The following is a 142,565-nucleotide window of genomic DNA, read 5'->3' on the forward strand; positions in this document are numbered from 1 at the left end:
TGTCTTGTTTTCCCCCATTTTTTGTTATGAAACTTTTCAAACATAGAGAAAAGCTGAAATATATAGCAGCACTTAGAGCTGACAAATGTAAACATTTTGCCATATTGCTTTCTCTCCCTGAATGTTTATGTGTGTATATGATTTTATCTGTTGTTGAACCATTAAACGATTGTTTGCAGGCACTATGTTCTTCACTCCTAAATTCTTCAGAATGCATCTCCTCACAATAAGGACATCCTCTCAATGCGTACAGTATCATTATTACACTATAAAGTCACCAATAATTCAGGCCGAGGGCCAGACTTGGTGGCTCATGCCTGTAATCCCAGCAGTTTGGGAGGCCAAGGCAGGCAGATTACAAGGTAAGGAGTTCAAGACCAGCCTGGCCAACACAGTGAAACCCTATCTCTAGTAAAAATACAAAAATTAACCAGGCATGGTGGCATGTGCCTGTGGTCCCAGCTACTTGGGAGGCTGAGGCAGGAGAATCACTTAAGGGAGGCAGAAATTGTGGTGAGCTGAGATCTCACCAGTACATCCCAGCCTGGGCAACAAAGCGAGACTCCATTTCAAAAAACAGTAATAATAATTCGGGCTGGGCACAGTGGATCACGCCTGTAATCCCAGCACTTTGGGAGGCCAAGGTGGTAGATCATGAGGTCAGGAGTTCAGGACCAACCTGACCAATGTGGTGAAACCCCATCTATGTTAAAAATACAAAAATTAGTTGGGTGTGATGGCAGGCACCTGTAGTCCCAGCTACTCAGGAGGCTGAAGAGGCAGGAGAATTGCTTAAACCCGAAAGGTGGAGGCTGCAGTGAGCCAAGATCATACCACTGCACTCCAGTCTAGGGGACAGAGTAAAACCCAGTCAAAAATTTAAAAAGTCCATCTCAAAAAAAAAAAAGAAAAGAAAAAAACCCCCAATAATTCACTAAGATCACTTATATTCAATCCATATTCAAACATCTCTGATTGTCAACAAATAAATACTAAAACCAGTTTAAAAGACATATCAGGATCCAAGCAAGATTGACACATTGTCTTGGGTTATGTGTTTCTAGCTCTTCTATTTTGGTACGACCTCTCCCTGCCACTTATATTTTTCTTTTTCTTTTTTTCTTTTGAGACAGGGACTTGCTCTGTTGCGGAGGCTGGAGTGCAGTGGTGCAATCTCAGCTCACTGCAACCTCCACCTCTCGCGTTCCAGCGATCCTCCCACCTCAGCCTCCCAAGTAGCTTCGACTACAGGGGTGTGCCACTACAACCCGCTAGTTTTCGTATTTTTAGCAGAGACGGGGTTTCACCATATTGGCCAGGCCAGGCTGGTTTTTAACTCCTGACCTCAACTGATCCGCCCGCCTCGGCCTCCCAAAGTGCTGGGATTAAAGATGTGAGCCACTGTGCCCGACCAACTCACATTTTTCATGGCAGCCCATTTATGAAGAGACCAGGCCCCCATTTCATGTAAGATGGGAATGGATCTTCCTGTTAATCTCCTCAGCTTAGTGTTGCGTCTAGCAAGAGTAGACTCTCTGTAGGTGTTTGTTGAACAAATGAAACCAATGATAACGGTTATTAATGACAATCACAGTAGCCAATTTTTATTGACTGTTCTCTTGGCCAGTGTGCTCACATTGATCTAGTCTGAACCTCACAGAAATCTTACGCGTTATGACAGATGTGTCTTACCCACAGGTGAGGAGACCAAGGCGTAGGAAAGGGAAGTCGCCTGTGTGAAATCACAGCTCGAAAAGGGGCCAGAGCCCAAGGGTGGACCCACCGGCTGGAAAACGCTGCAGTCAGACAGGGGCCCTTTTTTCTTTCAGAATGAATGAACCAACAAACCCAAGGCTGGTTTGCCTGTGCACACGCACGGACGTGTGCAATACGTAGCACTTGCTGAATGCTTGCTACTTGGCAGGCCTCGCGGCAAGCACTTTACGCGTGCTTTTACTCCCCACGTTTTGTTTTCCTCTGTTTTGCTTTTCTCCTCTAATGCCTAGCAAAAGGCGTGGCCCAGACGCCCGGGTAGGACTTGGGGTGTAAATGAAGAGGGGACAAATGAATGAATGGGCGGCAAAGGGATCTTCACAAACCAGACCCTCCTCCGGGATCTTCTGCGAACACTCCCGAGGCCCCGGCCCAGGGACGCCAAGGGCGACTCGTGGGCCCCGTGCCGACCTCTGGCGGCGGCTCCCGGGCTCCAGGCTCCCAGGTAACCCCCAGCAGGTGGGGAGCCGGGGCCCGCCGGCGCCTCGGCGTTGCCACCTCCACCTGCCTGCCCTCTCTCCTTCCGGCTCCGCAGCCAGGCCCGGGCGGGCTCCTAGTGTGCAGCTGCCCGGCCGCTTCCGCCCGAGGGGCGCGGGGCTCAGAGACCCGGCAGCTCCAAACGCCGCGGGAAAGGTCCGCGGCCCAGCCGGCGCACGCCCACCTGTCGGCCGCGCAGGCGCAGCATCGCGCCGGCCTCCCCGCGCCCCGCGGCGCGCGGCCAGTGCGCAGGCGCGGCGGCCGATGCGAGTGTGTATGTGCGGGCGAGAAGATGGCGGCGGCGGGGGAAGCAGCGTGAGCAGCCGGAGGAGCGCCGAGTCCCATTGAAACGGGCCGCCATGGCCCTCCACAGTCCGCAGGTAGCCGCTGGCCCGCGCCTTCGGCCGGAAGGGGAGCCGAGCCCGCTCCGAGCGGACGCCGCGGCGGGCGGGCGGGCTCCCGCACCCTCCCCGGAGCGAGCGTGTGGGAGTGGGGGAGGGCGCCGGGACACGCTGCCCGGGCCTAGGCCGGAGCCACCCGCCGCCTCTGCGCCCGCCGCGCCTTCGTCCTCCAGAGTTGCCTGGGCCCCCTAGTCCCGGGGAGGCAGAAGGGCGGGGGCTCCGGGCCCCGCCTCGGGAGGGCGTGGGGGGCGCCGAAGGGGTTAATCTCCCCGGGGCTGGACCGCGGGGCGAGCCCGGGGTGTGGAGTGGGGCCCTCCCCGCCGCGCCGGCCTGGGGAGGCGGCCCGGGGGCTCCGGGAGTCTCCTGGAGTGGCGAGAGCCCCAGAGCAGCTCAGGTTGCTGCCTCTGCCCGGAGCGAGCCTCAAAGATTTGAGGGTGCCCTGTTGCCCCCTTGCCTCAGAACCCTTCCTTGTGATCTTGATTGATGACGCGGGGGTTGCTGATTTTCTGATTTTGGATAGAAGTCGCTCAGTAGCGGCCTTAGGCTACTGTCGAAAACAAAACTCGAAATAAGTCGCAAGGACTGTACTTTTACTTGCATTTGAGTGACATCCCTTGCACGAACCCATCCCAGCCAGGCTGACACTAACGCACCCTGCCTTAACAGTATCTAAAGCTTAGGGGCCCTTTACAATAATCCTGTAGTGGAAAGAAAGAGCTCTTTTTGGGAGATGTGCGTATGGAGTTAAGCTCCTTTTCCCCTCTCCCACCCTTTCTCCCCCTCCGCCATTATAATTATTCTGAGCAAAAATCGGCATGGTATATTATTTGTCAAGCTTGCTTTAGACTACTGATTTGTTGACATCTAGTCCCTATAAATTGTTGCATACTTTTAAACCATCTCAGTGTGCACTCGTATTAAATATGGAGAAATGAAACAAAGTAGCCACTGGGAAAACTGGTGGCAAGTAAAATTGTAACCCTTCATAAGCACCTGGGTTTTGTTGCTCTTTTGCAGATAAATTCAGTCTGACTAGACCTCATTTGAAAAACGATTTTCGTGACTGTTGAAATGAATGCGTGTTGTGGAATCTACAACGCGAAAACTTTTAAAAACTAGATCTTAATGAGAAGCTTCAATTTTGTTAAATTTGCCATAGTTTAGTTTGCATTGGAACATCCTCCCGTTAATGTTTTGCTCCCTTGTACATTTACTTTTGTAGGTAGTATGGTTCTTTGCACCAAAAAAGGGATTAGTAGTTGAATAATTTTTACAGATGTATAACTCAAAGATTTTTCTTAAGAGATTTGGTATATTTAGCTTTGTTTAGACTTATTTAAAAAAAGATTTGACGTTTGGTTTTTTCCTCAACTTAAATACGCACTAATTAACTAGCCTATTGTTAAAATTGGTATGAATAAGTATAAAGGTCGTATGTGTAATATTCCTTGTGATTTTGACAAGAAGAAAGCGTCTTTAGGCATAACTCACCTTATTTAATAAGCATCAATCACAGTTGAAGGCTGATTGAAATGTTAATAGGGATGGATATTATGTAAATTGTAATTTCGTTGCTTTGTCTCAGTATTTACGTGTTTTTTGTTTTATTATTATTATTTATTATTATTATTATTAGAGATGGAGCCTCGCTCTTCGGCCAGGCTGGAGTGCAGTGGCACAATCTCAGCTCACTGCAGTCTTCATCTCGCGAGCTCAAGCCATTCATCCTGCCGCAGCCGGCCGAGTAGCTGGGGTTACAGGTGTGCACCACCACACTCAGCTAATTTTTTAGTAGAGGCGGGGATTCACCATGTTGGCCAGGATGATCTGGATTTCCTGACCTCGCAACTTGCTCACCTCGCCCGCCCTGTATTTATGTTTTATGCAACAGCATTAGCTATACGCGTCTTTAGAGAATTGGAGTAGCAAAAGTTGGCTCAACATAAATGTTAGCAACACTTTGGGTTTATTCTTTTAAAGTGTGATTTAAATACTTTTAAGTTCTAGCGTGGAGAAAGTAGCAAAGGAGATGGTTTAATTTCTCAAAATTTTCTTTTACTTTTTTCTTTTCTTTTTTTTTTTGAGATGGAGTTTCGCTCTTGTTGCTCAGGCTGGAATGCAATGGCGCCATCTCTGCTCACTGCAGCCTCCACCTCCCAGGTTCAAATGATTCTCCTGTCTCAGCCTCCTGGTAGCTGGAATTACAGGCGCCAGCCATCGTGCCCAGCTAATTTTTTTTGTATTTTTATTAGAGACGGAGTTTCATGATGTTGGCCAGGCTGGTCTGGAGCTCTTGACCTCAGGTGATCTACCCGCCTCGGCCTCCCAAAGTGCTGGGATTACAGGTGTGAGCCACCGCGCCAGGCCAATTTCTCATAATTTTCATTTTCACAGAATAGTAATAGAAACAAATAATGGAATTATGTATGAGAGGATTTAGTTACTGATTCCTGCCTGAATCATTCTTAGCGTTTTCAAAAATTTGTTTTATTTGGTTGCCTACTACCCTGAAAGTCTTGCAGCCCTAATGGCCATTCATTCATTCAGCAAATACTGATTGTTTATCATGTGCTAAGTGCCATGATATGCCTATTACTTGTTTTTGTTGGGAGTAACAGCTACAAATTCGAGGTCTTATTTTAAAATTGGCTTGTTAAAGTTAAATTTGTCAGTAAGAATAATGGGACCTGGAAAAAGTTACAATTTAAAAATGTTTATAGGCCGGCGCAGTGGCTCACGCCTGTAATCCCAGCACTTTGGGAGGTGGAGATGCTTGGATTACTTGAGGAGGTCAGGAGTTCGAGACCAGCATGGCCAACATGGTGCAACCCAGATCTCTACTAAAAATACAAAAATTAGCCAGGCGTGGTGGCACACCTGAAATACCAGCTATTCGGGAAGCCAAGTTAGGAGAATCACTTGAACCTGGGAGGTTGCAGTGAGCTGAGATCACACTGCTGCAGTCCAGCCTGGGTTACAAGAGCGAAACTCCATCTCAAATCAATAAAAATAAGTAAATAAAACAAAAATGTTTCTAGTTAATAACCCTATTTCCAGTTATTAGGAAGTGTTGGTTGATCCTTTTTGCCTGTATCGAAGTGTAATAGTGAAAAATTTGGAAACATTTTGAGGCCAATAGCTTTCAACATTTTAGCAAAAAACAAGAGAACTTAACAGTTGAAGTGTTAAGTCCAAGTGAATATCTTTGTCACTGAGGGGACCGAAGAAATGATTTGGGGTAATTAATTTGAAGCTACCACTTTTGCCTTACACCTGAAAAAATTTTTGTGATTATTGATGTCATTTTATAGTGAAATCTCCAGAATAATGCTTCCGACACCCAAGTTGAATATCATGCAGTTGGCTCTTGTCCTTGTCTCTGCACAGACTCAACCCAGTCTTTTTTTTAGCCTTTTTAAAAATGTGATAGCAGGGCCCCCACATTTTATATGCTGGAATGCCTTGGATTCCACTTCCAGCATACGGCAGAATGTTGCTGTATTGCTGAATATCTGTTTATAGCTGGCAGGTGGATTAGGGTTAATTCTTGAAAGAGGTACATTTTTATTAGAGTCTCACATAATGAGCAGCTGAAGTAAATTATTTGAAATTTTGACAGGGTGTTTGGAAATAACAGTTTTCCTTTGCACAGTGGCAGCAAGATATTTAAACATGTCCTAAGACTAGATATTCTGGCCGGGCGAGGTGGCTCATGCCTGTAATCCCAGCACTTTGGGAGGCCAAGGCGGGTGGATCATCAGGTCAGGAGTTCAAGACCGGCCTCACCAACATGGTGAAATTCTGTCTCTACTAAAAATACAAAAACTAGCTGGGCATGGTGGTGTGTGCCTGTAGCACCTGTAGTGAGCTATTCGGGAGACTGAGGCAGGAGAATCGCTTGAACCTGGTAGGCGGAGGTTGTAGTGAGGGAAGATTGCACCACTGCACTCCAGCGTGGGAGAGAGAAAAACACTATCAAAAAAAAAAAAAAAAAAAAAAGAAAAAAGAGTAAATATTTTAAGTTTGTGAGCCAGTGGTCACCTGAGTGGTTCCCGCAGATGACCTGTGCAGCCACGCTGTAGCAGGGCCTCACCTTCGTGCTCTTGAGCCCATCTTGGTGAGACCACAGTGCTCTGAAATTCCAGTCAATAGTAAGTGGGCCTTCCACATTCTAAATTCCTCACTAAAGCAAAAGTTAGGACATACATTCCAGTGTTCTGTTACTTAGAAGTGATAGGATTTAAGTAGTGATTCACATAGGAAAACTTAAAGGAGAAAAGGGTTACAAAGCTTAATGATTGCTGTTTAATGCCAAGTTTAATGCCATTGTGCTGTGCTCAGAATGTAACATTCAAGTAATTGAGAAAGGTGGCATCATCTCCAGTTGAAATGGTTACGTCAAGGTTTTTTTTTTTTTTTTTTTAAATATAATTTCAGACGTGTGAGTTGATGGTTCCCAGTTTTCAAGTGGCACATTAAACGTGGTTGCTGAGGACACATCTTGCCGATAATGTACCAAAGTACGAAACATAGTGGGAAGAGTTTGCTTTTGAATTTGTAATTAGGCTGTTACTTTCCTATTTACTGCCACACATGCAAGAACCACTGTTACAGAAAAGAGATAAATCTGTTGGCAATGGAATTTGCTGGCCTTGGGCCATTGGATTACTGTCATTTGTCACTTTAGCGCCACTTCAGCAGTGTAGATGTTCATTTCCAAAGACTGACATGTGCTTGGACTGCAGGTTTCCTGTTTATCGAAGTGTTCTCCCAAAAGGTCTTTCTGTGACCACTTCTGTCAGTACAGGCTAGATGAAGAATTCGTGGAGGAAAAGAAAGTTGGTCCATGGGGTATGTGTATTGTATTTGTTTCAGGGATCAGAAAATGTAGAATTTATCATAAGCCTTGATATAGAATCTTCAGATCATAGACTTTTTCAGAGCTGGCTATTTGAAAGCTACGGAGCCATGATCCCATTTTCATCAGATAACTTGAGAAACCAGAAGCTCTGCCAGCACTGCCATTCTGCCCTGTCTTGAAACACCATGTCCTGGTTGCCCTCTCCTGGAATAGGGCGGGTAAGGTATTGTGGTGGAAGTGTGGTTTGGGGCTGGGAGAGAAAGGTAACATTAGAGAGGATTAAAGCCTGTCTTCCTCGACGTTCCCTTTTTGGCTCATGTGAGAATTGTTAGAGGAGAGCGTGCATGTGGAGTGCAGGCCCAGCACCTGCCACCTTCTGCGCCATAACGGTGGCTGCTCTTTTTTTTTTTTTTTTTTTGAGTCTGGCTCTGTGGCCCAGGCTGGAGTGCAGTAGTGTGATCTCGGCTCACCACAACCTCCGCCTCTCAGGTTCAAGTGGTTCTCCTGCCTCAGCCTCCCGAGTAGCTGGGACTACAGGCACCTGCCACCATGCCTGGCTAATTTTTTTGGTATTTTTAGTAGAGATGGGGTTTTACTGTGTTAGCCAGGATGGTCTCAACCCACCCACCTCCGCCTCCCAAAGTGCTGGGATTACAGGCGTGAGCCACCATTCCTGGCCAGGTGGCTGCTCTTAAGAGTCCTGGGTCTCCTCCCAATTGGCCTTGTGTCTACAGCTTTATTGGTTGGCATTCTTCAGATCAACCCTCAGTTTACTTTTCTGGTATCAGCTGGAGGGCCATTCTAAGCCTATACTCTATGGCTCAGGCATCTCAAAGCCAGTGCATTTCGAAGTGAGAGGACCCCTGATAAAAAGGCAAGTGTCTCCACTCCTGTGCCTTTTGTACCTGAGTTTTACATCTAGCTGACTCCTTCCCCCCTTTCTCCCTCCATTTGTCTCTTTCTTCCTGATCTGTTGGTGCTAGATTTTTGTTTTCCCATTTGTCTTTGTTTTATGAATGTGCTCCTTTTCACTCATGTATGTTGAGTACAGACATATGCCCGTGCTTTTTTCTTGCTCCTTTTTATTTGTTTGTTTTGTTTTTGAGACAGAGTCTTGCTCTGCTGCCCAGGCTGGAGTGCAGTGGTGTGATCTCAGTTCACTGCAGCCGCCGCCTCCTGGATTCAAGCAATTCTCCTGCCTCAGCTTCCAGAGTAGCTGGGATTACAGGCATGCGAACTGATTTTTTTTTTTTTTTTTAGACAGAGTTTCGCTCTTGTTGCTTAGCCTGGAGTGCAATGGCGTGATCTCTCAGCTCGTTGCAACCTCTGCCTCCTGGGTTCAAGCAATTCTCCTGCCTCAGCCCCCTGAGTGGCTGGGATTATGGATGCCTGCCACCACGCCCGGTTAATTTTTTTGTATTTTTAGTAGAAACTGAGTTTCACCATGTTGGCCAGGCTGGTCTCGAACTCCTGATCTCAGGTGATCCACCTCCCGGTGGATCCGCTTCCCAAAGTGCTGGGATTACAGGTGTGAGCTGCTGGGCCTGGTCTAATTTTTGTATTTTCAGTAGACACGGGGTTTCACCTTGTTGGCCAGGCTGGTGTCGAACTCCTGAACTCAGGTGATCTATTGCCTTGGCCTCCCAAAGTGCTGTGATTACAGGCGTGCGCCACCGTGCCTGGTGTGTAGTCTTAAAAATATCAAAACATTGACTATGACAGCTCCAAACTTACATTCTCATTGGAGCTACTGTGAAAACTTGTATATGTGTGTATGTGTTAGTTAAATAGTATTAGACGTATCAGGTATGCCCTGCTGTAAGAAACTGAAGGCAGAGAAAAACAAGCATTCGAACTGTACCAAATAGAGGGGTTTGCATTATAGACCTGTTATGTGGATGTATTGTCTGGAGTGGGAAAGGAGTGGTCCCCATGAATAAGGTACCCCTGGAGTCCTTAGATGAGATCCAGTGAGCAAGCTGGATGTGGTGGGACAGCTTTTTGTCCACAAAAATGGTTATTATTACTGTGAGTACATGTGAAAAATACTTGTTTTTGTGTTTTAAAATTCATGGAATAAAGTAAAATATACTCCCTGTTATTTATTTATTTTTATTTTTATTTTTATTTTTATTTTTTGAGACAGAGTCTCGCTCTGTTGCCTGGGCTGGAGTACAGTGGCGTGATCTCGGTTCACTGCAACCTCCAGCTCCTGGGCTCAACTGATTCTCCTGCCTCTGCCTCCCTGTTAGCTGGGATTACAGGGGCCTGCCACCACACCCGACTAATTTTTGTGTTTTTAGTAGAGATGGGGATTTCACCATGTTGGTCAGGCTGTTCTCAAACTTATGATCACAGGTGATCCACCCACCTTGGCCTCCCAAAGTGCTGGGTTTGCAGGCTTGAGCCACTGCATCCAGCCTCCCTACTCATTCTTTCAAAAAAAAAAAAAAAAATTGTTTCGTAGACACAGAGATTTGCTGTGTTTCCCAGGCTGGTCTCAAACTCCTGGCCTCAGGGGATCCTCCTGCCTCAGTCTCTTGAAGTACTGGGATGACGTGAGCCACCACACCCAGCCTTCCTATTCATTTTGAAAGTATCAGCCTTTTTCCTTTTAATAGGACATGTTGAAATTTTGGGTAAAATAGAAGAGAATTTGAAAATGAAGTTTAATTCTAGAGGTTTTAGAGATTCCTGGCCAATGTAAAAAAAACTTCTGATACATTAAAAATTTTTTTTTCATACTTCATTTTTTTAGAGCAGTTTTAGGGTCACAACAAAATTGAGTGAAAAGTACAGAGAGTTCCCATATACTCCTTCTCTTGATATTTTAAGTAATAATTTTCCTTAGATGGCTACTATAATATATATGTATAAATTTTTATATAAATAAAATAAATATATTTTTTAAGACCTGAAGTAGGCCCTCTGGTTAGATCTGATCATTGGACAGGAAGGAACGTATTTATTGTGAAATACTAAGTATTGCAGTAATCATCATTTGAAGCCTGTGAACTGTATAAACTGCGTAGTTTGTGAAGTGCTTTAGCTTGTTTGTGCCTTTCCAGCAACTCTGTCCTATATTATTATAACGATTTTACAGATGAGTAAGATAAGACCTAGAGAAGTTGTGACTTGAAGTCATATGGCTGCTGGCAATCAGGACCTTTTAAAAGCAGGTGTTTTGACTTCTAAATTCTTTGCTTTTTCTACTTTGCCAAACTGGTTTTCTGGAAGAGACTGATGAAGGCATAATATTTCACATTGTGACTTCCCCTTAGTATTTACTCCATAGAAATTTATCGAATGAATGAATGAGGTGTGCATTTAAAAGTTTTAATGTTACCAATTACAAAATCTGTTACTATAATGTTACTAATCACTAAATTTTGTGTGGGGTACATTTTGATAAAATCCTTTATTGATTTTCAGTTATAAAGACGTGCTATTTTTAAGATAATGAAAACAGCACAGAAGTATTTAAAGTAAAAACTGTAAGTCATTCCCTTCCTGTCTGATCCTTAATCCTCAGTTGATGTGTGTCTTCTATGCTTTTTTCCATTAGGGTATTTTGTTGTTGTTCTGTTGTTTCATAATATGGTCTATTCTCTCTAGTCACTGAACTTTATTGAGAAGATCTTGTTTCAAAATTATTGAAAACATCTACTGAAGTCAGTTTTCTTATTTTTAGCTAATTTTGCCATGGAATGAAGCGTATATTTGGGAGATTAAAGTGGCTTATCGGGATCCAGAATACAGGAGACTGGAAGTGCTGTCGAAAGTTCTGAATGACAACATGTTATCCGAACGATTTTTTCTTAAGAAATATTTTGGACCAGGTGCAGTGACTCACTCCTGTAATCCCACCACTTTGGGAGGCTGAGGCAGGTGAATCACTCCAGCTCAGGAGTTTGGGACCAGCCTGGGCAACATACCAAAACTTTTTCTCTACAAAAAATACAAAAATTAGCTGAGCATGTTGGTGCTTTCCAGTAATCCCAGCTACTTGGGAGGTTGAGGTGGAAGGATCGCTTGAGCATGGGAAGTGGAGATTGTAGTGAGTCGAGATTGTGCCACTGCTCTTTAGCCTGGGTGACAGAGCGAGACTCTTGTGTCAAAAAAGAAAGGAAAAGAAATGTTTTGAAGACTTTCTCCCCCTTAATAGCAGTTATGCTCTCTGATGATCATATTGTAGAAGGAGGTCTTGACCAGGCACAGTGGCTCATGCCTAAAATCCCAGCGCTTTGCGAGGCTGAGTTGGGTGGATCACCTGATGTCAGGAGTTCGAGAGCAGCCTGGCTAATATGGTGAAACCCTCTCTCTACTAAAAATACAAAAGTTAGCTGGATGTGGTGGTGGGTGTCTGTAATCCCAGCTACTCGGGAGGCCGAGGCAGGAGAATAACTTGAACCCGGTGGGGGTGGGGGTGGAAGTTGAGGTTACCATGAGCCCAGATCATGCCACTTCACTCCAGCCTGGGCGAAAGAGCGAAACTCTTTCAAAAAAAAAAAAAAAAAAAAAAAAAACACACACACACACACAAAAGGAGGTCTGATTCACATTCAAATTCTTGTCCATTCATTGCCTTTGCACTAGATTTACAAGAGGACAGACTTTTCATTAGTTGGAGTTGGTAAGTCACCTGCCCTAGGGAATAATGAGGAATTGGGTAATTAACCTGAATTTTTCTCCATCTTCTTTAAAATCATGTTTTTTGTCTTTGTTTTATCAAAGTTTCATCACTTTGTTTCATCAAAGTACTGCAGTGGCAAAAAATAAATCACTTCCAACTCAGGTCCCACTCCCGAGAATTAACCACATTTAACTACTTCTGACTTGTAATAAAATGCAAAATCAGGGCTTCCAAGTGTGGTTTACTATTTTGTTTGGAATTAATTTGCAGAATATTAGACAGTTTTTTCAGAACCACGTATGAAGAACTTTGTATCTTTTGAGAATGTTCAGAGATTTTTGGTGGCCAGACAGTAGGAGTATAGAGCTGTGCTTTAGAAGTCCACAAGATATCGAGGGAAAGAAGCAGGCTCACTGCTGGGTGCATCCAGTTTTAGGGTGGTAATTCCTGTAACAGAAGTGTGAACAGCATTGTCAAGAACATTCATTCGTTCAGCAAATAGTTACTGACTGGCTGCTGTGTACCAGGCACTGTGGATGGAGTGATGAGCAAAAACAGGCATTGTTTCTCTCCCGGAGGAGTTTATGGGTCTAGGAGATAATCACAGTTAGGTACAAATCGTTGCAAACTGAGAGATGTTTTCCAAAGGAAGGGAGCGCAACCTGAAGTCAAAGAACGGTTCCTGTGGAAGTGACGCGTTTGTAGCATGAGACAGTGGGAACAGCATGTGCGGTGGGCCTTTGGCTGGGGGAAATTTGGAGCATTTCGGGGAACTCAGCAAGGACCTGTGTGTCTTGGGCACAGAGCTGGAGGGGAGGGATACACACTCCATCCAGCCTTGCAGCCTCTGTTAGATGTTACTGTCTTTATCCTGAGAAAAGTGTGGAAGAGGGGATGGTACAGGGTTTCACAATAATCAGATTGCCATTTGGGATCATACTCTGCCCCATGAAGAATAGACTAACAGGGGTCACAGTGACGATAAGGAGATTATTTCGGGGAGGGTCCTTGGACTTTTTTTTTTTTTTTTTTAAAGATGGGGTTTCACCATCGTGGCCAGGCTGGTCTTGAACTCCTGACCTCAGGTGATCCACCCACCTCAGCCTTCGAAGGTGCTAGGATTACAGGCGTGAGCCACCACGCCCGGCGGGTCCTTGGACTTTTGACTCAGTGGGTACAGTGGAGGTGGAGTTGCATGACCAAAGAGTTGGTTAGATATAAGGTGTTTTGAAAAAGGGGGCTGGTGGAACTGAATGTTAGGCCAAGCTGGGAAGACATCTCTTCTAGAACGGTGACATTTGAGCTGGAGTTTTCTGGGCAGAGAAGCACAAGGACAAGGGCATATGGAGGAGAATGTTCAGAGGAACAGTCTCAAAGCCTGCAGCCTGTTTGGGAAACAGATACCTTTGTAGTTGAAATGGTCTGTAGGGTGAAGTGTTAGCCAGGAGTCTGGAGAGGAGAGGTAAAGAACTTGGTAGTCCAAGCTCAAGATTGAGCTAAGTTGGTAGCAACACTCTGGGTTAAGATTGCTGTTTGAGGCCAGGCACGTGGCTCACGCCTGTAATCCCAACACTTTGGGAGAACGAGGTGGGTGGATCACTTGAGGCAAGGAGTTTGAGACCAGTCTGGCCAACGTAGTAAAACCTTTCTCTGCTAAAAATGCAAAAATTAGCCAGATAGGGTGGTGCATGTCTGTAATCCCAGCTTCTTGAGAGGCTGAGGCAGGAGAGTCACTTGAAGCTGGGAGGCAGAGGCTGTAGTGAGCTGAGATTGTGCCACTGCACTCCAGCCTAGGCAACAGAGTGAAACTGTCTCAAAAAAAGATTGCTGGATTGAGATGATTATGCAGGGGTCTTATTGAGATCCTTTGACCGTTGTCAGGGGTTTGATTCTTTGGGTTCTCATCCATAGCTGGGAATCTACTCTCTGTTCACCTTGCTATCTTAAGCCTCACAACTTTGGGGGGAGGGGAAGTAGGGTATTTCTTTTGGGGACTTCTGAGACAGATTAATGTGAGGCAAGTAGCCCTTCAGTGTCCTCAGTGATAATTGGATAGAGTAGTTAGAGAAGGTCATCTAGGGACATTATTCCTTTTATTTTGAGCGGGAGGCACGTTTAAAAAACAAGCGTTTGTCCCCGATGATATTCCTAGAAAATAGAGAAAATATTAAGAAAAACTTATTTCTGTCCCATGACTGTGAAGTGGCTTCTGTTAATATTTTAAATGTTTCCTTTAGCACTTTTGAGAGTAAACTTTAGAAATTTGGAATCATTGAAATTAATGGCGTTTTAGGTTTGTGATCCTTGAATGCCCCCTTCTAACACCAGAATCACCTCGCACTCTGGGTGCCACCCAGAGACCCTGAGTAAGGATCCCTGCGAGTAGGTCCCCAGGTCGTTTCAGCCAGGCTCAGGTTTCAGATCCTCTGCACGGCTTTGTGTGCAGCTTTGTTTTTCCTTTTAACTTCTTGAGCACTTCCCCATGAATAGCAATAACCAAATCATATTTTGGACAAAGTGTTTTAACATCTCCAGTCTGGGTTAGCTGTGAACAACAAAAATACGGATTGTGCCCTTCACTCTGAGTGTGATAGTAATGAATTTTAGCTGTTAGTGGAGTTGGGGAACAGTTCTGAGCAGATGAGAAATCCTGACATTTTGCTGCTTTGAAGATCTGTCTTCTTGTGTCTTCGGAATGAGATTTCAGTTTGGTTTGGCATTCATTAACTAAATGGTTAATGCCTTTTAAACAAGCGTTTACGCAGCACTTGATCTGTTCCAGGGCCTGTGTTGGGATTTATAAGTTGCAAAAAACATATATATATATATAAGTTAAAATATAAGTACAGATGTGTTCCCCAAAGCCTTAAGAGCTGCTCTGGCTGGTGCTCTGCATCCCACATCTTGAAATAGGGCACCTGTGGACAGCATGGAATTGGCACACTCCACCACAGCTCAGTGTAGCTGTGAGCATCTGATGTCCCAGAGAACTGGAACTTTCTAATTCATCCTGAAGCCGGGCTGTCAGCATGTCTGAGGATGTGTGCACAGCATCAAGCCAATTTGCCATCAGGAATTCTTGCTCCTTTTTGCTGCTGTTGGTCATGGATTCGTCAGGTGAGGAAATTCTAATCACAATCTGGTCCTGAAATAATTACACTTGGTTTTCTCTTGCCTCTTACCTCTTTGCTCTTCTGTGCCATAACAGTGTGCACAAACTTTTCTTCGCCTTGTTTACGTAGTGGGGAAGGGCAAGTTTTGTTTGTTTGTTTGTTTGAGATGGAGTCTTGTTCTGTCGCCCAGGCTGGAGTACAGTGCAAGGTCTCAACTGGCTGTAACCTCTGCCTCCTGGGTTCAAGCGATTCTCTGGCCTCAGCCTCTCGAGTAGCTGGGATTACAGGTACGTGCCACCATGCCTGGCTAATTTTTGTATTATTAGTAGAGATGGGGTTTCACCATGTTGGCCAGGCTGACCTTGAACTCCTGACCTCAAGTGATCTGCCTGCCTCAGCCTCCCAAAGTGTTGGGATTACAGGTGTGAGCCACTGTGCTGGCCTTTTTTTTTTTTTTTTTTTTTCCAATTTTAGAAAAGCATTTTCTTCAGTTTTGGCTGGAAACTTAGTTGGCTATGACTTGAACTTCACACATAATGATACTGTAGCAACATCCTAGCAATGAGCTAGTCTTAGACACAGTTACCAGAGCTGTGTTTGGAGTTTGTCTCTCATCTCTTAGCACATGGTAAACAAGCCTGGTTTTTGCTTTTTTTGTTTTGTTTTTGTTTTGAGACAGAGTTTTATTCTGGTTACTCAGGCTGGAGTGCAGTGGTGTGATCTCGGCTCACTGCAACCCCTGCCTCCCGGGTTCAAGCGATTCTCCTGCCTCAACCTCCCGAGTAGCTGGGATTATAGGCATCCGCCACCATGTCCGGTTAATTTTTTTTTTTTTGGACGGAGTTTCGCTCTTGTTACCCAGGCTGAAGTGCAATGGCGTGATCTCGGCTCACCGCAACCTCCGCCTCCTGGGCTCAGGCAATTCTCCTGCCTCAGCCTCCTGAGTAGCTGGGATTATAGGCATGCGCCACCATGCCCAGCTAATTTTTTGTATTTTTAGTAGAGACGGGGTTTCACCGTGTTGACCAGGATGGTCTCGATCTCTTGACCTCGTGATCCACCCGCCTCGGCCTCCCAAAGTGCTGGGATTACAGGCTTGAGCCACCGCGCCCGGCTGTCCGGTTAATTTTATATTTTTAGCAGAGACTAAAAATTTCTCCATGTTGGTCAGGCCGGTCTCAAACACCCGACCTCAGGTGATCTGCCCTCCTCGGCCTTCCAAAGTGCTGGGATTATAGGCGTGAGCCACTGCGCTGGCTGGTTTTTGCTTTTTAAGGTTGACAGAAACCCCTTGCAGTTGTGCCTTTTTGCCCTTGCATCTTTTGGATGGAAACATTGATTTAAGTTAGCATATTAAGCAGTGGATGTCTTTTCTGTGCGAAGGGAAATACATCACAGTATGGTGTGTGCACTGTGAGCTTTGAGGGCCCTGTGGACTTCGGTTTCCTAGATGCCTTGTCCTTCTTGGGGAGGCAGTCAGCTGTGTTCAGGGCCTGTGTGGGCCCTGTCCTGAGAGTCGAGGAAGGAAGATGTGGGGAGATAGTGCCCTCTGCAGAGGTGAACATTACATGGATGAACCGGAGCAGCCGCTGTCCTGACTGATCTGTCAGGCCCAGAAGGCTTTCTTGAGTAGAGTGTGGTCTGGCTCCGGCCTCCCGGCTGCCTAGCATGCTAGGCACTCAGGTGTTTGTCCATTGGATAGGTTAATTGACAGGGACCAGCTGGTTATCATTCACTGTTTTGAGGACTGCTTTATGGTGTTCTTTGGTTTGTCTATAATAGTTTAGATCTCAAGAGCCTTAACTCAGAAGTTCAAGAACACAGCATGCCAGACTACGAGGGACAGATTTGCCTTCTGTAGAAGTAGTAATGAGAGCTGATTAAGAAGAGGTGGCTGCTTCCCATAGTGTTCAGATTGATTGTCATTTCCGCATTTAGACTGCATGGGTGACATCTAAGCTTCTCGTCAGGTTCTTCAGTGCTGCCTTGATCTCTGTTGCGTAGTTCCTGGAATCCGGGTGACTGACTCATGCCACATGTCAGTTATTTTCCTTTATTTTCTTGGGCGCTTTATCCCTCCCTCTCTTTTTTTTCCTGACAACTTCATCACATTCTCGCAGTGTCTTGGGCTCTTTCTCAACAGGTATAGTCTGGAGATCGTAGGACGGTTACCAATGCAGAGAAAATGCCTTGACCAGAGTTACCAGCAGGTGCTTGGCTGTGGTGGCTCCGTGTACTAAAGCTCTTCCAGGCCTAGTTAGTGGGCATGCCGGTGGTCTTCGCAGGCCTGCTTAGAGCCATTGCAGCTGCCCCCAAATCCAAGAGCTGGCGCAGCCCACCTTTCCAGTAGAGAGCCTGATTATGTGTCACTGGTGAACCTGGAAAGAACTGTTCAGTTGGCTGCAGCACTTAGTTTGTGTTTTCCCCCACCTTTGTGATCTTAGGTGTCTGAGCCAAAGTCACCATTCACCCACTAGTTATTTATTGAGCTCTGTTATGTGCCGGGTATTGTGGGTACAAAAATGAAGGGGAACACCTCGTCTCCCCAGACCCTCTGCTTGTAGACACGCTCGCCTCCTCTGTCCCTGTGGCTTGCTCCCCCACTTTCAGCGAGTGCCTGTGCCCTCGTCTCAGACAGGCGCACTTTACCCACCTGTAAAATCGTGCCCTCCTTCACACTTGTCACCCTGTCCTTACAGCTGATACCTTATGTATCCGGTGTCCTGATGTGCTTGTCTTCTTCACTTTGTCTCCCCCATTTAAGCTTGGTGAGGGCAGGGATTTTTGTTTGCTTTGTTCATTGCTAGGCCCCTGGTCCTAGAAAGTGGTAAGTGCTCAGTAAATATTTATTGACACACACATGCATGAAAGACATACCACGTTGGACAGATTCAGAAGCCCACAGTCAGGTGTGGGAAAGAAGCTGGAGAGCCTGTCACAGGAGAGTCCAGGGACACCTTGGCTCATGTTCGTGAAAAGAATAGTTCACAAAGATGCCTTTGGAACTGAGTTCTGTAAGTGTGCAGCGTCAGCCAGGCCGGCAGGGGCCCAAGAGAAGGGCACCCAAAGCAGGCACATGTGGCGTGTGTGGTGTTGCGGAAGTGCCTTTGCGGGATGGAGAGTTTGTAGGGGCTGTGGTGCTGGGAAGGTGGGTGGGATGGGTGCCTCTTGTAGGCTCTGCTAGAACCTTTAAGCCTTAAAAGTTCTGGGAGACTTCAAAGGCCTCTCCTGGGTACCAGAATAGTAAGGTTTGGTTGAGAGACAGGTCTGTGGTGGCCACAAGCAGTTTGGAGGGTGAGGGGTGAGAGCAGAGGCAGATGGTTGCAGAGACCCAGTTGAGAGGTGTAGAGGGCCTCAACAGTGCCTAGAGGAGAGGCAGGCCTTAGGGTGGCAGATGGCTGGTGGGAGCGAGATGCACAGGGAGAGGCAGCTTGTGGTGGTGTGTTAGTGGTGGTATTTTCCTTCTTAAAACGTGGACTGATGCTTGTTTAGTAAAATGTTTTCCGCACTTATTCCTGTTCTTTAAGAGATGGGGTCTGGCTCTGTCATCCAGGCCTGAGTGAGGGGCACCATCATAGCTCACTCACTGCAGCATCCAACTCCCAGGCTCAGGCCATCCTCCCCCCTTAGCCTCCCAAAATACTGGGACTAAGGCCACCATACATGGATTTCCATTTCTTTTGTTGTGAATGTTTTTCCATTAAAGGTTTTCCTTTGCTCTTGTGTTTTTTAGATCTCAAGAGCCTTAACTCAGTCTTCAGCATTGTTTAAGGACTGTAGAGTATTCACAGGTTATAGTTTATGCATGCTAACAGTGGTAATGTTTAGTAGTTTTTTTTTTTTTTTTTTTTTTTTTTTTTTGAGACGGAGTTTCGCTCTTGTTACCCAGGCTGGAGTGCAATGGCGCGATCTCGGCTCGCCGCAACCTCCGCCTCGTGCGTTCAGGCAATTCTCCTGCCTCAGCCTCCTGAGTAGCTGGGATTACAGGCACACGCCACCATGCCCAGCTGATTTTTTGTATTTTTAGTAGAGACGGGGTTTCACCGTGTTGACCAGGATGGTCTCGATCTCTTGACCTCGTGATCCACCTGCCTCGGCCTCCCAAAGTGCTGGGATTACAGGCTTGAGCCACCGCGCCCAGCCTTTTTTAGTAGTTTTTTGATCCAATTTTTAGTTGTAAGGTGTGAATTATCTTATTTCTTAGAGCAAATTAAACACATTATTGTAGACTGCAAGATGAACTCCTTAATTCATTGATTATTTTGGGGGTGAAGGGAGAGGTATATTTTGCTAAGGGATAGTAAGATAATTAGGGGATATTTAAAACATTAAGTTTTAAAAAAAATTACACTAATATCAAAAACAAGTTCTACACATGAAATCTTTGAAAAGTATTTTAAAAGATTTGTTTATTAATTATTATTATTATTTTTTTTGAGACAGAGTCTTGCTCTGTCACCCAGGCTGGAGTACACTGGCGCAGTCGCCGCTCACTGCAACCGCCGCCTCCTGGACTAAAGCAGTTCTCCTGCCTCAGCCTCCCAAGTAGCTGGGACCACAGGCGTGCACCACCACGTCCAGCTCATTTTTGTATTTTTTAGTAAAGACAAGGTTTTACCACTTTGGCCAGGCTGGTCTTGCCCTCCTGACCTCAAGTGGTCTGCCCACCTTAGCTTCCCAGAGTGCTGAGATTACAGGCATGAGCCACCACTCCTGGCCTGTTTATAAAATATTTATTGATAAGCTGGCTTATGTTTGGTGAAGCCAACTATTTCAGCTACTGCTATAGATATCCAGGAAGATAACTGAAGCATCCTTACCCTTGTGTATAATAGATAGCTAAGGCCTAAGAAAGAACTGGGCATATTACAAGATGTGTAATTAAGTACTGAGTTACGTGGTGCATGTGGCAAGGTCTTTTATAGTAATTCAGAGAATGAAGAAGGGCATTGAGCTGCTCTTGAGAAGGAATAGGGTCTCCACCTCCCAGAGTGCTGGGATTGATTATAGGTGTGAGCCACTGCACCCAGCTGGGTGATCTTACTACTTTACATGAATTCTCTGGTCACTGCTGCCCAACTATTTTTCTATCTCTTTTTTTGCTCACCCCATTCATGTGTTAAGGTGCCCTCCTTTAAAAAAATAATAAAAAAAAAAAAAGTGGAACTCAGCTGTCTAACTGGTTTACACTATAAACTAGAGATTTAGTGGCTCATGTAACTAGAAATTCCAGAGGCAGATCAGGCTTCAGAGTTGGTTTAATTCAGCCATTCAGTTATAGTTTTGAGGACCTGATTTCATTTCATTTTTCACTTTTCATGTCTTCATCTTTTCATTCTGTGTGTTGTATTACCCAAGGGCTAGTTTTCCCCAGGATGGCAGAATGGCCACAGCAGTTGGCAGGCTTCACATTTGGGCACAGCCTCTGTCACACCAACCTGACCGAGAGAGTAAGTGTGCATCCCAGAATTCTAGGCAGTGTCCTGAGCTCCATGTCCTTTGGGTCATCCCGGGACCAGAGCACTGTTTCTAGAAGGGTGGTATGCCAGGTGGGGCTCCCCTGTGGCCTGGAGGTGGGTGTGTGTTGACCTCTGAACTGGGAGACCACTATCCCACAGGAAGGGTAGCTGGCCAATTCATTAACGTCCCACGTGAGCGTAATGTCTCTCCCCTATGCCAGTTTCTCCTGGACTCATACTGGAAGATTGTCCTTTCTCTCTGGCAAATCTTCTGTACTGTCTGATTGTATCTTACAGTCTTCTGTAAATATTATTGTTGCTTAACTATTAATGTGTCTATGCCTTGAGGTCAGCCCCAGTTCCAATCCTGTTCCATTTTGTTTGTGGAATCTCAGGCAAGGGATGAGGAAGTGGGGGTGAGGAAGAGAGAGAAGTCCAGGACGACTTCTGGATCTCTGGCTTGTGAAAGTGGAAGGATGGGATGTCAATCACCGAGAGAGGAAGCACAGTGGTAGTTGGGAGGGGGAGCTGAGGACTGTGAGCTATTCTGTCAGCATTTGAGAGTCTCTTGGGTCCACGCATTTTACTAGGTAGATAGGAGGAGGCCACCGCCTAGGTTTCTCTGAACTTTTAAAGTTTTTTCATCTTCATCATTCAGCATGTCTTTAGTAGATTCTAAGTATTGTGCTTCAGTGGACGAAATCCGGAAGTGACACAAGGAGGTAACAGCTCATTCACAGAGACAGAGGTCAGTGAGTCTTATTACGAGATGTGAACAGTGCTTTGGCAGAAATAGGGTTGGTACCACTTCCTGCGGCGGTGTGGCCTGTGTTGAGGTTTGAAAGGCAAGTAGGTCTTCTTCGGAGCATGGTGGGAAGAGGGAGCCGCCTTCGTGAAGGCTTATGGGCAGAATAATGAGTAAGTGCAGAGTAACTGGGATCTGAGGTGCACATTACAGCAAGCTGAAGAGTTAAGATTCTACCTTTGTATACACCTTATAATTAGAGGACTGACCACATGTCCTGGTCTAGACATATCATCCAAGCATAATTCATCATTGTGATCCTTTCACTCTGAAATGTGCTTTTAATTTGGATGATAAATGGTTACCCAACTTAAAATAGAAGTCCAGACCCATAGGAACAGTCACTGTGGTAGCAGTATGCTTCCTTCACAGTAGGACCTTGGGATTACATGAGATTAAGCATAGCAGTACTTCTCAAATGTCACAGTCCATTGAGAAACAGCTGTGGGTCTTGTGAATATGCACATTTGGATTCAGTCCATCTGGGGTGGGCCTCGAGAGCTGTCTAAGCTCCTGGGTCATTCCTAGACTGCTGGCCTGGGGACCTCACTTTGAGTAGTAGGTAGTATTGGGCTTCAGGAGCTTCAGAGGGTCTGTGAAGTTCTGAAATCATATGCAGAAATGTGTGTACATGCATTCTTTAGAGGTGGGCCTAATTCCCTTGCGTTAGTTTCTCGAGGTCTGCCGCCATCCAAAAAAGATCAGGAATCACTGCCTTTTGGAAGTGACGTACAGATTAAATGAAATATGTTGATTCAATGCTTTTAACAATGTCTAGAGCATAGTGGACACGCAGTATGCACTAGCTGTATGTCTTCCTTCCCTCCCCTGACCCCAGTTCTTTGAAGGCAGGACATATTGCTTCAACATTTTAAATGTTTTTTTTTATTTTTTATTTTTTTAAGATGGGGTTTCACCAAGCTGGTCTTGAACTCCCGACCTCAGGTAATCCGCCCGCTTTGGCCTCCAAAGTGTTTGGATTACAGGCGTGAGCCACCATGCCTGGCCTTTAAATGCTTTTTAATGTCCTTTTTATGCTATTGGTGCTCAGTAAATGTCGATTTAGCTTGGTGACAAGCTGTTTGAGGACTCCCAGCCATTCTGTCAGCATCTGAGAGTCTCTTAGGTCCAAGCATGTTATTAGATAGATAGGAAGAGGCCACCACCTAGGTGATTGCAGATACCCAGGCAGGTGGAATCATTAGGGCCTGTGCTGTTTAGTAATTGTTGAATTGACGAGGAGATGAATCAGTTCTTAGGAATCTTCTTCCTGAGTTATAATGTGTGTTCAGAAAAGTGCTTCTACTGCCTTTGATTCATCGAGGTCCTGTTCTCTGGTTCTCAGTTGTGTGAGATTTCAGTATGGATTAATTACTTCTCTTAATGCTTAATTTAATTCATTCAGTTGTTATTCTTGCCAAATGACGTTTTTCTAAACGTTTTGATATTTTGTTTAGATGGTCCCAGAAATTTGGCATTTGTGATCACCTTAGGGTATTTGTGATGGAAAGGGTATATAATTTATGGTATTTTCAAAGTTTCTTAAGAGGGGGGAAGAACAGTGATGAGAGAGAGATTTGAAGATAAGTGGTCTTACGAGTTGTAGATGTTTCAGAGACTTGACTCTGTTGAGAAGGGAAAATCTTGGATTGGAAGGTTATTTTTGAGAAGGTGGAGTGTTGATAGTGAAAGTTAGATTTCACTGAATTGAAAGAGCAAATGAGAGATGAGGTTAATTACAAAAGAAATTTCTTTTATTCAAAAGAAATTTGAGACAGGATTATGCTCTGTGACCCAAGATGGAACACAGTGGTGCAATCATGGCTCACTGTAGCCTCGAAGTTACGGGCTCAAGGGATCCTCCCACCTCAGTTCCCTGAGGATGTGGGACTGCAGGTATGGGCCACTGTGCTTGGTAGGAGTTTAATTTTTGTGTCAGATTTCTTGTAGTTTAGTTGCATTACAGTTTTTTTTCTGGCCAGTGCAGTGGCCCACACCTCTAATCCCAGCACTTTGAGAGGCTGAGACACATGGATCACCTGAGATCAGGAGTATGAGACCAGCCTGGCCAACATGGCGAAACCGTATCTCTACTAAAAAGACAAATTAGCTGGGTATGGTGGCACACATCTGTAATACCAGCTACTCAGGAGGCTGAGGCAGGAGAATTGCTTGAACCTCGGAGGCAGAGGTTGCAGTGAACTGTGGTTGCACCACTGTACTCCAGCCTGGGCAATAGCATGAGACTCTGTCCCGCCAACCCCCCCAACACATTTTTTTTCTTCTTATTGACATTTAGGTGTTGCTGCTGTTGTTGTTTTTGAGAGGGAGGCTTGCTCTCTTGCCCAGGCTGGAATACAGTGTCGTGATCTCAGTTCACTGCAACCTCCTCCTCCTGGGTTCAAGCGATTTTCCTGCCTCAGCGTCCTGAATACCTGGGATTACAGATGCCCACCACCACGCCCAGCTAAATTTGTATATTAGTAGAGAAGGATTTTCACTGTGTAGGTCAAGCTGGTCTGGAACTCCTGACCTCAAAAGATCTGCCCACTTTGGCCTCCCAGAGTGCTGGGATTACATGTGAGAGCCACCATGCCCAGCCAGTTTCGTTGTGTTTTTTTTTTGCTTTTGTTAAGTTGTTAATTAGTAAGCCCTTAAAAGCACTAAAAGAGTTTCCATTTTAAAGACATCTGTTCTGGATGTTGTTCATCAGCTTTATAAAGTGAATAATTATCTCAAATTATTTTATAATTTCCTTTTTAATTGGGGAGCATAAGTGAATCGAGAAGTAGCCCTTCTCCTCCTCCTGTTTTCTGCTAGTTTCTCCCACCTCCTCAGTTGCCTGTAGTCATAGAGCTTTTTCTTGGATCACGGGAATGCTCCTACACAGTGATTCTAGACTGTGACTGTAAGTCAGAATCACACAAGAAGTGTCTGTAATGCTGAATGAGGCCTGGACTCCACTCTAGGCCACTGAAGCCAGAATTGTTGCAGGTATGGCCTGAGTATGCCCTGAATCTGAGTGTGGCCAGGTTCGAGGACTGTTGTCTTAGGCGTTTGTCCAGCAGGGGTTAGCCCGCTCCTCTGCTAGGTGAGTACCGCAGGGGGTTGTTCATCTGCTTTTATGTGGATAATAGAGTATAGGGAGCTGATGGGGCAAACAAAATCTCTTCCAGGATATGCAGGTCCCATAAAGGGGACTTTGAAGTCTGGAGTTAACAGTTTTTTAGTTAAAGATTTCACACCATATCCATGAACCTAAATATATAATTAAAGAGTGGAATGCAAACTATTAGGATTTCTGCTGGTAAAGCAAGCTATACTTGCATAATGTATATCTTCGGAGGACATGTTTCCACAGATCATTAGATGAAAGTTAAACTGAGAAAGTAAACAGTGGACTACTTCCATAGCTATCATACATCTTTCTGCATTCTTTTATTTTCAGCAGATAGTAATTTTGCAGCTTTTTACTTCTTTAACCAAACCTTCTAAGTAACCTTGGTTTCCTTTAACAACAAAGGAAGTCATTAAGGGGGAAGTTCTGTACTCAGTCTTTTTTTTTGACTTTTTAGAAAAACATTTATTGTAATCAATCACACTCAGGTTGTAGTTCTGAAAGCAAAGTGAAAACACACAGTACAGCTATGCCTCAGTATCCATGGGGGATGGGTTCCAGGACTGCACCCCCAACCCTCAGACATCAAAATCTGAGGATGCTCAGGTCCCTGAAAGGCAATGGCAGAGTGTTTGCATTTAACCTACACACACCTTCCTGCATAATTTAAATCATCTCTGGATTACTTATAATACCAAATACACTATAAATGCTGTGTAAATATGCTATACCATATTGTTTAGGGAATAAGGCCAGGGAAAAAAAAGGTCTGCATGTGTTCAATACAGGTGCATTTTTTTTTTTTCCCCAAATATTTTCTATCCAAGCCTGGTTGGATCCAAATGTGGAACCCAGAGTTACAGAGAGCTGACTGTACTGGGGAAATTTTTAGGGTGGAAACATTCCTTAGAGATGTTTTATATCACACCACTTCAGCAAGAGCGATTCAGGCATACCTCTCTCTACTATGCTTTGCAGTTGCTGTGTCTTTTCAGAAATGGAAGGTTTGTAGGAGCCCTGCATCAGGCAGGTCTGTTGGCACCATTTTTCCAACAACATGTGGTCCCTTTGTGTCTCTGTGTCAGCATTTTGAATAATAAATATTTTTAAATTAAGGCTTGTACATTTTTTTAGACATAATGCTACTGTACCTTATCTCTGAGGTATGCCTGTACATTTTACTAAGAATATTTCATTTGAGAAGTAAACCTCAAGAACTGCCATGACTTTTCAGATGGGAAGAGCGAGCCCCTGGGAGGGCGAGTCTAGGTGTGCAGCTAGTGGGGGCCGGGGTCAAGTCCACTTGGTGCTTGAGGCTTCACTCAGCAGGCCGCCCGTCCCCTCCGTGGGGTCGTTTGGCGGTCCCTGGGTAGGAGAGGGCTGCACTAGGAGGTAAATGTGATTCCAGCATGGGCTGCTCCAAGGCTCTGAGACCCCAAGGCCCGCAGAGGGGTGGCCTCCAGTCCTGCAGCAGGTGTTTGGAAGAGGAGTCATCTCCCAAGATGAGAAGACTTCCTGGGGAGAATGAGGCATAGTCAGACCGTTGGCTGAGCATGATCATTTCTCCAGACCCATGCGGGTGAGAGGATTCAGTAGATGCCACCGAAACCTGTGCCAGGCAGGCCTTTGATCGTCACCGAGGGGGCCAGTCACAGTGCTGTGATGGCACGTCAGTGCACATGCCACTGGCATATGCCTCTTTGTATGTAATATCTGGAATGCGACAGTGCACGGAGGTTGCCTCTCCAGCAGGATGTTGCTAGTAGTACACTGATGATGTGGAGGTTCCCCAGGGGCATCCACTGGGCTTCTCCCGACTCCCAAGCCACCTGTTCGGAGTCACAGAGTCATCTACAGTCCCCCACTTCCCTGGGGGTGTGGCCTAGTGGTCATATTGGATCTCGGCCCACAGCTCCTTAATGACGTAGCTCACCAGCATGGCCAGCAGCTGCTGCTGCAGGGCCTCCCTGCCCATGACCAGCATGGTCAGCTGCATGGTGTGTGTCCACTCCAGGTGCCTGTTAATGGCTGTGGCTTCATTAGAGAGCCTCTGCTGCTCAGTAGGGGGCAGCTCCATTATGATCTGAGGAATTGGCTTAAACTCTCCCCTTGTCACCCAGGCACCTAACAGCCCCCTGACAGCCTCCCCAACGGCAAGTCCTGGCGGGCCACCCACCAAACCCCCGATGAAGGCCACGGCCCCTGTGACCAGGGCACCCTGCCCGGAGTGCCTGACCACTGCCTTCATCTTCCTCTCCCCAGAAAAGAGAGGACAGCAGCTTCACGATGTCCTCACCATGATGGTCATCGCTGCGGGCCTTTACCTGGGGGAGCGAAGTCCAGCGGCGCGCGCTCGGCAGTCACAGGCGGCTACAGCCCACACGGAGATGGAGACGCGCCCGCGACCCGGACCCTGCTGTCCCCCACCCCGCTCCTTGCCCGGCTCCCTGGCCCTGGTCCCAGCCCCGGCCCCACGGAGGGTCTCGCAGGCCTCGGTGGCAATCCTGGCGCTCTTACTTAATCTTAAAGCTGGAAGGAGAGGAGTATATTTACCAGCTAATCTAAGTACTTATAGATTTTCTAGGATATTTTAATAGACTGTTGACAGTGGCCAGCAAATCAGAGGAAAATCGTTTCTGTAGTCAGGCGTCTGTTTTCATGGGTGTCCTTTAACACGAAGCTCTGCTGCAGCGATATGCTTTCCTTCCTGGCAGGTGGCCTTCAGTAGCTGGGCTTTTGTTGGTCTGGTTCCAGCATATGTTATTAAGTGAAAAATCCTGTGGAACAGATGGCACGTACAAATTTCTGCCCATGTAGCACTCTGGTTAATGAAACACTATAGTTTTGCTTCATTGTTTTTGGCAGTAATTGTCTTTGTGTGGAGTTTGAATACGTGGTGTGAAAAGCTTAGCAGTAATAAAGGTTGAGCCAGGCAAGAATAATCTGAAGTGATTGAGTGATGATGGGACAGAGGCTGAGAAGAGTGGAGCACTGTTCCACTGAAAACAGACGCAGAGTAGAAAGACCATGCAGGTTTTAAGGTGTGTGGGAGCACCGGGATGTCTTTGGACCAAGGAACATGAAACTAAAAATCCTAGCGTGTGGATGCTGACAAGTAGAGTGTGCTGAAGAGTTCTTCCGTAAATGAAAGGTGAAAACTGGCCCTTGGTCTTCAAGAACTCTGATGATGGTACTGCTTCAAATGCCTTATGTAGATTGTGCATCACAATTTTTAAAAAGTCAATCTTACTGAAGTAGAATTTAATACAGTAAATGTGCCCATTTGAGGTTTGTATTTTGAAGTTTTTTGTTTTTGTTTTTGAGACAAGGTGTTGCTCTCTCTCCCAGGCAATGGTGTGATCCCAGCTCACTGTAGTCTCCATCTCCCAAGCTCAAGCCATCGTCCTGCCTCAGCCCTCCCAAGTAGCTGGGATTATAGGCATGTGCCACCAAGCCCAGCTATTTTTTTTTTTTTAAGAGACAGTCTCGCTCTGTCACCGAGGCTGGAGCGCAGTGGCGCAATCACGGCTCACTGCAACCTCTGCCTCCCTGGCTCAAGCAGTTCTGCCTCAGCTCCTGAGTAGCTGGGACTACAGGTACCTGCCACCATGCCTGGCTAATTTTTTGTGTTTTAGTAGAGATGGGGTTTCACTGTGTTGCCCAGGCTGGTCTTGAACTCCTGAGGTCAGGCAATCCACATGCCTTGGCCTCCCAAAGTGCTACAAGCTCAGCTATTTTTATAAAAATTTTCGTAGAGATGAGGTTTTGCTGTGTTGTCCAGGATGGTCTTTCACTTGTCTTAAGTGATCCTCTCTCACCTTGGCCTCCCAAAGTGGTGGAATTACAGGTGTGAGCCATCACGCCCATCTCAGTTTGAGTTTTGACAAATATATATGCCAAAGTAGTAACTACTACCACAGTCAAGATACAGACCATTTCCATTGCCCACAGAGTTTCCTCATGCCCTTTTGCCGTGAATCCCCACTGTGTTCAGGCAGGCAGTGGTCTGCTTCTGTCACTGTAGGCTAAGAAAGTTTGCCTTTTCTAGAATTACATTGATGCAGAATTATACAAACTGTACTCTTTTGTTTCTTTTGTTCCTTTTTTTTTTTTTTTTTTTTGAAACAGTCTCGCTCGGCCCAGGCTGGATTGCAGTGGCACGATCTCAGGTCACTGCCACCCCTGCCTTCCAGGTTCAAGTGATTCTCCTGCCTCAGCCTCCTGAGTAGCTGGGACTATAGGTGTGTACCACCACGCCTGGCTAATTTTTGTATTATCAGGAGAGATGGGGTTTCATCATACGGCCAGGCTGGTCTTGAACTCCTGACCTTGTGATCCACCTGCCTTGGCCTCCCAAAGTGTTGGGCTTGCAGGCATGAGCCACCGTGCTCAGCTTTGTTTGGTTTCTCTCACTCAGCCTAACTTTTTTGAGATTCAGCCGTGTTGAGTGTTGAGTTCCAGCCTTTTCAGTACTGGGTAGTATTCCTTTATGGATGTCCCACAATTTGCTTGTCTCCACGCTTCTTGATAGACATTTTTGTTGTTCCCACTGTTTGACTATTATAAATGAATCTGCTGTTCACATTCACATACAAGTGTCTGTGTGGACATAGGTTTTCATTTCTTGTGGGTAAAATGTGGTAAACGTATATTCTGTTTTATTTATTATTATTATTTTTTTTTTGAAAGAAAGAGAAAGAGAAAGGGGGAGAGAGAACAGGAGTCTTGCTCTATTGCCCAGGCTGGAATACAATCTAAAAATAGGTATTAAAAACCTCTTTTATGCCGATAATCGGGCTTAACAGAGGAGACAGGAAGGAATAAGGGAAGAAAATAACAAACAGCCAACCAATATTTCATTTAAGTCTGTGAAAGGCTATGCAAATGCTGAAGAGTGATTTACTTCCAATTATGTGGTCAGTTTCAAAATAGGTGTAATACGATACTGAGAAAAATGTATGTTCTGTGGACCTGGGGTGAAGAATTCTATAAATATTCACTGAGTTTACTTGTTCCAGGTCTGAATTCAAGTCATAGATGTCCCTGTTAATTTTCTATCTCGTTGATCCGTTGAATATTAACAATGTGGTGTCAAAGTCTCCCGCTATTATTGTGCGGGAGTCCAGGTCTCTTTATAAGTCATTAAGAACTTGTCTTGGCCGGGCGCGGTGGCTCAAGCCTGTAATCCCAGCATTTTGGGAGGCCGAGGCGGGTGGATCACGAGGTCAAGAGATTGAGACCATCCTGGTCAACATGGTGAAACCCCGTCTCTACTAAAAAATACAAAAAATCAGCTGGGCATGGTGGCACGTGCCTGTAATCCCAGCTACTCAGGAGGCTGAGGCAGGAGAATTGCCTGAACCCAGGAGGCGGAGGTTGCAGTGAGCCGAGATCGCGCCATTGCACTCCAGCCTGGGTAACGAGAGTGAAACTCCATCTCAAAAAAAAAAAAAAAAAAGAACTTATGTATCTGGTTGTTTCCTATATTGGGTGCATATATATTTATGATCATTGACTACTGTTGTTGCATTGATCCTTTTACCGTTATGTAATGCCCTTCTTTGTTTCTTTTAGCCTTTGTTACTATTAAAGTCTATTTTGTCAGAGACGAAAGTTACAACTCCTGTTTTCTTTTTTTTTTTTTTTTTTGCTCTCCATTTGGTTGGTAAATCTACCACGAACCCTTTGTTTTGTGTCTTTGTGTGTCCTTGCTTATGAGATGGATCTGGATACAGCGAACCGATGGGTTTTGACTTTTTATTCAATTTGCCTGTCTGTGTCTTTGATTGGGATATTTAATCCATTTAAATTTAGGATTATTATTGATATTTGTGAGTTTAATATTGTCGTTTAATGCTAGCTGGCTATTTTGCCCATTAGTTGATATAGATTCTTCATTATGGAGATACTCTTTACCTTTTGGTAAGTTTTTGGGATGACTGATACTGGTTGTTCCTTTCTGTGTATAGCGCTTCTTTCAGAAGCTCTTATAAAGTAGGCCTGGTGGTGGTGAAATCTCTGAGTGCTTGCTTGTTCGCGAAAAATTTTATTTTTCCTTCATTTATGAAGCTTAATTTGGCTGGATATGAGATTCTGGGTTGAAAATTCTTTTCTTTGAGGATATTGAATATCGACCCCCACTCTCTTCTAGTTTGTAGGGTTTCAGCCGAGAGATCTGCTGGGAGTCTGATAGGCTTCCCTTTATGGGTAACCTGACCCTTCTCTCTAGCTGCCCTTAGAATTTTCTCCTTTATTTCCACCCTGGTGAATCTAACGATTATGTGTCTTGGGGTTGCTCTACTTGAGGACTATCTTTGTGGTGGTCTCTATTACCTGAAGTTGAGTATTTTCCTGCCTTACTAGGTTAGGAAAGTTTTCCTGAATAGTATCCTGAAGAATATTTTCCAGCTTGGATTCATTCTCTTCATGACATTCAGGTACACCTATCACACGTAAATTAGGTCTTTTCACATAGTCCCATGTTTCTTTGCTCATTCCTTTTCACTCTTTCTTCTCTAATCTTGTCTTCTCGTTTCATTTCATTAAGTTGGTCTTCGACCTCTGATATCCTTTCTTGTGCTTGATCAATTCGACTGTTAAAACCTGTGCATACTTCAGGGCGTTCTCGTGTTCTTCAGTTCCATTAGTTCACTTATATTCCTCTCTAGATTGTCTATTCTCGTGAAGATTTCGTCAGACCTTTTTTCAGGGTTCTTAGTTTCTTCACGTTGGGCTAGAACATGTTCTTTTAACACAGAAGTTTCTTATTATCCACGCTCTGAAGCCTAAATCTGTTCATGGAACGCACTCGTTCTCCATCAGGCCTTGCTCCCTTGTTGATGAGGAACTGTGATCCTCTGTGGAGGGAGAGGCATTCTGATTTTGGGTATTCTCAGCCTTTTTACGCTGGTTTCTTCCCATCATTGTAAATGTATCCACCTGTCGTCTTTGTAATTACCGACTTTCAAATTAGGTCTCTGAGTGGACGTCCCACTTGTTGATTCCCAGCGCCGGAATCTGAGCAACCCACGGCACTGGCCAAAACAGCGGCGTTAAGATACGTGGTGCTTTTCTGCCCGGGAATCTCCTGTCTGACTTCCTTCTTGAGTCCCTTTTTCAATCAGCTGAATAGGCGGCTCTGCCTTCCCGGAGCTCCAGACGTCGACCAAAAAGGGGACCCAGTCCCATTTACTCTGCACCAAGAACTGCCGCACCGACCGCAAGAGTCGTGCTGCGACCCGTGGGCCTCCTTCGCTGGGAATCTCCTGGTCTGGGAGCAACAAAAATGCGTCTGAAAGTGCGGCGTCCTCTCGTTCTCTGCGCTTTCACTGGGAGCTGCAATCCTGAGCTGCTAGTAATCAGCCATCTTGGATCTCTCCGCGTATATTCTATTTTATAGACACTGCAAGGCTTTTTCACAGTGGCCATGCCATTTTATATCTGCACCAGCAGTGTGTGAGAATTCTGCTTCTCTGTCGTCACCAACATTTGGTATTGTCAGTCTTCTTTTTTTGAGACAGTCTCACTCTATCGCCCAGGCTGGAGCAGTGGCGTGATCTTGACTCACTGCAACCGTCTCCTCCCAGGTTCAAGCAGTTCTCTTGCCTCCGCCTCTCAAGTAGCTGGGATTACAGGCGGACGCCACCACGCCTGGCCAATTTTTTATTTTTAGTAGAGATGGAGTTTCACCATGCTGGCCAGTCTTAAACTCTTGACCTCAAGTGATTTGTCCGCCTCAGCCTCCCAAAGTGCTGGCATTACAGACATGAGCAAGTGTGCCAGGCTCAGTCTTTTTAATTTTATTGTATGTAAATTTAAAAGGAGATCATTTTTTGTCCCCAGGAACATGACTTCCTGTCACTCACAGCAAAGTGAAACTGAGTGCAAATAGGTGGTTCTTAGTAAAATCTGTCCAAAAAGACAGTTTGAGCAGAAAGGAGAGCCTAAGAAAGGCAGAATGAGAGTCCGCTTCACACTAGACACAGGTGATCTATTTGAGGGGCAAGGATGGTGGGAGTGGGGACTAAAAGTGGATTTTAAAGGAATGACCTGCCCCAATACCTTCTCATCATATCCATGGTTTTTTGGCCCTTTTTCTCACCTTATAAAGTTAAGATTTTGAAAATTGGCCTCTCTTTAGCTTTGGAAATGGATCACATGGTAATTGTTAATGATTTTTCTCTAGGTCAAAATGAGATATTCCTTTAAAGTTTTCTGTAAAGCTTAATTTAGTTATCACGGTTGCGTTTAAGGGTTATATTTTAAAAATAAGTGTTATTTCTTGATTATATTTATTTAAAGGTTATATTTGAAAATGAAAAATGTACTCCTGGCTGGAACATCTCTGGTGGTAATAAAAACATGAGAATAAAAACGATTCAAAGTGATCAAGTTAAGATTTCGACTTCCCATTGACATCTGGGAAGTTGCAATGATTGCTGTGGAATTTGGAGAAATTATTCTTTGTCCTTAGAGCTTTTTATTTGTGTCAGTGTTTTCATTTTCCTCTTTCTGAATTCATTTGTTCAACAAAGGTATTTTGAGCACCTACTGTATGCCAAGTGTACTGCATTAACTCCTGGGTATACGAAGATGTATCTAACTTGATTCTTGTACTTCAAAGACATCAGTTTTATGGAGGTATAATGCATATGCATTGAATTTCACCCATGTAAAGTGTATGTTTCCATGAATTTGAACAGGTGTATGCATTTGTGTAGTCACCTCCACAATCAAGATACCAGTTCTGTCATTCCCCAGGGTTTTCTTTGAACCCCCATGCAACCTCTTCTCTTGTTCATCCTTGGCCCCAGCAAAGATGGAGCTGCTTCTGTTACAGTTTCTTTTGCTTTTTTATTGGTTTCTTCTTCAATTTCTTTTTTCGTTTCTATTTTTTTGAGACCAGAGTTTCGCTCTTGTTGCCCCGGCTGGAGTGCAATGGCACAGTCACAGCTCACCGCAACCTCTGCCTCCCGAGGTCAAGCAATTCTCCTGCCTTAGCCTCCTGAGTAGCTGGGATTACAAGCATGTGCCACCATGCCCGGCTTATTTTCCATTTTTAGTAGAGACGGGGTTTCTCCATGTTGGTTAGGCTGGCCTCGAACCCCTGACCTCAGGTGATCCGCCTGCCTCGGCCTCCCAAAGTGCTGGGATTAGTTACAGGCATGAGCCACTGTGCCCAGCCCATTTCTTTTGTTCTGAAGGTCAGCACCAATGTGATTGTAATGAATATGAAAGTAGGTGGAATCTTGAACTTTGGCTGTGCCAGATAAAGTTTATCCCAGATAAAGTTTACTGAATTTACTCCCTAATTTATCTGCTCTGTTTCATGCAATAACACTTTTACATAGCAAGTCATTCAGTAATGAGGGCTATCTATATTATCTTGCTATTTAGTACTAATTAAGAGCAAAGCCAGTTAAAATTTGACAGGCATTTTGTAATATAGTTCTAATATAAACACGGGACTGGAAAGTTGGTAAAAGTGGGTTTCTGTAAAGTGAATCATGTTTTCTAATTTGGAGATTCAATATGTGGAAGGAAATCTCAGCTCAGAGTCTCCATGAAAGCACTTAATATACAAGCTAACCCATTGAAAACCATACTTTGAAAGGTAAAGTGATGACTTTTTGATAGCACATTAGTAGTAGAAGTAAAATACACAAACAGGCAGGGAAGTCAACACCGAATTGCAGTATTTGACATCTGAGTGTCAAGGAGAGATGCGGTGTGTGAGAGTGGCTTTGTGATCCAGTTCCTTTACTTTGTTCCCTTCTCAGGACCTCTCTGACCCAAGAAAGTAAAGCAGAATTTTGCTACAGCCCAATTAGTGGGGGAACAAAACTTTCTCTTCCTCCCTCTTCCTTTGTCTGCCATTTGTTCACACTGAGTGCAGCTCGCAGTTGGCTTGCACTGTAATAAAACTGTAAATATCACCGTGCCCTGACCCCTGTGTGTGTTGTCTTCAAAGTTTTAATCTCATAGTCTCGCATAGTTCAGTGTGGATAGTTGGTGCTCAGTGCATATTGTTAAATCGGTGAAATTCTTGCTGTGCATTCACTATTTGACGACAGTGTCATCTCCAGATGTCCTCAGAGCCACTCACACCACCTCCTAAAGTTGAAAGCACACAGTGACTGTTCAGTAGATGTCAGATGGCACCCATGGCTTACTGGGTTTTGATCCATAAAGCCTAGTAAAGAAATTAAACTTTTGATATAAGTGCTGACCTTTTTTCAAAAAAAATAAAAACTTTATTTTATTGAGATGTAATTCACATGTTGTGGAATTTGTGTATTTAAATAAATATGCATGTCATTGGTTTTTAGTATATTCAGAGCGTTGTGCAACTAACACCATAGTCAATTTTAGAACATTTCATCCCCAAAAGAAAGCTCGTGTTCATTAGGAGACCCCTGCTCCCCCTGCCCCTGCTCCCCGATTCCCTTCTCCTCCTAGCCCTTGGCAACCATGATCTTTCTGTGTGTGGTGGTGATTTGCCTATTCTGGGCATTTTATATGAATGGAATAAACAATTTATGGCTCTTTGTGACTGGCTTTAACTTTGTACAATGTTTTCAGAGTCATCCTGTTGTAGCATGCATTAGTCTGATGACATTTTCTTTTTTCTTTTTTTTTTTTCAAATGGAGTTTCACTCTTGTTGCCCAGGCTGGAGTGCAATGACATGATCTCAGCTCACTGCAACCTCCGCATCGTGGGTTCAAGCACTTCTCCTGCCTCAGCCTCCTGAGTAGCTGGGATTACAGGAGCCTGCCACCACATCCAGCTAATCTTTTTTTTTTTTTTTTTGTATTTTTAGTAGAGATGGGGTTTCACCGTTCTGTTCTCTAACTTCTGACTTCAGGTGATCTACCCACCTTGGCCTCCCAAAGTGCTGGATTACAGGTGTGAGCTACCATGCCCGGCCTGTCTGATGACATTTTCATACCTGTGTTTTTAAATTTTTTTTAGATCCAAGAGATCTTTTTGGAGATGGGAAGAATTTTAGAGGTCTGGTCCAATATACCTTCATTTTATAGGTGACATTAAGGCTTTAATAACTCGAAACAGTCTGTTGCTCTTTTCAGGTTTCCCCAAATTTAGCCTGTTTGGATCAGGACTTTACACTTCGCAGATTCTTGTGTATTTGACTGTGACCTGGTTATACCATTTGCCCCTGTGAGGCTTGGCTGTGCATCTTTGAATGGGAGATTGTTCTCAGAGGTTGGTGATAGTTGTCCACCTGCCTCAGAAACTGCACAGTAGAAATGCAGCAGCAGCGTATTTATGTTCTTACCTCAGGGCTGATCTTCTATTTCCATCAGTCCTTTTGAAGGCAGAGAATGTGAATTTGGGGCAATCTACATAGTTACTCAAGTTTCCAGAAATGAAACTTTCAGAATGCTGTGCTGCAGCGCCCCCTAGTGCTGTACGATAGTGTTAGTCCCCAGTTTCTCCTGAAGCTGAAAGTGGTGTTTCCTGCAGTTCCGTAGTAGAGCTAAGTGAACTGTAAACATCTTTCCTTCTCCTCACCTTCCTTGGGCTGAGACGGAGGATTGTGTCTTTATTTCTGAGGGCAAGGTCTTTGTTTTTCCTTTAGCAGGAACACTCGTTTTTCCCACTTCACCTAAACTTTTGCCCAGAGTTTCTAAACTCAGGCCCTCTGAGGGCCGTGGCGGCCTCCACGCCCCTCCAGAAGGTAAACTGAGCCAGCGATGCGAACAGACTGTGCTTCAGGAAGGACGCTGCCTTTTGTTAACATCCCTGCTTTGGTGTGGGCTTGTCCTCCTTTAGTTGAAGTGTTTCTTGTATATTTTTTTCCACATCACCTTGAGAAAGGATCAGAAAGTAAAGTTGTGAGCAGTGAGAGTTTTGAAAGCCTAGGATGAGGACCGGGTCGGATATGAGGGGAAGTGGTAGAGGGGAAGAGCTGCTCTGGCTCACAGTCTTACTTCCCCTGAAAAGGGGTATTACATGCCTAAAGCCCTTGCAGCCTGCTTCCCCCAGTCCAGGTATTTCTGCACCGTCCCCGCCCCCCCCCCCCCCCCCCGTGGCATTTCCTATGAGCGTCAGGATGTGGAAGAGAGCATTTGATCCTGCATTCTGGTTCCTCCTTTTGACACCAGTGTTCTGACTCTGGAAGGGGTTGCTCAAAACCTTAGGGGGCTTCCCAGTGTTTCCTTATGGTAGTTGGTGGAGCGGTGGAAAGGGCAGAGTCATCAGCAGTGTCACAGTTTCTGTAGCGTGCCATAGCTGCTGGGGCCTCCAGGTCCCTGCTTTTATTTTAGTTTTATGACAGCCACCAAAATGTCCTAGGCTCTGCACTTTCTTTGACATTACAAAAAAGAATCAAGTTACTCTTCCTTTTCAGTCTCCCACGTGAGCTTAATTGTCCTTTATTTTATCTTGCTCTGTTACAGGCAAAAGTAATTGATGCAGTCAGTGGACTTTCCTTTGCCACTGGATTGTAAGTCCTGTTAAGTCGGACGCAGAGTTATTTTCGTCTGTTTTACCCAAGCACCTACAGTTGCCCCCCACCATGTTACAGCCTTTGAAATAAGTTAATCTTCCAAAGAAGGGAAAATACAAAACACTCACGCAAGGAGAGGTTAAGGGTTTTCCTCGGAACCTCTCAATTTTCAGTGTTAGCTTTAAAAAATATATATCTCTTTATTTGGAAATAGCTTCAAACTTTAAAAGTTGTGGAAAGAAGAATAGTTCAAAGAGCCCCCAGATACTCCTTTACTCAGATCGACCTGTTGTTAAGAATGAACCAGTTTGCTTAATCATTTGTGTGTACTTGAGTTCTGTCTCCACACATACACACACACACTGAACACAAACTCCAGACACGCAGACATGGGCTCACACATGCAAATATACAGACATACAGTCTTTTTCTGAACGCTTTGATATTTGAGGGAAGATTACATACACCCTGGCCCCTCACTTCTCAGATTCTTGAATGCATATTTCCTGAAAATAGGCATATTCTCTTAAATAACCACGGTAAAACATTACCACTTTCATAAATATACACTGCTGCAGTAGTTTTTTCTAACCTGTCCATATCGTAATTTTGGGAGTTGACCATATAATGTCCTTCATTGACTTTTCCCCTCCAGCACAGGATCCAGTCTAGGGTGAGGAAATTGTCAGGTCTCTAGCATTTTGTAGTCTGAATGTTTCCCACAGCCTTTCAGGATGTTGACCTCTTTGAAAAGCAGTTTCTCCTCCCCGATTTTGGTGACATTCCTCATTTTACCAAACACCTAAAATAACTTTTGATTGGAAATTAGGAAGGCTTTTGCTGAAGGACATGGGGAAACCACAACATTTTAGTAGCAGTTGGCTGTCCTGAATTTCTGTGATCAACTTTTTGATGTCACAAACATGCCTTCAAAATTTAGTCAGGTATCATTTTAGTTAAATAATTGTCACTCGCTGGTATTTGCTATTGAATAAACATTTGGTCTTTTTTCCTTTTGTAGTTTTATGAAAATTATAATTTATGCCTACCCACCCAAGTATTTGGGATTACAGGTACCTGTCACCATGCCTGGCTAATTTTTTTATTTTTAGTAGAGGGGGGATTTCATTTTGGCTAGGCTGGTCTTGAACTCCTGACATCAAGTGATTGCTCACCTTGGCTTCCCGAAGTGCTGAGATTACAAGTGTGAACCACTGTGCCTGGCCAAGCAGCCCTTTATCTTTTTGGAATAGTGTTGATAATAAATGCTTCTTCATTGTACTACTTTGAATGATGCATATGATATTGTTAAGTACAAAAATGATGTCTTAACCTTCCTGTTTGTATGGATTATTATCATTGATAATTCATGTTTGAATGGTTACCACGCCAGCTTCCTTTGCCTAGAAAGAAATATTTATCATTTTTGAAAATGTGCATTGCAGTTCTAGGAGACTGCATTTTATTTTTAGAATTCCCCTAGCTTGTGATAACAATGACTTGTGTTTTACTGACATTTGTTAGTTAACTCCCCAAATATAACTTCCTTTATATGTAGCTATTGGGTTATATCAGAATTCCTGTTTGAGTATAAGTGATACATGTACTGCCACATAGGATAAAGATACTTGTAGTTTATCTGCCATGAGCATATGGGGAATACTCATTGTGTAGGAGGAGATGGAAATTCTAACCAAGGTGTCCTAGGAGGTTGAACGCCTTGCAGAGATGCTCTTAAACCCTTGGCACTGACTTCTTGGCAGGTTCCTTTGTTACTTTAGTTACAGAATTCAAAGGACGGGTTTTAAATATTGGTGAAGTGCAACTGCTCACTTTTAAAAGCTCATGCATTTTAAGGATTGAACATAGATCTGAATGTGGCAGGAGGATGTGATTCCAGTCTATTTTGATGGGGTCATGTATTGATCTATGTTAGTCAGTGTTAAAGGAAATTAAGTTGGAGTTCAAAACAGCTCTGGCCAACCATTTGTCAAGTGTTAAATGATACTTTAGTGTTGTATAGTTGATAATTAGCAGTTACTTATAGTGTATTTTTTTGGTTACATGTTTTCATCAAGTCGTAACCTGTTGTCAGATCTTGAAACTAGCATGCTTATGAAATTATGTCTGTGCAAAATGGTTGTATTTGAAGAGTTGTAATTTCTGTTGTTTGTGTTTACTTTTTATAATTAATGTTTTGAATAAAGTATATAGTTCCCCCCCCCCCAAAAAAAAAAGCTCCAAAAGACATGCTAAGAAATCCCCTCCACTCCTGTCCCGGTCCACTCAGCATTCCCACTGCCCTCGAAGGTGAAGATCTTTCCAGTGTCTCTTTATGCAGACACAGATATCTAAATTATTAACACAAATATATAGCAACACAAATAAATATTATCTTTTCCTACCTTCTTTACACCGAGAGTGTTTTCTTCTTTTAATAGTATCTTGAAGATCTCCCTCGTCTCTACCTAAAGATCGTCCTCATTTCCCCGAGTTAATTTTATTACTAGATTGAAGATACATGTCTGTGGAGAAATTACTGACATGAAGTTACAATAAAAGCACACTTAGAATCTATAGCAAATTTTCTCAAATACATTACAAATAAAGAATTAAGAAAAACTAATGAATTTGAAAATGAGAAAAATTTCACTGAACCCTTTCTAAGCATTCCAGCTTATGACTTGAGTGTTTGCCGCTGACTCATGCTGAAGCAACTTGGTGTCTGCATTTGAAACAGGAAGTGTGTGTTAGTGGCTTGGGATCCTGTTTTCTCCTCCCCTCCTCCTTTACTGCCAAGATTTTTATCAAATCATTTGGATTTTTCGTTTTCTTACTGGACTGACCAGATCTAAAGACTTTAGGCTGTATATGAGCTGAGATAAGAAAGTGTGCTTAGAAGTATGATTTAAATAAACAATAAAATGTTCATTTTCCTTTGTCTGGAAAGAAAACCTTCCTAAAGAAAATACCTAATAATCCTGCACAACATTTTGATTCTTATCCTTATGTATCTTCCCCACATTCTAAATTAAAAGGCCATTCTTAAACAGTCATAAGATAAATGAATAACTTTTAATATAGCATTTTTGGTTTTTTTTTTTTTTTTTTTTTTTTTTTAAACTGCTTCTTGCAGAGCAGGGCTACCCCATAGGCAATGTGTGCAGAGTAGCTGCATTTCTACTATTGATATTAAACAAAAATTAAATAAAATAGCATGATTCTAGTTTGTTTATTCTTAATATTTGCATTAAATTTCACAGCTGCCATATGTTTCTTGGATTTTACTTCTTTATCATTCTTGTGTCTCTCAAATTCATTTTCTGGAATTCTTAAGCAGTTTCCTTTCTGCTCTCCCCAAGAAAAAGGTGTATGAGTGACAGAAAATGTTATTTTTCTATTGCACTTGAAAAGTAATTTATAGAATTCTATGAGAAAAAAAAAGCTCTGGAATTCTAGGAACTAAATCCTTTTTTCTCGGAACTTTTAAAATATTGCCCTTTGGTTTATATAGCCTTGCTGATTTTGCTGTTAAGACGTTCTGTCCAGTTTTTAAATTTGGCGATTTAAAATTAGTAACCTAATTTCCGTGAACACTTTCTTGATCTCTGATAGCTCCTTTTTTGTGATAGTCTGTGCTGATTTTTGCTGCATCCTTTTCGCCTGTAGAATTTTCCCTTCCATTGATTTGTGAGTGTCTCAGTGAAATCCATGTCTTTTCCCAGTGTTGTTGATGAGAAGAACGTGTGAGCTTTCAGGGACTGTTTCAGAAGGTCATTTCTGAGCCATTTTGAGGGTCTGTTTATCTTCACTATTACCATCTACATATAATTTCTTTGTGGACTTTTTCAAGTGTGTGTAAATATTATATGAAAACGTTTTTATTCTTAATGTATATTTACAGTTTTGGTAGATGTTGTCAAAGAGCCCTCCAGAAATGTTTTCCCTTGCGTTTTTACCAGTAAGGTATTACATTTAGTGGCCATTTATTCACATTTACAATAATAATGGGTATTATTCATTTATGTAATATCTGGTTTCTGGTTATTTTTGAATCACTTGCTTGTAAATTTCCCTGCAGGTTACTAGACTGTTAAGTTCCATTAGAACAGAGTAACCACGCTCTGTTTACCATTTTTATACCCAGTACTGATCATACATGGGCATTTAGTGGGCCCTAAATAATTATTGATTAAATGAATGAATGAATGTTTCACCATTGTGGAAATCTAGTCATGCTAATTCTTCTCAATGCCTTTTTTTTTTTTTTGAGATGGAGTCTGGTTCTGTCGCCCAGGCTGGAGTGCAGTAGCTTGATCTTGGCTCACTGCAACCCCCTGCCTCCCGGGTTCAAGCGATTCTCCTGTCTCAGACTCCCGAGCAGCCGAGTACACAGGTGCACGCCACCATACCTCGCTAATTTTTGTGTTTTTAGTAGAAACGGGGGTTTCACAATGTTGGTCAGGCTGGTCTCAAACTCCTGACCTTAAGCGATCCCCCCATCTCGGCCTCCCAAAGTGCTGGAATGACAGGCGTGAGCCACCGTGCCAGGCCTCAGTGACTTGTTTCTTCAAGCTCCATTGGAACTTGCTAGACTCACATCCATGCAGTTTAACCACTTTGTTTTCCAGAAAGTCACATTCTGAATTCCGTGAAATCAGGGCTTGCGACAAGGGCTGTGTCTCTCTGATAATATGTGTATCTGTGTGTCCTGTGGAAATGCATTTTTAAAATAAAAAGTTATATAGATATTTTTAAAGATCATTAATCAGGATCATTAACTTTTTCCTTTTTTTGGATTTCCTTGTCTTCCCATTTGAACCACGTTTTCTGCTTTTCTTTAGTATGTTTGGCAGAGAAAACGGAAATGGAGGTAGTGGCATGAGTCAGCAGAAAGGTAAATGGAACAACTGGCAGTATTTGTGAACCAAAACACTCCTGCAAGCAGGACTCATAAGTTTGGCATACAAAATTGACTTGTTTCAAAATAAGCTTTATCAGTTTCATAGTGTTCTTTGACAATTTGTAGGAAAGGTTCAGTAGTATTTTTTTTAAATAAAGAACCTAGAATCCTGAGTTTGCAGATCCTCTGTTTAATTGAGAAAGGATCTCTTGGGGGTTATGACCCAAATATTGCATAGGATTGTTAAAATCTGTAGCATTTTTTGAAATAATGTAATTTATATATTTTATCTGATCAGTGACTCTCTTATTTTTTTTCAGTATATTTTTGGAGATTTTAGCCCTGATGAATTCAATCAGTTCTTTGTGACTCCTCGATCTTCAGTTGAGGTAAGACAAAAGTATGTTTTAGTGAGTCCATGTGTAGATACAACTAGTAGTTATGTTTCTGTTTTAATTTTTTTTCTAAATAAAGAATTCCAATTCTTTATTTAGAGGAAAATACAGAGACTAATATGAGAAATGCCTCAACCTACCCGCTAGATTTGACCGATGTTGACATTTTGCTCTATTTACGTTGTTAGACTTTGAAAAGCAGATAAAGCTGACACATGCAATTGTTGGCTCTTTTGCCCCTCTTCCATCTCTCCCCAGAAGTAACTACTGTGCGGAAATTGGGAAGCACTGGTCCTGACTGGTTCTCACCTTTTATCACATACATGTATATCACCATAGTCAATTGTAGTGTTTTGTGTGCTTTAAAATGTCACATGAATGGCATACCATATTCATCATTTTGTAGTTTATTCTAAGCTAACATTATATTCTTCATGCTGATAAATTTGTTCTTGTTCTTTGATTTCCAGTGCTTAGTACCACTGATTGAACCTACCACAATTGACTTACGTATTTTCCAGTCGAGGGCCATCTAGGTCTTTAGTTCCGCTGTTAAAGATACTGCGGTCAACGTGTTTTATCCTGTGTCCTCCTGCTCCTCTGTGGGTGCCTCTGGGACATGGACCTGGGAATGGAATTGCTGGCTTCTGTGGACTAAGCTGCTTTAGTTTCGCTAGAGACTGCCGATTTCCTCCCTGGGATATTTACAGTCTGCGTTCCCATCAGCAGTACATTAGAGTTTTCTGGCTCGTATTAAAAAAATAAAAATTCTTCTTGTTGGCATATTTAAAATTTTTGTTTATCTGATGTCTAGTAAATGGATTCTCATTGTTTTAACTTATATCTCCCAGCTTACAAACAGTTGGGCACTATTTCATTATCTTCACATGTCTACCGGCAATATGGATGTCCTCTTCTGTGAGTTACTTGATTTATATCTCTTGTCCATATTTTTAAATCAAGTAGCTGTCTTTTTTCTTACTGTTTTTAAGACTAATCTTTGGTTTTACAGGCATCTCTTCCTGGCATGAGGGCTTTTAAACTTCACATGTTAGGAACCCTTTTGGGGTTGGGTTTTTTTTTTTTTTTTTTTTTTTTTTGCTGGGTAGAAGGAGTACATTTTTAACTTTAATGTCAAATGAATTGATTTTTTTTTTCCTTAATGGTTTGTGGATTTTTCGTTTTAAAAATATCTTTAGGAAAATCTTTCCATCCTTGAAATAATGAAGAAATTTGTCTTGTTTTCTTCTAAAAGTTTTCAGATTTCGTTTTCACGCTTCAGGGTGTGATACAGATGAAATGGAGGCGCTGAATTTTGTGTGTGTATGAGGTGGCATTAAACTCCCTGCTCTGGCGCCCCTAGCGGTCATCTCTGCACTGTTCATTGAGAACTCAGCCCTTAGCCGTCCCATCAGCCTCACTGGGTAGCACATCCTGGTTCTGGGTGTCCCTCTTGTTTATCTCTATATAAACTCCACGTTTTATTTACTTTATTTTAACTTTATTTCTTCCTTTCCTTCCCCTTCCCTTTGTTTTTTATTTTTATTTTTTCGAGACAGGATCTCACTCTGCCTGGGCTGGAGTGCAGAGTGCCGTGATAACGATCACAACTCACTGCAACCTTGACACCCCCCCCCCGCCTGTCAGGTGATCCTCCTGTCTCAGCCCGAGTAGCTGGGACTCCAGGTGTGTCACCAGGCCTGGGCAATTTTTTTTTTTTTTTGTTAAGGGGGTCTCACATTTTTTCCTACATCACACCAGTGTAACCATAGTTGATACTTCTCAAGTGTGTACACATGTGAATGGGTGTGTGTCCGTTTGCAAGTGGGTGGACAAATGAAAACTTGGGTTTCCATGTGATACAGAAGTCTGAGGTATGGGGTTGCTTCAGCTCTGCCGCTTACACAGTCTTGGTGGGTTTGGGTACATTCTTTCCTTTCGTGCCTACTGTTTCTTTACTCTCTCTTTTGTTTTTTAAATTGAAAAAAATGGAGAACGCGTATTTTCATCACAGAAATGTTGGGAGCTAATGTATGGTCCGGTAGCTAGTGAGTGACAGATGTTAGCAGAAATGGATGAAAAGGGTGCAGATGGTAGGTTGTGCAGAAGGCATGACTGTGTCTCATCAAAATGAGTTTGACCTTCAGAACACCTGGTGTGTCTGCGCTTATTTGGGCTTTTCTGTTTTTCGTATTTTTGAGCACACAGTGACGTTTGGAGGGGTGTAAAATGAGTTTATAAAAATCACAGTAACCTGCGAAAAGGAAATGCAGGCTAATTAACATAATTGGATGGAGTTATTTTCCCCACTCTTCAGGAGTCTGAATTATAATAGTTGACAATGACACAGGCTCTGACTTCATGGGGCGGCCTGTGGTTGGCCCTGCGGGTGTGTGATTGATGATGGCTATCACTTCCGCAGCACAGTTTGTTAGGCTTTTATCTTGCAGGTAAAATAATTGCCACTCAAACATGCAGTGTTACTACCATGTGACCATGGCATCAGTTACAGTCTAGCTGAATGTTCATATGCTTTTTCTCGGCATTAGGAGCTTGATAAAACATTGTTGTCTCTACTTGGGGCCATAAATTGAAAAACCACAATTAAGAAATGTGGGGTGTTAAGATGAAAGAGCATTCTGCCGTCCTGCACAAGCGCCACTCCTGTCAGTGGAGGGCTGCCTTGTCTGTCAGTTTGCTTGCTTGGCAGCTTGCCACTGGCAAGATAAAGTGGCTAGTAATTGAGTGGAATCAGAAGAAACAGATTCAGGTGAAAGGTAGCTGGTATCTCTTCTAGAGTTGTGCTCTAGTGATTTAAAAATCAATTTCTCCAGTGGAAAAAATACAGTCAACTTATTTAATAAGCATGTTTAAACCCCAGTCATAATGCTGTTAATTATGTTAAAAAATAAAGTGGAAATGCTCATCATTCATTAAAGTTTCTAGAATCTCAGTTTTGGAAGTAGCACACACCCCAACCATGACTGAATAAACCCCCGATAACAGAGTGTTGCCTATGGACAATGTGTGTGGGCACTCAGGGAGAGTAGAGACAGTTCTTAATTTGGTATCTAAATGGGATTTTAAAGGAGGGCTTCGTGGTTCATGAGAGTCGTTGAGACGGAAAGCAGAGCACACAGGTGGCCCCAGAGGGAGACTTCAGAACATCACCTTCCTAGCCATGGGCCCAAGTATTCTCTTCACAAGGCTGCAGCACTGTTTTCAGACTGCGTGTTTAACATCACTATTATTAGATTACAGTTTTTTACAGTGCTCACTTTGTATTTGTGTAGGGAATTTTATGTCTTTGCTTTGATGTTCGAACTTTGTATTCTTACAAATAGCTTTACAGTTAATGAGTGAACTTTGAACCATCCTTGAACTTTTATTCTGCTGTGTATTTAGATATCTAGTTTCCACAGACTAAGGGCATGTGATGTGTGAGGGAGGTTTGTTGAGTGAAAGCTGCTGTGTGCCTGTAGAGTAAAACACACATTACTACAGTGCCACAACCCATCTGGCATTCCTGCAGGTTCGCTCTTTTATCAGCTTAGCAAATCCAAGGAAGTGTGTTAAGCAGGCTTACAACGTGGTCATCTCTTACCAGCTCCCTGCTGTGCCTCTTACTAGCAGTGGCTCCTGGCTTCCTCATCTATCAGATGGCCATAATAACAAGACCTCCTCCTCAGAGTTGTGGTGGAGGAACAGAATGTGTGTCCAGTGACACCAGGTGGCACTGACTGGGTGCATCCTCAGTGCCCAGTCAGTGCCGCCTGGTGTCACTGGTCCAGCCCCTCCGGCCTTTCCACCCTCGGTCAGCACCACCTAGCATCATTGGTCCTGCCTCTCCACTTAGTGCTAGTCCTCAGCATCATCCTTGTGTTCTTCCTGATTGCTGGGGTTTTCTTCTGCATGCTGTAGGAGTGGCTGGGAGTTGAGCATGTGTTCACACTCCGTGGTTGAATGTCGAGGAGGAGGGCAGCTGGAAGACAGCAAGCAGGGTTCTAACAGCTCTCTGCCTTGCACTGGGGTTTGAAGTGGACGGCTGAAGAGGTCCCTTCTCCAAGTTGTACGTCTTTCTAACCTGCCGCAGTCTCTTGGGTCTGGAGGTTTTCTTCAGCATTCTGTCCTCCCTGAGCAGAACAGAATACTGTTAAGTGTGGAGAGAACATTATTCTAATACGTAGGGTAATAAAATGGTTTCGACTCAGAAGAAGATGGTTTCTTGATGTTACAGTGATTTTGTGTAAAGAAAGAATGATTCAAAGCACTTTTTATGCCTCAAAGTAATATAACTTTCTGTCACCAGGGGGCATCCTAGTGTCATTAACAGAAAAAGAGAGGGCATTCTATGTGTCAGTTGCTAAACTGTCATTTGTAACCACAGAGGGTTTTGAATGAGATTCGAGGCTTCCTGAGACACATGTGGCTGCTGTGTCCGCTACCCTTATGGACCCACCTCTCTGCTCCAGGTGCCTGCCCTCATAAAAGCTGGTGTGTGGAATGGTCTTTGCATCGTGGGTGCCAAGGCTGTTGTAGCCCCCCAGCACACAGAATTCTTTCTCTCGGGTGTCAGCATGATGAGTCCTGGGTTGCCCCGGGTGACAGAGATAAGTGCAGCTCTCAAGTCCTGAAGGTGTTGGCTTCCTTTTGAATTGCTTGTGTTTTCCTGTTTGTCATAATTCTCTGGGAATGGAACTTACTGGGTTGCTTGCAGAGAGAAGCTTTTACTGCTGTGATTATTGAATTCTTGTGCTGAGAGTTCATTGGAGAAATCAGCTGAGGAAGCAACCCCAGCGGCAGTTCCCATCCAGTGTTGGGCATGAGAATCAGCCACAGTCTCTGATCTTTGTGGACCGGGGGCCATTCTAGCACCGCCATTGTCCTGCAGTGAGCAGACTTTGGGAAGTGCTGAATGGCATTTTGTTTTTTTGTTCTGCCCTCAGGTAGCAATTGTCTGTCTGCTTACCTTACCCCTTTTCTTCCTAAACTTTTTTTGTTGACAGGGAGGAGAGGAAGACAGAGCTTCACTTGGTTACCCAGGCTGGAGTGCAGTGGCGTGATCTTGGCTCACTGCAACCTACCCCTCCTGGGTTTAAGCAATTCTCCTACTTAGCCTTCTGAGTAGCTGGGATTACAGGTGTGTGCCACCACACCTGGCTAATTTTTAGTAGAGATGGGATTTTACTATGTTGGCCAGACTGGTTCAAACTCCTGACCTCAAGTGATCCACCTGCCTCACCCTCCATAAGTGCTGGGATTACAGGCCATGTAAGGCATGCCCAGCTCCTTCCTAAACTTTCCTATCCCCAATAAATATTGTGGAATAGCTAGGAAGAAGAAAAATTTAAGTTGCGATATCTTTCAGCTTTTTATAAAGAGGCTAGATAATTCCCATTCTGCTTTCTGTCTTCAAAACAAGGAATGTGACTTCTAGCTGTTAACTTAGTTAATTAAGGCACTGTGTTGAAAAGGGAGCTGCAGTCACCTGGCTTTTGTTTCTAGCGGGCTTTCCTCTGCTCTCCGACTGTGGACCTGGTCCCAGCCTCTGCCGGCTGTGTTGCAACGTAGTGATCATGAACAAGAGGCGCAGACAGGAAGCATCATCTTCACCAGGGCACGAACAAAAGTGTCTGTGCCCTTTATGGTCAGTCACTAACATCCTGTGAGAAGAAGGATGTATCAGAAGCATTTTATTGTAGCTGATTTACATGTTCATTAGAGTTCATTTTTATACCCTTTGCCCTCATTTCCAGGTCTGTTTAATAGTGATAAATATCTGAAAGTATTTCTATTGTGCTTTTTCCTTAAATGAAGATGATTTAGATTGCACTGACACTTCACGTGTGTTATTCTGCTAAAAGTAGTGGCACGCGAAGTTGTATGGATAAAGAGTTTTAACGAAATGTTGCCTTAATGAAACCGTATGTATTTGTTTTAACATTTTGTTGAATTAAAATTTGTTTTCTGATTCCTTATGCAGCTCCCTCCGTACAGTGGAACAGTTCTGTGTGGCACAGAGGCTGTGGACAAACTACCTGATGGTAAGCTACTAGTTCTCTCCTCATTTCCCTAAAGGGAGTTTTGGCCATACATGCTGGATGGGCAGGCTCCCTGTAATCACTGTTTCCCCATTTGAATAAATGTTTCTTTGCAGCTTGAAGTTTTTGCTGTCAACTATAATGTATTTAATCACTGAGTCACTTTGACTAGTGAGTTAGTGTTAAAGCTTATCCTGTGCTACAGAGGGCCAACCATTTAAGATTTTCTTTAGGGAATGGTGTTGAGTTCTTTTTTCCCTGACAGTTCTCAGTGCAACAGGTATGTTATTCTTCGTCACCACATGGCAGAGTTGAAGCGAGCTTTCTGTCTTGTTGCTATGCAATCTACCGGCTCCAGCGCTGGCTGGTTTCTGAGCATGTGTTCTTTGTGACTGAAGTGGTATCCTGCATCTGTTGTTCTTGTGGTTTACATTCATGTCCTGGTTTGTCGCTGGCTCTTGAGAACTCGGGTCACCTCTTCACCTCCTGGTCTGTTACTTTTTTTGTCCCCGTCACAGATACTGAGCTGCTTACCAGAGGTGGGGCTTACTGAGATGCAGTGATCTTGTACTGTTTAAGTACCCAGTGTGGGAATACCAGCAGGGTGGTTTACTTACTGCAGGCTGCCCTTGCACGGTTCAAACCTGTTTAGATCATTTTTCAGTCGGAAGCCCTTTAAAGGCCCTAACTGGCCTCCAGGAAACTGATGCCACACTTTTTCTTTGAGAGCTGGGCTTTGGATTCCCTTTTGAATTAGCATGGTCAGTCTTACAAAAGGGGTTTTAATTACAGTATAAACTTTGAAAAGACTAATAACCACATTTTATCTCCAGTAACATCAGGAGTGATTATAATTATTAGATTTATAAGAATTGTAGGAGACCATAAGGGAAAGAGCAGATCTACTAATAGCTTAGGACAACTAAGACAGTAATTGAAGCTCTGGGGACCCAAAAGCGGGGCTGCTCGGCCTCCTGAGCTGCCTTTTAATCGGCTGATGGCTTAGCCTCTCAAGCGTCTGAGTCAGTGGAACTTCCTCTGTCTCTGTGTGCTGTGCACGTAGTGAGCACGCTACACATGTTGATTCCGTGCTTACAAATGTGCCAGGATTTTCCTGTGCACATCTCTTTAAGTTTACCCTCCTCCCTGTGCAGTAGGCACCGCCAGCTCCCCCAGCCCCTGGAGTTCTGCATCCCCACTCCCTCCTTCCAGCCTGTCAGCCCTTTTCACCTACTGCATCTTGGCTCTTTTTCTCCATTCTCTGCTCTCTTCCCTCTAAGTCCTGCTTTTGTTCTGCCAAAAACACAACTGGAATCTTGCGCCAGCTTGCACGGTTAGTGACAGGCACAGTTGTCTCTGAAGCCTTTCTCTTCCAGCGCCTGTCGGACTGTACAGATCCGGTGGGCGCTGACATGGACCTGCCTCTCGTTCTAGACTGCTCAGCTGCTGGTGGCAGGGTCCATCCCTCCATGTCTGTCATTGCGCCTGTAGTGTCTGGAATGTTGTAAGTGCTCAGTACGTTTGTTGGATGAATAGTTCAGGATGCTTTATTATGCTCTCTCCCACCTCTGCCAGCTGCACCTAGCCCTTTGCAGAGGCACCTCATCGTGGCTTCCCTTTTACACTTTTCCTATTTTTTTTTTTAATATTTTATAATTTTCGTAGGTACATTGTAGGTGTATATATGTATGGGGTACATGAGATATTTTCATACAGGCATACAAGTAATAATCACATTACTTGTCCTTCACCTCAAGCACTGCCTGTTAGATGTTCCTAAAGCTTGAGATCCCACTCCTTCACCCTGCCCTTACCAATTCAGTGATCCGTAAGTTCCACTGACCTCTCTAGTTTCTGATGGAAGTTGACCATCGTGTCCTGCGTCCAGAAGCATTCTTTTTCTAGAGCAGTTCACAGCCTTCTCTTCCCTCCCTCCGTGTTTTCATTCTCAGTTGTTTGCATTTGTCTTCCTGATAAATGTGAATCTCTGAGCAGGGCCCTTGTGTTACTCATCTCTGTCTGTTTCCGTCGCTCTCTCCTTGCCTTGTAGCCCAGGCCACTGTACTGCACATACCGCAGTGAGCAAACTCTGAGAAACGCCATGTTTGGTTCATTGTTTTATGACCCACGGCCTGCATTACCTGAGTGCTGAGTTTCCAGCTTCCTAATGTATTGATTAAGTTGTTGAAGCAAGTTTGCAGACCTTCCTCATTTCTCCTGCCTGGCAGATTGGGCTCTGAGCGCTCTGCCATGCAGTGCAAGGCATATGTGTCCATTGTGAGTGTTTCTCAAGAAGAAGAGGAACTGTGCTGGCTGGGAATCTGCCCTTTAGTGAGATGATCAAACATGGTGTTGAGTAAATGCTTGATAATACCCATAACATTGAAATAGTTCTGTTCATGTTACACCACATTCTAGGACGTGTTATGTGCGGATGAGGTTGAGAGTTGAGATGTGGAAAGCACCGTGTCTTAGAACGCATCAGCCTCGGATAAGCTGAGTGACACAGCACGTACTAGTCTCAAATGTGATTTCACATTGTACACCACAGCCCCTTCAAAGGCTAGGCTCCACGTGGCGTGCTCCTCACTTCTCCAGACACACCCCATTTCAATCCAGCCTCACAACATCAGGGAATAGGGGATGCCTGGAAGCAAAATGGGCAGTCAAGCCCTTGGCATGATAATAAATTCATTTCCCTTTGATGATTCTTTTCAAAATAAGGAAACAAAAAATAAATGGTAGCCGAAGGAATTAGATTGTCATGACTTTATATGTAAACAGCTTTTAGTGGTAATGGTCATCAGTATTACTTTCCAGGAACTTTCTGTTGTTGGGGCAGGATTGTGCTGCCACCACCACCCAGCCCCCACAGTTGGGGGCTGTGATTCCAAAGCCTGCAAAGATTCAGGAGGCTGTTGATCTCCAGCCTTCTCCTGCCCACCCACTTGCCACGTAACTGGCCCCTCTCTGGGTCTGTATTTTTTATTCTGCAAAAAGACTTGTAGAGGTCCTTCCGAGGTAAAATATATTCAGTCCTCTGCAGTAGAACACCATTCTTTGGGTATTAGTTTCTTTTCTTGAGATATATGCCTTGAAAAAAAAAATTGGCCCCTTAATACTAGCCTGGAAGAAACCTTTATGCATTAAAGATGAAGTATATGGCGTGTGTCCTTTCCTTAACTTCAAAACGTGTAACTTGTCAACTGTAAGGTGACATTGATGCTTGATGTCTGTTGAAAGACACCATTGATTCTAAAACTTAACCTAATTTCAGAGATGTGAACTATAAAAAAAAAAAGTCTTTCTTAGCATGAATGAAATACGTAGATTGTAGTTAACTGGGAAGGGAGTATTGAAGGCTTCCGAAGAGAGATTTAAAAGTTCACAATTCTAACTTTATCAGTTGGTGTTTTCGGAAGGCTTCACCACCTATGGAGTTAATCGAGTGTGAATTTATTTAGAGGACATTTGCATGTGTTCACGTCAGGGCCCTTTTTCAGACTTCATTGAAGGTTATCAGCGGAGGAGACCAGGAGCTAAAGAATTCCGAAGACGGCTTCTGAAGCGGCCCTTGATTCTTTGCTGCTGCTGCTGCTGCTGTTTAATCTTTTTTGCTTTTAAATGGGTACTTGCTAATTTCTCCTATCCAGTATATATAGGATTCTTTGGGTAGTTTTTTGGAATTAAATCGTGTTAATTACAGAAGCTGATTTAACAATGTTTTAAGTCCCAAGTTAGTTGTTATGATCTTTTAAAAATTAAGTTGTCCAAAATACATATTCCTTTATCTCAGGCGTAAGGCAGCTATACAAAAGTCAGATTCCATTGAACGGTATTTTTAAACTGGCAGAATATTATTTGCTTTTTATTACAAATTTATTTTAATTTTACTTTCTGAGAGTCTTCCTTAGCTAGGAAGATAAGTATGGGCTTCTGCTTTTCATATCCCCAAATTAAATATAATTTTATAGTTATTTCATTTTCAGCAAATTATTCCACGTAAGTAAAATATGTAATAGGTTTGTTGATTAGGAAGAGAATTTAAGGTTTTCATTTTTAAAGAGAAAGTTGGTAATTGCTGTTACTTAGAGTTTGCAGAACTGTGTTCTTAACTAATAGTTTTCTTTCTAAACAGGACAAGAATATCAGAGAATTGAGTTTGGTGTCAATGAAGTCATTGAACCCAGTGACACTTTGCCGAGAACCTCCAGCTACAGTATTTCAAGCACATTGAACCCTCAGGCCCCTGAATTTATTCTCGGTTGTCCAACTTCCAAAATGACCCCTGATGGCATCACTAAAGAAGCAAGCTACGACTCCATAGACTGCCAGTACCCAGGTTCTGCCCTCGCTTTGGATGGAGGTTCTAATGTGGAGGTGGAAGTTTTAGACAATGATGGTGTCTCAGGTGGTCTTGGACAAAGGGAGCGTAAAAAGAAGAAAAAGCGGCCACCTGGATATTACAGCTATTTGAAAGATGGTGGTGATGATAATATTTCCACAGAGGCCCTGGTCAATGGCCATGCCAGTTCAGCAGTCCCGAACAGTGTCAGCACAGAGGATGCAGAATTTATGGGGGACATGCCCCCATCAGTTACGCCCAGGACTTGTAACAGCCCCCAGAACTCCACAGACTCTGTCAGTGACACTGTGCCTGACAGTCCTTTCCCCGGAGCTCTTGGCAGTGACACCAGGACTGCAGGGCAGCTGGAGGGGGGCCCTGGGGCTGATTTTGGTCAGTCCTGCTTCCCTGCAGAGGCTGGCAGAGACACCCTGTCAAGGACAGCTGGGGCTCAGCCCTGCGTTGGTACCGATACTACTGAAAACCTTGGAGTTGCTAATGGACAAATACTTGAATCTTCGGGTGAGGGCACAGCTGCCAACGGGGTGGAGCTCCATACCACGGAAAGCATAGACTTGGACCCCATCAAACCCGAGAGTGCATCGCCTCCCGCTGACGGCATGGGCTCTGCGTCAGGCCCCCTTCCTGTCAGCCAGCCCAAGTCCTGGGCCAGTCTCTTTCATGATTCTAAGCCCTCTTCCTCCTCGCCGGTGGCCTATGTGGAAACTAAGTATTCCCCTCCCGCCATATCTCCCCTGGTTTCTGAAAAGCAGGTTGAAGTCAAAGAAGGGCTTGTTCCAGTTTCAGAGGATCCTGTAGCCATAAAGATTGCAGGTATAGTTGAAAAGATGCACATCTAGGGTGAAGCCTCATCAACTGGGCTGATAGACTGTGGTGTTAGATTGTTACCCATAACAGTGGTAGATGACTTGTGTGTTAATAGCAATGTGTGAAAGCGGCCTATGTCTTAAATGTTATCTAAGAGTAAGACAATACAGAAACAGATGGGAGGAGTGGGTGTCATGCCTTTATGTTCAGTGAAAAATCCGTGTCTGTTAGCAGTTCTTTTCTGTTGACAAGTTACGTTTCCGTTTCTTGCCTTTTGTTCAAGTAATTCTGCTCTACAGTGTGAATGTGTAGTGGACTTTTTCTGTCATATACCTTTGGTATGATAATCCCTGATTTGTACTCACTGTGTACTACTTCTTTTTTATATTTCTTAAGATATAAGAAAGCATTTTGTGACTTAACATTTTTTTATGCCTGTTTTGGATTGAGTAAATGGATTTTATTCAGAATTTTGGTACCCCAGGGTCAGCTCTTGAAAAATGTTAAGAGTTCAGCCCAGAGTTAACGTTTTAAAGTGCTAAGGCTCTAAAGTAGAAAGTATTCACAATAAAAATATAAAGCTGCATAATTCACAGGTTGTTTTTAAACAGTTGAAGTAGGAAGTCAGAAGCACAGTGGGGTACAAAAGAGGTGTGCATGTTTATACAACATGTTGCTTACCGATGGCTGTGCGTTCTGCCATGTGTCGCTTAGCGATTTTTGTCGTTGTGTACACGTGGCAGAGCATTAGGCTAGTGGTACGGCCTGTTGCTCCCAGGCTCCAAACCTGCATAGCCCGTGACAACCGAGTACCATAGGCAGTTGTGACACAGTGCTAAGTATTTGTGTGCCTGAACACATCTAGGCATAGGAAAGATTAAAAAAAAAAAAAAAAAAAAAAAAAGGTTCACTTGTATAGAGCGCTTACCATGACTGGAGCTTGCAAGTCTGGAGTCGCTCTGATTGTCAGTGATGAGTGGTGAGTGAATGTGAAGGCCTAGGACATTACTGAACAAAGCTGACTTTATAAACACTCTACACTTAGGCTATAGTACTTTTATTTAAAAAAAAAAATTTGTCCAGTGAGAAGTTAACCTTAGCTTACTGTAACTTTTTAACTTACTAATTTATGTTTAAATGAAAAATTCTAAACCTTTTGACTCTTTCATAAGAACACTTAGGACACACACTGTACAGCTGTACAAAAATACTTTCTTTTTGTTCTTTATTAAGCTTTTTTCCTATTAAAATCTGTTTTTAACTTTTTAAACTTTCATGTTAAAAACTAAGACACAAACATTAACCTAGGCCTACACAGGGTCAGGATCATCAGGACGTCACTAGACAATAGGAGATTTTCAGCTCCATTATAATCTTGTGAGACCATCATATGTGTGGTTCCTTGTTGACCAGAATGTTATACCACGCATGGCCATACATGTCTTAAGAAGCAGAAGCTGTGTGTTCAGGTTTGATTCTACCAAGCTTGGTAGCCAGGTCTTCAGATTCTTAACTCTAGTAGCCAATTTGTTATAAGTCAGATCCACTACCACAAATTCCCTTAGTGGGCATACTGCTAAGTGAAGGCCCACTTATTTTTCAGCAGCATTTAACTGAGTGAAAGTCTAGTTTCATTAGAAGACCTCTTGATGCTGGTTATAATAGAATTTGACTTTAATTAGTATCTGTCTGTTTCTACCGAGACAGTGATTTTTGTATTATTAATTTTTGGGAAAGAGGGAGTAGGGAATTATTTAGACAAACATACGCTGTTCTGCCAGGCACGATAGTGTGGAGATGCGGCTTGAGGATCGCTTGAGCCCAGGATTTCGAGGCCAGCCTGGGCAACGTACCAAGACCCCATGTCTCTCCCTTTTTTTTTTTTTTTTTTTTTTTTTTTTCTTAAAAAAAAAAAAGGTTACACACACACACACACTTGAAATGGTCAGCTGAGCAACATACTGAGACCCCATCTCTTAAAAAAAAAAAAAAAATGTTACACACACACGAAATGCTTGTTTGTTTTTTTGATCTCAGGTTTATTTGTTTCAAATACCCTCATTTCTAGACTATTTCCGCTATCATTAAATCTGCTTAATAAACACCAACTAGTTTTTATGCCACCAGAAGTGAAATTAAGAAGGCAGATCAACTGAAAGAAAAAGAATCACGTAAGGAATTTTGAAGTGAAATACATTAAACTCTTGATTACTCTTAAACTGTTTATCCACCTGAATAGGTTCTACTTGGACCTTCTTGGTGGCAAGGCCATCTCCTTGGTATAGGTTACGTGTCAACATTTTGTTCCATTGGCTGTTTTTTTAAAGCATAAACCATCATTTAAGAGGAGAAGGACACGCCAGGGAGGAGCATGTCAGCAGAAACACTCAGTGACTTCCTTCAGCTCCAAAGGAAGTAGGAATCTAAACACACAAGGCCTGTCCTGCTGCGGGTTGGAGAGGCGCTGTGTTTCACTGACTGGTCTGAGGGGACAGTTGCCAGTTTTCAGTAGCAGGCAACAAAAGGAGACTTAATACAGCCAGGCACGGTGGCTCATGCCTGTAATCCCAGCACTTTGGGAGGCCAAGGTGGGCGGATCACTTGAGGCCAGGAGTTCGAGACCAGCCTGGCCAACATAGTGAAATCCCGTGTCTACTAAAAATACAAAAACTAGTTGGACGTGGTGATGCCTGGAAATCCCAGCTACTGAGGAGGCTGAGGCACGAGAATCGCTTGAACCCAGGAGGTGGAGATTGCTGTAAACCCGAGATGGTGCCACTACACTCCAGCCTGGATGACAGAGTGAGACTGTCTCAAAAACCAAAAAACTTAATAGCTTGTGTTTGAAAGTAGTTGCAAAACATGACACTCCTTGAGACTTAGGAATTCTCTAAAAAAAAAGGAAAAAAAAAAAAAACAAAATGACACTCTTATTGAGTATGGCAGACGTGGGGGGCGCCTTTGCTGTTGCTTCCCTCAGCACAGATCATTTGGAGTTGACGAACATGTGATGTTTGAAATTGAACATACTCTTTTAGTGAACATTGAACTTTTCCTGGGTCTTTACTAAGGAGCATTGTCATATTACTAGGTTAAATTATATCAGATGTTTCCACATCATACATAGAGCTATTTTGTATTTGATGTTTTGCTTTCAAAGTTATGCAACAGTGTATTTTGTTTTAACAGAATATAAATAATGCTGGGTAAGGAGAGTGCCAAGTGCCCAACAAATTAAGTTAAAATTCCAGTGAAAGAGAACTAGGAAAACTGAGCTCTTGAACAGCTCTATAAACACTTCGTTGAAGTATCTAGCAATGTCATTTGTTACGAATTGTTAGTCAAAACCTGTTTATTTGATTTTGCGCAGTGGTTTTATGCCTAAAAGTTGTTGGATAGAGAAACAGTTACCACAGCTTGGGTCTTCTCAAATGAATTACCCTGTCCGTGTTTATTTAAGTGTAAATGAAGATACAGTTACGTGCTGCCTCATGATGTTGAAATCAATGACAGACCGTATGTGTGACGGTGATCCCATAAGATGATAATGGAGCTAAAAAATGTCTAGTGCCCAGTGATTGTGTTACAGTTGCCTGTGGCATTCAGTGCACAACACACTATGGGGGTTGTGGCATAGGAGCACTAGGCTCTGGCATACAGCCTACGTTTGTAGTTGGCTGTACCATCTAGGTGTGTGATTGCACGATGACAAAATCGCGTAATACGGCATTTCTCAGAACGTATCTCCGTCGTGAAGCATGGCTGTATACCCTAAGGCTGGTCTTTGCTCTGGCAGTTGATACGTCATGCATATACTGTCCCCGCTCCTTGGGGGAAATGGTTTCTCGGATACTTTGCACTTCCTCTTCAGACTCTGAAGTGGCACAGGCAATGGTCATGTAGTGTGCTGTAAGCTAAAAAGGCACGGCACCTGCTTGCAGGAACCCAGCCTTGTGGAGTGAGAGCTTTGTCCACATCTGATTCGATATGTTTATATCCTCATACTTGTTACACGTCGTTCCACTTAAAAAACGTAAGTTGATCGAAAGCCAGTGGGTAGTGGTACATTTTGGTCCCTTGGCTGACCTCCACCTGGTTCGGTGGCCAAGATAGTGTGTGTTCTTCCAAATTGATAGTAACGAGGAAAAGAAATGCACTTGGAGAATGTTCTGGACAGTTAGGAAGACGACAGAAAAGCAGGCCAACAACATCAGAATGTCGATTAGGGTCAGTTATTGAGATTGAGTTCTAGGAATCAGAGTTCTGCACCTTGCATATTGATGATGGATTTTAAGTGGTAATAGGACCCCTAAGTCCAAATTCTAGGAAAACAAAATTTGATGTGTAAAATATGTGTAAGAATAATTATAGCTTATAATGACACAAAAGTTTACAGTGCCGATATTGCCTTTGAGTTTATAGACAATTTCAGCGGGCTGATTTGTGACAACCCAAGTGAGCTGCCATCTACCCTGTATGTCTTTAAAAAAGGTTATTAAGCAACTCCTTTTTTCTGTATGTCAGCAGATTTCATATGAGTTAAGTTTCATTTCAGCCTTTTAATGTGAGTCATTACAAAAGTGAAGTACAGGATGGCATTTTGTGCCTTTTCACAAACATTGTTCTAGGCAGCCCCACCAACTCCTATGACAAAGATGGACTAGGGAGGCCATCTTCTAAAGTTGCTGTCTGAACAGTTAAACAGTAAATTATACCAACAATGAGGAATTGAAAAGAAGGCTTCTGGAGGAAAAGTTACAGTCACCTTCTGATTATGTGCCCTAAAAGAAGGTGAAATAGATAAACCAATGACAGTGACTTTGGAATGCAGGTCAGACTTAAAGTTTCAACCTAGAAATTCCCTGCCTTGTATCCTTGGTGGCCTGCCTTCCTCATTTTGATTCTTTTAGCCTCCATAATTAGACTGCATATTGGGCTTTAGACGAGGAATAAAGTAGTAAATGGAAATGTTGATGCTGAAAGAGGAATTTAATCAAGTAGAACAGAGGGATATTAGACATTGGAAAGTGGTATTAGCTCTGGCTTGTCCATAAGACCGGACTTTTATATAACAGTAGGATTCATTCACTCAAACATAATCCAGTCCAGTCTTAGGAGGAATTAGAATTGGTTTCGCACCCCTGTTCTTTCATTACGAGGGAGAAGAGGGGCTCATGAACTTCATGAAGCACTAGTGTCTCCTTCAGTTTATGGTAACTGAAATGATTCAGGATGGAAGCCTTAATAATGCACATGTGATATGTTACAAAACTGGACCCTAACAGTTTTTTGAATGTTTGGATCTTAAGAGAAAATCTTTGACAATAAGTATTTAATCTCATTTCTTAGAATCATCCCTCTTGAAATGGAACTTTATTTTTTTTTATTTTTTATTTTTCAGTCTGTGCTTATCCGTTAAGAACTTTATTTAAAAAAAAATTTTTTTTTCTTAAGAGACGGCCTCACTCTGTCACTCAGACTGGAGTACGGTGGCGTGGTCACAGCTCCCTGCAGCCTTGAACTCCTGGGCTAAAGTGGCCTTCCTGCGCCAGCTTCCTGAGCAGCGGGGACCACGAGCAGGCGCCGCCATGTGCAGTTGGTATTTTTGTCTTTGTGTAGTAGCAGTCTTTATTGCCTAGGCTGATCTTGGAACTCTTGTACTCACATGATTTTCCTGCCAAAGCCTCCCAAAGTGTTGTAATTACAGGTGTGAGCTACCACACCAGGCCCCAAATAGAACTTCATTAATATATCCTTAGTACAGCTAGTGCTCGACTTATGACCACGGCCGGGACCGCGGACCGGTCATAACACGATTTGGTCGTAAGTTGAGTAGGCTATACGTACAGTTGAAATGGTGCACGCGGAGATGGTAGTGCTGCCGGAAGCTGGTCCGCAGTGTCGTACGCCCAGCTGGGCAACATTTGCGCTGCCAGACGCAGAGCAGTCGTGGCTAGCGATTGTGGTCGTAAAGTCGAATGGTCGTAAGTTGCATAGGTGGTAAGTCGATCAATACCTGTATGTCAAGATGTTTAAAACTTGTCAAGATTTTAAGGAAGTTGGGCTAACATTTCTTCTTGAGATGCTGAAAATTGTTGATTTTCTCAAACTCTTACATAAATTAATTTGCTTTTCCCGTCTCCTTCCACCTCTGTTAGCTCTTTGTTTTCTAGGGGGGGATTGTGTAGTGAGCTGACCCTCTTACTGGGAGTGCTCTGCTCGTGTATTCACATGTGTGCTCATTTTTGCTACAGCTCAGCATGGGGCAGCTCCTTATCTGTTCCAGGTGGGGAGTGATCTGCAGATGAAGGAAGTGGCAGGGCCAGGCTGGGAACCTCAGTCTTCTGGTCTATGTGTCTGGGTCCCTTGCCTTTACTGTGCTTCTTCATGGGAGCTATCATTTAGACTTTTTGGACCATGAGCTAAACGACCTTTAAAGTCTGTTGAGTCATTTCTAACAAATTTGAATGGAGTCATTTGCCGTAACCAATAACTTTAATCTCTAGATGTTTGATTCATCCTGTATTACTGTCTAATGAGAACTTACTGTATGCCACACACTGTCTAGTTGGAGTAATGATTAGCCTTGCCTTGAGGGTAGTCTAAGGCATAAGATCAGAAAGGAACAGATGGCAGCTCTTTGGAGAGAGAGAGAAGTGATCACTGGCAGAGGAGTGTTGGGGGCAGTAAACAAGGAACGGAGGCCTCTTGCGGCTGATAGGGGTGGCAGCAACAGGCTGAGGACACAGAAGGCCACTAAGTCCTGTTACCTTGGATGGGGAGGGCTTTGCTTAGCAGTTGGCAGTATGAGTCTTGTTTTTAAGGAGCCTCCTATCCAGAGAAAGAGGCATACACCACTAATACCAGGTACACAGTGATGAGGTCAGCTACCATGGAGACAGTGTGGAGAATCTTGAGTGCCTTCAATCAGTCTTACTCTAAGATTAGGATTTAGAATCGTTATAAGAGAGTAATAACAGAATGATATGGTAGTTTATGAAAGACTTGCCACTAGATAAAATCATTAAGAAAAATCAGCTGGGCGCAGTGGCTCACACCTGTAACCCCAGCACTTTGGGAGGCCGGGGTGCGCGAATCACAAGGTCAGGAGTTTGAGAACAGCCTGGCCAGTGTGGTGAAACCCCATCTCTGCTAAATACAAAAATTAGCCAGGCATGGTGGCAGGCACCTGTAGTCCCAGCTACTTGGGAGGCTGAGGGAGGAGAATTGCTTGAACCCGGCAGGAGGAGGTTGCAGCAAGCCGACATCGCACCCCAGCCTGGGCAACAGTGAGACTCTATATCACACACAAAAAAAGAAAAAAATGGAGATTGTTCAGTGTCTCTTCTGTATTTTCCAAGTCTGTATTTATTCTACATTTAACAATATTGTGCCAGAATGGGCTTTCAAAGACTGTCAAAGGCTTGAAGAGGTGGTTTACATTCCCTAGCACATGTCCTGAGGGTCCATGTGTTCTGTTTCAGAGGTTTTGCTCCTTTCGTTTTTGTAGGTGTGTCTGTGAAATGATGTTGCTTGCAGCTATTGAATACACCACTAGGTGGTGCTAAAAGACTTGATTTTAATACCATGGAAGAAAAACAGTGAAACTGCTTTTTAACCTGCCTGCATCTCAAAATAAGCAAGCTGGAAGCTGGCATTGATTTAAGGGAAGGGTTGGTGTAGAAACTAAAGGTTTCTGTCTGACCAGTTCGTGCCGTTTCACAAATGAATGCTGGGAAAAAGTTAGTTTAAGGTTGATTTATACATCTTCTGATTGCATGGAGACTGAATGTCCAAGCCTCCAGGCCGTGCAGATTATTCTGGGCCCGTAACTCAGATAAGAATATGAACGGAGGCCAGGTGCAGCGGCTCCTGCCTGTAATCCCAGCACTTTGACTAGCCTGGCTAGCACTGCGAAACCCCTTCTCCACACTGTCTCCAAAAAAAAAAAAGGAGCTGCGTTTTCAGACAGAGCTTAGGGCAGCCGGTACCTGATTGCTCTGCACTTGCTTTCCTTTTTTTTTTAGATGGAGTCTTACTCTGTCACCAGGCTGGAGTGCAGAGTGCAGTGGCATGATCTTGGCTCACCGCAATCTCTGCCTCTTGGGTTCAAACGATTCTTCTGCCTCAGCCTCACAAGTAGCTGGGACTACAGGCATGTACCACCACGCCCAGCTAATTTCTGTATTTTTTTACTAATAAGAGATGGGGTTTCACCATGTTGGTCAGGATGGTCTCGATCTCTTCACCTTGTGATCTGCCCACTTCGGCCTCCCAAAGTGCTGGGATTACAGGCGTGAGCCACTGCACTCCGTCCTTGCTTTCATTTTAAGAGTGGAGTTAGACTCCTCACAAAGCATGTTTTTCAGTCTGTCAGAACAGGTCGGCATGGAAGGGAACTTTCAGGCAGATCTTGTATGCCTGGCCCTGGTGGCTTCCTTCATTTCCTTCCAGTACCAGTGCTAAACGGGAATGAACGTCTTCAAGCCCTGTCTTGCCTCCGTCCGGCATCTTCACCATGACTGCCCTAGAAGACCTTTCCTCCCCTGTCATCAAGAAACCTGAAGCTGCTCTTCACTCCCCCACCCAGAAACTCTGCTGCATCTTCCTGAATCCCTAGCTCCTTGTGTCTGTGATCCTGTCTCCCTCCGCAGCCCGGCTTCCGGCTGAGCAGCCTGCCTTGCTGTCTCCACTCCCCCACGCTGCCCCTGCACACTTCTTGCTTCTCTCCTCTTCCAGCCCTGCACTGTGGGGACCTGTGTGTGTGTTTGTGTGATTATAAATCTGTTGAGTCTGGGAGGTTGAGGCTGCAGTGAGCTGTGAGTGCGCCACTGCATTCCAGCCTGGGCAACAGAGCAAGATCCTGTCTCTAAAGTAATAATAATTATAATTGGATATGGTGGTGTACACCTGTAGTCCCCACTACTCTGGAGGCTGAGGCGCAAGAATTGCTTGAGACCTGGAGGCAGAGGTTACAGTGAGCCAGGAGTGCCACTGCACTCCAGCCTGGGCGACAGAGTGAGACTTGGTCTCAATAATAAATCAGTCACTTGCTGGTCTGAGTATAAACATACTGTTTACCTGGTGTCATCTGGATACCTCTTACCAACATCTCTAAAACTGAACTCATCACCACATGAAACAAAAAGTAACCTGTTGTATTCCTCCTCTAGCTGGATGGCACCACTGCCTGAGCCATTGATAACCTTCTAGTATCTCTGTTCTTCCTCAGCTTCCATTTGCTGTCTCTAGTCCCTCACCTTCCCAGTTTCTGCATCCCTTCAATGGGGCTAAGCATCCTTCCCCCATCCCCCAACAGCCCCTCGGTTTAGCCCGCACAGTATGCGTTTGCAGCCAGGGACATACATTCCTTCCTTTCACTGGTCTGTGAGCTCGCCTAGGGCAGGACCACCTCGCATTCATCTATGTGCCCTCGTTCCCCGGTTCCCAGGGCTCAGCAAGCATTTACTCGCCTGTCAGTGAAAGGCAGCATGTCTTTTAACAAAGGTTTCAGCCATTCACTAAGGCTCACGCGTATAATCCCAGCACTTTGGGAGGCCGAGGCAGGCGGATCACTTGAGTTTAGGAGTTCGAGACCAGCCTGGGCAACATGGTGAAACCCTGTCTCTACTAAAAATACAAAAATTAGCCAGGCTTGGCGGTGCATGCCTGTAATCCCAGGGATTACATGGGAGGCTGAGGCAGGAGAATCACCTGAACCTGGGACACAGGCTGCAGTGAGCCGAGACTGCACCCCATCCTGGGTGACAGCAAGACTCGTCTCAAAAAAAGGTTTCTATGTTAAAAAGATAGCAGGTTTTGAGTCTTAAGGTTAGGTAAAAAAATATTGTCATTTGATACAAAAATGCTATGGCAAAGGCTTGCTGGAATCATGCTGGACTTTTTATTTGAGCAGCTATACCTTTACGTTAGAGTATTGATGGTTATTCGAAAATGCGCAGTCCTGGCAGTGCAGTTATATTAATTGCTGTTCTGTGGCACACACTAGAAATGATAGACTGTTGTGGTGATATGGCTTAAAGACAAGTGTAAAAATCCTGTAAATAGACTGTAAGCCTGTGGGGAAAAGTATCTGAAAACTTGGAGTAAAAGGGATTTTTAAGTGGAGCCCATTAGATATTGAGGAAAGGGCTCAACCTGTTGAGTCAGGGAGACCCAGGTTTACAGATCATTTCAGCTCTTATGTGACCTCAGTTTTCTCATCTGTAAAATGGGGTGAGTAACTCTGTCTTTGACAGTAGGGTTGTTATGATAATTATGAATAATACACACAAAATTTCTAGCAAGAGTGTCCCCCACATGACAGGGACTGTCTCTGCTGGGTGTTACCACATGCAGGCTTGGGGTTTAGTTCGTAACTGATCCGTTTGTTTATTTCAGGGCCCAGTTCTGTATTCCATATTAAGAGAGAGGGGAGCTTTGCACACTTACTCTAACTGAGCAGATTCCACAGAATCTGTAATGTTTTACTTTTGACAGAAGAGCTATGCAGAAATTATTCCCTATGCTGCTTCATTTAGAAGGAGGAAGAGGACATTTATTCTCATAGGAAGGAGGGAATGAGGGGGTGTGTGTGTGTGTGTGTGTGTGTGTGTGTGTGTGTCAGAGAGAGAGAGAGAGAGAGATTGATTTGTATTTTGCAAGTTAATTTCTTCATTTGCTGTGCCTGGGGTCTGCCAGTACAATGTAGTTGAGAAAAGAAACGCTCATTTTTGAGCGATACCTTAGCTGGGTGCTAGTACCAAATGTATGCCATTTTACTTTTTCTTTCCTAGTATACAATTTGTTTGTTTAGTATACTCTATTTTAAAATGAATTTTTTATTTTTGTCGGTACATGGTAGATGTATATATTTGTGAGTTATGATTAGTGTACAATTTAAAAGTAAAGGAGATAGTGTGGATTGGCTGCAGGTGATGGAGTTCAGGCCCTGGCCGTGCTGCCTGGCTCCTGTGTGATCACAGGTAAGTCAGTTCATCTTTGGGGGCCTCCGTTTCCTTATTGGTGAAAGGGGAACAGTGGTGATACTCCTAAATGACTGAGGATTAAGTCCAGCCAATTAAATTGTGAAGAGTAGGCTAAATGTAGAAGGATTTATAAAGTGTTACCATCACCATTAGAAGATTCACAGTGGGACTGGGGGAGATTGTGTCTTGTTTTAAAGCATTTCTGATGGTTAATTCTATAAAGATGGCATTCACAGAGTGATATCCATGCAGGGGGTGAACCTGAGGCTAAGCGGCGTGTTTGTAAACGGAATAGGGAATTACAGTATATAAAACAGTTGCTAAGCTGGGTTTCTAATGGACAGTTTAATTTGTAGAATACGGTTTTCTCTGAAAGGAGTGTCTTTACTCACTGAACAGCCATTGAACCCCACAGTGCTGATACGTAGGGTCGGCATTAGTTGCTAGGGATGTAGAGAGGACTGAGACTCGGGTTCTGCACAGACACTTTTCTGTGTAGTGTCGGAAAGGCCTTGCTGCTGATGAGACACACCTGTCTAACAGTGTTCAGGGAAGAAAGGGTGTGTCTCTCAGATCTATTCTCTAACAGCAATACCATTTAAAAATGTTTTTGTTTCTCACTAAAATAGGTAGCTCTCATGTTCCCTAGTTATATTCCTCCGGGAAGATAAATAAATATTGCTGTTTGTAGGAAAATATTATTTGAAAAGAAGTTTAATTAATTAGTGTACTTGAATGAAGCTTTATCAGTGTGCGTTTTCTTTGGATATGTGCTTTATTGGAGGGATTTTAAATGCTCTCCCAGAGTAGAGCATATGAAATGATTTAAATGTCTTTTATACCAGATGTCATTAATTTCTTAACTATGCTTCTTCATTCTTTCAGAGTTACTGGAGAATGTAACCCTAATCCATAAACCAGTGTCATTGCAACCCCGTGGGCTGATCAATAAAGGAAACTGGTGCTACATTAATGCTGTATCCTTCCTGGAGGCTGTCCGCGAGGCCGGCCTGCTGCAGTGCTGTCTCCTTTGGGTGCATTTGACTTAGTTCAGCCTCCCCGGGCCATCTGGCCCTAAATGATCTGTTACTTGGTTGCCTACCTTGCTTATCAACAGGGTTATTCCTGACCCCAGTCCGTCTCCCCCTAAGAAAGAGGGTATGTTGGGATGTGAATGAGCGCTTCAGGCAAGCTTACTCTCATCAAAAAGGCCACAGATAGTAGGGCAGAGCAACCACTTACAACTGGAAATATGGTTTTAATGGACAACTATCTCGGTTAAGCCAAGTTCTTGATAAATGACCGACTGCTTCATAGCTCCTTACCTGGTTCTCACAGGCGAGCTATCCTCACGTTTATTTGGTTTATCCCTTTTTGTGGTTCCATCTCTAAGTAGTTCAACACCCTTGGCTTACTTAGGTTTTTAAAGGTGTTCTTGCGCTTAATGTGCGTTTAGGGAATTTGGTGTGTCTGTTTCATTTCCTTTACACTTCCTTACTGCCACTGTTTAGACACTGCAGGCACTGGTTGCTTGCCCTCCAATGTATCACCTGATGAAGTTCATTCCTCTGTATTCCAAAGTGCAAAGGCCTTGTACGTCAACACCCATGATAGACAGCTTGTAAGTAAGGCGGTGAGAGATGGGTTAAGTGGTGGGGTTTTTATTTCCCCTCTGATAATTAGAATTGAAATAGTTTAGTAAAAAAATATACTGTTCATGATTTTATATGGATTTTAACCAGAAATGGAATTGGAGCATTGTTTATCCGTGTTCTTCAGATTCAGTAGAAAATATTTTTGTGTTTACCAGCTTATATCACTTAAAATAGAACAAAAATTTATATAGAAAAGACTTGAGTTCACTAGCGAGTAGCATTGTTACCTGAAATCTACTATATTCATATAGCTGATAGTCTCCTTAGCCATCAAAGCTCCTTAGTAAAAGTTATATTTTAAAAACTGCACTGTTTAACATTTTCTCCCCATGTTTAGTGTCCGGCTAATGAATGAGTTTACTAACATGCCAGTACCTCCGAAACCTCGACAAGGTTAGTAGAAAAGTTTTGTTGATGGCTATTACGTATTGGGGGTTGACTTAAATTCTTGTTGGGAAGAGATTGTCTTTTGACTTACGCTGTTCTCAACATTCAGCCAGGTGGGAGGTGGGGGGTTTTGATGATGTTGCTTTTTCATCGTTTAGGACTTCATTGTAGTTAGAAAAATCTGTGTCCTGTTTCCGTTGCAGCTCTTGGAGATAAAATGGCGAGGGATATTCGCCCTGGAGCTGCCTTTGAGCCCACGTATATTTACAGACTCCTGACAGTTAACAAGTCAAGCCTGTCTGAAAAGGTTTGAGACTTCTCTAAGTAGCTAGTATCAGTGTTGCCTTTTGTTCCAGCAATTGTGTGGTAACTGTTACTTATTCGATATTTGCCCTCTGTCTCCAGCACTATAAGTACATGTGGGTTTGTAATAGGGTCCATTGCTTGGATGAACTGAAGTGTGTCACAGCTGTCATCATCTGACCTCACTCAGATAACTTCTGTGGTGCACCAAGCACTGTTCTTGGTACTTTACATATAGTAACTTAGTTGACTCTGTGAGTAAGGTATGATTACGATCTACTTGTTACAGTTAAGAGAAGTGAAAGCCACTGGTTGAGGTCATATAGCTAATGTAGCTGGCAGAGCCCAGTTTTCAAGACAAGCTGTGTTAACCACCGCACTGTATGCCGTTGGGGTAGAGTGGTGTCCATTGGGCCTGGAATGATGGCAGTGTTCAGAAGAGCTGATGTCTTCACCATGCTTACAGGCTTAAGTAGCTTTTTGATATACTTGATTCCTTTACATACAGTTTTAAAAATAACATATTTTGTTACTAAAGGCATGGGACCAAGGGGCCAAGGCGCCCTTATAAAAGGCCCTGGGGCTATTGAGAGTGAACTGGGCCACGCTTAGCACAAGTAACTGGAGCGTTTCTTTCTTCCCTATCTGTGAAGAATCCGTACAAGCAATCGAAATGATGCTTAACGAAATGGATTCAGAGAGAAAAATAGTTGAAAAAATGCCACTTAAGTAGAGTTCACTTGAAGTTTCATTGCGAAGTGAATGTCCAGAGCATCACAGCAGGATACCACCAGGGGCAGCAGAGAGTTTTAAACTTTTTAAACGCTCGCAATGCAGCTTTTGGTATTGGCTTGGAATTTGCATTTCCCAAGTAATGGGAACATGGTGTTAGGGATGCAGAAATGGGGTAAAGTGCGCCCTCTGCCCTCAGTGAGGGAATGAGGTCTGTAACCCAAATGAGTAGTCAACAAGAGAAGTACAAAGATCCACAGCATAGAGATGCCTTAGAAGCCAGAGGGGGCCGCCCAGCTCAAGTGGAGGCAGAGATGAAGTGGGTGCTCAGGAACCCCTGAAAGATCGTGCACAGAGATAAGGCTGTGAACAAAAGCACCTTTTTTTTTTTTTTTTTTGAGACGGAGTTTCGCTCGTTACCCAGGCTGGAGTGCAATGGCGCGATCTCGGCTCACCGCAACCTCCGCCTCCTGGGTTCAGGCAATTCTCCTGCCTCAGCCTCCTGAGCAGCTGGGACTACAGACATGCGCCACCATGCCCAGCTAATTTTTTGTATTTTGAGTAGAGACGGGGTTTCACCATGTTGACCAGGATGGTCTCGATCTCTTGACCTCGTGATCCACCTGCCTCGGCCTCCCAAAGTGCTGGGATTACAGGCTTGAGCCACCGCGCCCGGCAAAAGCACCTTTTTATGGTTACATTGGTATGGGATATGTTGGGGGATAATGTGAGCTTGGGTGATTCACTGGAAGAACTCAGAAAATGCAGAAGATGATTTATGACAACAAAAGCATGCAGTCAGGAAGGGAAAGGACGGATGAGGCAGGGCCTAGAGGAAACCTCCAGATGCCCCCCCACCCCAAGCCCGGCTGCAGACACAAGGCTGCGCCTCGCTCCTCCAGCACCAGACTGTGACAGCAGCACACATGCGAAATGCCGTCTACCAGGGGAGCTCATTACAGACTCAGTGTCCAGGGTTTTTACTGAGGGCTGGTCCCGTAGGTACCTCTGCCTACCCTGAACCAAAAGTCCAAACTCTCTGAAGGAAAACAAGTGTTCAGCAGAAAGCATGTTGCTTGCACAAACAGTTTAGGCAGAATCTCATATCAGATAATGGAACGATGGGAACCTTTCTGAAATCCAAGTTCCCAGGCACCAGATAAAAAGTCCAACCTTGCAAGCAGGCCTTTCCAAGGAGAGCCAGCAGGCCTGCTGTGGGAGTCTTCAGCACACTTTGGCTGTGCCAGTGTTTGCCCTTTTCTCCACACCTGCAGAGCATGCACTCACACCAGCAGATGCTGTCCATGTCTACTGTTTGAAGAGGGCAAGTCAGCTTGAATGCAGTTTCCTAGATGCTTCAAACAGAACAATTTGCAAGTCCCTGGAATAGGCAGTTGTGCTGTGTAGGATGAAATATGAGCTGATGATGATAAGTAACGGAATCAAACACTCCTGATGTGGGGTTATAAAACTCTCGGGTGACTCATGTGTGAATGATTTTGCCGACGTATGTGTAAGACAGCTCGGTGTTAAATCAGTGGAGATTTTCCCCATGTAGTTTCACTTCTTTCCCATGTAGTTGTCCATCATCAAAGACAGAAGCAGACGTACCAGACTGCTGATGTCACTGCTCAGATGTAACCCTTGCAGTTGAACAGTGAACTGGCCCTGGACGTCTAGTTCTTCATCTTCTATTTCATTTGCCCAAGACAGAATTTTTTTTAAATAACTTTTTTTGTGATAAAGGTAATGTGGCCAGGCATAGTGGCTTACAGCTGTAATCCCACCACTTTGGGAGGCCAAGGCAGGGGGTCACCTGAGGTTAGGAGTTTGAGACCAGCCTGGCCAACATCGCAAAACCCCATCTGTACTAAAAATACAAAAATTAGCCAGACATCATGGCACATGCCTTATAGTCCCAGGTACTTGGGAGGCTGAGGCAGGAGAATCTGTTGAACCCGGGAGATGGAGGTTCCAGTGAGTCGAAATCGCACAACTGCACTCCAACCTGGGTGACAGAGTAAGACTATCTCCAAAAAAAAAAAAAGCTGGGTGCAGTGGCTCACGCCTGTAATCCCAACACTTTGGGAGGCTGAGGCTGGTGGATGGTGGATTGCCTGAGGTCGGGAGCCTGAGACCAGCCTGACCAATATGGAGAAACCCGTCTCTACTAAAAATATAAAAATGAGCCGAGTGTAGTGGTGCATGCCTGTAATCCCAGCTACTCGGGAGGCTGAGGCAGGAGAATTGCTTGAACCCAGGAAGGTGGAGGTTGTAGTGAGCCGAGATCACACCATTGCACTCCAGCCTGGGCAAGAAGAGCGAAACTGCCTCTCAAAATAAAAAAGGGGGGTGGGGGTAATGTATATTTATTGAAGAAAATTTCAAAAATATAGAAAAGTATAATAAAAATCCTCATTAGTCCACCCGTTTAGAGATAGGTATTTAATCTGTTTCTCCTTTTCCTCCCACTCTTGGGATTTCAGCTGTCCAAGGAAAAGCCTTGTCGTCATGTTACTGTTGGGAAATACCTTACATCTTCCCTTTCAGAGGAGGCACGGTTGGACTGTGCAAGTACCATATATCCTGCGGGCCTTGGGCAGTGATCAGTTAACATTAATGAGATCGTATTTGACCTTTTCAGGGTCGACAAGAAGATGCTGAGGAATATTTAGGCTTCATTCTAAATGGACTCCATGAGGAAATGGTGAACCTAAAGAAGCTTCTCTCACCAAATAATGAAAGTAGGTTCTGGTCCACTAGCCGCAGAGTTGCACCAAGAGTTCATTGTGAACAAATGTTGCATGCTCAGATACTACGTGGTTCCCTGCCCCTCAGATAGTCATTTTCCCTTTAAATAGCATTTATTCCTTACAATAACTTAGTCCTCCAAGAAGGTTATATTTAGGTAAATTGCACTTTATCCTGAATCTCTGTCATTTTCCTTCAACTTTTAATTAGGAAAATGATCAAGCATACAGAAAAGCTGAAAGAATCATTTGATGAATACTTTTATAATTGCTGAGTGAACAGTTTTAAACATATTTTCAGACTGTATACACACAATATATATACACTTACTATATCTATCTATACATATATACATACATACACATACATTTTTCCTGAATGATTCCAAGTTAAGTTGTGGCTAACAGTTCAGTTCACCCCAGGTGCAAGAGCATCCCCTGAGGATGCACACCTGCATAGCCTCAGGCCCTTATCTCACTAAGAAAATCACCTCTAACCACACAGTAACGTGGACTGCAGAGCATCTTCACATTTCCCCAGTCCTCCCAGGAACATCTTTCGTAGGAATTGTTATGAACCAGGATCCCGAGAAGCCATGCCTGCTGCAATTGGATGCCATGGCTCTTCGTGGAGAACACACCCTGATTTCATTTTTAAAACGACAGTTGACAGATCTGTGCATTTTTGTTTTTTGATGTTCTTGTTGTAAATAGTAGCCTAAGCAGATGCTCCCTCCTTTTCAGAACTTATGATTTCCAATGGCCCCAAAAACCACTCGGTCCGTGAAGAAGAGCAGGAAGAACAAGGGGAAGGAAGTGAGGATGAATGGGAGCAAGTGGGCCCCCGGAATAAGACTTCCGTCACCCGCCAGGCGGATTTTGTTCAGACTCCAATCACCGGCATTTTTGGTGGACACATCAGGTTTATGCTTTTCTAGAATAACTCAGTATTTGTCTTTTCCAGGGCTTTGCCGTTTTGGTGAAGGGGGGAGGGATGAGGCTTGCCTTGAGACTTCCTGGCCATGGTGGTTTGCATCCCTGCTCCACTGCCTGCTCTTTTCTTGCACTTCCTGATGCCTCCCTTGTCAGTCCCCACGGCTCGTTCTCTCCCTGCTGGTGTGTGTCTGCAGGGGACAGGGAGCTACTCACTTCCACGCCATCAAGTTCAACTGCTCACTGCTAGGGAGTAAGAGAAAAGCCAGCTACTTAGCTAGACGTGGTAGCTCATGCCTGTAACTCCAGCACTTTGGGAAGTTGAGACAGGTGGAACACTTAAGGTCAGAAGTTCAAGACCAGCCTGGCCAACATGGTGAAACCCCGTCTCTATTAAAAATAAGAAAATTAACCGGGTGTTTTGGCAGGCAACTGTAATCCCTGCTACTCGGGAGGCTGAGGCAGGAGGATCGCTTGAACCCAGTAGGCAGGGGTTGTGGTGAGCCCACATCGTGCCATTGCACTTCAGCCTGGGTGACAGAGTGAGACCATGCGAAAAAGAAGAAAGACATAGGAGTCTATCATCATGACTTGGGAGTAGGCAAAGGTTTCATAAGATTGGTCATAAAAAACAACAACCATAAAAAAAAAAATGTATATATTAGACTTCATCAGCATTTACAATTTGCAACATTTAGGCTGGATATGGTGGCTCAAGCCTGTAATCCCAGCACTTTGGGAGGCTGAGGTGGGCAGATTACCTCAGGTCAAGAGTTTGAGACCAGCCTGACCAACATGGAGAAACCCTGTCTCTGCTAAAAATACAAAATTAGCCAGGTGAGGTGACACATGCCTGTAATCTACTTGGGAGGCTGAGATAGGAGAATTGCTTGAACCCGGGGAGTGGAGGTTGCAGTGAGCCGAGATCATGCCATCGTACTCCAGCCTGGGAAATGAGAGCGAGACTCGGTCTCAAAAAAAAAAAATTTGCAACATTTAAAATCGCATCCAGGAGGCAGAGGTTGCAGTGAGCCAAGATTGCACCACTGCACTGCAGCCTGGGTTACAGAGCGAGACTCTATCTCAAAAAAAAAAACAACAAAAACCCAGGTAATCAAACCATGTGTTTTGGTAAGAGAAGACATTAATGTACCTGGAGGAATTTCATTTATGTTAATAAATTGTGTATATTTAAAGTATACACATGATGTTATGAAATATAGTAAAAGAGTTGCTAGAGTGAAGTAGATGAACGTATTCACTGTCACAGGCAGCTTTGTGTGTGTGTACAGCAAAAGCACCTGTAGTGTTACTTAGTTCACAAACTCCCAAGTACAGTGCACTGAGAGTGACTCTCGTCCGATGCTCCGCATCAGCTCCCTAGACCCACTCACCTGCGTATCCACCACTTGGCGTCCTTTGACCTGCACCTCCCTTCCCGCTCACCACCCCTGGGAACCATGCTTTTCCCTATCTCTTTCTTTTCTTTTCTTTTCTTTTCTTTTTTTAAGATTTTGTGTATAAGTGGGACCGTGCAATATTTTTCTTCCTGTATCTGGCTTATTTCACTTAGTGTAATGTCCTCCTCGTGATTCATGTTGTGACAGATGGCACGGTCTTCTTTTTACAGCGGAATAGTATTCTCTTGTACATGTATACACACCACGGTTTCTTTTCCATCCGTCCATCCACAGACAGGTTGTTTCCCTGTCTTGACTTGTGAACTGATGGAACCAGGTGAGCTAGAGTGTGAAGGGAGGTCTTTTTATACAGACGGACATGTGACTGGGCTGGAGTCTGTGGGCACCTGGCTGTGTGCCAGTTTCCTTTACCAGCTTTTTGCCCATTCACAAAGTTCTTCGGGAAGTTTTTTCTTTATGTAACTGAGAGCTTTTCAATACCACTGTGATGTGGAATTCAGCAAAACTTGTACCATCTCCAAGGAGGCTTACTCATCAGCAGTACTGGAAGGGCCTCATGAGAGCATGATTTCCCTGCAGAGGCCTTGCGGCGTGACCTCCCGGGCGGGGATTTTAGTGAGACTCTTAGTCTAATGTTGTCCCAAAGGCTGTGGACCCGAAAGAAACAGCACCCCTTTTAAGGCATCGAGACTTGATTCAGTCTCTCAGTTCTGAGATTGAATCAGCAACTTTGAACAGGTAAATAACAAGAACCTCAGAAACTTGTGCTGACTCCCTCAGAAGCCGGGTTCTGGTCCTCTGTGGAACTGGATTTAGAAGCCAGTTGAGTGGCCACAGGACCTTGAACAAGTCCCTTCTGTGTTGTGTGCTGTGAGCTCCACTCCACTGGCTCCTTTCTATTCTGGTGCTCTGGAGTGTCCCTGGCAGCTGTGTGGTCAGTTTGTCCCCTGGGAAACGCCCAACCCCAACTGCTGCCTATGGCTTCTTGGGATGTGTTGTGTTGGCAGGGAGACGCCGAGATCCAGGTTGGCGAGCAGCAGTGAGGGGTCAGCACAGCAGCCTGGTTTAGGATTGTGGCAACATCCCCTTTGGGATCGGAGAGAAGGATGAAGGGACAGCTCAAATGGAGGCATGGGGAACATCGTTTTGGCCAGAGGTCAAGTATTAGAATTGCAGGGCCACAGAGCGTCAGCATACCCAAAGATCCCAAATCTGTCTAAGAGTGACCAGTGGAAAATACCAGCGTCCCCTTTGGAGGACTTGCTGGCTCAGATCGAATGGCTCTGTCACGGCTGCCAGCCACACCCTCTCAGGGGTCTCTGTGTTGAAATTGGTTGTTGGTGTTCCGTCTTGAAAAATGGTAAAGCAAAGATAAGGGATTTTTACAACTTAGGAACTTCTTTTCAGCTATTATTAAGCATGATTCTTTATTTGCACCAGTTGAAAGATTTTCTTCTAAAACTCAGCCTCTTCAGAAGTTTTTCAGTTTCCCCAGGAAGACCTTTCCCTACCTTTGTTCCCCTGTGCCATCTTCCCTAAAATACAGGACCACTGAGTCAAGAGGGCCACTTCTTGCTGTCTTCGCTAGCTTTCATGGGTGGTTTCCTCACTACTGTGTTTGTTTTCGGAACCAAGGGAGCTGTTGTCCCTGAAGTCTTCATACTGTAAAGGAGCATGGAGATGCCTAATTAAACCCTGGACAGAAAAGCTTTTAGCGAGGTCTTCACCGCCTCTGTTCTGGAAATTCTGAGTACCTGTCCACACCCATTTCATTCCGTCTAGAAACTAGGTCACCGAGACTGCAGAAATAGAATCCCTGTTGAACCCCTGGAATGTTCCTTGTGGAGGCTAAATGAGAGATGGGCCCAAGACACAACTTTTACTCAGAAAAACTTAGAAAAAGAAATGAAAAACCAGCTAAGAAAACAAGGTCAAATTGGCACCCTTCTTGGACGGGTGGCAGCCTTTTTTCCTGGAATGTTAACTTGTTTTTTATCGTACACACCCTGCTCCCCTTCTTCTTTTTGTAAGACATTTTTATAGGGGAAAATGCCATTAAAAATCCTCTGTTTACCTTGGGATTTCCTCTATTTTATTAGAGCAGCCTCTGATACTTGGAGAAAATGGAAAGCATCAGCGTTTTGAGGCCATGGCAGGACAGTTCGTTGGTGAACTGGTGCAGTCAATAACAGTGCGGAGAGGAGGGGAAGGAATGTGGAGAACGGAATATGCTTTCTTCCAGAGCACTCGAGCTGGGAACATTTATCAGCTGGTAGATTTAGTTGTTAGAAATACTAAGGAGGTGCTATTCAGCAGAATTCTTTTTAAATTCAGGATATTTTTGGCTCTTCTCTGTGGTCTTTTGAAAGTGATATTGAATAATCGTATTTTCAGTGTTTATTCCTCTTGGTTAATCTTAAGGGAAAGTGACAAGGAGTGGTTTCTTAATTTTTTTTTGCTTTTGCTTTCAATTCTTAGGTCTGTCGTTTACCAGCAGAGCTCAAAAGAATCTGCCACTTTGCAGCCATTTTTCACGTTGCAGCTGGATATCCAGTCTGACAAGATCCGCACAGTCCAGGATGCACTGGAGAGCTTGGTGGCAAGAGAATCTGTCCAGGGTTACACCACAAAAACCAAACAAGAGGTATATTCACGGTTGATCTTGAACCTTTCTACTGAGGCGCTCTGGTTTGCTGGAAAGAACACAGAATTAGGAATGAGGGGAAATGGATTTGAGTTCTGCCTCTTAAATCAGTTGCTTAACCATTTTGTACTGCAGGTTTTTATGTTTTTACAGTGAAATGGTTGAAACGTGATCCCAAGGGCCTCTTTTAGCTCTAAATCATGTTACAGAAGGTAATGATCTCCTTTCGGATCATTTATCTGGAGCTGCATTTGATTTTCTGGCAATCTAATCATGATACCACATCAGTGCTACCTCTGACAGAGGCTGAATAGTTTACTTATGTTCATGATACTGTAGGGTACAGCTTTCATTAGATTCGTTAGGATGTCAAAGAGATTCTAAACACATCTGTTTCGCATTTGACTGGAGATCTTCCAGGTCATTGTAAAATATGGTCATCGTTCTGATGCTTTTTACTCTTTGATTGGATCTGGAAAAGATAAGATCTTTGAGTCTTTCAGTCTTCATGAATTTAAGAATATCAGATTATAGCTTGGTGGAGTCCTTGTCAACTCAGTTGGGAGAGACGGATGACGTTCTGCTCTGTGACAGCTTATAAGTTCCTGGCTGTCCAGATGTGCCGGTTTATGGCTGTTTCTACTCTGCAGCAGAGAGTATCTCCTCTGTTTGTATCTTAGGTCGTGGCAGTGAATTCATGAAAATGCACTGGGGAGATGAATTGTGGGCTAATAATTACGGCCAGTCCGTAGCATTCCATGGAAGCGATATTTGAGTAATGGGCAGTGGATGGCAGCTACATGGTGGATTGAGGTGCTCCAGCGTAGAAGACATGTCATCATATTGCGTGACTGGGATGGATCTATCCTTGGTTTACATCGTGTACTCTAAGTCAAAAAGAGCAAAGTAGGGCATAGGGACCCTTAGCACCCCAGGGGTGTCTTGCGTTGGACTGGTCCACCCAGGCTCTTGGGTGATCTGCAGAAGTTTTGCCTGTTCTTCCACCATATTTGCAGATGCGCATCTCATGGGTGACTTTGTTTAAAAAATAGAAGCAGTAGGAGCCAGAGGCAGAAACTTGGTAGTTGGCTTCAGTGACTACACTAGGAAGAGTCTGGCGGTGGAGCTCGCGGGAGAGAGAGGGAATGTGGTTTTTGTGTTGGGGAGGATGCTGGGTGGCTAACTTGTGCACCGACTGTGGGCGACTCTGTCAGCTTGGCTCGCTTCTGTGGCCTGCACCTCCCGAGGTGGCTCCCTGGCCCCGGCTGCCATTCCACTGTGCTGATGCTGTTTTTGAGCCAGCTCTGGGAGTCTTTGGCTACTCGTCCTACTCGGGAGGTGGTCGGCCTTTCCTTGGGCTGCCTAGGGAAGACCCTTTTGTGATGTGTCTGTTTTTCTCTTTTGCTTCTGCTGCAATTACAGTTTGGCTTCGCTGGGGTTGGCTTGTAGGGATGGTGGTGCAGGGGCAGGGATTGAGGTACAGGCGGTTGTCAGGCTGTTGTTAGAGAGCAGTGAACAAAGAAGGTTTATCCTAACAGCAGGTTTGAAGGAAGGCTTCAGGAAAGAAGGTGGGCCAGGTGTGGTGGCTCACGCCAGTCGTCCCAACACTTTGTGAGGCCGACACAGGAAGATTGCCTGAGCCCAGCAGTTTGAGGCTTCAGTGAGCTCTGATCGCACCACTGCACTCCACCTGTGTGATAGTGAAACCCCATCTCTGAAATGAACAAAGAGAAAAACATCAAAGAAAGGGGGCATTTTGGTGGACTCCTGAAGATGAAAGAATGTGGCTAGCTGTTGTGGCTGCACCATTGCTGTAGTAGGTCAGCAGGCGAGATCAGGCCCATTGGGAACAGCAGATGTTTGAGGAAGGAAGGTTTTGGGCAGCTCGTATAGAAGTCTTTTTAAAATATCAAGTTTAACTTTATTATGTTTAGGTCAAAAGTGTTTTCCTGTGGGAACATGTGAAGGTTTTGGGGAAAATAGGGTTGTATGAAAAGTTTGCTATATAGAAAATGTCTGCCACCGCACCCAGCCCCAATCTCTGCTTTTAACTGTTGAGCTGTGTTCACACCACTCATTTGCTCAGAAATGCTTGTTGGCTGTGGAGACACTAGAACATAGAGACACATGGGAACACGGAGCTGTTCAAGGTGGTTTTTGCTCCTAGGATTGTGGTCTAGTTGAGAAGACAGGCATGGAAGGGTCTGGAAGGCTAACAGACCCACCAGTGATGACTTATGAGCTTGCCTAATGCCCTTGAAAATGTCTTCCACTAGACATGTGTATAGTCTCTGACAGTGTTTTAATTGTGTTATATGTGCTGCTATCTTTTGGATTGTTACTTTTAAATACTTGTACAAAAATATTCTTCAAATGAATACATTAAGGCTCAGTTTGTCTGGAAACACAAAATATACATTTAATACTTTCGGATTACTATTTAGTGAATTGACGGAGAGCTTTAAAGGTAAAGCTGCAGATCAGTAAGCACTGAAAAGTACCCTAGAAATAATTCAGTCAGCTCTATCAGTTCGCAAATGAGGAGACTCGTCTTACAGTCCTGATCTCTGTGTTGTTGTTGTTTTTTTTGTTTTTTTTTGAGACCAAGTCTCTCTCTATCGCCCAGGCTGGAGTGCAGAGGCACGATCCTGGCTTACCACAACTTGCGCCTCCCAGGTTCAAGCAATCGTTCTGCCTCAGCCTCCTGAGTAGCTGGGATTACAGGCGCATGCCACCACCCCCAGCTAATTTTTGTATTTTGAGTAGAGACAGGGTTTTACCATGTTGGTCAGGCTGGTCTCAAACTCCTGACCTCGTGATCTGCCTGTCTTGACCTCCCAAAGTGCTGGGATTTCAGGGTTGAGCCACCGCACCCAGCCCCAATCTCTGCTTTTAACTGTTGAGCTGTGTTCACACCACTCATTTGCTCAGAAATGCTTGTTGGCTGTGGAGACACTAGAACATAGAGACACATGGGAACACGGAGCTGTTCAAGGTGGTTTTTGCTCCTAGGATTGTGGTCTAGTTGAGAAGACAGGCGTGGAAGGGTCTGGAAGGCTAACAGACCCACCAGTGATGACTTATGAGCTTGCCTAATGCCCTTGAAAATGTCTTCCACTAGACATGTGTATAGTCTCTGACAGTGTTTTAATTGTGTTATATGTGCTGCTATCTTTTGGATTGTTACTTTTAAATACTTGTACAAAAATATTCTTCAAATGAATACAGGAAGCATCAAAGCATTTATAAGCACAGAGAACGATAGATAAAGGGAGTAAGTGTTATTTGGAAAGATGCATTTTAGTAACAAAAAAAAAACCCTGGCTTTATTTAAAAGCAGCATTCATTAGATCCGTGAAAGTACTTCAGGAACAGATTAAATTGATGAAACTCATGGTTAGAATAAATAGCTTTGAAGACATCAAACTGGCCTGTAATCCCAGCACTTTGGGAGATCAAGGCGAGCAAATTGCTTAAGTCCAGGAGTTCAAGACCAGCTGGGCTCACAGCTGTAGTCCCAGCTACTCGGGAGGCTGAGGTGGGAGAATCACTTGAGTCCAGGAAGTCAAGGCTGCAGTGAGTCGCTGTCATGCCACTGCACTCCAGCATGGGCAACCAGAGTGAGATCCTGCCTCAAAAAAAAAAAACACACACACACCATCTCATTGAAAACACATATTGCTGTCAGAGTTGTTTTAAAATGGATCAATACTTAGCCTGGGTATGGTGGCCCACACCTGTAATCCCAGCACTTTGGGAGGCTGAGGCAGGCAGATCACCTGAGGTCAGGTGTTTGAGACCATCCTGGCCAACATGGTGAAGCCCCTTCTCTACTAAAAATACAAAAATTTAGCCAGGTGTGGTGGAAGGAGCCTATAATCCCAGCTACTCAGGAGGCTAAGACAGGAGAATTGCTTGAACCTGGGAGACAGAGGTTGCAGTGAGAACTCCTTTGCAAGTGTGTGGGGGTTCAGTACATAAATAAAGTGGTACAAAGTTAGCTTTTTTATTTTTATGCTAATTCACTGGTAATGCCACAAAGTTCTTAACTTGGAGTTTACGGCTGGGCTTCCAGGACCCGAGACTCTCTCTGCAGTTGTGTTTATAGGAGTGTGTGCATTTTTCCTCCTTTTGTTTTTCCTTTTTTTCTGAGACAAGGTGTCACTCTGTCACCCAGGCTAGAGTACAGTGGCACGATCTGGGCTCACTGCGACCTCTGTCTCCCGAGTTCAAGAGATTCTGTTGCCTGTCTCAGCCTCACAAGGTACAGGGACTCATAAGCCTGAGCCACCACGCCTGGCTATGTGGTTTTTTTTTTTTTTTGGAAGACTGAATCTCACTCTGTTGCCCAGGCTGGAGTTCAGTGGCGTGATCTGGGCTCACTGCAACCTCCACTTCCCGGGTTCAAGCAATTCTCCCACCTCAGCCTCTCAAGTAGCTGGGATTACAGGCATGCGCCACCACACCCAGCTAATTTTTGTTTTTTAGTAGAGACGGGGTTTCACCATGTTGGCCAGGATGGATGGTCTTGAACTCCTCTCCTCAGGTGATTCACCTGCCTCGGCCTCCCAAAGTGCTGGGATTACAGGCGTGAGCCACTGTGCCCGACCAGCCATGTGCATTTTTTTAAGAGGAGCGTTGGTAGAGTCTGAGTTTCTGCGGGGCAGGAAAAGCCATGAAGCCCTGCCATAGGACTCTCGGGCCTCAGCTCTCAGAGGACATCTTTGAGCAGAAGGTGGATGTGACGTCTGCTGTTCAGGTAATACAGGGACAGTGTGTCCTGGTGTGCTTTGTGTCTTAGGTTGAGATAAGTCGAAGAGTGACTCTGGAGAAGCTCCCTCCTGTTCTCGTGCTGCACCTGAAACGGTTTGTTTACGAGAAGACTGGTGGATGCCAGAAGCTCATCAAAAATATTGAATATCCTGTGGACTTGGAGATTAGTAAAGGTAATGCATATGTAAGGTTGAGAGGGTTCATGGCGATGCACTCCTGCAAATCAAGGTCAGGCCTGTAGCATTTCTTTATGATGTCAAGAGAGAGGACATTCTCTTGCTGGGCTTGGACTTGTTTTAAGTTTCTTGACTTGTCGTAGACCTTAATACTAAAATTCTCATGAAAATGGCCTGTTAAAAATAGAGGCAAAAATAACTAAACTATATAATCATACTAGATTAGAAAAATAGGAGCTTCTATCAGAAAGAGCATCATTTTTCTATGAACATTTACAGATTAATGGTGCAGTTTGCCTTACACCAAGTATTAACAGCCATGTTAACTAGCCTGGTTAGGCGGACTTTGTAGTGAAGAAGGAATGATTTCTCACAGGCAGTGAGAGTTCCTTCCAGCATCTAGCTGTAGCAGTGCACAGTTAAGACTTGTGGACCCTCAGGTCTTAGGCTCAGCACTTTTTGAAAACAGTTTTATCTAAGAGCCCCAGGTTAAAGGTATCTTGCTAAAGGCACAGCTTGAAGAAGACTTTGCTTGAAAGCTTCAGAATCTGTGAAGCTGAGGCATGATTGGGACTGTGATAAGCTAGAGATGATTCTCAGAATATCCAGTTGTCTGGGAAGCAAAAAGAAGACACTGGGCATCACTCCCGGGTCTTGTAGAGGAATAAGCCTGAACTGAGAGTCCTCGTCCCCTCCCTCCCGCGGCACACAACCCTGCTTCACCCTTCCTTCCATAGAGGTGGTGGAGGAACTGCGGGCATGCCCTGCGTTTAGCGTGCTTTCCCTCTACCCTAGGGCGCCCTGTTACCTTCACTTGAAGATTCAGACGCTGTCTCTCCCAGGCTGGGTCACAGCAGCTGTGCTTTGTGCTGACGGGCTTGGCTGCTGTGCTGGGCTCGGTGTCCGTCGCTCCTCTCACACTTCAGCTGCTTTATCACCCATTAGGAGATTGCTTTTTTTTTTTTTTTTTTTTTGAGATGGAGGTTTGCTCTTGTTGCCCAGGCTGAAGTGCAGTGGTGCGATCTCGGCTCACCGCACCTTCCACCTCCCAGGTTCAAGCTGGATTACAGGCATGCACCACCATGCCTGGCTAATTTTATATTTTTTTAGTAGAGGCAGGGTTTCTCCATGTTGATCAGGCTGGGCTCGAACTCCTGACCTCATGTGTTCGGCCTGCCTCGACCTACCAAAGTGCTGGGATTACTGACGTGAGCTACCGTGTTGGGCCAGCGGGTTGCTTTTTAATCTCATTTGAGGACTAGAAACAGGAAGAAAGATGTCAGTGAGAATCATGTAACAGATCCTCCTCCCCATTTTATTTTGTCCATCGGGAAACCTAGAATGCTGGCCGAGCCAAAGAAGGCACCCTCGACCTCTAATCCTGCATCTTCACTCACCTCCACTTCAGCTGTCTGTGCTGACTTGGATATTTTTCTATAGTTACGTTATTTTTATATATTTTCTTGCTTGCTGTATGTATTTTTATATCAGCTGCCACCTTCAGTACTTTATCAAAACATGACATAAATGGGGGCCGGGCACAGTGGCTCATGCATGTAATCCCAGCACTGTGGGTGGCTGAGGCAGGCAGATTAGCTGAGGTCAGGAGTTTGAGACCAGCCTGGCCAACATGGTGAAACCGTGTCTCTACTAAAAACACAAAAATTAGCCAGGTGTGATGGTGTACACCTATAATCCCATCTACTTGGGAGGCTGAGCAGGAGACTCGCTTGAACCCAGGAGGTGGAGGTTGCAATGAGCTGAGATGGTGCCGTTGCCCTCCAGCCTGGGCAACAGAGCCGAGACTCTGTCTCCAAAAAAATAAATAAATAAAAAAATAAATAAATGGAGACAAGAGGAGCTCACTTAGGTCATTGGGTAGGAAATAATGAAGGAACCACTGATGGCTGCCAAGAACAGCGCACCATCGATGGCCTCCTGGGTCCGTGTGAGGGGTGCTTCTGCATGTAGTAAGAATGGGGGAGTTCCCACCTCATAGCAGCCTGGTAGGCAGGTTCCTGTTTGGAGAAATCACGTTACTGTTTGGTAATTCAAGTTTTATGATCTGACTCAACATGCAAAATACTTTAAATCTTGAATTTTTCACAGTGGTTTTTTGTTTTTAAGTCAAAGCTTTTTCCTTTTCCATTTTGTAGAGCACCAGTTTTTAAGGGGCCTCCTGCAGGAGCATCACAGCTTCCGCGTGTTGCTCGTGTTTCTTTAGCCGGCTGTTTGCGCATTTTGTGTCCCACATCACATGGGTCATTCTCCTCATGAATCAATTTTTATACAACTAAAAAGATAGAGCGTTGCCTTGTTCCTGGTCTGACAGGTGGTTTACCTGCTGGGGAGAATGCTGTTAGCCACTTTTGCTGCTGTTACCCTGAGCCTTCCTAAAAGTGCTTTAAGCCGTTGATATTTTGTTTTCCAGAACTGCTTTCTCCAGGGGTTAAAAATAAGAATTTTAAATGCCACAGAACCTATCGGCTCTTTGCAGGTGAGTAAATTTGTACAACATGACTTCTTCATTAAAACATTGATGAAAGGGATTATACCTGGGCACAGTGTTGCTGAAACACAGCGTAGCGTAGCAACTGGATGACTCTTTGGTACCCCTGTGGCCTTGTGACTCAGGGAATCCTATGAGACTATGTTTTATCTGAAATTTGGTGCATAGATGATGGATTATCATCTTGGCCCTGAGCTGGGCCTAACATAAGATCTTGCTCAGAGTGAACATTTCTGTCTTTTAATGAGAGGAGGGAGTTTCAGGCTCCTGGGCTGGCCATTTGAGAATGTGACGTCTCCCTGCTGCGCTTGTAGCACCTGTGGGTGACAGTGCTGTGGAATTTCCACGACACCTGGTCTCCCAGCCAGGTTGGGCGAGTGCACCCCCAGCCATGATCCCTGTGTCCTCCTCCATATGGTGTTGTCAGGGCTGCTTGATAGGGTGGGTCCAATTACACAAGCTCCCCGGTGGCCTGGCCCCCAGTAAGTCTTGAGAAATCTCCCGAAGGCAAATGGCACCCCCTCTTCCCCCATGGGTGGGCCTTGAGACCTCTCTGTCTCCTGGCTTAGGCTGCCTGTAATATCAGTTTTCCTTCCACACCATCTTCCCTTTCCTTTCTGTCTTTCCTCCTGTCCTCCTCCCTCTTTTAGAGCCTCCTCTCTTATGCTTCTGAGTCTTTAAGACTCTTTGGATTGTTGCTGTTTTCAGCACTTTTGTTTGCTTCCCAGGCTGTTTTTATTAGATGTTTCTAGCTTCTGTGTCTTCCCTCCTCTGGTGTGGCCTTTGGTGAGCCTGTTTGTATTGTAACGTGTTGGGTCCGACCAGCAGACCCTGCCTGACCCCGCAACGGGTGAACAAATGCACTCAGACACAGATATCCAGTGAAAGAGTGGGCTAGGGGTTTGGGCAGCTTACAGATCCCAAGGAAGGTGCTGTAAAGAGCAGCTGCGGCCCCTACCAGCTGGCGCTGCCAACATTTACTCAGTATAGATTTAATGACAAAGGCTTTGCATCAACACACTTGTGGATAATCAATACTGTCACCTTCCCTGGAGAGAGCAGTCCTATGAATGATTAAAGGCCAGGTTCTGAGGCCTAAAGCAACACCATTTGTGGGTAATAACATTGTTGACATCCCGCCCCCACCCCCGCCCCCAAGTAGAGAGCAGTCACGTGCCTGTGGATGTTCAAAGGTCAGCCTTAGGACCACATGAGTAAACAAGCTGTTTAGATAAACTCCCTTACAATTCTTCGTACCTAGTCCTGTCTAATTGTCTCTGGGTAAGAACTGCTGCCTTCAACTCATTCCTTCCCAAGGCTTTTGCAAAAATCTTCCAGCTTTCCAAGAAGGGTTGTGTCTATTTTACAGTTTTTCCCACCACCCTGAGTGAACCCTGACAGTACTGTAACACTGTCATTTATTGACCTTCACACATGTATGGAACCTCTTTCCAAGATACTATTCCAAGACACATGTGTTTTATTCCTTACATGTGTCCTAGAAGATGGGAGTTGGGATCCCCATTTTATAAAAGAAGAAACCAGAACTCAAAGAAGAAAAGTCACCACTCTGGCTTCAAGCTCCTGTCCACCTCAGCTCACACCTGATGTTTTAGGAAGTCTGGCCAGTGGGCGAGGCCCAGGGCCACACTGCGAGGTGCCAGGCTTCTCTCTCTTCCTCTCACTATTCACTGTTGCTTTTGACTCTCTTTTCTTTCTCCCTGTGATCACGACCCCTCCTCTACCTGCCAGGCCCCAGATCGGGTGCTTATAGGCACACACGCTCATGGGTGTCTCCAGCCCTCTCTGTCCCCCTCCTACAAGGAAGGTCTGAGTCTTCAGACTCTGCAGCTAGCCAGTATGCAGCCTGCCTCCTTGGAGTCTGACACCCAGGTCCCTGTGGGTAGCTAGCAGTTTCTTTGCCTTCTCCCTGCACCTCCTCCCCTGGGGGCTCTTGCAGGGGAAGGTCACTGGTCAAGGGCAGGGACTAGGATTGCTCGTCTCCTGGTCAGGGCCTCAGTGTGAGCACACAGCCCCCTGCCTCACTCTGCAACCTGCCATGGCCCAGGATCTGGGCCATGTCCTCCTGAATCCTCATCCTCTAATCCATTGTTTTTCTTTTTTTGTTTTGAGATAGAGTTTCACTCTGTTGGCCTGGCTGGAGCGCAGTGGCCCAATCTCAGTTCACTGCAATCTCTGCCTCCTGGGTTCAAGCGATTCTCCTACCTCAGCCTCCCAAGTAGCTGGGACTACAGGCGTGCACCATGTCGGGCTAATTTTTTTTTTTCGATGCTGTTGCCCAGGCTGGAGTACAGTAGCACAATCTTGGCTCAGTGCAACCTCTGCGTCCCAAGTATTTGGGATTATAGGTGCGTGCCACCATGCCTGGCTAATGTTTTGTATTTTTAGTAGAGATGGGTTTCACCCTGTTAGCCAGGCTGGTCTCCATCTCCTGACTTCTAGTGATCCACCCGCCTCAGCCTCCCAAAGTGCTGGGATTACAGGTGTGAGCCACCATGCCTGGGCAATTTTTGTGTTTTTAATAGAGAGGGTTTTTGCCATACTGGCCAGGCTGGAAGCCCATTCTAATCTTGGAAATGAGGTGATGGGATTGGTTAGAATTTTCTGTAGAGTGAGCAGAGGAACACTTTTTAAGCACTGCCATCATTGTGGGACAGGGAGAAGCAGTCTCATGCATGAGCTTTTCAGCCGATTCTTATTGCTCCTGTCAGGCAGGCTTGCCGGGGTGAGTGACACGGATCAGCCCTGGGTAGTTACCTGGGCCGCTACCTTTGAAGCTAGAATGGTGACACGCAGTCTCTCTTGAAATTTTAGAATGGAGATGTCTTGTAGAAAAGACAAATGAGTAAAAACACCAGGTCCTGCACATCCTACTGACTTGGTCACTTTGAAACAAAACCCTTAGCCTAGTCAGTTAGGTCTGTGAGGTGAAGATCCAGGACGGACGTCTCAAAGTGAACTTGGGGCCCAGGGGACATGCTGGTCCCCTGGGTGCTTCCTGCGCCTTCACAGGATGGCTGTGACTTGGGCAGTGCAGGGAAGCTGTGCCCTTGTATTGGCTGTGTCCCTGGCTCTCTGCTGCCCAGGCCTCACAGTCGTGCTGGCCCTGTGCTGTTCGGTGTCCTCCAGGGTCCCTGCGTGGAGGGTTTCTTTGTGCAGAGCCCAGGAGTCTGACTGGTGGCTCCTGCCATAAGCACCATCCTCCAGCTAGTCAAGGTCCCTGGCCGAGAACCGGACTCAGGCCTCCTGCTGTCCTTTAGCCCCTCCAAGTGACAAGCATGACCAGAACCTGGTGAAGTTAGATCTTGTTTTAGTGCTGAATTTTCCTGCCAGCAAGTCTGGCACCTCTCCTGGCTCCTGTTCTCTTGTGCCACTGGTGGTGGACGCAGCTTAGCAGGCTGCCCTGTCGTCTCTCCTGGAATGCTGCTGGACTGCCCCCTTTCCCAGGCTGGTGTCTGCTGGCCGGCCAAGACCTCTGCTCCGTAGAAGGGAAGGATGTGTTCTGTGGCTGTCTTTTAATGTCTTCACTACCTCGTCTAACAGAGTTCCTTTTTTTTTAGGCCTCTGACTAAGACTTCTTGCTTATAGGATTTTTTTTAAGTAAATAACAAGCTTTTTTTTTTTTTTTTTCCTGTTAAAACATGATTATAGAAAAATGGGTAATTTTTTTTAAAGGCAAATGTGTAACTCCCAGCACCACCTCCCCAGTGCCCCACCACAGCTCCATGCTCAGGCGACTGTGCTCAGCAGCCCTAGGGTTCCTCCTGCCCTGTGGCCCGCACGCGGGGCTCGTGTCCCACTCATTAGGACAGACAGGCCACGGAAGGCCTAGGGAGCTTGTTTTCACATTTAATATGCTATAAACATAATTCTGCATCACCAAACATTCTTAATCTATTCCATGCAAAAATCAGTTGTGTTGTTTTAATGTAATTTACTGATCAGTCATTTCTTCTAGTGGGCATTAAGGTTTTCTATTTGTTCACTGTTATAAGTGACATTGTAATCTCTGTCCAGGATTCAGTCCTCTCTTCAGGACAGTCTAGAAGTGGAGTCAGCCAGATCAAAGGGCATGGGCCACGTCTGTAGGTCTGCACAGCTGATGGCCGTGTAGGAGCGTCCTGGTGAGGTGTGGGACATTTCACATATGTCATTAGGATAATACACACACACATCCGCACGTGTATGTCTGTCTGACTTACCCTTACCTTGCAGTTAGATAACAGTTTGGATTACGGATTGCTCGCATACTTGCGTTGAAATAGTGCTGGTCTGTGTCATCCATCTCTCCGTCCCGCCTGCTTTGGTAAGGGGCTTTACACAGAAGATGCATGCTCGGAGGCAGGTCGGCAGACACCTTTTGTGGTGCGTGTGCAGTGCTGTTCTCACTCTGCTGCCTGCTGGGCTCTCTTCCAGTGGTCTACCATCACGGCAACAGCGCGACAGGTGGGCATTACACTACAGATGTCTTCCAGATCGGTCTGAATGGCTGGCTGCGCATCGATGACCAGATAGTCAAGGTGATCAACCAGTACCAGGTGGTGAGACCCACTGCTGAACGCACAGCCTACCTCCTGTATTACCGCCGAGTGGACCTGCTGTAGACCCTCTGTGCGCCGTGTGTGCCCCATGCCCGCTTCGTAGGACACCAACTCACACTAACTTCCCGCCTCTCTTTAGTGGCTCTTTAGAGAAAAACTCTTTCTCCCTTTTGCGAAAATGGGCTAGAATGCAAAGGAGATGCCTTGGGGTTCGTGCACAGCGTAGTTTATGTTGACTTTTCACTTCCAAATCAGAATCATTTGGTTGAAATAGACTGTCGCTTGATTTTAGAAAATACACAAAATCCCATATTTCTGAAATAGTGCCGATTCCTGAAGAAAGTGGAAGCTGCATTTGATTCCCAGTCTCATTGCTTAGTAGAAATCCTGCACCAGCAACAACACTTGTAAATTTGTGAAAATGAATTTTATCTTTCCTTAAAACAGAAATTTTTTAATCCATCACACTTTTCTTCCCCTGCCCTTTAGTTTTTGATAAATGAGAAAAATGAGCCAGTTATCAAAGAAGAACTAGTTCTTATTTCAAAAGAAAAAAATAAGCATAAAAAATAAGTTGCTGGTTCCTAACAGGGAAAAATTTTAATAATTGTGCGGAGAGAAACTGCTGACATATACATTGCAGATCAGATATTTGAAGTTAAAATGTTAGTCTACATAGATGGGTGATTGTAACTTTATTGCCATTAAAAGATTTCAAATCGCATTCATGCTTCTGTGTACACGTAATGAAAATGGGCAATTAATGAAGATTGGTCTCTCCTTCAGCCTCCGTTTAATTCTGCTGTCTGCTCCTCCCTAATGCTGCGCCCCTAATTGTACACAGTTTAGTGATACCTAGGAGTATAAGGTTGTCACCCATCAATAAAAATCACAAAGTTGGTTTAAGGTGTGCGTGTTTCTTTGAATGCGAATGCCTCTTCAGGTAACTGGAACTCGTGGGGGCTGTGACTTGACCTCCAGAATTAAAATCAGCCCTTCGATCAGTGCGACGCGTCTGTGGGTGCTGAACCACCACAGGTTATGTTGGCTTCATATGTTCAAATGTATTAGCTACTGATTTGGGTAAATGAAATTTTTGACTCTTGAATTCGCAGAAAGGAGGACGTTCTTTCCCCTTCCCCGCCCCACCCTTTGTTTCTATTAGCCTGGTGTTTTCAGTATCACCAAAATAGTTCCCGTAGATCAAGGCTAAATGAATGTCCTTTCATTGAGTGTCACTGGGGCAGCTTAGCGGCGCCTCTAGACACCCTCAGTAGTGGGAAGGAAGCCTTCCAACACGGAAGACATGGAGACAGAGGACGTCACGTGCGAGAGTGCCCGTGTCCTGGCTTCTGGCCCCATGTGAACAATTCATTGTGGCGTTCTGAGATCTACAGAGAAGGGGTTTTAATGTGGTCTGAGCCTTTCTCTCCAGTTCTTCCTCTTACCCTCTGGTGTTTCTCATTGCAGCCTGGTGCCACTCTGCGGTTCAGAGCTTCCTCAACTTACCGTACGAGTGTCATCCGTCTAACCCACTTACCCTTTGTAACCCTGTTCTGATTTGCTTGGCTGAATTATAAGTCATATTGTAATTAGCTTCTCATTAAAATGTACGATTCCTATGGAGCACATAAAGTTCGGAAGCCAGATTAACTGTGAGGGAACCACCCACACCAGCAGTAAGCCGGCGAAAAGATGAAACAGCCGTGTGGTGAAGCTCCTGCTTGCATGTCTGCCTGCACTGTGATGTTGCCCCAGCCCTGGCTTTCTGTCCTCTGTGGTGTAGCCATCCTCAGTCTGCCCCCAGCCTCCATGACAGGTGTGCGTCATTTACCCTCCACAGAGTAAAGTGGCTTTGTCACTGTCCTGTCCTGTGTGTGGCAGATTGAGTGCCCTCTCTGGAAAGGGGCCCTCGGATCTGGGAAAGCCTTTTCGCAGGAAGCTGGAACAAGAGGCCAAAGTGTGGCAGTTATGAGGTCCACCAACCTGCTTCTGAATCTTAAAACCTGTCCTGTGTATTCAGATCGAAGATTTTTCTCCGTTACCGTTCCGTGGTTTCTGCATCATCTTTCAGTTGCTGACACACATCTTGTCAACCCCGAAATATGTTGGAAATGATTGAGTTCTAAGAAACTCCCTTTGGAAGCTCCCAAGTCCCTTTGAAGGGTGCATAGAGATTAAGTCCAATGGGACGTTGCAGTGTCTTGGTCGCTGGTGATTGCTGGTGATACACATTGCTCTGAGGGCTGCTGCCCTGGTGGGCGTACCTGGCCTTTTAGATTCAACTCCCTGGTAGCCAGCACAGGGCTCCTCTGTTAACGCGGCTATGCTGTTAGAAAGATGCAAGCTAGTGCCAGCAAGACAGCCTGCAAAACCCTGTGTTGGTTTGGGCTGTTGGAATACAAATACCATAGTCGGAATGGCTGAGACAGTAAACATCTGTTTCTCACAGTTCTAGAGGCTGCAAGTCCAACAGCAGATGCCGGCAGACCTGTCTGATGAAGGCCTGCTGCTTGGCCTGCAGACAGCCACCTTCTCACTGTCTTCACAGGGCAGAGCGAGCTCCAGTGTGTCTCTTACCACGACATTCATCCCATTGTGTTCCTCCACCTTCATGACCTCATCTAAACCCAAAGGCCCCAGTTCCTACTATTCCACTGGGGGTTAGGGTTTCAGAGACGCATACGGTGTTGGGGGGTGGGGATGAAAATGGAGCCCATAAGCTCATGCCACTTGACATTTTTTTTTTTGAAGCAGAGTTTCAGGCTGGAGTGCAATGGCATGATCTCGGCTCACTGCAGTCTCCACCTCCTGGGTTCAAGCAGTTCTGCCTCAGTCTCCCCAGTAGCTGGGATTATGCAGGCACCCGCCACCATGCCTGGCTATTTTTGTATTTTTAGTGGAGACAGGGTTTCTCCATGTTGGTCAGGCTGGTCTCTAATTCCTGACCTCAGGTGATCCACCGGGCTCGGCCTCCCAAAGTGTTTGGATTACAGGCGTGAGCCACCGCACCGGCCTTGACGTTGTATTTGTGATGGACATGTGGCCGCCCAATTTTGTTAAGGCAGGATCAGCATTCACCCAGCCGCAGACAAGGAAGCCCAGAGAGGGGCAGGATGTAGTCCCTCAAGTGAATAATGGGCCCGGGGATCCAGAATTAGGTGATTCTAGCAAATCCAAACATTTTCTAGGGTTTCAAGTCAACGGTGAGTCTGTCCCTGTTATCCATTCTTGAGATTTTGCACTCAGCTTGTATTGGATTGAAGGATGCAAAGTATCGATCCTGGGTGTGTCCCTGAGGGTGTTCTCAAAGGAGATTCACATTTGAGTGAGCCAGTGGGCTGGGAAAGGCAGACCCACCCTCAATCTGGGCGGGCACCATCCAGTCAGCTGCCAGCACCGCCAGAATAAAAGCAGGTAGAAGAACGTGGAAAGCCTGGTGTTCTGGCCTCCATCTTTATCCTGTGCCAGATGCTTCCTGTCCGCGAACATCAGACTCCTAGTTCCTCAGCTTTGGGACTTAGACTGGCTTCCTCGCTCCTCAGCTTGCAGACGGCCTATGGTGGGACCTCATCTGGTGAGTCAATACTCCTTAACAAACACCCCGTTATATACACATCTACACTCTTCTGTCCCCCTAGAGAACCGTCAGACACAACATTTCTAGTTTCTATTGGAACGCTTAATACAAAATACTAAGTGTTCTGCCTTGGAGTGGCCATTCTTTGTCAGTTTCATAGTACTGTTCCCAACTTCGAGTTATTTCCGGTTGGAACTTTTCTCATCAACCTTGATGCTGATGCTGCAAACTTAGTGGTTTTCTTTCATGATCGTTTAACGTGTCTTTATAGGTGGCATTTAAATCCAAGTGAAAGTCTCCATTTTTAGTATGTTCTAGGGACATTTTCCTTGCATTTATCAGTTGTTGTCAACAAGACTTGGAAGTTCTCTTACAGGGAAGATGTCATGAAGTTCACCCGGTGGGTGTGTTATTTGTCCACTAGCCAAGAAAGTGCAAGCCACTGTGGGTTTGAGGCAGGATGAAAAATGGTGGGCATTCCATTCTCCATTAGTATAACCATGCTTCCGCCACCCGAGTGGCTCACAGCAGCTCTCCGCTTTCATTTCTCTCTGTCTCTCTCTTTTTTTTTGAGATGGAGTTTTGCTCTCCGTCTTGTTGCCCAGGCTGGAGTGCAGAGACAAGATCTCGTCTCACTGCAACCTCCACCTCCCGGGTTCAAGCGATTCTCCTGTGTGTGCCGCCACACCCGGCTCATTTTGTATTTTTAGTAGAGATGGGGTTTCACCATGTTGGTTAGGCTGGTCTTGAACTCCTGACCTCAGGTGATCCGCCCACCTCCGCCTCCCAAAGTGTGGGGATGACAGGCGTGAACCACCGTGCCCGACCCTTGCTTTCGTTGCCCGATGTAACTGGTCATACCGTCCTAGTCTAATGTGTGAGCAACGTGAGCAGGAACTTTGCTGTCAGCGAAGGCATCATCTTAGGCCTTTTATTTGGTGGCATTTCTGATAATGGCTGTCGTAGACTGCTTATACTTGAATGGGCCAACTGGTTACAAAGTGACAAGCACAGTCCAGGTCAGTGGCTTTTGAACTAAGGGAAATAACCATTAAACCAGTGAGCTAGTATTGTCCAGCTGTCACCTATGTTCATGAGCCAGTGACAGCGAGTAAGTTGTGGCCGTGTGGGCACAGCAGTCTCTTGGCTTCACTTCTCTTGGGAAGTCCTGAGTCCATCAAAAGAACTGAACAGTAAGAGAGATGGAAGACTCCGTTTTGCTGGTACTGCTCTGGCTCAAGAAAGAAAAATTTCTTGTTGACTGACCCTAGTGAAGACAGTATCTCTAGCAATTTCCTGAGGGTCAGTGGACTTCAAAAAGATGAGACAAAAATGTTAGAGTTTTTAAAATCCACCTCTAGCAAGGCCGTGTGGTAACGGCCAGCTCTACACGGGCATTGTATTTTTCCTTTAAGATCAGTCACGGCACGTCACCGAGCACACGCTGTTCTGGCCGATTCAGATGTTTGTGCTGGCTTCCTAGGAATTGGGTTTTTTTGTCGTCGTTTTTGTTCGTTTGTTTTAGTGTTCTTCATCTTTTGGACTAGCTTATTTACACCTTTTGGGGAAAAGTTAACTTGCTTGAAAATGAAATACACTCGATAGCATCTGCTGGCTTTACCTCATCGGGATGTGCCTTTAAAGAATAAACAGATGGGGCCGGGCGTGGTGGCTCACGCCTGTAATCCCAGCACTTTGGGAGGCCGAGGCAGGCAGATCACGAGGTCAGGAGATCGAGACCATCCTGACCAACATGGTGAAATCCTATCTCTACTAAAATACAAAAAATTAGCTGGGCGTGGTGGTGCACGCCTGTAGCCCTAGCTACCCAGAAAGCTGAGGCAGGGGAATCGCTTGAACTGGGGAGGCAGAGATTGCAGTGAGCCGAGATCGCACCATCACACTCCAGCCTGGGCAACAAGAGCAAAATTCCATCTCAAAAAAAAAAAAAAAAAACCAGAATAAACAGATGAACAAGTGAGCACATGCTTCACTCTCTTTTCTGGCTGTTTCCGTCCCTTTCCTCATCCCCCACCTCAACAGCGCATGCTCCGTCATAGTGATTAGCAAGTGTACATTTTTCCAGTGGGATTTAAATTGCATGTTGCTTCTTGGTTGTACATGCATTCTGTTTCCCAGACTTAGTCGTGTCTCCTGTTGTGCTGTGGTCAGGATAAGGGGTCACTTGCTAGGCGCTGAGTTGCTGAGCACAGTAGTATGGTGTCGAGTGGCCTTTCCTAGGAAACAACTGGCGAGTAAGCAAAGCTTTCAACCCCTCTGCTGCATTTGCATCAGGGAATTTACACAGTGCTTGCTGCTGTAGCCTTTACCAACTATTTTATTTTGACTCTAAAATTTCACACTGAGTGATTTAAGATTTTTTTTTTGAGACTGAGTCTTGCTTTATCACCAGGTTGGAGTGAGTGGTGTGATCTCAGCTCACTGCAACCTCTGTGTCCTGGGTTCAAACAATTCCCCTGCCTCAGCCTGCCAAGTAGCTAGGACTACAGGCACGCACCACCATGCCTGGCTAATTTTGTATTTTTAGTAGAGATGGGGTTTCACCATCTTGGCCAGGATGGTCTCAATCTTTTGATCTCGTGATCCGCCTGCCTCAGCCTCCCAAAGTGCTGGGATTACAGGTGTGAGCCACCGAGCCCAGCCTAAGATATTTTTACATAAACACTTTTTTTTTTTTTTTTTTTGAGACAGAGCCTTGCTCTGTCTCCCAGGCTGGAGGGCAGTGGTGTGGTCTTGGCTCACTGCAACCTCTGCCTACCGAGTTCAAGTGATTCTCCCTCCTTGGCCTCCCTAGTAGCTGGGATTTTAGGTGCGTGCCACCACACCCAGCTAATTTTTTTTTTTTAAGTAAAAGCAGTTTATTAAGAAAGTAAAGGAATAAAGAATGGCTACCCCACAGGCAGAGCAGCCAGTGAATTTTTGCATTTTTAGTAGACATGGGGTTTCACCATGCTGGACAGGCTGGTCTTGAACTCCTCACCTCGAGGGATCCACCCACCTCGAACTCCCAGAGTGCTGGGATTACAGGCGTGAGCCGCCATGGAGGGCCTATAAAAGCTTTATCATTTTCTCATAGACTGCCATTTAAGTTCTTGCTCCATTTTGAGGGAAAGTGTTTATTGTTTGGTTTTCTAATAATGGAAATATGAGGGTAGCTTCTTTTCTGCCACGTGTTGCAAACCAACACACTGCTCCATCGTGTTTGTGTGTTTGAAAAGTCCCCTGATAGGAACTTTCAGAGCGAGGGATGCCTGTGTTGCTGTTGCACATTTGAGAACTAGACAGTCTAACTCTGTGTCTTTTTCTTTTTCCCCTATTGTTTGCTTTTGTTTTTTTTTAACATCTTAACCCCTCTGAAGTGTGTTTTGGTTTGTGGGAGCAGGCCGTATACCCTGGTTTTTGAGGTCTAGCCTTGGGTTTCTCAGGCTGGGTCTAGTAAACCTGACCTTGGACTTCCCACCTGTCCTTCAAAGAAAGCAATTATTTTTGCATATTTTCTGAGCATTTTGGTATTCTCTATTTGATTGAACAAAAAAAAAAGTATTCCTCTGCTTTAAAAGACTGAAAGCCTCCCGCGTAAGGGACAGATTGACTTCCAGATCTGAGGACCCCGTTTCCACCTCACTCGTTCTGTTTCCAACAGAAGGCACGGGTCTGGGACCCAGCACTGCCGACCTGTCTGTCTCTGTCTGCACAGGGAACCTTTTATGTATTGCTGCTTAAAGCAGAGCTTCTGCTACCCGTGGGGCTGGTAAGAGACCCTAACTTTCTAGTCTTATTTTATCACACATGGTTTACTCCTGGGCTGTGCAGAGGGAAGTCAGTGCCTCAATTTTTTGTTGAAATATGTACCCTTAGCCTCCTGTTAGGTGGGCGGCGCCCCATGAGGGCTAATACAGTGATGTAAAATGTCATATTTTTGGCAGTGGGGTGGCTCACGCCTGTAATCCCAACACTTTGGGAGGCCGAGGCGGGCTGACTGCTAAACTCAGGAGATGGAGACCAGCCTGGCCAACATGGTGAAACCCCATCTCTACTAAAAATACAAAAATTAGCCGGCCATGGTGGCATGCACCTGCAGTCCCAGCTACTCGGGAGGCTGAGGCAGGAGAATGAACCCAGGAGGTGGAGGTTGCAGTGAGCCGAGATTTCGAGACTCGGTCTCAAAAAAAAAGTTAATTGTCCAATTTTTGAAAAAGTATATTAACTTTGCAGTGAGTAAAGTTCACTCTCTAGGAAGCGAGTCCTGTTTTCTGTGGCTTCAGGTGCTCCCTGCCACACTGGGAGGCCACTCACAGTGCAGGAGTGCAGCCTCCAGTGGGGCCCTCTGCTGTGACCGAGAAGGATGCCACCTGGCCTGCTGCCATGCTAGTGTCTGAACCTGGAGTGTGTCCGTGGATGTCCAGGTGTTGAGCACAGGGGAGCAGCAGCCCACAGCAGCGCCCTCGGTGGCCACCCTTAGGGTGTTCCTGCGGGCCTCCTCCACCAGCACCTCCCTCCAGCGTTCCTGACTGCATCCCCGCTCCAGGACACTTTCTTCTCTGGCTTAACTTGGCACATTTCACTGGAGAGAGAGGAACAGCGAACACACAGGGCTTTCTGTGGGCCAGTCCTGCTTCTGAGCTTGGGCCAGGCATTTGGTCCCCTGCCAAGCCCATGCAGAGCTGCTGCCTACATAGTGCAATTGGGGACTTGGCACCTGCCCAGAACCTGTGCTTGGGGCCCCTCCTCTGTGTTGTGGGCAGGTGTTCACACCCTTTCATACCCGGTTTCCGTTCCCTGCAGCATCCCCTGCTTGATCAGACAGAGCCCAGTGGATATTACAGAGAAACAGAAGGAAAAAGATGTGCACAAGGTCTCAGTGCTTGTAGTATTAAAGCAAAAAAAATTTTAAAAGGCTGGGCAGTGGTTCACGCCTGTAATCCCAGCACTATGGGAGGCCGAGGCGGACGGATCACCTGAGGTCAGGAGTTCAAGACCAGCCTGGCCAATATGGTGAAACCCTGTCTCTACCAAAAATACAAAAAAAAGATTAGCTGGGCATGGTGGCTGGTGCTGTAGTCCCAGCTACTCAGGAGGCTGAGGCAGGAGAATCACTTGAACCTGGGAGGCAGAGGTTGCAGTGAGCTGAGATCGCGCCACTGCACTCCAACCTGGGTTACAGAGCGAGACTCTGTCTCAAAAAAACAAAAAAAGAGCCAAGTAGCCCAGTGATTAAACAGTGAGGTGCCTGCATTCCAACCTCACCTGCTGTGAACCAGCCACATGACATTGGGCAGGTGGCCTGGTACCTCCCCTGGGTAGTGGCTGGGAGTGGCACTGCCACTCAGGCCCAGGGGCAAGAGTAAGCAAGGTGGCAGCACGTGTGATCCATTAGCACCGCCGAGGCTCAGTCACGGGGACCCTGGCGGTCCTCAGTGGGAGGAGAGGCTGCAGGCCATGCCCAGTGACTGCAGGCACTAAAGACCTGAGCCATACAGTTTATAAACGTCAAATGGGCTTTCAGGCCTCATAGAAGACACCTTTACATTTCCAAAATGAATTTCTAAAATGCAAACCGTATCTCAGCACTGAAACCTTCAGAATTCCAGGTCAGCTTTGTGGTGGGCCCACAGGTGCGTGTGAGTGATGATCACAGCTGCCCACTGGTCGTGCCCTCCCAGGCAGGAAGAATACCAGGGACCCCTGAGGGAGTGCCCAGGAGTGCCTGGGGCTGGGGCTTCCACTCTAGGCAGCCAGCCTTCGTGACCTTGGTCACACGCCTGCCTGGACCTGTGCCCCTGCCTGCCCTGTTCCTCGTTAGAATCCTGGCCCTGCTGGGTTCTGGGTGCTCTGTTCAAGCCAGACAGCGCCAGTTCAGCATTTGGATAGTGCCTCCTGTCTGGTCAAGACCACCAGGGTAGAGAGACGTTCACTCCTAAGTTTCCACCAAAAAATAGCACGAGGGTGTTGGGCAGCCGGGTGAGGACTGTGCCAGAGCCAATTACCTTGGAGTAGCTAGGAAGCCTTTCCCTCTGCTGTATTCCTTTCACTCAGACACGTCCTCCAGAGCTGGCTGCGTGCACAACCCCTCTGCTTTCCCGTAAGTCCTCTCGTTTCCATCTACAATGGGACTTTTTAAAAAACAGACAGTCACTGATGCACAAGAGGTACCGTTCAGAGCCAGCTTCCACCCTCAAATGTGGAGCGACCTAAGGTTTGTTTGCAAAGGCATAGAACGATAAAGCTTCAACCCACCCACGTTTATAACTGAGAAGAAGATACCCACTTCATTTGGTAAATGCAGCACACAAGTGAGAGTATGCTTGGACTCCATATTGAAGCCAGTGAGGGGATGGAAATGGTAAGGCTGGGCAGGTCAAGGAAATGGAAGAGGTCAGGAGGAGGAAAACATGAGGCTGGGCAGGCGACTCACGCCTATAATGCCAACACTCCGGGAGGCCAAGGCAGAGGAATGACTTGAGGCCAGGAGTTTGACACCAGCCTAGGCGACATAGTGAGACTTTGTCTCTACTAAAAATAATAATAATAAATAATAATAAAAGGAAAATGTAGAGGCGGGAAGCAGCCGAGAAGAGAGGGCAGAGTGAGAAAGAATCAGCAGGGAGGTGGCGTGGGTGGGGGTGGCTTTGGTCTGGCCTCATCTTCTCTGGGAGACAGCCCTGCGGTGACAGCCCGGCCACGATGCCAGGCTGTTCTTGGTCACCACCAGCCCCTGAAATCAACGTCCTCACCTTTGGCCCTCTCATCTCTACTGGGAATTGGTTGCCATTTCTTTTCTGCAATTTACATTTAAAGCAAAGTTTACCCTGGAATTCTGAAGGTTTCAGTGTTGAGATATGGTTGCATTTTAGAAATTCTTTTTGGAAATGTGAAGGTATCTTCTATGCAGGCTGAAAGCCCGTTTGACGTTCACAAGCTGTATGGCTCAGGTCTTCAGGGCCTGAAGGTTTCACAGAAAACCCACCTTGACTTTGACTTCTGAGTCTTTTCCTCCTGAAGCCAAATCTGTTTCAGCGTTCTGGTCTCGTTAATCCTCATGGTGACAATATATAATATGAACCAAAGACAAAATAAAATTCACTGAAAGAAAACAAGAATAAGGCCGGGCATGGTGGCTCACGCCTGTAATCCCAGCACTTACCCATCTCTACGAAAAATACAAAAATTAGCCAGGAGTGGTGGCGTGCATCTGTAATCCCAGGTACTCTGGAGGCAGAGGTAGGAAAATGGCTTGAACCTGGGAGGCTGAGGTTGTGCCACTGCACTGCAGCCTGAGCGACAGAGCAAGACTCTGTCTCAAAAAAAAAAAAAAAAAAAAAAAAAAAGAAAGAAAATGAGAATAAATAAGCAGCCATTCCACCTCTTGGGTCAAAGCTTCCAAATTTGCTTTTTCTCCAAGGAGTGGGAGCCTCAGCGAGCCATCTTCTGCAGCGTCTGGCCAGGGCGTTACTCAAACCCAGTTTTGCCCTGGACTAGATTGAGTCAGGTCTGCTCAGAAGGCACGCACAAACCACGGTCAGCTCCTTGGGACTGACCCACTGGCCCACTGAGCCGAGGAGCCCCTGGGTCTCTGGACGCCGCCCAGTTGTTGACATCCTGAGGCAGGTTTGCGGCTGACGGAGCAACAGGGACAGGCTGGGCCCAGGACCTTTTTCACGGAAATGATGAGCTCTCAATGGCAGTGATGCCAGAGCCATAAAGCCTCGGACGCCCATAAACGCTGCTGCCTGCGTGTGCTCGCTCACCGCGGCGGCGGCAGGCTGGAGGAAGTTGTGAAAGAGCCCAGTGTCTACCATGAGTCTGCATGTTCATATGGTTCAGATTTGCCTTGGAATACCCGCGAGCCCAACCCTTTCATTTCACTCGGTAAAAGAGATGCATTGACTCAGACGTTCTGTCCTATTTAAATGAGAGGGGTGCGGGCGGTGATAGAACACGAAACCATGAGCCACGGCTTTGCTGGGGAATTATCTGGATCTGGGTGTGAGTGTGTGTGTGTGTGTCTGCGTGTGTGGCAAAGCACACAAATCGTATGTGTACAGCTCAGTGGCTTTTGGCACATTTAGATGTGTGTAAGTGTACAGAGCATTTCCACACCCCAGGGACCCCGAGCTCGCTCCCCCCCACTTTCCCCGTCCCTAATGCTAACCTGACGCCTGTTGTCATGCATCAGCTTCTCAGCCTCAGCACTATTGTTTGCCATTTCGGGCCAGCAATTCTATGGGGTGGTGGCTTTCGTGTGCACTGCAGGAGGTTTCAAGCCTCCCTGGCTTGACCTACTAGGTGCAACCCCCCCACCCATCGTGATAACCAAGCATGTACCCAGACATTGCCAAATGCACCCTGGGGCCACAGTCACCCTGGTTGAAAACCACAGTGCGGGTGGCTGAGACTTCTGCGCCTCCTCTCCGTGGCATCGCACGGTACCACGTGTCCCGCCCTCCGTGTCCTTCTCTCTGCACTGCTTCTCTGAAATCCCTCCAGCGGTGGTGGGTGCCAGGAGTTAGTTTTGCTTTCTCACTTTGGAGTAATGTTCCTTTTTCTGGACGTGCCATGATGTACTTGTCCGTTCCACTGCTGATGGAGCCTGCTGCTTGCAGTTAGGGCGGTTAAGCGCATTCCCAGCACGCCTCGTGGAGGGCCTGTGCCCTCTTTCTCTTGGGTGCCTCCTCTTGGGTGGGGCTGCGGGGTCCCAGGCAGGCGCCTATTAGCAGGAGCGGCCACCAGGCACAGTGCTCCCAATTCCACTCCCACAGGAACCCTGAGAGTCAGGGAGCTTCGGTCAGTTTTGTTTGCTTGCTTTTGAGACGGCGTCTCACTCTGTCACCCAGGCTGGAGCGCAGCAGCACTATCTTGGCTCACTGCAACTTCTGCCTCCCAGGTTCAAGTGATTCTTCTGCCTCAGCTTCCCGAGTAGCTGGGATTATAGGCGCCGGCCACCACACCTGGCTAATTTTTGTATTTTTAGTAGAGACGGGGTTTTGCTATGTTGTTCAGGCTGGTCTCGAACTCCTAACCTCAGGTGATCTGCCTGCCTCAGCCTCCCAAAGTGCTGAGATTACAGACGTGAGCCACGGCACTTGGTCTCCAAGGGTTGTGTTTGTAGGGTTGTATGCTCTCAATCTTTCTGTTTGTCTGTGTATTCCCAATTTTCTGCAAAGGAAAGGTTGTTTTGGTTTTTGAGACAGAGTCTCGCTCTGTCTGGCCGGAGTGCAGTGGTGCGATTTCGGCTCACTGTAACCTCCGCCTCCTGGGTTCAAGCTATTCTCCTGCCTCAGCCTCCTGAGTAGCTGGGACTACAGACATGCGCCACCACGCCCAGCTAGTTTTTTGTATTTTTAGTAGAGACGGGGTTTCACCATGTTGGCCTGGCTGGTCTCCATCTCCTGACCTCATGATCCACCTGCCTCGGCCTCCCAAGGTGCTGGGATTACAGGCATGAGCCACCACACCCGGCCATAATGGAGTTTTTACATTTTAAATGGGAAACTCTTCTCCTTCTGTGTCTCCATGCCTGCGTGTTGAAACCCCAGGGACGCCATGTCTCTCTCCCATCCTCCACTTCTCTGAAGACCAAGGGTCCCGGGTTCTCTGAGGTCTGCGGTTGGGCCTTGTTACAACCCAGCAGGCCTGTCTTGATTCCAGTAATTGAGAGGCGCATATGCCAAGTTTATACCCTCTTGAAACTCAAGTACTGGTTTGAGGACGAATGTGAGATTCAGTTGTGTGCACTCGAAATGCAAGCATCTAATTCCGCATGTAAAATACAGGGGCACAGACCTCTTGGGCATTCCGTGCCATTCCATTCAGATGAGCACAGCAAAAGCACACTCTAACCCAGAGGATTAAATTCTCCTTTAAATACTCACGGGTTCCCAGTTTCGGGGGAAAGTATGTCTGGGAAGAATATCTTGAGGTTTCATCAAACACTTGGAAAATAATCTGAAAACATTTTTCCAAACCCTGCACGGCTCCAGCCTGATTCCTGATTGACAGTTAATAGCTACATCTACAGAAGCCTTCTCACTCTATAACGATGACTGTGAGGCTGAAGAGACATCAGTCTGGGGAACTGAAGCAAGGATCTCGGGATTACCAGCGAGCTGGTCTGGCCAAGGTCTTTACCACACAAACAAGCTTTTGTCACCCCCCTGAAATACTTGCCCCAAGTCCACTGTCAACCATTACCAGAATCAGATCTTGGGCCAATTGCAAGTGCATTTTAGTATTCATTCATCAAACACTTATTGAACCCCACGTCTGTGCCAGGTGTTGCCTGTGGTTTCAGGGACTCAAACATGAAAGGAGGTGAGAATTTTGACAGCTCTTGTCTTTTTTTTTTTTCTTTTTGAGACGAAGTCTCACTCTGTCACCCAGGCTGGAGTGCAGTGGCACAATCTTGGCTCACTACAACCTCCGCCTCCCAGGTTCAGGCAATTCTCCTGCCTCAGCTTCCTGAGTAGCTAGGATCACAGGCATGTGCCACCATGCCCAGCTAATTTTTGTACTTTTAGTAGAGACGGGATTTCACCATGTTGGTCAGGCTGGTCTCGAACTCCTGACCTCGTGATCCACCTGCCTTGGCCTCCCAAAGTGCTGGGATCACAGGCTTGAGCCACCGCGCCCGGCCAGCTCTTGTCTTACAGAGTTTGCAGCCAGTATGAGAAAGTAAGACATGGGTAACTGGGACAAGGTGGGGTCGCGGAAGGCGGGGGCTCCGAGTCACAGAACAGAGCCCAGGGCTGGCAGAGCCCAGAGGAGGGACTGGCTGGGCAGCAGGTGTTGAATTCTTTTTTTTTTTTTCAAAATCATTTTTTCTATTCGAGGTCCTTTGGCTTTCCGCATCAATTTTTCCTACAGTACTGTATCTACAAAAAGTCATGCTGGAATTTTGACTAGAATTGTGGTAAACCTCCACATCAATTTGGGGATAATCGACAGCATAGCTGTATTCGAGCCTCCCAATCCATAAACACGGTATCTCTCTCTATTTAGGTCTCTGATTTCTTTTGTCAGCATTTTGATAAAGCATACAGGTCATGCTTGAGTTTTGTTAGGTTTGTAGCTGCGTATTTCATTTTTGGAGAGCTACTGGAAATGGGTTTAACATTTTTATCATTTATCTATTTTTTATTGCTAGTATATAGAAATACGATTGATTTTTTTCGTCTGTTGGCCTTACGTCCTGAGATCTCTAAAGTCATTAATTTGATAAGCTTTTTCTGGTGGGGGGCGGAGATGGAGTCTTGCTCTGTCACTCAGGCTGGAGGGCAGTGGTGTGATCTCGGCTCACTGCAACCTCTACCTCCCTGGTTCAAGTGATTCTCCTTCCTCAGCCTCCTGAGTAGCTAAGATTACAGGCATTTGCCACCATGTCCGACTTATTTTTGTAATTTTAGTAGAGATGGGGTTTCACCATGTTGGCTAGGCTGGTCTTGAACTCCTGACCTTGTGATCCACCCGCCTTGGCCTCCCAAAGTGCTGGGATTACAGGTGTGAGCCACCTCGCCCAGCTGATCAGCTTTTTTGTTTGTTCATTTGGAGAGGGTCTTGCTTGAACGTAGGAGTTTGAGGCTGCAGTGAGTGGCATCATTGCACTCCAGCCTGGGCAAGACAGTGAGATTCTGTCCCTCTAAAAAAAAAAAAAAAAGTAAAAAATAAGGTAAATTTATAAAAATGTCAGGCCAGGCGCGGTGGCTCAAGCCTGTAATCCCAGCACTTTGGGAGGCCGAGGCGGGCGGATCACGAGGTCAAGAGATCGAGACCATCCTGGTCAACATGGTGAAACCCCGTCTCTACTAAAAATACAAAAAATTAGCTGGGCATGGTGGCGCGTGCCTGTAGTCCCAGCTACTCAGGAGGCTGAGGCAGGAGAATTGCCTGAACCCAGGAGGCGGAGATTGCGGTGAGCCGAGATCGCGCCATTGCACTCCAGCCTGGGTAACAAGAGCGAAACTCCCGTTCCAAAAAAAAAAAAAAAAAAAGGTCAAACAATGTAATCCATCATATTAACAGTCTGTCACCCAGGCTACAGTGGGCATGATCATAGCTGGCTGCAGCCTTGACTTCCTGGGTTCAAGCAGTCCTCCCACCTGAGCCTCCCAAGTAGCAGAGACCAGAGGCACTTGCCACCACGCCCAGCTAATTTTTTTTTTTTTTTTTTGTAGAGCTAGAGTCTCACCATGTTGGTCAGGCTGGTCTCAAACTGCTGAGCTCAAGTGATCCACCTGCCTCAGCCTTCCAAAGTGCTGGAATTACAGGTGTGAGCCACCAGGCCCGGGCCCAGCCTAAGCTTTTTAAATAGATTTCTATTAAAAAAGATTTTCTACATAGACAATTATGTTATATGCAAATAAGGGCAGTTTTATTCTTGCCTTTCAGGTCTACATGCCTTGGGTTTCTTTTTTCTTATTGTATTTCGTTGACTAGGACTCCAGATAAATTGTGGAATGGGAAAGGTAAGAGTTTCTAAGTTGCCTTTTCCTGACCTCAGGGGAAGCATTCTCTCTGCCCATGAAGTCAGTCCGATGCTAGCTGCAGGGTTATACCTTTTATAAGGTTAAGGAGGCCAGGCACGGTGACTCAGGCCTGTAATCCCAGCACTTTGGGAGGCTGAGGCGGGGGGATCACCTGAGGTCAAGAGTTCAAGACCAGCCTGCACAACATGGTGAAATCCCATCTCTACTAAAAATAGAAACAATTAGCCGGGCATGGTGGCACACACCTATAATCCCAGCTACTTGGGAGGCTGAGGCAGGAGAATTGCTTAAACCTAGGAGACAGAGGTTGCAGTGAGCTGAGATCACACCATTGCACTCCAGCCTGGGCAACAAGAGTGAAACTCTGTCTCAAAAATAGACACATAAATAAAAGATCAAAGAAGCGGGCTCTGCTCTTGTTCAACCCCAGTTTTCTGAGTGTTGTTATCATGAATGAATGTCAAACTTTGTCAGATGTATTTTCTGCATCAATTTATATCATTATTTGGTTTTTCTTATTTAGTCTGTTAATACGATGGATTACATTGATTTTTTATTTTTATAAATTTATTTTTTAATTTTTTTTTTTTAGAGACAGTGTTTTAGTCTGTCAGCCAGGCTGGAGTGCAGGGACCCCACCCACTGCGGCCTCGAGGTCCTGGGCTCAAGCAATTCTCCCGCCTCAGCCCCTCCAGGTACCTGGGACTACAGGTGCGTGTTCAGCTCACTTTAAAAATGTTTTTGTACAGATGGCGTCTTGCTATGTTGCCCAGGCTGGTCTCAAACTCCTGGCTTCAAGTGATCCTCCCACATCAGCTTCCCAAAGTGCAGGGATTACAGGCATGAACCACTGTACCCAACCTTCACTGATTTTTTTTTTTTTTGAGATGGAGTTTCCCTCTTGTTACCCAGGCTGCAGTGCAATGGCGCGATCTCGGCTCACCGCAACCTCCGCCTCCTGGGTTCAGGCAATTCTCCTGCCTCAGCCTCCTGAGTAGCTGGGACTACAGGCACGCACCACCATGCCCAGCTAATTTTTTGTAGTTTTAGTAGAGACGGGGTTTCACCATGTTGACCAGGATGGTCTCGATCCCTTGACCTCGTGATCCGCCCGCCTCGGCCTCCCAAAGTGCTGGGATTACAGGCTTGAGCCACCGCGCCCGGCCGTCCTTCACTGATTTTTTAAAACATTCCACCAGCCTTGCCTTCCCCAAATAAACCCTACTTGTTAATGGAGTTGTATGATCTATGACCAAAATATTAGCAAATATATATGTTGCTGAATACAACTTGCCAGTAGATTGGTGGATTTCATGTCTCTGTTCCTGATGGACACTGGTCTGCACGCATTTCTTCTGTGTGGTTTTGGTATGGGGTAATTTGCTGTCCTCATAAAACGGACCGGGAAGTACCCTTTTCTCTCTGGTTGGTTATTCTTTAGGTGTTTGGTGGTATTTGCCAGCGAAAGCATCTGCGCCTGAAGATGCTGTTTAGGAAAGTTTCCAGCTGCCTTGGGGTTTAAGCCGGGAGGGAAGAGCCTGGGAGCTCCGCAGGCCGGGGTGTGCTGAGTTTGGGTGCCTTCTCCAGTCTGTCTGTGGCGTGTACTCTCCAGAGGCCCTGAGGGCAGCTCCCACACTCTCTTCAGGATTTTGGTTACATTCAGTGGCAGGTGCAGGGTAAACAGGGCAGGACAGGCTTACCCTTTCTGTCAAGCCAAACCTCCACCATTTTCCTTTTCCTGACACTGACCTGTGTGGGAGCCGGTGGTGGCTGAGAGCACATCCCGACATCACAGGGACCCAGGAAGGTCGCAGGTGCCCGTGCAGGAACTTCCTCCTTTACAGTGGCGCAGGAGTCCCCTCCAAGGCTTCAGCTCTCTGGGGCACATGTGTGCGCCTCACCTTCCTTTTGCGTTTTGGGTATTTTGCTGGAGTCAGTGCTGCTCTTTATTGGAAACATGGGAACCTGCCCCCGACCATGTTACACATGGAGAAGCCTCGGTGCCAGGTGGAAGAGTGCGGGCTTAAGGGGGCGGAGCTGAGAGTCACTCCTGCACTCCGGCGGCTCGGGACACCAGGCCCTGATGCGAGTGGAACCCCAGCCAGCCCGATCAATGCTGGGAGGGCTCTGGGGCTCTCAGTCAGCAGGGAACCCCTCATCCAGGGAGTGAAAGTGCTTGGGTGATGCATGCACAGCCAAGAATCTGTATTCTAAACATTATTATTTAATATTAATAATAAAAACGGCCGGGCGCGGTGGCTCAAGCCTGTAATCCTAGCACGTTGGGAGGCCGAGGCGGGTGGATCACTTGATGTCAGGAGTTTGAGACTGGCCTGACCAACATGGAGAAACTCCATCTCAATAACAACAACAACAGTAACTGGGGCTCCCATGGATGAAACTCTTGCACACTGCCCATTAAGCACTCAGCATCCATGAAGCACGTTCTGTGACATCTCATTTACCTCTCTGCAGCCCTGTGAGGCCGATGGTGTTTATTATTCTCATTTACAGAGGAGGAAAGTGAGTCACAGAGGAGGGAGGGCAGAGACTCCGGGGGCACACAGCAAGGATTCCAGCCTGCGCCCATTTGGATAGCGCTTCCTCACAGTGACACATCCAGCCACTGTGCCAGCAGACACCCTTCACGGAAAGCTCATGAAAAAGCTGAGTTAGTGCTCTCAGACAACTGCGACTTCGTGGTGGGAAATGTCAGTAAAGAAACAGTTTCCTTGAAAAGTCTGCACATTTAGAGTGTTCTGTTCCGATTAGGAGTTCTGGGAAGGCAGAGCCGTCTTTCTGCGTGGAGAGCTGCCATCTCTCTCGCTCCGAGACGCTGGCTCCTTCTGAAGATGGAGCAGGATTGCGTCACTCATGGGAACTTTCTAACCTTCTCTTCAGCTGACCTTGTCTGCGCCCTGGGAAGCCAGACTGACTCAGAGAGGTCCCAGTTTGTTCCTACCCCTTACTTAGTGCTGGAAAAGAGGTGGAAACTCTCTGACTCCCTGGCATTCAGATTCATTTCAGAAACCGGCCACACGGGGCTGGCCTGGGACCCTATCCAGGCAGGCAGCTGCGTCAGAAGCACTTCACCCGTAGGTGCAGGCACGCTTACGCTTTTATTCATGACAGTGTCTTGCCTTGTCACACAGGCTTGAGTGCAGTGACTCATTCACAGCTCATTGCAGCCTCGGACTCCCAGGCTCCGGCAATCCTTCCACCTCAGCCTCCTAAGCAGCTGGGATTACAGGCGTGTGCCACCATGCCCAGGATTTCTGTCTTTTTAGTAGAGACAGGTTTTACTATGTTGGCCAGGCTGGTCTCCAACTCCTGACCTCAAGTGATCTGCCCGCATCAGCCTCCCAAAGTGCTGGGATTACAGGTGTGAGCCACTGCACCCAGCCGATTTCTGTACCCATTATAAACTCAAGAAATCTTTGCCTAACCAAGCTCATAAATGTTCTTCTGTGTTTTCTGCTTGACGTTTTATACTATTAGCGTTTACATTGACGTCTCTGATTTGACTGAGTTAACTTTTGTATGGCAGGAGGTAGAGATCAAAGGTAGTTTTTTTGCATATGAATGATATGCGGTCCTTCCATGTGTTGAAAATACTTTCCTTTCCCCATTGAATTTGTCTCTGCCCCTTGCAAAAAAGTTGACCATATGGGTCTATTTTTAGGCCTGTATTCTTTTTGCTTCGTTTTGTTTTTGAGACAGAGCCTTGCTCCGTTGCCCAGGCTGGAGCGCAATGGCACGATCTCAGCTCACTGCAACTTCCACCTCCTCAGTTCAAGCAATTCTCCTGCCTCGGCCTCCCAAGTAGCTGGGATTACTGGTGCCTGCCACCACTCCCAGCTAATTTTTTTTTTTTTTTTGGTAAAGACAAGGTTTTGCCCTGTTGGCCAGGCAGGTCTCAAAGTCCCAGTCTCAGGTGATCCTACCTCTGCAGCCTCCCAAGGTGCTGGGATCACAGGCGTGAGCCGCCCCTGGCCCTGATGAATTGTTTTGCTGCTCACCTTTCTCCAGTTTTGATCCAAGGGAAGTCTTTCCCATTGGCTCCTGTGCTCCTTGAACATCCCTCTGTTTTTGTGTTTTCTTGGGGGTAGGAGGTGTTTTTGGTTTGGGGTTCGCTTTTTTTTTCTTCAGCACTTCTGCTTCTGGCTCTTCAAGTTACTCCCGCTCATCTTGTGTTTTCTCTGTCCCAGCAGCTGAATCAGCCATTTCCCTGAGCAGTCCCGGGCCTTTCCTTGGCAGGTGGTGCTTGAAAATCAGCATGCGGGTGGCAGGTGGGCCCCTTCCTGTGTTGCTGGGTTTGGTTTGCTAGTATTTTGTGAAGATTTTCACATCTATTCTTATGAGAGGTCTTGATTTATAGCGTCCTTGTTTCTTGTAATGTTCTCGTCTGATTTTGGTATTGGAGTAATGCTGGCTTCATAAAAGAGGCTGGGAAGTATTCCTTCCTCTATGTCTTCCGGAAGCATTTGTATAGAATTGTTACGGTTTCTTTCTCAAAACAGTGGTTGGATTCATCAGTGAGCCATGTGAGCCATGAGTTCTCCATATGGAAAGGGCTTTAACCACAATATCAATTGCTTTAATAGATGTGGGGCTATTATTCTTGACAATGTCCGGCTCTGTCGCCCAGGCTGGAGTGCAGTGGCATGATCTCAGCTCACTGCAACTTCCGCTTCCCAGGATTTAGCCATCCGCCCATCTGAGCCTCCTGAGTAGCTGGGACAGCAGGCACGCACCACCCCACCTAGCTAAATTTTGTATTTTTCTGGTAGAGACGGGTTTCACCATGTTGCCCAGGCTGGTCTTGAACTCCTGGCCTCAAACAGTCCTGCCTTACCGTCCCAAAGTGCTGTGATTACAGGCGTGAGCCACCTCGCCTGGCTGCCTCCTTACTCTAGATTTAATTTGCTTTTTTTTTTTTCTGGTTTCTTTAGGAGGAAACCTAGAAAATTGATGGAAGACTTCTCTTCTTCTCAAAGACTAGCATTTAATCCTGTTCATCTTGAAGCGCTGCTTTAAGCTTTAGTCGTACCCCACAACTTTCAATACTTCGTGTTTTCATTCTCATGCGGCTGAAACACTTTCTGTTTCCTGTGATTTCTTCATTGACCCATGGATTATTTAGAAGTGTGTTTTTAAATTTCCAAGTGTTTGGAGATTTTTCAGATACTTTTCTTTTGTTGATTTTTTTTTTTTTTTAGTTTAATTCCATTGTGGTCAGATAAAATATTTATTTACTTATTTTTATTTATTTTATTTTATTTTATTTTTTTGAGGCAGAGTTTCACTCTTGTCGCCCAGGCTGGAGTACAATGGCACACAGCTCACTGCAACCTCTGTCTCCTGGGTTCGAGTGATTCTCCTGCCTCAGCCTCCCAAGTAGCTGGGACTACAGGCTGACGTCACCATGCCTGGCTAATTTTTGTTTTTTTAGTAGAGACGAGTTTCACCATGTTGGCCAGGCTGGTCTCAAACTGCTAACCTCAGGTGATCCGCTCACCTCGGCCTCCCAAAGTACTGGGATTACAGGCATGAGCCACCTCACTTGGCCAAGAAATTTTTTTTTTTTGAGACAGAGTCTTGCTCTGTTGCCCAGGCTGGAATGCAGTGGCAGCAATGTCGGCTCACAGCAACCTCTGCCTACCTGCTGGGTTCAAACAATTCTCCAGCCTCCACCTCCCAAGTAGCTCGGGCTACAGGTATGTGCCACCACGCCTGGCTAATTTTTGTATTTTTAGTAGAGACGGGGTTTCACCATGTTGGCCAGGATGGTCTCAATCTCCTGACCTTGTGATCCGCCTGTCTCAGCCTCCCAAAGTGCTGGAATTACAGGCTTGAGCCATCTCACCTGGCCAAGAAAATATTTTATAATATTTTGATCTTTCAAAGTTTGTTGAGGTACAGTTTTTGGTTTAGATTATGATCTAAGTGAAAATCTTTTGCATTTGAAAAGAATGTATATTCTAGAATACTGGGTGGAGTATTATATAAATGTTAATTAGCTCAGCTAGCTGGTAAGTTTGTTTAAGCTTTCTGGAACCTCACTGGTTTTCTGTCTTATTTCATCAATTAGCAAGAAAGGAGTGTTGAAATATCCAACAATCATTTGGATTTGTCTGTTTCTTCTTTGGGTTCTATCGGTTTTTGCTTTATATACTGTAAAGGTCTGTTATTTGGCATATATACATTTAGGAATTTTATATATCCTTGAGGACTTGAACCTTTATCATTACGACAAACCCATCTTTATCCCTGGAAATATTCCTTATTTGGAAGTCTGCTTTGCCTGATACCAATTCCCACTCCAGCCTTCATTTGGTTCGTATCAGCATGCCGCATGCTACACATCTTCCGTCTCTTTTTTTTAAATCTATTTATATGGCTGTAGTTAAAGTTGGTTGCTTGTACATAGCATAGAGTTGGGCCTTGCTTTTTCATACCGTCTGACAAGCTTACATTTTATTGGCGTGTTTAGAACATTTACGTTGAAAATCGACATAGTCGGGTGAAAAGCTGCCGTCGTGCTGTTAGCTTTCCATTTGTCTTCTCTCTTCATTCCTTTTCCCTGTTTCTCTTGTCTTGTTTTAGATTAGTTGCATTGCCTGTCTGATTCCAATTTATCTATATTATTTGCTTGCAGATATTTAAAAAGTTAAAGTTTCATTAGGGATGTACATAAAATAGATGATTTTTCTAAAATAATGAAGTCAATCATGAGATGAATGGTTAAGGAAAAGACCAATTTTAAAAATGCATGTGCCGGGCGGGGTGGCTCACGCCTGTAATCCCAGCACTTTGGGAGGCCCAGGCAGGCAGATCATGAGGTCAGGAGATTGAGACCATCCGGCCAACATGGTGAAGGCTCGTCTCTCCTAAAATACAAAAATTAGCCAGGCGTGGTGGTGGTGGGCGCCTGTAATCCCAGCTACTTCGGAGGCTGAGGCAGGGGAATTGCTTGAACCTGAGAGGTGGAGGTTGCAGTTAGCCAAGATTGCACCACTGCACTCCAGCCTGGCAACAGAGCAAGACTCCATCTCCACAAAAAAAAAAAAAAAAAAAGGCATGTTTAGATTTACCTTTGGTTACCATTAGGAAACAGAATTAAACCTAGACTGGAAGTTAAGTATTTTTTTTTTCCCAAGCTCACAACTGATTTGAATCATCAAAGGAGCAAATCTGATAGTCCCGGAAATTCAGGAGATGTGAGATTGTGGAAGGTCACAGAAGATCCTGAAGGTGAGCCTTCCATCAGGAAGCCCTCTCGCTAAAGCTGTGTGTTCTGCTCCCAAACTCCCCTCGCCAGTGGACACTTTTCATTACCGAGTGCTTTCCAGTTCTTGTCATTGCCAAGCACAGTTCTTGGGTTACTTTGCATGTCTCTCCAGTATCAATTGTGAAGTATCTTTGAGAAGCTGACAATGTGCCGAGCACTAAATGCAGAGCTTTGCCTGCATTCGTTCATTTATTCCTCCCAACAACACTGTGAGACTGACAAGATTCTTAGCTCCCCTTGGCGACTGATGAAATGGCATCTCAGTGAACTGAAGGAAGTTGCTGGAATTCCAACCTGTGCTGTCCAGTTATCAGGCCTATGATCTTGGCCTCTAGGCTGTCTTAGGGAGGGCCTGCCAGTGCTTGGATTTCCTGTTCTGTCTTTTTTCCTGCGGGCTGAAGTTAACAAACAGTGTTTTACAGGGGCCTCTGAAACTTCCTTCCCCTTCAAGTATCAGCCTTGTGCTCGTGCTGGGGATACCCAGGGAGTGGGACATGGTCTCCAGGTCACAGACGCTCGAAGTAAAAGAGGAGATGGCACAATTGTCACAGTTAGCTATTGCCACAGTGATGCCGAGTAACAAACCGCCCCGAACTCTGTGGCTTTATTCTTGCTCTCTGTCCGCAAATCATCTGGGAAATGGGGGTCACCTGGGCTACGCTGGGCTGAAGCTGCAGGATGGATCCAGTTCTACTCCACACTTTATGTGCGACCAGTGGATTACCTGAGGTATTTTCTCCTTGTGGCCATGGAGGAAGCTCATTAGTCAGAGCAAGTCTCATGGCTAAGCTCAAAATCAAGAGGTAGGAAACATTCTCTGCCCACCATGCGGCCATGGTAGGCCCCAAGGCCATGGGGCTGTAGAACAGACAGCAGAGTGGAGAACCAGGACTGATCATTCAATTCACCTCGTTCATTTTAATTGGTGAGCAAAGCAATTTGCATGATAGCAAGTTGTTGCTAAGGAAGACATAAGATAGAAGCAACTGCCTACCACACGCCTTCACAGAGGAGGTGACATCGGTGCTGGGTTTTGAAAGGTGGTTTTCCCAGGTGGAGAGAGAGAGCATGTGCAAAGGCCCAGTGGCACGAAAGGCCCCTGTGGGTTCAGAGAGCAGGAGAAAGCTTAGTGCTGCTGAAGCCTAGAGGGGTACACGTATTGGCAGCTGGGTGGTAGGGGTGGGGCAGGGAGTTGGGTGCAGTAGAGAGAAACTCAGAAAGTTGCCAGGAATGGAGCTAACCAAGGTCATTAATAGGCAGGGAAGTGTCTGGTCAGGCTTGGGTGTTCAGATAATGAATCTGGCTGCGAAGTGGAGGAGACCAGAGAAAAGGAACAATTAAAATAATTAATATATATATGTTTTTCTTTAAAAAAAAACAAAAACAGGCATTTTACCTGTCCCATTTTACATGTCCCATTTTAACCTCACAGCAACGTAGTAAAATAGGCATGATTAATTTTAGCATACAAAGAAATATATTTGCATTTATTTAAAAATCTTTCCTCATTGGCCAGGCTGGACCAGCTGGGAGCTCACTGTGCTCACCCACGGGGAATGCTGTTTTTGTTCTTTTTTTTGAGACGGTCTCACTCTGTTGCCCAGGCTGGAGTGCAGTGATGTGATCTGGGTTCACTGCAACCCCTGTCTCCAGGGGTCAAGGGATTCTCCTGCCTCAGCTTCCCGAGTAGCTACAATTACAGACATGTGCCACCACACCCAGCTAGTTTTTGTATTTTTAGTAAAGACAGGATTTCACCATGTTGGCCAGGCTGGTCTCGATCTCCTGGCCTCAGTGATTTGCCCGCCTCGGCCTTCCAAAGTGCTGGGATTACAGGTGTGAGCCACCGTACCCCGCCGGAATGCTGACTTTTAGTGTTATTGTTTGATTCTGACGTGCAGCGATTGATGTTCTCATTCCCATTCCCTCGACGAGGAGAACTGAGCCCTGGAGAGCCTGAGCAACATGCTCGGCATCTCAAATGAGAAAATGGGAGCTAGAATCGAAACTCAGGAGGTGGACAGCCCAGCCAGTGTGTCACAGAGCCTCCCGCTAGGGTGAGTCCAGAGCCCCCAACCAAAATGGTGGATGGGCAGCAAGAGAAAGGAGGGCTGATGTGCCTTCTGCCTGTGTCAAGTGGACAGGTGTGGACCAGTTTTAGGGGAGCAGGGGGGGGTAGGGAGGAGTCAAGAGCACTTGACTATGCCATATGCTTCCAGTTACAGAACATTCTAGAACAGGCAAGCAAGTCTACAGCAAAGCAACAGAAAGCAGGTCCGTGGTTGCTGAGGGAGGTGGGAAGCAGATGGAGGGTGTGGAGTAACTGGGGTGGGAGGTGGGGGTGATGGGAACATTTTGTATCATGGTGGTAGTTGGGCAGGTGTAGACATCTATTTCTCATCCAGCTGTCCACTTAAATGGGTGCATGTTCTTATGTATAAACCCCACCTCCTACAAGATTGATGTTAAAAATGCTTCTGATGCCTCCTGCTGGTGACATTGCTCAGGTTGGTGGAGGTCAGGGGTCCTATTTCTTAGAACACATGGATGTCTTTTCCTCGTTTGAATTTTGGGCTAGCTGACCTTTTTCCTCCACAGCTGGAGCCCCTATCTGCTTCAGGGGAACTAGGAGAGCTTAGCAGGACCTCAGCATGAAAGCATCATGTTTTTTGTTTTTTTCAGATGGAGTTTTGCTCTGTCACCCAGATTGGTGTACAGTGGTGTGATCTTGGCTCACCACAGCCTCCACCTCCTGAGTTCAAGTTATTCTCCTTTTTTTTTGAGACGGAGTTTCACTCATGTTACCCAGGCTGGAGTGCAATGGCGCGATCTCGACTCACCACAACCTCCGCCTCCTGGGTTCAGGCAATTCTCCTGCCTCAGCCTCTCAAGTAGCTGGGACTGCAGGCGTGTACCACCATCTCCAGCTAATTTTTGTATTTCTAGTAGAGATGGTGTTTCGTTATGTTAGTCAGTTGACCTCAATCTCCTGACCTGGTGATCCGCCCTCCTTGGACTCCCAAATTGCTGGGATTACAGGTGTGAGCTCCTGCGCCCAGCCAAGAAAGCATCCTGTTTAGCTTGTAGAGTTCTCAGCGAGACAAGAGCCCTGGGAAGGAATGGAGAGGGGAGCAGGGTTCCCCACATCCTTTGTGCCCCTTTTGCATCAAGAGGCAGCCCATGGTCCTCAGCAAACTAACAGAGGAACCGAAAACCAAATACCTCACGTTCTTACTGGTAAGTGGGAGCTAAATGATGAGAACGCATGGACACACAGAAGGGAACAACACACACTGGGGCCGATGGGAGGGTGGAGGCTGGGAGGAGGGAGGAGGTCAGAAAAAGAACTAATGGATTCGGGGCTTAATACCTGGGTGATGAAATAGTCTATACGACACACCCTCATGGCACACGTTTACCTATGTAACAAACCTGCACATGTACCTCTGAACTTAAAAGTTTAAAAAAACCATCGGTTTTAAAAAGTCAGTGAAAAATTTAAAAGAAAAAAAAAGAAGATCAGCCCTATTGAACTTCAAACTTATGATCAGCCAGAGGGGATGTAAAGTTCAGCTCCTCATGGGAGGGACAGCCCACCACATAAGAAGGTGGAAAACCCTCAGTCCCAGCTCCAGCAAGGCGAGGGGACTGGTGGAAAAGAGCTTCCGCTCCTGGTCAGGACCCTGGAGTCAAGGGAGGAGGCAGATTAAGGAGGAGGCTGGGAGCAAAGGTGTTAAGAGGCAGCCCTCAAATGCAAGGTGGAGGGGAGCCCCGTGCACAGTGGATCACCCCGGCATGGGCGGCACCCCAAGCCCTGTGGGCTGGTGTGGCCTGGTAAGTCCAAGCTTGCTGGAGTGTGTTAAATGGTGGCTCCCAAAACGATATATCCGAGCCCTAATGCCCAGGACCCATAAATGTGACCTTATTTGGAAAAAGACTCTGGCCAGGTGCAGTGGTTCATGCCTGTAATCCCAGCACTTTGGGAGGCCAAGATGGGTGGATCGTCTGAGGTCAGGAGTTTGAGACCAGCCTGGCCAACATGGTGAAACCTTGTCTCTACTAAAAATGCAAAAGTTAGTTGTACTTGGTGGTATACACGTGTAATCCCAGCTACTCAGGAGGCTGAGGCGGGAGAATCGTTTGAACCTGGGAGGTGGAGATTGCAGTGACCCAAGATCGCGCCACTGCACTCCAGCCTAGGTGATGGAGTGAGTCTCAATCTCAAAAAAAAAAAAAAAAAAAAAAAAGAAAAGAATCTTGGCTGTAAACAACCGGAGCTCTTGAGATGAGGCCATCCCAGATGACCATGTATGCCCAAAGTGGTCACACATAGGTTTATGGTTATAAATGTCCTTATAAGAAGAGAAGGCTACACAAGGACAGAGGCAGCGATGGGAGGGATGAGGCCACAAGCCAAGGAATGCCTGGGGCCCCTAGAAGCTGGAAGAGGCAGGAAGGATCCTCCCTCTGTCAGCTCTGCAGATGCTTTGATTTCAGACCTCTGGCCTCCAGGACTGGGAGAGGACACTTCTCTGTTGTTAGCCACCCAGTTTGCAGCAGTTCATTAGGGCAGCCCCGGGAAATTATTTACGGCTCCGGTTGTGTAAAAAGGTCAGGGGGTGGGCTCCTCCTTTGCCTCCTTGCAAAACCATGAAGACCCTAAACTTCCTTCCTGATTATCTTGTGGGGAAGGAAAAGAAGCGGCGAAAGCGAGAGCCCTGCGTGGCTCCAAGTTCACACGGATGGACCAGCTGCTGCAGAGACGCCTGCAAATGAACAGAGGTGATACGGACAGACGGAGGCTGGGGGCCGCGGCTCACACATGCAATACCAGCACTTCAGGAGGCAGAGGTGGGTGGATCACTTGTGATCAGGAGTTTGAAACTAGCCTGGCCAACATGGTGAAACACTGTGTCCACTAAAAATAAAAAAGTGAGCCCGGCATGGTGGTGCATTCCTGTAATCCCAGTACTTTGGGAGTATGAGGCGGGTGGATGGCTTGACGTCAGGAGTTTGAAACCAGTCTGGCCAACATGGTGAAGCCCTGTCTCTACTAAAAATACAAAAATTAGCCGGGCGCGGTGGTGCGTGCTCGTAATCCCAGGTACTGGGGAGGCTGAGGCACGGGAATCGCTTGAGTCCCAAAGGCAGAGGTTGCAGTAAGCCAAGATTGCGCCACTGCACTCCAGCCTAGGCAACAGATCAAGACTCTGTCCCCCCCCAAAAAAAGACCAAGAGATGTCTTGTTGCCAAGGTTAAGGTTAAGTAGTACCCCACCCCTCAACCATACTGTTAGGGAAAATGAAGACGCTGCATTTTCAGATACCCAAGTGGGACTCGCTGAGATGAAAAATCCAAGAAGAACCGGTTCATGGGATGCTAAGGATGACTGGGCTTCCTGTCCACCGCCCGGGTCTGTCCAGAGCTTCTGCAGGTGCTTTGGGCTCCCCTGGTGGCGGGGACAGTGGGAATGCAGTGATACCATCAGGCTAGAGAACCCCTCGGAGGCGCTTGCATGGGTCCTCCCGAACCCCGCACAGCCTGAAACTGGCCACTGTCCAATTCTGCGTCTGGGAACTATTCATCAATTTGCTAGAAAAATAAGCGGGTCGAACACAGGCCATTTCCGGTAAAGAGGCTCTAAGGAAGCACCTTCAGGCCAGATGACTCAGGGCTGTGCGGAGCATGTGTGGTCTGGGAGCAGCTGGCTGCCAGGCCCCGGCTGCTCTGCAGGGACAGAATGTGCCCTCGGGCTCATTCATGGCCGTTCCCCTTGGAGCGCCGACACCCTGTCACAGACACAGCTTTTCACTGGATCCGTATGGTTTCCCATGGCTGCGGTGACAAGTGACCACAAGCTTAGTGACTGAAAACAGCCTAAGTGTCCTCTTTACGGTTCTGGAGGTCAGAAGTCTCAGGTCAGCCTCACTGGGCTAAAGTCAAGGTGTGGACAGGGCTGGCTCCTGCTGGAGCCTCCAGGGGAGAATCTTCTCCTTGACCTTTCAGCATGTAGAGGCGCTCGTGGCCCCTTCATCCATCCTCAGAGGGCATCACTCCGACCTCTGCTTCCACCATCTCGGCACCTTCTCCTCTGACCCTGACCCTCCGGCTTCCCTCCCTCTTCCAAGGGACACTTGTGATTCCATGGGGCCCGACGGAGAATTCAGGCCGCTCTTCCCGCGTCACCAGCCTTAACAGAATCACTTCTGCTGACGCCCTGTTTCAGGGAGTGCTGGGTCGAATAGCACTTCCCCAGAATCCATGTCCACCTGGGACCTTGGAATGGGACCTTATTTGGAACTAGGGTCTCTGCTGATGTAATCACGTTGAGAAGACATCACACTCCACTGGGATGGGCCCTAATCTAGTGACTGATGTCTTCATAAGAGGAAAGGAGGGACAGATGCACGGGGAAGGTGGGCCATGTGAAGAGGGAGTCGGAGATTGGAATGGTCACAGCCGGGGACATCAGGCATTGCCGGCCACCAGAAGCTGAGACAGGCACAGATGGACCCTCCCTAGGGCCTATGGGGAGCATGCCCCATCAACACCTTGATCTTGGGCTCCTGTGGGAGAATGCGTTTGCATTGTTTGAAGCCCCCCGTTTCTGGTACTTAGTTCCAGCAGCCCCAGGAGCTGAACGCACCATGTGAGGGCACATTCACAGGCTCCAGGAATCAGGAACAGGCCTAGATGGGGCGCCATTATTCCACCCTCCACGAACCCTTAGCAGGGCAGAGAAACAGGCTAAGCCCCTGCCAAGGAAGCTCTGGAGAGTGGAGAGGGTGCCTGGAATGGCGTCAGAAGGGCGTTCTCTGCAGAACAGGGCCTGTCACAGGGCAGACGCTCAAGCCCTTGTGGATGAGAGGACATAAATATGCGGATGCATGAATCAAGACTGTCACATGCCAGGGTGGCCTCTGCCGCCAGGCGTGCCAGAAGGCTTTTTTTTTTTGAGACAGGATCTTGCTCTATTGCCCAGGCTGGAGTGGAGTGTATGTCGTGATTTCAGCTCATTGCAACTTCTGCCTCCTGGGCTCAAGTGATTCTCCTACCTCAGCCTCCCAAATATCTGGGACTACAGGCGTGCACTACCACACCCAGCTAATTTTTTGTTTTTTGTAGAGAAGACGTCTTGCTATGTTGCCCAGGCTGATCTTGAACGGATGGCCTCAAGTCATCCTCTTGCCTTGGCCTCCCAAAGTGCTGAGGTTATAGGCTGAGCCACCACCCCTGGCCTGAGAGTTTTTTTTCATTAATTGAGATGAAGTTCGTCTCTTGTTGCCCAGGCTGGAGTGCACTGGTGCAATCTTGGGTCACTGCAACCTCTACCTCCCAGATTCTTGAGTACCTGGGATAAAAATCATGCGCCACCACACCTAGCTAATTTTTTGTATTTTTAGTAAAGACAGGGTTTCACCATGTTGGCCAGGTGGGTCTCAAACTTCTGATCTCAAGTGATCCCCCCGCCTCAGCCTCGCAAGTGCTAGGATTACAGGTTTTTTGTTGTTGCTGTTGGTTTTTGTTTTTTGTTTTTGTTGTTTTTTTTTTGAGAGGGTGGGTGCCAGGCCCTGTTATTGTTTATCCTGGCAATAAAAATTCTATTGTTGTTAATATCGATCTTTATTTAAACCTTAATCAGATTCACTATGTGCCCAAGCATTTACCTATTTTATTTGAACTCATTGTACTGGGTTGGATGGTGGCCACCCAACATTCATGTCCCCTGGGATCCTCAGAAGGTGGTTTTGGAAAGAGGGTCTTTGCAGATATATTTAGTTAAGGTGAGGTCACATTGGATTAGGGTCTAATGATTGATGTCTGTAAGAAGAGAAGACACGGACAGACACGGAGGAGAGAAATGCATTGACCACAGAGGTGGAGACTGGAGGAGGAGCCAGGGAACTCCAGGGATCTCCAGGGAACTCCAGAAAACTCCAAGGATCTCCAGGGGTCTGCAGGTATTTCCAGGGAACTCCAGGGATCTCCGGGGGTTTGCAGATATCTCCAGGGAACTCCAGGGATCTCCAGGGAACTCCAGGGGTCTACAGGGATCTCCAGGGAACTCCAGGGATCTCCAGGGGTCTGCAGGTATCTCCAAGGAACTCCAGGAATCTCTAGGGGTCTGCAGTCACTACTGCAAGCCGGCAGAGGCAGGGGGCTTCCCCCAGAGCCTTCAGAGGGGGCACAGCCCTGCTGGTATCTTGGCTTCACTTCTGGCTTCCGGAACTAGGAGTGAGTACATTTCTGCTGGTTTAATTCACCCACGTGGGGATAATTCGCTATGCCTAAGAAAGGAATGCTTGTCATGTACTTGCTTTTCAAGCTTTGACCAAAAACTCTACTTATTTAATTTTTTTCTGGGGTGGGGGTGATGGATAACAGGGCGATAGTAGTCACAGTGTTTACAGAGACGGAGTGTGGACAACGCAGAGAGCAAAGATGGAGGGGAGATTACTAATGACGAGAACTTCCAATAGTGAACCCGCCCGGCACACCCATGTTGGGAAGGGGTCTTATTATCATTCCATTTTAAAGATGCAACACTGAGGTGCAGAGAAGCCAAGGCACGTGTCCAGGGTCTGAAGCCAGGAAGCGTTGGAGCTGGGGTTCACGCCCAACAGGGGCCCTGGGACCCCGCGTGGGTGCTGCTGGGTCCTCACCAGGGGCGTGGCAGGAGAAGTTTCCATTTTTTCCCAGGCTGATGCGGTGGGATCTAGGCTCACACAGAGGCCCCCGCACGCACCCTGAAGCTGGGGACACCATCTGCAGGACCAGCAGCATCCAGAGGCCTGGCTTCTTCTTGGCCTGACAGGTTTAGAATCTTCCAGAAACCACACCCTGGATGTGAAGCCCAGGGCCCTGTCTGCTCTGGAGAAGCCTCCTGGCTGTCTGCCAGGGGAGAAAGTGGTCACAGCCGCAGCATTTGCCAAAGGGGGCTGTTTTTCTGTGGAATTCCCACTCCCAGGTCATCAGCCGGGTTCTCTGACTCCTAAGCTTGGATGATGAAGAAAGAAGAAAGGCAGGAACTTGTGGGATGGCGGGAATCCAGGTGCGCTTCAGATTTGATCTTGGGCTGTTCCGGGGTGGTGGTCACAAAGCGGCCTCAGCAAGGAGTCTCTTACGACATTGCGCGATGGGGCTCCCCTGGCCCCGCTTCTCGTAGAGATGCAATCATCCTTCCGTTCTGTGGTTTTCCCCCCAAGGATGAAGAGATGCCAGATGGAGGATTCAAAGGAAAGAAAACCAAGACGCATTAACAAAAAAACGCCCTTGTTCTAACTTCAGATCTATTTTCACTTTTATTTTCTGCTTAGTTGCCCTGGCGGGAGTGCACGGCATCATGGCTCACTGCAATCTCGACCTCCCAGACTCAAGCGGTCCTCCCACCTCAGCCTTCCAAGTAGGTGGGAAGTCCTAAGAAAGGAATGCCGTCATTTACCAGGCAACAGGCGCATGTCACCACACCCAGCTAATTTATTTTGTGTAGAAATGGGGTCTCACTGTGTTGTCCAGGCTGTTCTTGAACTCCTGGCCTCAAGTGATCCTCCTGCCTCAGCCTCCCAAAGTGCTGAGATTCTAGGTGTGAGCTACTGTGCCTGGCCTACTTTCACTTTTAAACTAAAGGTGTATCAGGTTTATCCACTGTGGGTAGCAAACAGCATTCCTCTTCTCCCCCACCTAAATGGGGAGAGAAATGTATCTCTCCTTTATATAAAAGAAATGTGACATAGGCAGTGGGACTGGTGAAGAGACCTGTAGTGTCAGGGATTCAAGATCCACCATTTATGCCTTTTGTTCCCAAGGCACCTCATGGCCCAGTGTGGCTGCTTTGTTCCAGACATCACACCCTTATTCCAAGCAGGAAGGAGGAAGGAGAACATGAAGGACACACCTCCTCCTTCCTTTAAAGAGATGTCCTAGAAGTCATACATGACTGTCTCACTCACTTCTCTTTGGCTAAAACTTATTTCTATGGGCAGGAGAAGCTGTGAGGCAGGCCGGGGAGTATCATCTTTAGTTGAGTACAACGCACACATTTAGAAGTCAGGAATTTTCCTGTTATTAAGGAAGAAAGCAGAGAAGACACTGGGAGGCAACTTGAGCCGTCTGTGCCACTGCTGAGGACTTTTGTGGTAGAAGGGACCTGACAGTGAGATGGAGGCCTGGGAAGCTGGCCTTAGAGTCACAGCACAGCCACCAACTGCCACCCTGGGTGTTGATGACTTGGCAACCTCATCGCTTTTTATAGATTTTTCCTTGGCTTCAGAAGGAAGGATTCACGAGCATTCTGGGATAATTTTTTTTCTTTGAGATGGAGTCTCCCTCTGTCACCAGGCTGGAGTGCAGTGGCGCGATCTCGGCTCACTGCAACCTCTGCCTCCTGGGTTCAAGCAATTCTGCTGCCTCAGTTTCCCCAGTAGCTGGGATTACAGGCATCTGCCATCATGCCCAGCTAATTTTTGTACTTTTAGTAGAAACAGGGTTTAACCATGTTGGCCAGGATGGTCTCGATCTCCTGACCTCATGATCCGTCCACCTCGGCCTCCCAAAGTGCTGGGATTACAAACATGAGCCACCATGCCCAGCCGATAATTTTTTATACTATTAAAACCATGAAAGCATTTCCATCCTAAGCCTTGTGGCTAAAGCCTCCACGAATATCACAGTAATTTCTAACCAAAGAATTCAAGAGGACACCTCCCTTCTGACCCCCTCATTGCCTGAGCAGGTGTCCCTCCCTAGCAGAAAACTCACAGTGGGAACTCAGGACCTGAAGAGATTCAGGGGGTGCTGGGAGAGAGAGGACTGCACTTGACCTACAAGTAATGAATGACCACATGACAGAATTGTGAAAAGGTCGGGTTTTGGAGCCTGCTGGGTTCACTCCCTCAGTGTCTCTTGCTGTGCCGTCCTTGGCACTTGCTGGATGCGTTGGAACCCCAGTTTTCTCTTCGGCTAAATGGGGATCCTGCAGACCCTACCTCACAGCATTGACGTGAGAATGGGATGCGGGATTCCTGTAAAGCTTCCATAGGTGATGAACTTGGCATTCCCAGTTCCCTCCCATGTGTTATCCAGGCAGTGAGCAGCATGCGGTGGCCGTAGTCTGTCCCGGCATCCCCGAGACAGCCTCAGCAGGCCAGTGTCTCTGCCACTCCCTGAGCTGTGCACCAAATGAAGCCTCCCTGGGTGAGGCCATTCTCTGGGCAGGCCCAGGCTCACCAGCTGCCCACAGAGGAAGCATGCTGTTCTGGGGACAGGCTGTCATGCTCTTTGACTCCAGGAGCTCTCCCTCCAGATCACCCTCTCCACAGGCCCACCAGGATCTGTCTAAAATGGAAGTCTTGCCTTTCTAGGGCTCCTCATTCTCTGTTCCCCATGGGTTCGAGTCTAAATTCATTTGCAGGCTTCACTCTAGTGAAGGTTCAAGTGTAAAATGCTTTGCAGGCATCCACCTCTCCAGCCTCACCTCCATCCTGAGATTCTCACACCGGTGCCTTCCTGCCTCCAGTCCGCACACACTGTCCTTGCCGGTAGGGCCCCGAGCCTGTCTCTTGTGCATCCTTCTAGATCCATCTGTCTTGCCCATCTCTCTGCCCAGCCCTCCTTCCTTAGGGGAGCAGCTCCTCCCTCACTCAGATTATGTGACCTTGGCAGGAAGCAGTCACCCAGGTCAGCCAGTCACAGGGTCCCTTCCCCTGGCCATGGCCAAGGGCTTGTTCCAATGGCTGGATGTCTCAAGTTGGGTTCCCTCCCGAACAGATTCTGAGAGAGAATGTGGGTGCAAGTAGTTTATTTGAGAAGTGATCCCAGGAAATCCCGGGGAAGAGTGGGGGTGTGAGACAGGAAAGGCAGCCAATCGAGTGTGGACTATGGAGTCAGCCGCCAGTGCGGGTCCCTGGAGCGCAATCCCACAGGGGACTCGGGGAGCCACTGTGGAGTCCCAGGGTCCCCCCCGCCCCGAGAGGTGAGGGAGCCGGGGTGTGTGTGCCCCCGTGCCTGTGAAATCACTGGTTGAGGCTGCTGCTGAGTGGCATGACCCACATTGATTCCAGCCCGCTATGGGTTCCCATGCACAGAAAAAGCACTCAGGCTGACGAACGCACGCACTGGTGGTGGGAAGTCAGGGCGTGAGAACCAGGATGGGGCATGACGTCATCTGCCAGAGAGGGCATGTGACCTGAGCCAGCCAATCAGTGCCTTTCCCTGGGATTTTTTGTTTCTCGATTTGCAACGAAGTTGGGTGGTGCCGGCCCTGCTGGTCACAGAGCTGGAGCTGCCAGGGACCACCGTCTCTGCCTCCCAGAGTAATAGGAGGGAACGTGGCCATGGCTAGGTAGAACCAGGGAGGAGAGGGGAGATGAGGAGAGGGCAGGGAGACCATGGCTGTCGTGTTTGAGGCCCTGGGATGAGGCATGCCTGAAGCTGGTCCCTCCCGTGGATCCTTCCGTTATTGCATTTAGCCCAGAGGACAGCGTCTGCTGGTCACCCAGGGTCCCTCCATCGAAATCTCTGTCTCACATCTGCCTTACTCATCCCTTTTCCCTCATAACCCCTGGTCCAAAGAAAGTCCTCCATGAAGGTCATCAAAAAGAAGAAAAAATGAGCTTGCATTTCGCTGCCCTTGTCATTAATTTATTTTAAAAAATCTGTTTACATTTTCTGCCTGTATTACTTCCGATGGGGTAACCCGCGTTGGATAAATTTGTTGTCTGCTGTTGGATGAAAATTTTCCTTTAATTTGCCCTAAACTACGGGTGCCCATCGTATTCTGGAATTAGGTGTTCACTTTTCCTACGTAAGTCATAGTTTGTATATCGTTAAATAATACCAGCCAGGTGTGGTGGCTCACGCCTGTAATTCCAACACTTTGGGAGGCCATGAGGTCGGGGCTGCAGTGAGCCCATGATCATGCTACTGTACTCTGCCCGTGTGACAGGGAGACCCTGCCTCAAATAATTAATAATAATAATAGTTATAATAACACAGCTCTGCCTTTGGCTTCCCAAGCTCTCCTTGTAAGATGTCCTCTCCTCTGTTACTGCGTTCTTCCTTGGTTCCCTCCTATTTCTCTCCCACCGAGAACAAAGGAGATGCTCAACACACGTTCACTGGCTACATGGACGAATGCACGATCGCCTGTGAGAACAGCAGTGACTCCTGAGACACTCTTTGCAAACTTTGGGGTCCTTGACTTAGTTTGGGTTTCCAGAAGCAGACCCTGAGCTGAGGATTTAAGGGCAGGCAGTCTATCTGAGAGGTGCAGAAAACATAGGGAAGGGATGGGTAAGTGATCCGGGGAAGGAGGAGAGCTGACACTGCGGGTTGGAAAGCCTGCTCCCACATGGCCAGCTGGAAAACCTCTCTGGGAAACTCCGAGAAACAGCTCTGAATCATCCCAGCCAACGACGAGAAATCTGGGGTATTTATATCCCCAGCCCCATTTGCTGTTGTTAGCCGTGGTCCCCGGGGATATTAAATCCTAGCACTCATGGGCCACCATGCTCATGGGCTGTGTGGGTTCAGACAGACCAGGAGCAGCCCTCCAGCAAAGGCACAGGTGTGGCTTGGGAAGTCAGGTTGGCCTTCACAGAGATGGCTGGGATCTGTGGGGACATGGATGGAAGGGGGACAGTCAGCTGCAGTCCTAGAGGCAGATTGTTTACCCAAAGCTGTTGTCCCACTCAATTTTGGGCTTTTTTTCTGGCTGTGTCTACAGACCCTGCACAGAATCTTTGCTGTCATCAAGCCCACCAGCTCACAGCACTGTTCCATCACGTTTGTGCAGCCTGATAACATCTGTCGGTCTCACTCGGTTGAACTGCCGGTAGAAACCTCTCCCAGCAGACAATTGGGAAGCTAAAGTGGGAGATGGTGAGGCACAGCCTGAGCTGGGCCCTGGGACAGAGGAGATCCAACGCCCCACTGATGGGATGGCCATGTCCACACGGCATTGGTGAGGCCTGGCTAGAGAGGGAGAAGGGAGCTGTGTCCGCAGAGGGAAGAAATAGAAAGTTCTGCCAGAGGGCCTGATGCCTTTCCAGGGTTCTCTTTACTTGTTCGAGAGTCTTACTTGCCTTTGGTTCCAAAATAACCCGGTATCCTCCCAAGCAGTTCCCTTCTCTGCTTCAGCTGACTTGAGTGGATTTCTGTTACTTGCAACTCCAATTGATCAAGACCTTGCCCCAGAGCTCCCCACTAATAGAGTCCCCACTGCCTCCAAAGAATGACCTGCCAGTGTAAGATGTACAAGATGTCACCTTTGCCCCTTCCTTTCCAACAAGGGGAGAGGAGTGGGTCCCACGGAGCACCTTTGAGGATCGTGATTAGCACCTGTTAATACAGAGGTAGCACAACTTTTCCAAGTCTTCTGGAAAAGACTTGGAAAGATGTACCATATCACACATCACCCATCACAAAATGGCACCCCTATGTCCCCTCGCCTCAAATTGTTAGTGGGTTTTTTGATTTGGTTTTGATTTTCTCTTGAGACAGGGTCTGGGTTTGTCTCCCCGGCTGGAGTGCAGAGTGCAGTGGTGCAGTCATGGCTCACTGCAGCCTCGACCTCCTGAGCTCAAGCAGTCCTCCCACCTCAGCCTCCCGAGTGGCTGGGACTACAGGCATGCACCACCATGCCTGGATCATTTTTGTACTTTTTATAGAGACGGGGTTTCACTATGTTGCCCAGGCATTTAGTGGTCTTTGATGCCAGACCGTGGGCTGGTGACATTCTGCAGCTGCTGAATGGGTGTGGCAGGAACAAATGAGAAGCTGGGACTCTCCGGCCTTTGCTCTTTATGTCCAGTTCATAGAATAAAATAAATGGTGAATAAGAAATTGGTGTGAGGACAGAAGCCCTGCAGCAACCACACTAAGAGGAAAGAAAGATCCTGATCTTGACATCACGTAAATAACATTTATGACCACCGGCCCCACCCATCGTTCTGCGGCCCTTCCGACGGCCCATCTGGGTCCTGAGAGAGGGTGGGCAGAGGGCTGGGCCCTCTGGGGTGGCCCCACCAGGCCTGTCTGTTCGTTTTTCCAGGTTGGGCTTCATTGTGACCAGAAGGATGATTTTTTTCCTTTGCCTCAAACCGTCCAAAATTTAACTCGCTGCCTAGGTAGCAAAATAGGATCCTTTGCTGGGATTTCCAAGGGTATCGGTGACCAGTCCCACCCCAGGTCACTGGTCACAAAGACTGGCCATCTTGCTCCTTTCCTAGGTACAACTTGGTGGTCTCCCATTTGGACTTCCCAGGGATCCCCCTTGCCCATGAAACACATTTTTTTTTTTTTTTTGGTAGTTAGGCTCTGAGATTGCAACATGATGGAAAAGTTGATCACCACCCAACTCCTCTCTCTCTTTTTGCTTTGCTGGCTCTAATGATAACGGTATTAACCAACACTTCCTGTGTGTCAGGCCGTGTATTATTTCCCATCTATTAACCATTTATGCCCACAGAGAGAGAGATGCCATCATTACCACACTCACTTCACAGATGGGGCATGCAACACAGAGCTATGAAGTGACTTGCTCAAGGCCAACAACGTGGAAGTGGAGGAGCTGGGGTTTGAATTGAGCCTGATACCGGATGACGGCACAAACCAGCAAACTAAGGACTCAATCTGCCCCAGGGATGATGCAGCCAGACAGCAATTGCAGCCTGCATAGCAGTGGTCTCTGGTTGCAGCTTTGCCACGGGTGTCCTTGGAGCGTCGGGGCTGGGCTGGGTCTCTGCAGGGCCATGCTGGGCTGCTGAGGAGCCTGCAGGTGGCTAGACAAAGGATCTGTTAGGAGATGAGGGTTGGATGAGCAAAGTGGCAAACATTTCGCTATTGACCACTGGCCACCTATCCGTATGCTGGGCCTATGAAAAGGCTGATTCCGTGTAGCTTCCCCTTTGCTGGAGTGAGGATGAAGTGGGGACCCAGTTTATTCCGTTCCCTTGCACCCAAGGTTTCCTGGTCATGGGCAACGGCAGCCGAGTGGGTGAGAATGTGAATTCAAATCCCAAATCCTCCATTCAGAAGCTGTGTGGCCTCAGGGAGGTGACTTACACTCTCTGTGCTCAGTTCCCTTATTGGAAAAATGGGGCTAGTAATGCCACCAGCCTGGTGGGTTGCTGGGGGTGGCAGGATTTGGCCGTATGATGCTTTGGGCCGGGTACTCAGAGGCATTGGTTTTCCTGTTGTCTTGTGTGTTTGTTTTGTTTTGTTTTGAGACAGGGTCTTGCTCCGTCAGCCAGGCTGGAGTGCAGTGATTTGATTTCAGCTCACTGCAGCCTCTGCCTCCCAGGTTCAAGCAGTCCTCCCATCTCAGCCATGTTTCCCAGGCTGGTTCTGAGCTCAAGTGATCCACCTGCCAAAGTGCTGGGATTACAGGCCAGAGCCATCGTGTCAGGCCCCAAAGGCATCTGTCAATACAGATCTCCTCTCCTCTTGGCTTTGTCCTTTGTCAATCCAAGGGCTGCTGTTTCAGAACAGTCTTCACCGCTGATAACCCTCCAGTGCTTGAAACAGCTCAGCACATAGTAGGTGATTAATATGTGTTGGATGACTGCACGCCAGTGAGTGGATCTGAAGAATGATGCTTCAAAGACTAAGAAGAGAAAGAAAAAAGAGACAGAGACAAAGGTAACAGAGAACATCTGCATTATTATTATATATATATATATTTCATTTATTTTACTTTAGATGCATACTGTATCTGGCATTTCTCCCCATGTTATCTCTCCCCACGCTCCCCTTCTTTCCCACCCCCTGCTGTCCCTCCCCTAGCCGCCCCCCCAACTGCCCCCAGTGTGGGATGCTCCTCTCCCTGAGTCCACGTGTTCTCGTTGTTCAACACCCACCTATGAGTGAGAACATATGGGTTTGGCTTTCTGTTCTTGTGTCAGTTTGCTGAGAATGATGGTTTCCAGGTTCATCCATGTCCCTACAAAGGACACAAACTCATCGTTTTTTATGGCTGCACAGTATTCCATGGTGTATATGTACCACATTTTCTTTGTCCAGTCTACCATTGATGGGCATTTGGGTTGGTTCCAGTTCTTTGCTATTGTACACAGGGCTGCAATGAACATACGTGTGCATGTGTCTTTATAGTAGAATGACTTATAGTTCTTTGGGTATATGCCCAGTAATGCGATTGCTGGGTCAAATGGAATTTCTATTTCTAGATCCTTGAGGAATCGCTATTATTATATTTTTAAGATGGAGTTTTGTTCTTGTCTCCCAGGCTGGAGTGCAGTGGCGGGATCTTGGTTCACTGCAGCCTGTGCCCCCCAGGTTCAAGTGATTCTCCTGCCTCAGCCTCCCAAGTAGCTGGGACTACAGGCATGCACCACCATGCCCCACTAATTTTTGTATTTTTAGTAGAGACAGGGTTTCACCATGTTGGCCAGGATGGTCTCAAACTCCCAGCCTCAGGTGAGGTAGGTACCTCAGCCTCCCAAAGTGCTCGGATTACAGGCATGAACCACCGCCCCAGGCCAATCTATACTGTTCTGTATCTGCCTTTGAGCCGCACCAAAATCTTGGACAAAGCCTCCCAGTCGGAGTCCACATCACACAGGCAGCCTTCCAACGTCCTTGTCCCACCCATTCCCCATCCTTGTTTCTACCACGTGCCTGACTCCTGGGGGCTGCAGATTCTGAGATCGCAGAGGTGTCTTGTTTGTCCCTGCTGCATAGCACAGGGCTCACACGGAGTGACTCGATGGGTATTTGGGGAACGACTGAATGCTGAAGGAGCTAATTCTGATGTCTTGGTGCAGAGATGAGCAGTGCCCTTGGGCCCCAGCACCCACCATGCCTGCATACAGGTCCACATTCTGTGACTGAGGGAGGAGGCTGGGGGAGTCCCTCCATTCTTAAGGAACGTGGATTTACACAGGTGATTTCGTCTGGCTCAAAGATGATTTACGCATATACCTGCATAGGTTAAGAATGCTAAATGCCTTTGGGCCAAACTGGTTCCCGGGCTGCACTGCTCCTAGCTACGGGACTTGGGGCATGCTCTTCTCTAAGCCTCAGCAACTGGATCTGTGAAATCGGATGATTTCCACCTCCCTGGATTCCTGGGGGTAAGGAAACTAAAGCGCAGAGCCTGGACCCCTGTGCTAGCGCCCCCATCCTGTGGTAAGTCTTCCTTTCTTCCTCTGCAAATTGGGAAGAGTGTGCGCCAGCTTTCGAAGCACGTGTAGAGGGCGGGAGTCAACTCAGCAACTGTGTACTCTGCACGGCGCCACAGTTCACAGCGCCCAGCCCTTGCGGATTTCATTTGCTAAAATCCTGGGAGGTCGCCTCGCAAGTCCCATTTTCCAGTTGAGCTGTAGAGAGCTGGGATTTGGTAAATTTGCATGCCCCTGGTGGAAAGTGCTTGGCACCGCGCCAGGCACAAAGTAAGCGCTCAGTGAAAACTACACTTGTGTGGCCAATGAAGCTGAGCGTGTCCCTGTCCCTAGCCGGCCCTGGAGGCGAGCGGCCCCGCCCTGCTCGCCCACCCGGCGCCGGCGCCTCGGCCCCCGCCTCCTTTCAGCCCGTGCAGCCTGTGGGGCGGGGCCGGGGGGCGGGGCCGGGGCTGCTCTGTCCTATCAGCGCTGCCGCCAACCTGGGGGCGTGGCCTCGGGGACTCCTGGCAGCCTACAAAAGGCGGTGCGCTGAGCCTCGGCACCCACTCGCATCCCTGGGCGTATCCAGCTGCCTGCGTTGAGCTGTCTGCCCGCTGTACCCGCTGTGCCTGCCCTGCCCGCGCTGTCGCCGCCGCTACCGCTGCTCGACGCGGGAGACGCCAGCGAGCTGGTAATTGGAGCCCTGAGGAGTAAGTGTGACTTCCGGGCCCCTCTCCCTTTTGCAAACTATTACCCTCCCCAGAAGCTGGAGTAGCTAGAGCAGATGCCACCTCGCAGGGCTGACTGTGTGTGGGCACCACGCTGAGTGCTCTGCTTGCACTGCGGAACCTAGATTTGCGGCATGCCCTTTTGCAGATGGAGAAACTGAGGCTCAGGGAGAACAACTCATTTGCCCAGGACCTTACAGCCAGGACGCCAGGGAGCCGGGATTCAACAATGATATGGGCGCAGATCCCTTCTCCTTGGAGGCTGTTTACTCTCTTGCCTTCCTTGTGCGATTCATTAGCATTTGTTGCATTCCTGTGTTCATAGGGGGTGTCAGTAACTGGAAAGCTGATGACAAGGATATGGCAGACATTAGAATGTGTCCTACTCATGGCTGGAGGGCCAGGGTGATCCAATGGCATGTGCACTCAGCGCTGCAGCTTAGAGGGTCACGCCCCTCTGATTTCATCTGCAAGGTAGCCTTCTTCCCATATTTCAGATGAAGATGCTGAGGGTCAGGCTGGAACCCAGCTCTGCCTGTCTCTAGAGCTTCAAATGGATGTGTAGAGACGTGGGGCCATGTCAGGGTTCTGCAGTTTGGGAGAACACGTTTCTGGATCTCTTTAGCCAGAGTGCACACCTGCATAACTCCTGCGTGGGGAGAGTTACCCTGGAAGCAGGGGGCTCGCTCTGGAGTGTGGGGGAGATCAGCCGTCCCATGTGGACAGAGCCAGGCCTGGTGCTTCACGTGGTGCAGACCCAGAGCCTCCCTTGCTAAGGCTGGGCTGGTGGACAAGCCAGGGCGGACTTTGCTGATGCCTGCTTGTCGCAGTCCAACTTGAATTGGGTGTCTCTCAGCCAAAATGTGAGTTGCTGCTCTGGCTGAGAGAAGCATCTGGGAACCTGTGCAATGCCTGGCTTGCCTTGTAGTCAAGAGTGGGGTTGTGAGTTTCCCCTTTGGGCTTTTGGACCCCTTGCCCTGGTAGATGGGGTGAGTCTGCTCTCCCCATCCAGGGTGTGGAGTGTGACGGTGAAGAGAGCCTGCAGAACAGGACTGGGGCGTGGCCTTCTCCAGCAGACTGAGGCCATGAGCTGTGACTGTCGGCTGTCCGGTCCCAGAGATCCTGGGGTTGTATGCACCTGATTTTCTGCTTCTGCCCCTGTTCTGGCTGTTTCCACTCAGGAGAAGGAGCGGGTGTGGGGCTGTGTTGCCCATGCAGCAGGTACGCAGTCTGTGCCACTCACTTTACTTGTACTGTCATCGCTGCAACACCCCTGGGCAGTAGGCCTCTTGATGCCCACTTCACAGCTGAGGAAACTGAGGCTCAGCAAGGTGAAGTGCTGCCTAAGATTCCCCTGCTGGTATGGAATGCTGCTGCCCCCCCGGGGGTCCCGTCTTTACTTCTGACCCTGCTTTCTTTAAGACACTTCTCTGCCCACTGCCACCTCCCCATGTGAACCTGACCTTCACACAGGTCATGTTTCATCTTAGAGGAGGTCCAGGTAAAACTGCTGGACAACGTACCCAGGGAGGAGAAACCAAGAAGGTGATTTTGATTTTTGCAGAGTCTCTTAAGGTGTAAGAGTAGGAATCTTAGTAATGCCCTTCGCGACAATGCAAGCAGCTGACATTTATATGATGCTTGCTACAGACCAGACATGCCCAGGGGCGCCACGGAAGAGCTCACTGCCTGTTCTATGAGCTGGGTGCTTTTTACAAGGAGTAAGTAGAGGCTCAGAATTACTAAGGTACATGCCTGACATGACACAGCCAGGGTGGGTAGAGCTGCCGTCCTGGCTGGGCCCTGTGCCAGATTCTGGGGGAAGGTGCCCATCTAATGACCGGCCACATGACTGTCACGGCAGAGCTGGCTACTAGTCGAGGCTTCTTGTGCCATGTGGGGGGGGTGGGGTTTTAACGTTGGCAGGGATCTGGGTGTCTGGTCCCGACTGGGGTGAGGCTGGAAGGGGATCAACTGACCCTGGGCTTGGGCTTAACACTGCTGGCACGTACAGGTACCAATGCCCTGAGAACCCTGTCCTGGAGCCCAGATCAGTGCTGGCTCCCAGAGTCCTCCCTCCAGCCTAGAGAGGGGAGTTGGCTTGACTGGGAAGGCCTGAGTGAGGGAAGAAGACCTTTAGGTCCCTTAAAGCCCCTGCGCTTCAACCCTCAAAAGACCCCAAGTTAAGTATCTGGCCCTTTGTAGGCTGCATTTGAAAGTTTTTGGAGGCAGAGCACTGACCTCTTTGGCCTGTGGGAACTGGAACTTTTCTTTCCTCTGTCACCGGCGTCATTTGCTGTGTGTGGGAGGTGCCTGCATGTCTGCCTGTGCCTGACTCAGGAGGCTTTTTCTTTCTTTCTTTCTTCCTTTTTGTTGCAAACACACTGGTTTTTGATGAGTCCCAGATGTGCAAACCCAGGATCCCTCAAAGGGGCCTATGGCTTGTCAAGAAAGGAAAATTCAGTCTGGGCATAATTTACTTCACTTCGTCTTCAGTTCATTGAGTAGAACAGATACTCAGACCTTCATGGGACTGGGACCCAGAGCACCTTGTAAAATCTTAGAGCACGCTGAGTTCTGGGACAGGCAAGGGACAGGGAGATCTGGGTGGTGGCTGATAGGATGGACCATGTTCTTTTTTTCTTTTTCCTGAAAAAAATATATTGTGGTAAAAATACACATAAACATAAAATTTACCATTTAACCCATTTTGAAGTGTACAATTCAGTGGCATTTAGGACATTTGCAGTATTGTGCAACTACCACCGCTCCTTCTAGAACATTTCATCATCCCATAAGGAAACCCCGTTCTCACTGGGCATCACTCCCCATTGTCCTCCCTTCAGCCCCTCTGGTAGCCACTAATCTCCTTTCTGTCTCTATGAACTTGCTTATTCTGGACCTTTCATATAAATGGGGTGTGGCCTTTTGTGTCTGGCTTCTCTCACTCAGCAGCATGGTTTCAAGGTTCATCCATGTTGTGATGTGTGTTAGACTTCATCCCTTTTTATGGCTAAGTAATATTCTGTTGTATTAATAGACCACATTTTGTTTCTCTGTTCTTCCACTGAAGGAAATCTGGGCTGTTTCTACCTTTGGCTTTTACGAAGGTTTCTGCGTGAACATTTGTGTACAAGGTATCCCGTGGGTGTATGTTTTCATATCTCTTGGGTGTTTACCTAGGAGGGAATTGCTGGGTCACATGGTAACTTTATGTTTGACTTCTTGACTGTGGCCTCTTTTTTGACTTCCTTCTTGAAGCATCAGCTCAGGCTGCGTCACTCCAGAATGTGTGACTGGCCTTCTCCGTGGGTGCAAGGAAGCCTGGCATTTGGCATTTGTGGGCAGCGTTGACATGCCACCCTGGTCCCAGCAGCAGCAGGCAGGGAATCCTGAGACATCACCCTGGGGGGGCCCTGCCTTCTACCCAGGCTGTGCAATGATGGGTACTCTTGCACAGATGTCCCTCTTTCAAGGCTGTGAGGACATCATGGTCCAGCCCGAGAGAGATTTATCTTTGCTTGTCTCGAGTGCTGCGTCAGCTTAGATGAAAACCACAGAGTCAGAGGGGAAAAGAAGTCCTGATGAGGATTGTGCAATCTCCGGACCATCATTTTAAAAAAATTATAAATTATGAAATCCCACATTTTCAATCCCAACTCCTGGAACATATTTTATTTTCAGAGAAGAATGGCAACATCCCAGGAAAAAAAAGTCATGCTCCTATTTTGCTTGTAATCAAGTGATCTGGTAGTGACCCTGCCCCTCAATTTTTTTGAATGGGGAGAAAACTCAACCCAAGACCTATAGGATTGGGGAGCTGGCATGGAGCTGGCATCTTCTGAGTCTGACTTGAGAGCAGCCTGGTCACTCCCAGAGGAAAGAGGCAGGATTTTGAAGATGAGAGTAGGTGGGTGGGGAGCTGGCGAGGGTGCACCAGGCAGAGGCACCATGTGTGTGCCAAAGCCTGAAGGTGAGACAGGCCCGGGACTCTTGGAGAATGACAGGAAGTTTGCTGTGCCTGAAGTCTACGCGTCGGGCTCAGGGCGGCAAAGTTCTGGCCTGCAGGTGTTGTGATGAGCTGTACCACTTCATGGGCACCATCAAGATGAACAGAGGGTAGCACGGTGGCATTGCACTTAAGAAGAGCTCGCTCTAGAATAAACTGTGTCCCCCAAAGTGTGCAGAGCCCATACCTGGAGGTCCCCAAGGTGACTGAGCACGTGCGCAGATTCAGCAGCAAATCCCCCCAGTCCGAGAGCTGTTCTTTCCATTCTCTGTTCCTTCAGTCCTTCTGCTGCTTACGGCAACGTGAAAGTCGCAGGGGGTGGGGGTGTCCCTAACACCTCTCCCACCCCCATCTCTTTTTACAATGAAGGGCAAGTACCCTCTACAACAAAGCCTTTGGCCGGTGTCAGTGCCTGGCTGGGAGGAAGTAACCGTTTTCCATATTCATCGTGTTTAATTTCGCTCTTGCCTTCTGTCCACAGCACCAGTGATCAGGTTCTCTGCCAGTGGAAGTGATAGAAAGTTACCTTTTTAAATTTCTGGGCGCCCAAAACACAAGCCAAGTTAAATAAAAATACAAAATACGTACTCGTACTGGTAGACAGTAGGAAGGTAGACAAAGTTGGGAAGGGAGGATTCAAAGGATGGGGTTTGGGAACTGCTGGGTCAAGGTGGGGAAGGAGAACTGAGAAGCTGTTATAATTTAGAGAAGTGCGTCCCAGAGTGGGGGCCCGTGGCCGGGCACCGCGGTTCACACCTGTAACCTTAATCCTTTGGGAGGCCCAGGTGGGAGCGTTGCCTGGGCCCTATTCAAAAAAATTGGGGGTCAGGGTCACTACCAGTTGTCTCTACAACAGATTTAATAATTACCTTTTGTCCTCTCAGTCTGTCTTGCCCTCTCAATGTTAATGTTTCTAAACGAAAGGAAGAAATGCCGGGCGTGGTGGGACTCCTATAATCCCAGCACTTTGGAGGCCAAGGCGGACAGATCTCTTGAGGTCAGGAGTTCAAGACCAGCCTGGCCAACATGGCAAAACCTTGTTTCTACTGAAAATACAAAAATTAGCTGGGCGTGGTGGTGCACGCCTGTAAACCCAACTACTTGAGAGGCTGAGGCAGGAGAACCACTTGAGCCCGGGAGGCAGCGGTTACAGTGAGCTGAGATCATGCCACTGCACTCCAGCCTGAGCGACAGAGCGACACTCAATCTCAAATAAATAAATAAAAATAAACTGATTAAATAAAAGAAAAAAATTAGCCAGGCATGGTGGTGCACACCTGTAATTCCAGCTTCTTGGTAGGTGAGAAACTTGAGGAGGCTGAGGCTGCAGTGAGCAGTATTCACATCGCTGCACTCCGGCCTGGCCAGCAGAGCGAGGCCTTGTCTCAAAAAAAATAAATAAATAAAAAGTGGGGTTCCTGGCCCGGCAGCAGCAGCGGAGCCTTCGTACTCCTAGAAATGCAGGTTTTCGGGTTCCCCGGGGGACCTCCTGGGTCAGAAGCTGTGGGGCGGGGCTGGCAGCCTGTTGTAACGAAGCATCCAGCCCTTTCTGACACAGCGTCATGTGTGGGAGCTACTGCCCTAGAAAGCTAAGGCAGGCGTGCCCGGGTCCTGGCACAAAGGCGGGGCGTGGAGGGCCGGTCACTGGGGTCAGTGTGGAGCTGTGTGGACGGCTCTGGTTACAGGGCCTGGTGGGACCCGGGAGCCGAAAGACCACCTCCCTCCAGAATGAGGGGCCCTTGAGCACAGGTTGTTGGCCTATTTAGAAGGCTTTCTTCCGGAAGAACACTCAGCCCGCGGGCACTCTGGGCTGAGGCTGTGACTCCCCGAGGCTCTGTGGCCTGAGCCAGTGTCCTGAGGATCCCAGACCCTTTTTCAGAGCGCATTTCATGCCCCTGTATGCCTGGGGACAGCGAGCCACACACGTTTATTTATAGCCCCTGAAGGGTGGGTTGTTTCCTCAAGGGCATTGATGGCACCTCTGTGCTGTGTACCCACTGTCCCTGCCGCCCCTCCTTCCACCCCAGGCCTGGTCCCCACACAGCCAGCCTGTTCTCCCCGGGAGGGCAGCCCGGACGCTGAAGACACTGTTTATTCCCCGGGGCCTGCGAGGCTGGGGCTGTTCTGGGACTAGGAGGTATTTTCAACCTGGCCTTGGCATCGCAGGACAAAGTGCCCTCTCAGACACGGGATGAACTGGGCCCTGTCTGGGAAGAGTCGCGCTGGTCCACGTGGGAGGCCCCGCCGCTGGCCGGACTTTATCTGGGCTCTGACACATCGCAGTTCACTTTGAAGGCTGCTGAGCCCGGGCCCCGGGCCTGTTTCATGGCTGAGACTCCTGAGGGAAAGACCCTTTTGCACAGCGCTGTGTTCTCCCTGGACCGTTCCCGCCCTCTTAATCCAGTCTTCAAACAGGTCAGGGCAACATCCATTTTGTTGTTGTTAATTTTTTGTTGATGCTTAACATACCAGGGAGGAGGGCACAGCTGTCCCTGTCCCCTCAGACAATTTTCACAAAGTGACATCACCTGGCTGCTGCAGAGCTTGGCTGGCCCCCAGAAGGCCCTCAGGCCCCTCTCAGGAGCCGTTTCCGGACTTCTAAGGGTGCAGGCTGGTGTAGCCTGGTTTGGACTTGACCTAAATGAAGCCATGCGTGTTGAATCACTGCAGTCTGGCCCCGTCTGTTTAATGCCGTGTCTGCAGGGTTTGTCTGTGTGTTGTGTGTTGCAGGGTTTTCACAACAGAAATCAGACCCTGTCACTGCCTGACCTCCTTCCCTCAAGGGCCCTCTTTGCATTTGGAGTAAAACCAAGAGTCCTCACTGTGGCCTTCAGGGCCCCTCGCCACCTGGCCCTGGCTGCCTCCGTGACCCCATTCCGCCCCAGCTTCACAGGTTTTCGCCTGTCCTCAGTCACGCCTCAACTGTGACCAGGCAGTGCCCTTTCATTTTTTTTTTTTTTTGAGACAGAGTCTCACTCTGTTGCCCAGGCTGGAGTTCAGTGATATAATCTCGGCTCACTGCAGCCTCTACCTCCCAGGTTCAAGCAAGCCACCTGCCCCAGCCTGCCAAGTAGCTGGGACTATAGGCGTGTGCCACCATGCCCAGCTAATTTTTGTATTTTTAGTAGAGATGGGGTTTTACCATGTTGGCCAGGCTGGTCTTGAACTTCTGACCTCAGGTGATCCACCTGCCCCGGTCTCCCAATGTGCTAGGATTACAAGTGTGAGCCCGCAACGCCCAGCCTATAGTGCCCTTTCTTTAAGAGCTCAGCAGGACCTTGTGATCTACCCCAACCAGAGTGGCTCTGCCCTCTCCTCTGACCATCTTTGCCATCCATTTCCCGGTCTATCCTGCTCACACCTTCTGTATTTACCTGTCCACTGCCATGTTTACTGTCTGCTGTCTATCTCCTCCCAGTCCCGAGGGCGGACTTGGTCTTGTTCACTTGCAAATCCCAAGGACTCCTGGGATTTTCACCTGCAGAGCGATGTGGAGGTTCCACAGCTGGCTCTTGACTCATCTTCGAGGATGCCACCCATCAGTGACTCATACTTCTCAGGCAGGGAGACTGACGCAGGCTGCTAGCCCTGGAGCCTGGCGCGGAGATGATTGGGGGCCCTGAATTCACTCAGGAGGAGAAAGGAAGGAAGCATCATTAAATACCATTAAGTTCCTGGGATTTTGTCACTGGGCTGTTTATAAACATAATCCTGGGTAATCCTCCCTCCCCAGCCATGGAAGAAACTCAGGGCCTCACCATGAGTGAGGAATTAGAGGCTTAGGGAAGTTGAGGCTGCATGCAGGGGAGGCGGAATTCGAACCCAGGGCTGCCATTCTGCTCTATGCCTTTCTGCATTGCTTTCTGGGAGTCCATAATTCCTTTCCCTTCAGAGAGGGAGAGATCCTGCTGCTTATGTTTTAAAGCTTTGCTGGGAACATTGTTTCTGGCGAAACATCCACACAGCTGCAAGAACGGAGAGAGGAGTCCCAGGTGTTACGTCCTGGGTTTTTAAAGAATGTATTTATTACCTGGTCCCTTAAAAGTGACTTTTCTTGCCTGGGAGCAGTAGCTCACACCTGTAATCCCAGCACTGTGGGAGGCCGAGGCAGGTGGATCACCTGAGGTCAGGAGTTTGAGATCAGCCTGGCCAACATGGCACATGGCAAAACCCTGTCTTTAAAAAAAAAAAAAAGTGACTTTTCTTTCTTTTTTTTTTTTTTTTTTTTTTGAGACAGAGTTTTGGCTCACGGCACCCTCCCCCTGCCAGGTTTAAGTGATTCTCCTGCCTCAACCTCCTGACTAGTTTGGGATGACAGGCACGCGCCACCACGCCTATCTAATTTTGTATTTCTAGTAGAGTTGGGGTTTCTCCATGTTGGTCAGGCTGGTCCCAAACTCCTGACCTCAGGTGATCCGCCTGCCTCAGCCTCCCAAAGTGCTGGGATTACAGGCGCGAGCCACCAGGCCCGGCCAAAGTGACTTTTCTTAAGTATCATCTTGGCTTGCATCCAGTGCACCTGCTTTTCAGTTTTAAATAAGAGTTTGTTGAGTAACTGTTTTCTTTTTGCCCAGAATTTTGTATATTCTTAGCATAGTATGTAAACTATGGAAAGCATTGTCTAGATTATATTTGCTCAATTAAGTATCCAGACATACTGTCTCAGAAATCCCATAAGAATGTATCTTTTGTTGAGGGGACAGGAGGAGAGTAGGTGCCCCTGGGGCTGCTGTCACCATTAAGCTGAGTGGACCATTGGTGATCCTGGGGATATGCGGAATTCAGAGTGGTGCGGGCAGCAGCTAGGGAAGGAGCTGGAGCTGGGCTGTGGCCACCCTTGGGTCTGGCCCTAATCCTGCCGAGAAGGGTTTAAGGAAAACCGCCAGGCTGCAGTGAGGAGGGGAGAGGGCCCCGCTCCCCGTGTGCTGCTTACCCCGGCGCTTCTAACGGGATGTCCTGCCCAGTCCCGGGATCTGCCAGAGACACAGGCGGGGGGATAGAGCACCCCTCCTTCCAGCCACCACTTCATTCCTGGAATTTCTGGGTGGCTTGTGGGATGGCTCTGCTCTGCCCTTGGCCTCCTGCTTAGGTCTGAGTTCTCCTTAGATACTTCTGAGGAAGAGTAGAGCCTAGAGAACACCCCGGCCCCCAGCCTTTTGGGGTCAGCTACTATTGCATGAACTGTGGGCCTCAGCTGAGTGGTGTGGGGCCACAGGTCAGGACTGTCCACACTTTTTGGAGAGTTGCTGCATAGACGAGCTGGGACTGGTAAGTGACCAGCATGTGGCGAATGAGTCATTGTCCTCAGGCCCTCTGTATGACCACAGCCAAGTTGCTGATGCTTTTTGAGCCTCGGTTTCCTGATCTGTGAAATAGGGCTATTGTCACATTAACTTCATCAGTTCGTGGACCACATGAAATGTGCAGGGCAGGAGTAGAGAGCCCCGGCCACGCCTGCGGCAGCCCCTTCCTCACTCAGCGTTGGCATGGGTTTGGTGATGAGCATTTGTTGGGGCATAAAGTTGATTGAACAAGGCTCAGTGCCGGCCAGTGGTGAACTGCAGCCAGCTTGGACTGGCTCATAGCGGCTCCTGAGAGCTGATAGTTACACTTTCAGGGCCAGCATCGTGGCTCACACCTGGAATCTCAACACTTTGGGAGGCCGAGGTGGGAGGATCATTTGAGCTCAGCAGTTTGAGACTGTCCTGGGCAACGGAGTAAAACCCCATCTCTACTATAAACAAAAAATTAGCTGTGCCTGGTGGTGCACACCTGTAGCCCCAGCAACTCGGGAGGCTGAGGTAGGAGGATCACTTGGCCTGGAAGTTTGAGGCTGCAGTGAGCCGTGATTGCACTCCTGCACTCCAGCCTGGGTAACAGTGAGGCCCTGCCTCAAAACAAAGAAATAAATAAAAATCAATAAAAAATAAAATTTCAGAAGGATTGTGAACCGATTAAACACAACCATCATTAAGTGTTAGGTTATAAAAACTTAGTTAAGTCATATTTAAAGGCCGGGTGTGGTGGCTCACATCTGTAATCCAGCACTTTGGAAGGCCAAGGCAGGTGGATCACCTGAGGTCAGGAGTTCGAGACCAGCCTAACCTATATGGTGAAACCCTGTCTCTATTAAAAATACAAAAATTAGCGAGGTTTGGTGCACAAGCCTGCAGTCCCAGCTACTCAGGAGGTTGTCATAGGAGAATTGCTTAAATCCAGGCAGGGGAGGCTGGGGTGCAGCAAGATTGCAGCATTGCACTCCAGACTGAGCGACAGAGTGAGACTCCATCTTAAAAAAATAGTCATATTTAAAATTAACGTAATAAATACTTAAAACCTGTCACTTCTGACTTTCTGCACTTTACTGTGATCTCTGCTCTTGAGATTATCAGTGTCTGTCTACGGGAGCTGCGTGATGGAAAGGCCGCGTGACCGTGTGCTTCTGGGGATCCTTTCTAGTAACTCCATGTTCAGTGACTTCATACTGTTTGCTTGAAGTTGACCACACTGCAGGTATTTACACCAAGGGAATTGGCAAACACCGCAAGGCAGGGTGGTTTTTGCTTTGGTAGTCGGTGGTGAACGATTTACCATCGCACCACTGCTGACGGCCCTTGAGAAGCTCGCGGTCCATCGGGGGAGGCCGAGAGTCAGAGTAGCCACAATCCTGGGTGGGCACCCCAGGGCCGGGGGTACTCACAGGTCTGTCAGCTCAGTTGAGACCCAGCCATGTAAGAGGACAGAGCTCCATGACAGAAAATGACATTGGACCGGGTAACCGTCCTCGGCGTGAATCACCAAATACATTTGCAGGGGTGGCACCTGGCCAAGCGGTGACATGAACTGTCCACACCTGGAATGTGACATCTTGGAACCTACTTCCTCAGAAGGCTGGGGAAAAATGGCCAGCACACAAGGCATATACGGATCTAATATACGTTTCAAATTTGGTGGAGGGTCCCCCTGCCATCCCCCAAGCATTGGACACTTCACATATGTTTTCTTTTTTTCTTTTTCTTTTTTTGAGATAGAGCTGCCCAGGCTGGAAAGCAGTGACAAAATCTACAGTCTCCATCTCCCAGGCTCAAGCTCTCCTCCCATCTCAGCCCCTCCCAGAGTAGCTGGGACTATAGGCATATGGCACCACGCCTGGCTAATTTTTTTATTTTTATTTTTATTAGACACGGGGTCTCATCATGTTACCCAGGCTGTTCTTAAACTCCTGAGTTCAAGCGATCCTCCCACCTCAACCTCCCAAAGTGTTGGGATTATAGATGTGAACCACCACACCTGGCCTAACAGGATTTTTATTTTTAAAAAATTTTTTATTTTTTGAGTCTCGCTTTGTTGCACAGGCTGGAGTGCAGAGGCACGATGTCGGCTCACTGCAATCCCACCTCCCAGATTCAAGCGATTCTCCTGCCTCACCCTCCTGAGTAGCTGGAACTACAGGCATGCGCCACCATACCCTGCTAATTTTTGTACTTTTAGTAAAGATAGGGTTTCACCATGTTGGCCAGGCTGGTCTCGAACTCCTGACCTCAGGTGATCTGCCCACCTTGGCCTCCCTAAGTGCTGGATTTACAGGCATGAGCCACCGTGCCCAACTGGATTTTTATACACTGGATTTTGTTAAGGCAAAGGTGGGCTTTGAAATAATATTAAGAGAGAATTGTCTCTTTGTTGCATTCTACATTATTAACTCCAGCTTTCTAAGGTCCCTCCATATGATGCATTTTTGGAGGCTCTGGCACATCCTCATTATTACAGTAGGCAGTGCACTGACTGAGGACTGACATGCAGGACCTTGCTCCTTCCTCACAGCCACAGGGGCTGTCGCTCCGCTCCACCTTACAGACACGGACTCAGAAGCTCAGTGCTGTGTGGATAGGCATGGGCAAGGTCGAGGGGCAGTGAGGGGCAAGTTCAGGAATTGAACCCAGGTCTCTCTTCCCCAAGAGCCCATGCTGCAGTCATGAAAGAGGCAGCCCGAATCAGATGTAGTCCTTATACGGTTTTTTCTGACCTAGCTGGGAGGAGGAGGGGACCACACAGTCATCCCGTAAACATTCTTCGAACACTGACTTAGACATCAGTGCTTAGGCCAGTGAACAAGATGCACAGGTCTGCGGCGTGATTAAGCTGCAGGGAAGGAAGCCGTGATCCTTGGGCTGAGTCTTAGCGATGAGCAGGAATTCATCTCCCCGGCCTGGGCCAGTGAAGGAGCGGGGCACGTTGGGGTCATGGGATGAGCTGTGGGAACAGTGTGTGCAAAAGCGGGGGTTGGCACAGGCTGGGAGCTGACGGCTGACAGGCTAAGTCCCGAGATTCATCTTCCTGGCAGATTCTCCTAAACACAAAGCACTCGCAGCCCAGGCCAATGACGCAATGAGCCTCAGCCCAGCTCCCTCTCCCTCACTCACTTCTGAGTGTTGAGCACGATGGCGGCCAAGACATAACCGTCAGGGAGACCCCTCGCTAGACCTGGACACGTGGTTTGGTGATCCCCTAAATGTCCACAGAGCTTTGGCCAGGGTAGAGGGGTGCAGGTGGAGAGCTCGCAGTGCAAACACGCTGTGTTGAAAGTCCCCCAAACTTGTGGAAAGCTTGATTTCCAGTCTTGGTCCTACTTTAGCCACACAGTCTCCTAAATGGCAGTCCTGGACTGTCACACCTTCTGTAAAATGGGGCTGAAAACAGCCGCCTCCCTGGTAGAGTCCAAATGCGTCTCAAGGCTCTGGACACTGTGGGAGGAGTTTGGCGCCCACCGCCTTGATCTGCCAGGCATGGGTTTCACCATTGACCCTGGGACCTGAAAGCGCTGTCCATTCCTGTCCCAGCCTCTGCTGTGTGCTGAAATCTGGTGTGTTCTCATGAGGACTT

The 142,565-nt window shown here is 46.7% G+C and overlaps 2 protein-coding genes and 1 long non-coding RNA gene across 6 annotated transcripts in view; all 3 read left to right on the plus strand.

The window, feature by feature from the left end:
* Positions 1–2,473: 2,473 nt before the first annotated feature.
* USP10 (ubiquitin specific peptidase 10) lies at positions 2,474–88,361 on the plus strand. Of its 3 annotated transcripts, XM_032284585.1 has the most exons (15): positions 2,505–2,630; positions 41,955–42,007; positions 42,334–42,402; positions 48,392–48,452; positions 52,588–53,628; positions 65,496–65,587; positions 66,122–66,231; positions 66,603–66,658; positions 66,856–66,959; positions 70,332–70,431; positions 71,182–71,359; positions 75,270–75,435; positions 80,237–80,381; positions 82,816–82,881; positions 87,331–88,355. In XM_032284585.1, the coding sequence occupies exons 5-15, from the start codon at positions 52,731–52,733 to the stop codon at positions 87,516–87,518; spliced, it is 2,103 nt and encodes a 700-aa protein (XP_032140476.1). In that variant the 5' UTR covers positions 2,505–2,630; positions 41,955–42,007; positions 42,334–42,402; positions 48,392–48,452; positions 52,588–52,730; the 3' UTR covers positions 87,519–88,355. The 3 variants fall into 3 exon arrangements, with proteins under 3 accessions (XP_032140474.1, XP_032140475.1, XP_032140476.1); XM_032284583.1 differs by lacking the exon at positions 41,955–42,007 and having other exon boundaries at positions 2,474–2,630; positions 87,331–88,356; XM_032284584.1 differs by lacking the exons at positions 41,955–42,007; positions 82,816–82,881 and having other exon boundaries at positions 2,474–2,630; positions 87,331–88,361.
* Positions 16,459–16,982, plus strand: LOC116555709. The gene is made up of 2 exons (XR_004270634.1): positions 16,459–16,753; positions 16,788–16,982. It is a non-coding gene; the product is annotated as an uncharacterized LOC116555709 (long non-coding RNA).
* Positions 88,362–129,495: 41,134 nt separating the features above from the next.
* CRISPLD2 (cysteine rich secretory protein LCCL domain containing 2) overlaps positions 129,496–142,565 on the plus strand; it is a 117,973-nt gene continuing 104,903 nt past the window's right edge. For both annotated transcript variants that reach the window (XM_032284588.1, XM_032284586.1), the window contains exon 1: positions 129,496–129,655. The gene's annotated coding sequence lies outside the window, so the exon portion shown is untranslated. The remainder of the gene's footprint in view (positions 129,656–142,565) is intronic.

The sequence above is a fragment of the Sapajus apella genome, unplaced genomic scaffold (genome assembly GCF_009761245.1).
Source record: "Sapajus apella isolate SASKATOON/1434 unplaced genomic scaffold, GSC_monkey_1.0 scaffold15, whole genome shotgun sequence".
Classification (NCBI taxonomy): domain Eukaryota; kingdom Metazoa; phylum Chordata; class Mammalia; order Primates; family Cebidae; genus Sapajus; species Sapajus apella.

Excerpts from the sequence above, each read along its gene's own strand:
- USP10 (XM_032284583.1), top strand. The coding sequence starts at position 2,610 with ATGGCCCTCCACAGTCCGCAG. Across the intron at positions 66,659-66,855 it reads ACCTCCGAAACCTCGACAAG|CTCTTGGAGATAAAATGGCG; the intron begins GTTAGTAGAAAA and ends TTTCCGTTGCAG. Across the intron at positions 75,436-80,236 it reads CCACAAAAACCAAACAAGAG|GTTGAGATAAGTCGAAGAGT; the intron begins GTATATTCACGG and ends TTTGTGTCTTAG.